This window comes from Xenopus tropicalis, chromosome 1 (genome assembly GCF_000004195.4).
Source record: "Xenopus tropicalis strain Nigerian chromosome 1, UCB_Xtro_10.0, whole genome shotgun sequence".
NCBI classification, from domain to species: domain Eukaryota; kingdom Metazoa; phylum Chordata; class Amphibia; order Anura; family Pipidae; genus Xenopus; species Xenopus tropicalis.
This window is the reverse complement of record NC_030677.2, coordinates 97,817,860-97,962,038: the sequence shown is the minus strand read 5'-3', so window position 1 is coordinate 97,962,038 and position 144,179 is coordinate 97,817,860. Positions and strand designations below refer to the sequence as shown.

Here is a 144,179-nt window from a genome sequence, read left to right as displayed (position 1 = left end):
GACTGCTAACAGCTTTCCCCCCTTATAATGTAATAAATGGCACTTATTTTGCCAGGAGCAGTAATCCATAGCAACCAATAGGCTGATTGCTTTTAAACAGGTGACCAGTAAATTCTACATGCTGATTGGTTGTTATAGATTACTGCTCCTGGGCAAACTATTATTACATAATCCCCTTAGAGAGCTGTAAAGGAGGAAGTAGTGTTATGGCCATTATGTTAGACATTTGCTCACTCCAGCCTTTATAAATTAAATGTTTGCCTAACTTACATTGAAAACATTTTTTATTTTGTGCAGTCTATCTATTTTGCCCATTTTCATTTTTACACTGAACTGCTGCTTTAAGGCCCCTGCGGCTGTGGATATATGCAGGACGAGAATCCGCCCCTACAAGTTTATTTGCAGGCTGAATTCTGCTTGATGAAATGGCTCCGGGTGTAGCACAACAATAAGATTTTTGAAATGTAGGGGTAGATTCTCTGCATGTATTTATCCACCCCTTGTGTCATCAGCCTAAGAAGATCAGTAACCAAACTCTACCAAATGTAGGGTTATCACCTGGCTGTTGTTGTACAGGCCTAATTAAAGGATATTTGATGATCTGGAAACCATGCTCTTATACCATTCCAGCTTTAGATGCTATAACCACTGAATGCCAGACTCACTGTCACACCCTTCTCTACTTCAGGCAAGTTTTGTTGTTTCTTTTCCAAGGTTGTCAGGGATATAGTGAGCTTGGGAGTATCCTGCTAACCTGCCTGCAGAGAAAGGTTGTCCAGGCAACCCTGGGATTTTGCCAGACTGGTGTGGCAAGCAGTACAATAATGCTGCATATTGGAACTGAAACAATTGTAGGTTAATGCTTAACTCTTTTATAGTTTATAAGTAATGAATGACCTACTTTCAGGCCATGTTATTAGTTTAAAGGCACCATATATAAGTTTAGGCATTTCAAATATGAAAAAATACACAGGTTTTCTGGAAAAATAAAACCAATTGATTGCAGAAAAACGAGTGTGTTCAGGAACTCAAATGCATTTTCTACTCTCAATTTGTTTGAGCAACAATCTTACTGGCTGCACATGGGCAAATTTGGTGCCTTTTATTATATATGGGGGAAACAGGTTTTTTTTTCAGGAAATAGCTACTAGTCTCTGTGATGGGCTTATGCAGCCACCAGTAAACCTATCAGGTAGAACTATCAAAATTTACAAAACCTAATTTTTACTTGACCATGGAGGTAAAAAAAAAACTTTAGTACCAATATTATTTCTTGTATCAAAATTTCTTCTCAAATTGTGCACATTCCCAAATACATTCTTTTGAATGTATTTACTAATGTAGGACTCTATAATATAAATATCTGCATAAAACAAATGTTATTGTGCCAATAGTTTGAATGAGAAAATGCTTTTTTTAGTCAAGACCAAGCTAAAAAATGTTTTCGTCCCTAACTGTAATTTTGACGTGAGGTTTGATTCTTGACTGTTATAAGCAAGTCAGGAAATGCTAGGCTTTGCTGACACAAATATACAAATGTTTCATTTGTGGGACAGTATGTAAGACAGGGATCCCCAACCTTTATTTTACCCGTGAGCCACATTCAAATGTAAAAAGACTTGGGGAGCAACACAAGCATAAAATATGTTCCTGGGGGTGCCAAATAAGGACTGTTATTGGCTATTTGATAGCCTCTATGTGGACCGGCAGCATACAGGAGACTCTGTTTGGCAGTACATCTGGTTGTATGCAACCAAAATAAGCTCCTGCTTTAAAGGACATGTAAACCCCACACACAAAAATTTAATCAGTGAACAGCCTCTTTGAAATCTTTCAATACCTGCCACTCTGGTTGTCCAGAGGTTAATAGTAAGGCTGCAACATCTCCTTAATCACTTAGATTTCCTTCTCCTCCTGTAACACACTCAGCCCCCTCCCTCAGGAATTTGCTTTGGCTGTTGACTTGTGGGCATGCTCAGTTGTTCTAAGCTCAGATTACTTAACACGCCCTCCAGTCTAGCAGCCAGTAAAGAGACGGCATTGCTGGTTCCCATAGAAACTCAGCTCTAGCTGTCTGCTTCAGTTTTTTTCTCCTGAGCTCAGCTTTACCATTATAGAGCTCAAACAAAGCAGAACTTTTATCAGAGACTGTTGTGCCTGTGTGAGCCTGTATTCTTGATGAAATGTATGTCTGTGTGTGTGTATGCTTTTTGCAGATTTAAATGTATCCAATAATGTATCAGAGGAAAAATGGCCACCGGGTGAAAGCTGCTATTTGCTTTAGGAAAATGTGATGGTGCTGGCAAGCAGAGGGGGTATATGCGTTACAAATGATGCCATTTGGGTGGGGGAGGCATGATCAACTGATATACATTGTAGGCAAATGTAGGCTTTACATGTCCTTTAAGGCCACTTGGAACAACATTAAAGGAGTTGGAGAGCAACATGTTGCTCACAAGCCACTGGTTGGGGATCACTGATGTAAGAGAAGAAGTCTGAACTTCATTGTATCTTCTTAGAGACCCTATGAGGAACATTGTGGTGCTGTACAACCTAATTTGCACTGCATATTCATTTAGGTACATTAGGGGACTCCAATATGTTTGGCCAAAGGTATCCAGCCTGCCACCATGTGATGGTAATTCTATCCATCTTATGATATAATGTTTTAACATTGTATATTCTACATTAATGTCCATTAATAAATTAACATACCAACTCACAGTATTATACTTTGCTTAATTCCAGTTTTGGTGGCTCACATCAACATATCACATTTTCCTTCTGGGAATAGTAACAAAAGAAAATGTGTGTGAAATTAAAACACTTTTTATTTCATACTTTTTTTTTAGTGACTGGCCAGTCTACTTACAATTAAATAGTTAGATCTGTATATAAATATATAAAACACGCACAATAGCATTCATCATTAATAAGATAAAATTACCACAGTTTTGACCACCTAATTCTTGCAATAACCTCTTTTACACATTGCATAAAAGTCTCTTCTGACTTTGGCTCCTAAGGCATTCTCCAGTCTTTACTATCAGGATAAAGATATTAGAAAGGTCTCTCCAAGTCAGTATCTGCAGATTGTTTCACCCCCGCTTGCCACCTTCCGAGTCCACACTCCTCTAGTCTGCCTTTTTGTGCTGCTACAATCAAACTTTTACATCTTAGGCACTTTCCAAAATGTTTCTGGAACACAGCAGCATCAAGAGGTCTCTTATATCACTCATCAATATCCCCCTGCATAATCCATTTATGCATAGTAGATATATCCGTTGTATATGTCCAATCCAGCTGTTACACAATAAGAGAGTGTTGCAGAACTACAACTTAGTAGGGTTGTAAGTTACTGAATTGTGCCACACTGACCTTACATACTGCACTTTGACGTACAGCACTTTGCCACACTGCACTTTAGTTTTATGAATTCCAGCAATCACTTTTTATTGATGAAATATATGATAATGAACTATTGAAGGAATTAGGTGGTCAAAACAGTGGTAATTTTATCTTTTTAATGATGAATGCTATTTACAAGCTTTATATATTTATATACAGATTTAACTATTTAATTGTGAGTAGACAGACCAGTCACTAATGAATAGTGTATGTTTTTAAACTCTATAGATAAAAAGGTTTTAGTACCCCATAAAATAATTTTTTATGTCCACTAACATGCAGTATTGTATCTCTTAATTGGAAACCTGATATCCAGAAAGCTCTAAATTACAGAAAGACCATCTCCCATAGGCTCCATTTTATGCAAGAATTTCTCAGTTTTAAAAATTTGCTTCTTCTATTTAGGGATATTCCTTAAATCAGGGCTGTCTAACTGGCAGCCCGCAACCCCCCTCTCTTTGGCCCCCCTACCTGTCTGGCTGCTGTGACTGCTTACCTTTGTGTACGATTTAAATGGTATCAGTACTTAGATTAACTGGCCCCCTGCATTGCTCACACCTCAGATTTAGGCTGTAATCCCCCTGTATTGTTTAAACATGTAATCCTCTGTACCGTTTACACCTCTTAATCCCTGCATTGTTCACACCTTAGACTCAGACTGTAAACTCCACCTGTTCACACTGCAGACAGGCTGCAGGAGCAGTTCCAGCATTGTGTCACTGTATGCTGGCTGTGCGTGCCACGCATAATATGGCACACACAGGCAGGGTAGGGCAGGGAGAGTATGGCACACACAGGGTGGGGCAGGCAGAGTATGGCACACACAGTCAGGGTGGGGCAGGCAGAGTATGGCACACAGGCAGCATAGGGCAGGCAGAGTATGGCACACAGCATAGGGCAGGCAGAGTATGGCACACAGGTAGCATAGGGCAGGCAGAGTATGGCACACAGGTAGCATAGGGCAGGCAGAGTAAGGCACACAGGTAGCATAGGGCAGGCAGAGTATGGCACACAGGTAGCATAAGGCAGGCAGAGTATGGCACACAAGTAGCATAGGGCAGGCATAGTATGGCACACACAGGCAGGGTAGGGCAGGCAGAGTACTGCGTGTGTGTGCCATACTCGGCCTGCCCTACCCTGCCTGTGTGTGCCATACCCTCCCTGCCCTACCCTGCCTATGTGTGCCATAATATGCTGTAATAATATTTCTGCTGTCCCAGCTAACTTGAATGCTTTAAAAGCACGTTTTTTCTTACCAACCTCAACACTAACACTTTTATTCAGCCATAAAGGTTTTGCTTTGCGATGCCTCTCCTTGCTTACAAGGGTAATATACTGTTGTGAATACCTGCAAAGCAATGTTATAAAGATGTTCCATTTTCCTTCTGTGTCTACCCTATGAAAAGCCTTTCCCAGTTGACACATTGCAGAGATGCCCTTATACTGACAAAGTCTGCACGTCTAAAATCAAGAGTTTTAGTTACTCCCTTTTAGAGCTGTCTCTGCAGCATTATCTCAAAGGAGACCATGTTGTGATCACTGTTCCCCAAATGCTCACCCACACAAATGTTAGAGATGAGTTCAGTATTATTAGATATTACCAGGTCCAAAATAGTCAGAGAGTCATTCCTAGTAGGTTCTTGAACCGCCTGAAATAAAAAGTTGTCATTTAGCATATTTACAAACCTGCTAGCTTTTTCTGACTAAGCCGCCCCATTACTCCAGTCAATGTCCGGATAATTAAAGTCCCCAGAGTGAAGCCCCGCACCCACTTCCTGTTCAGGTCTCTCACTCTGCACAAGGAAGCAAAGGAAAGGATTAGCTTATAACTGAGGAAGCAGGTCAGACAGAATGCTGGAACAAAGGTAGGTAATTCTGGAGGCTGTTTAGAGTAATTTTACTGATAGCAAAAAAAAAGGTTTACTTATTCTTTAACTTGTTTATTAATGACCTGGAGGTGGGCATAGAAAATACTGTTTCTATTTTTGCTGACAATACTAAATTGTGCAAACCTATGCAGGATGCTGCCACTTTGCAGAGCGATTTGATAAAATTGGAAAACTAGAACTGAAGCCCAAAACTGCACCACATACTCAAGGTGAAGCCTTTACCAGGGACCTATAAAGATGCAAAATTATGTTTTAATCCCTTGAGTCAATATGCCCTTTTTTATACAAGTGGGTTTGCATACATCAGAGTGTTTAGCTGAAGGACCAAAAATAGTGAAATTGGCAATAAAAATGTTTAAATATATCAGGGCGCATAGCTGGAGGAACCCACATAGCAAAATTGCCAATTGTACAGTTTTGCATATATCAGGGTGTGTAGCTGGAGGACCCCAAATGGTAAAATTGTCCAAAAAGAATGTTTACATACATCAGGGTGCGTAGCTGCATTTGCCCAAATGGTAAAATTGGCCATAAAGAATCTTTATTATACAGTGGCTTGCAAAAGTATTCGGCCCCCTTGAACTTTTCCACATTTTGTCACATTACAGCCACAAACATGAATCAATTTTATTGGAATTCCACGTGACAGACCAATACAAAGTGGTGTACACGTGAGAAGTGGAACGAAAATCATACATGATTCCAAACATTTTTTACAAATAAATAACTGCAAAGTGGGGTGTGCGTAATTATTCAGCCCCCTGAGTCAATACTTTGTAGAACCACCTTTTGCTGCAATTACAGCTGCCAGTCTTTTAGGGTATGTCTCTACCAGCTTTGCACATCTAGAGACTGAAATCCTTGCCCATTCTTCTTTGCAAAACAGTTCCAGCTCAGTCAGATTAGATGGACAGCGTTTGTGAACAGCAGTTTTCAGATCTTGCCACAGATTCTCGATTGGATTTAGATCTGGACTTTGACTGGGCCATTCTAACACATGGATATGTTTTGTTTTAAACCATTCCATTGTTGCCCTGGCTTTATGTTTAGGGTCATTGTCCTGCTGGAAGGTGAACCTCCGCCCCAGTCTCAAGTCTTTTGCAGACTCCAAGAGGTTTTCTTCCAAGATTGCCCTGTATTTGGCTCCATCCATCTTCCCATCATCTCTGACCAGCTTCCCTGTCCCTGCTGAAGAGAAGCTCCCCCACAGCATGATGCTGCCACCACCATATTTGACAGTGGGGATGGTGTGTTCAGAGTGATGTGCAGTGTTAGTTTTCCGCCACACATAGCGTTTTGCATTTTGGCCAAAAAGTTCCATTTTGGTCTCATCTGACCAGAGCACCTTCTTCCACATGTTTGCTGTGTCCCCCACATGGCTTGTGGCAAACTGCAAACGGGACTTCTTATGGTTTTCTGTTAACAATGGCTTTCTTCTTGCCACTCTTCCATAAAGGCCAACTTTGTGCAGTGCACGACTAATAGTTGTCCTATGGACAGATTCCCCCACCTGAGCTGTAGATCTCTGCAGCTCGTCCAGATTTACCATGGGCCTCTTGGCTGCATTTCTGATCAGCGCTCTCCTTGTTCGGCCTGTGAGTTTAGGTGGACGGCCTTTTCTTGGTAGGTTTACAGTTGTGCCATACTCCTTCCATTTTTAAATGATCGCTTGAACAGTGCTCCGTGGGATGTTCAAGGCTTTGGAAATCTTTTTGTAGCCTAAGCCTGCTTTAAATTTCTCAATAACTTTATCCCTGACCTGTCTGGTGTGTTCTTTGGACTTCATGGTGTTGTTGCTCCCAATATTCTCTTAGACAACCTCTGAGGCCGTCACAGAGCAGCTGTATTTGTACTGACATTAGATTACACACAGGGGCACTCTATTTAGTCATTAGCACTCATCAGGCAATGTCTATGGGCAACTGACTGCACTCAGACCAAAGGGGGCTGAATAATTAAGCACACCCCACTTTGCAGTTATTTATTTGTAAAAAATGTTTGGAATCATGTATGATTTTCGTTCCACTTCTCGTGTTTACACCACTTTGTATTGGTCTTTCACGTGGAATTCCAATAAAATTGATTCATGTTTGTGGCTGTAATGTGACAAAATGTGAAAAAGTTCAAGGGGGCCGAATACTTTTGCAAGCCACTGTATATCAGGGTGCAAAGCTGGAGTGCCAATAAAGCAGTTTTGCATACATTAGGGTGTCTGTACATTATATGTGTTTGTTTTCCCTATAGGACATTTCATAGCCAGTTTCTCTTTTGTCCTAATAAAAAAAATTATTTTACGTGTCCTGTCACCGGCCCTAAATGTGACTGTTGTTTAAAAATACATTGAGGAAAGTTTGATTATCCTTATGAAAATGTACTACCCCCTGCTGTGTAGATATGATGGCACTTTCTAAATAATTTTTAAATTATATTGCTGCTATACTGAAAACTAGTTTTTTACCAGATATGGATTTATGAAACTATGGCAAAGATTCGGAGGAACAAACAATTTGCAGAGAAAAAACACCCATTGACTTGAGTGAGAAAATAGCTATGTACGTAAAAATGGTCTCTTGCAAAAAAAAAAAGTTGCTTGGTAGCTGCAACAAATGCGTTTCGCAAATTTTTCAGCAAAGAAAAATGGTACATATTTGCTCATCACTACTGACAATCTTTTTAAAGTATTTTTATGTGTAGCACACTCCAAAATGCAAACGTCTCAAAATTATCCCAGCAGAGGGAGCAACCTGCTTACTAATATGGCATATTGCGGTCTAAAGGAATAACCATTTTTGGCAGTAATGGTTTTTCCCTCTTGTCTCATAATATTCCTAATCAAATTAGCATAAATTCTAATGGCATACCTAGAAGGCAGTTTACCTGCTCTAGTCATGTTACAAAGCAGGGTGTGAGGTTGTAAATGCAGATTTGGTTAGATTGAGGGCATATTTCTGATTTATGTAGTTTGGCCAAATGAACATATTGGGGCCCAATGATTTCTGAAAGCAGCCCTGTTTTTAGTGTATAAATAAATGATCGATTGAAATTTGATTAGCATAGAAAGAATATATATTTGTTTAGCTTTTCTTATAGAAATAAAAAAATCACTTTAAAAACTCCTGTATTAGCAAATGGTGATTTGCATACTGTATACATTCCTGCTTAGGAGAGCTCTGCTTTCACCTAACTGTAAGCCACAGATGCAGCAAAGGCTTGGAGTAGGGGTTGCAGGACTCTGCTCAGTCCAAGAAAGTGCCCATGGTAAGAGTAGTGTGGAGGGTACGGCACACAAAAGGGGAAGAGTGGAATCCATTTAGAGCTCGGTGAGGAGGAGCAAGCCACATTTTACGTTGAAATGCCACACAGCCGACAATGTCCACAGACCTAAAGTCTCTGGTGGCCCAGCCAATGCAGAACAGTGTGGAGGAGACTGGCTGCAAATTGCATTGGCAGCGTATGGAACTTTTCATGATTATCTGTACTTTAGTTAAACTTATTTTTGTGAGGATTTTCTCACAAGAAGATTTTAGCTAGCAGATGGATGCACCATGCACCAACAGTGTATCACCATATGAAATTTTCACACTTGCCAGATCACCAAACTGAGGCCACCGTACATGTGCCAATAATCATTATTGGTACATACAGTATACAGACAGCTTTAATACTAAAACTACCTCTAAATTTCTGCCTGGTAAATTTGCTCTTGCATGTTCCTTAAAGGGGTTGTTTGCCTTCAAATCAGCTTTTAGTTTTTAGTTTACAGAATTCTAATTTATTCTGCAAACTCCCCATCTTAAAATGAAAAGTGTTCTCTGGTTTCTAGAGATTCATTACCCTATCAAATGGGGAGCAGTTATGTAATAAATGTAAAAAGAAAGATAACCAATACAAATTACACACAGAATTTTGTTTTGAATTTTGTCACCACTTACTTAAATGATAAGATTTGTTTCAGAAACAGAAAAACTTAAGGCATGTGGCAGATGAAGCATTTTGAATGATGTTGTGCTTATGTGGATAATTTTTCTTTAGATTATTTTCAGGCACAAACACTTTGTATTCACCTCCTCTAATTTGTAGCCAATGGTGGGTTCGTTAGAATGGTTGTATAGCCTGAGATTCATTCAGGAGGATTTCTGGGGCTGCTGCCTGAGACACACACCAAATCTTTGGCGTTGGAGAGGGTCAAGAGGGTCTGTTAGTGCACAGAGCACTGTTTCTGTCTCTGCACTAAAAGAGATACATGTCAATTTTAAAAAAATGGAAATTAGGTTTTTAAAGTTACCATAGGTGGGTTTTTGCCGCCCTGGTAACTGGCCATTCAGTGCCGGCCGAGGCAAGGTTCTCACCTTGCCTTATAGCAGTAGCAGCCCTGCATTTATTTTTAAAAATCTGCCTGACTCCAATGGTAAAAAGAGACTCCTGGCCAAACACACACTTGTGCATTTTCTGAATTCCACCTACAGTTAATGTTTGCATTGGTAACTCATACAACTTGCACCACACACCAGTGTGGGGACAGCCAAAATTTTGCTAAAACTCTTGCACTTTGCACTTGCTTTGCAGATGACACCCTATTGTCTTTACACATACACTGCATATATTACTGCATGAAGTATATATAAAGCTTTTATACATACAGCTGCGAGTCATGCATTGCTCCCTCTAAAAAAACCCCAAAACAATCACTTTGATTTGTAATTATATAATGCTAGTTTTGTTAACCTTGATGCTAATGGTACCTTGTCATGATGCAAGAACTGCAAAACTGTTCCTGATAAAATGTATAGAAAATGCAATAATGAAACACAGCACAGGAATAATAAAAGTAATAGCCCATATAGTGTTTTTGATTTTAGCTAGTAAGCGTTTGCAGTGAATCGGTAATGATATCTGCTAAAGTAATTTACTGTAATTCAAAATAACAGCCTCTTCATAGTTGATGACAGTTTATGACATACATAACTAGCTGTCCTGGAGTCTGTAAATCTTCACAGAATTTCACTACACTAAATTCAATCATTTTATGTTATTCTCTCATAATGATTTGCTTCTGAGCATGCACTTTTACTGACTGGATGCACAAGCAGTTACAGTTTTTTAGGATATTGATTTGGGGGGGGGGGGCAGGGTTCAGATAAAGCTCACAATAACCACACAATAACAATATATCATGCAGAATACAACTGATAGTAATCAGTAAAATATAAAATTCACAAGATAAAAAGACCTCCCACAATACTATAAAAAAAATCCTTGCTTAGCATTCTATTAAATACAGCCGGAATTCAGATCTGCAGATACTGAAAATCATTATAAATACCCACTCTAAATGTCCCCATACACTGGCAGATCCGCTCGCTTGGTGATGTCACCAAGTGAGCGGATCTTCTCCCGATATCCCCCACCTACAGGTGGGCGATATCGGGAGAATCCAGGGTAATTCGATCATTTGGCCCTGGGGCCAACCTGGGGTAACCTGTGAATTGAGTCACTTGCTCATAATGCACAGAGTAGGCTCTTGTTCTTCCTGACATGTTTTAACTCATAATGTCTAGGATAACTAACCAGCCCACAGTGACATTACTTGAGGAACTGTAACTGGCCATAAATTTTATTCAAGCCAGTAGAGGGCCTGTGTATATATATTTGTAATGAAGCTTGGCATTCTGCTTGAAGCACGTTTATGTATATAAACATATAAATGAGTTTGAGAGGCAGCGCACTCGCCCAAAAAAAGGCAAGAAAGGCCCAGGTGCTGCCGCAAAAAATAATATCAGCATGTAGCCCACAGGGTGCTCATGGAACTTAAATTATATGCAGAAATGTAATGGTGTAAGTCATCGGTCCTTTGATGTCTTCAGAAAGGTCCTCTGTGTAGGATTGAAATGTCGACTTACACCATTAAATTTTTGCACATAATTTAGGTCCTTATTAGGACCTTTCTCAAGGATGAGAAAAGGTCCTAATAAGGACCGAAACGTTGGTTTTAACAATATATCTACAATAAAAAAATTTTTGATGAAACATTGAAGGGTGTGCTGGCCACAGATGATTATTTTCTATACAAGACATAATTTTGGCTAGCACCCCGCAGAATATTGAGCCTTGGAGTGCGGACACCATTTGGATTGAAATATATGTATGTATATATATATATATATATATATATATATATATAATGTATTTTATTTTTTAGAATGTTATATATTAATATATAACAGGATCTACTTTTTGGTTTATACATATCTAAAGTATGTGTTATATGTATTATGATTTTGCATTCAACATTTCAGGGGTAATTTATGGCCAAAGTGCAATTTCAGACAAAAGTCATTGTTTTTACCTACAATGCAGTGTTTCCCAAAATTCCAGTGTAATTTTGGCCGTGAAGGAGATTTCCACTTGGCACAATTGTAACTAAGACATTAAAATATGCGCTTGTATTTGTAGTTCAACATGAATTATACGCAATTGCACTTGAAACCTCTGGAGTCAGTCAACATCAAAATGATTCTTTAGGCCCATTAGGGATACTTTTCTTTAGGGATACTTTTCACAGGAGGCTGCTTAACCTGCACCCAAAATTGAACAAAACTTGTATGTGATTAACACTGATGGCACTGTATTAATGAAAGTTTTGATTACTCTGAATAAGTGCATCCAATGCTACGCCCTACTCTCTAATTAGATCATGTCTAAGGAAAAGCTTTTGAAATTGTTTAAAAACCTTTTGGGACATGTTAAATGTTTAATAACTTTTCAAGTTTTCCCATCAGTGTTTGCTCTCATTTTCTAATTTCTAATTGTCTCTCTAGAGCATGATATCTTCAAATCAAAATCTTTCAGAACAATATCCTACCGGTATCCACTAAAAAAAACATACAATGCCACATATACTGTTAAATTCTTTTTCATTTTAAGTAAAATGTTAACAGTTATGAGGGAAATTTTCCTAATGCTATAGATAAGTGAGGCTCCCAGAGAAGCACAGTATTAGAATTACAGTGATTCCTTTTTAAAGGGGTAATAAACATTTCAATTATCCTGTAGAATTATGTAGACAGTTATATTGTAAGACTTTTTGCAATTGGTCTTCTTTGTTTTTAGTTTTTGAATGATTTAGAATTCTTGCAACAGCTCTCTAGTTTGGATGTTATCAGCTACCTGGTTGCCATTGCCCAATTTACCCTAGCACCCATGCTGTGGTTTGAATGAGATGCTGAAAGATGAAAAGGAGAAAGCCTGAATGAGAACATAAGTTATAAATTAACAATAACAATAAGGTTGTAGCTTCACAAAGCAATGTTTTTTTGGCTGCCACGGTTAGTGACTACATTTGATAACTCAAGAGTGACAGAAAAAGAATGCAAATAAATAAACTATAAAAAAAAAAAGTAACACCAACTGTATGGGTACTAAGAATAGGACATTCTGTACCAGTTAAAACTGAACTAACTAACCATTTAAGGGGTATTTATGATTATTTAAAAATCACAATTACATATATTTGAGAGACAAAAGAGCCTCATAGCAATCATAATTTATATATAAATTGAAGAGGACATAAATCCCAGGATTGCAGCCCATATAATCTACCAGTCAGTATACATAAAGTAATATGGGATTGCCATCAATAGTTGCCGGGTTAAGAAACTAGTATCCAGTATATTGCCTTGATTGCTATTCCAGGGCAGGGCTTTCAATATCAACTTTTAATGCATTTTATATTTAATAATAACAAAGTGCTGCCTTTCATCAAAAAACATTGTAAATCACCTTTTCCTGCCACATGGACACTGGAATTGTTTGACCAACAAATGCCCAAAAATGCAGTTCCAACGATGAAATTAGCCAGGAAGTGTGTATTATTAACTGTAAGAATAGTCTTTGCGTTGTTTCCCAATCAGAAATGTTGCGAAAGTATATTTGCATACTTACTCTAATGTTTAATTACACTCTATTGATTATTCCTAACAGAACAGCCAGTAGACAATTTCATTTTCAAACATCAGCAAAATTCAGTGTCCTTGTATATTTAAGCTAACTGAAAAATAATTGCTTTGAATAAAAGCAGCTGAACTAATCATGCTTTTAAATCCAAGCAGCTAATGCTCAAGTAATGTAATCTCTTTTGTTATAAAAATGCAATGTTCTATTTCAATGGAATTAAAGCTATAAAGTGAAATAGTTATGGAACCCATCTCTGACATGGGAATCTGACAACAGAATATTGTTTTATTATATTTGATATTTTACCCAACTGTAAATCTTTGTTAGTTAGGGATTAATAAAAAAGGCTATTTTTAAATAACAAAGCTTTGAAATACTCTGTACTTTATCAGGCTTACACATGTAAAGGCCTGTAGGACTCTTTTATAAAGCCCAGTCACAGATGTGGTCCCACAAAGATGACCATGGTTGCTTGTTGCCATTCATTAAAGATACTTGTGTATAAAGCCACTACTCGTATTTAGTCATTTTAGCACCAATGTACCCTACCAATCTGTTTCGATGAATCAAGCACAGTGCACCTGTTAATACTGGGGTACCCTGGAACTACTGCCACAACATCCCAACACCAAAGATTTTTAACTGCATCTGACCTGTATCTAAGAGCAAGTGCAACTGTGTGTGCTTTAACCCATCAAATACAATTAAAGAATCTTGTCAAAATTGAATATATATATATATATCAGTAAATATTGTCCTTATACATTTTTCCCCTTGAATCACCATTTTGTGATGGGCTGTGTGCTCTCTCAGAGATCACATGACCAGAAATAATTCAGCTCTAACTGTAACAGGAAGACAAAAGACAGAACTCTGTCCATTAATTGGCTGATGGTGTATGTGCTCATTGTTTTTGGGTACAGGTATGGGACCTGTTATCCAGAATGCTCAGGACCTGGGGGTTTCTGGATAAGGGATCTTTCTGTAATTTGGATCTCCACAATTTGTCTGCTAAAAATCATTTAAATACTGAATAAACCCAACAGGCTTGTTTTGCCTCCAATAAAGAATAATTATAACTTAGTTGGGATCAAGTACAAGGTACTGTTTTATAATTACAGAGAAAAAGGAAATTATTTTTAAAAATTAGAATTTGCTTATAGTGGAGTCTATGGGAGATGGCCTTTCTGTAATTCGGAACTTTCTAGATAATAGGTTTCCGGATAAGGGATCCCCTACTTGTATAGAATACATCTCATTTGTCTCGTTGGTTCATTGCGTATAGCTAAATGGTTTTGTTTTTGGAGTTTATCTGAATGGTTTGATGTATGGAGTGCAGCTCCAGGTCTAGTTCATTAAGGACAGTTTGATGATTTGTTTTCGTGAGTGTAGCTCAATGGTCTGGGTCATTGAGTGTAGCTGAATTGTCTGGTGTATAGTGTGCACTTCAATGGTCTGGGGCATGGAGTGCAGCTCTGTAGTATGGTTCAGTGAGTTTAACTAAATGGCCTGGTTCAGTGACTGCATCTCAAGAGTTTGGTTCAGTGAGTGTGGTTCAGTGGTCTGGGTCAGTGAGTTTAGCTTACTTTCAGTAAGTGAAGCTACTTGGTCTGGTTTCTGAAGTGCAGCTCAATAGTCTGGGTGAGCTAGTGTTGCTCAATGGTCTGGGTAAGCAAATTTAGCTCAGTGGTCTGGTTAAGTGATGTAGCTCAATGGTCTGGGTCAGCAAGTTTAGCTCAATGGTCTGGTTAAGCGATGTAGCTCAATTGTCTGGGTCAGAACAGTTAAGCTCAATGGTCTAGGTCATAGAGTATATCTCAATAGTTTGGGTACCAAGTCTATTTCTATAGTCTGGTTCAGCGACTTTAGCTCATTCTTCTGGGGTAGCGGGTGTAGCTCAATGGTCTGGCTAATGAAGTGGATCTCACTGCTCTGTATCATAGAGTATAGCTCAGTGGTTTTGTGTATGGAGTGCTCATTGTTTTGGGGTACAGGTATGCGACCTGTTATCCAGAATGCTCAGGACCTGGGGGTTCCGGATAATGGATCTTTCCGTAATTTGGATCTCCAAATTTGTCTGCTAAAAATAATTTAAATACTGAATAAAACCAACAGGCTTGTTTTGCCTCCAGTAAGGAATAATTATAACTTAGTTGGGATCAAGTACAAGGTACTGTTTTATTATTACAGAGAAAAAGGGAATCATTTTTAAAAATTAGAATTATCTGCTTATAATGGAGTCTATGTGAGATGGCCTTTCCGTAATTCGGAACTTTCTGGATAATGGGTTTCCGGATAAGGGATCCCCTACCTGTACTACATCATGCACACTGATTCCTTTCATTACTGTTTAACATCCCATTTACCAGTTGTCTCCCTCATTTCTAATTTAGTACATCTTCTTTTCCCCACTCTGTAATTCTGTGCCTCTTCTTCTCTTCTCTAAGGTGCAATACATTAGTTCATACACACCATTTACAGAAATGGGACCTGTTATCCAGAATTCTCGGGGCCTGGGGTTTTCGGGATAAGGGATCTTTCCGTAATTTAAGTCGGCTAAAAATCATAATGAAATAAACCCAATAGGACTGTTCTGCCTCCAATATAGATTATATCTTAGTTGGGATCAAGTACAAGGTACTGTTTTATTATTAGAGAGAAAAAGGGAATCATTTTTAAAAATTAGAATTATTTGCTTATAATGGAGTCTATGTGAGATGGCCTTTCTGTAATTCGGAACTTTCTGGATAAGGGATCTCCTACCTGTACTACATCATACACACTGATTCTTTTCATTACTGTTAAACACCCATAAGCCAGAAGCTATGCTCTTCGCTACTTGTCCCGTCTGCTAGCCCAGCTCGACTGTAATGTGGGGAAGAAGGCATAGCCCTTTACGGAGGACAGACAGTAGTGCCAGATCACTCAGAGCATGAGGGTTGAGGAGTATGACTGCTCTATTGAGGGGTAAAGTCAGGCTTGCTGCAATGATGAGGGGTAAAGTTGGCCTTGCCACACAGAGTACTTCTTCCACCATGGGTTCTCAGGAGAAGCTTTGGCTGAACCAGGGCTGCACAGGATTCCGCAAAAAAACCCATGGATGGGAGTGGATATCCCTGTCTCTCCAGAGTGGTAAAGTTAGGCTTTACAATACAGGGTGCTCCTACCAACATGCAAAGGGTGTTAACAGCTTAGCATTCTGTGCTCATTCCCATTTACTAGTTGTTTCCCTCATTTCTAATTCAGTACATCTTCTCTTCCCCAGTCTGTAATTCTGTGCCTCTTCTTCTCTTCTCTAAGGTGCAATACATTAGTTCATACACAGCATTTACAGATATGTCACCTGTTATCCAGAATTCTCGGGACCTGGGATTTTCGGGATAAAGGATTTTTCCATAATTTGCATCTCCCTAACTTTAGTCTGCTAAAAATCATTTAAACTTGCTGGGTCAGTAAGTGATGCTGAATAGTGTGTTGTATGGAGTGCATCTCAATGGTCTACTTTATGACGTATAACTCAATGGTCTTTTTCACCGAGTATATCTCAATGGTCTGGGTCAGTGAGTGCAGCACAATGGTCTGTGTCAGCGAGTGCAGCTCAATGGTCTTTTCCAGTGAGTGCAGCACAGTGGTCTGTGTCAGCGAGTGCAGCTCATTGTTCTTGGTCAGCGAGTGTAGCTCATTATTCTGGTTCATGGAGTGCAACTTATTGTTTTGGTTTATGGAGTGCAGCTCAGTATTGTGGTATATGAAGTGCAGCTCAGTGGTTTGGCTCTGCGAGTGCAGCTCAGTGGTTTGAGTCAGCAAATGCAGCTTAATGGTCTGGGTCAAAGAGTGCAGCTCAGTGGTCTGGTCAATTCAGCATAGATTCCTGTTCTGGTTTAGTACATGTAGCTCAATGGTCTGGGATAAAAGAATTTAGCTCAGTATCTGGGTTAGTGAGTTTAGCTCAATGGTCTTGAGCAACGAGTGTGATTAATGGTCTGGGTCAGGGAGTGTAGCTCAGTGGTCTGGTATATAGAGTTGCAGCTCAGTGGTCTGGTCTAGTGAGTGTAGCTCAATTGTCTGGGACAGCGAGTGTTGTTCAGTCATCTTGGTCAGGAAATGATGCTGAATATTCTGGTGTATTGAGTTCAACTCAATGGTCTACTGTAGGCATATACTGTAGCTCAATAGTTTGTGTATAACTCAATGGTCCGGGTTCAGTCAGTATAGCTCAATGGTCTGGTTTGGTGAGTGTAGCTCAATAGTCTGGTTTGGTGAGAGTAGCTGAATGGTCTGATTTAGCAAGTGTAGCTCAGTGGTCTGGGTCAGGGAGTGTAGCTCAATTGTCTGGTAAATGGGGTGCTGCTCAGTGATTTTGGTCTGGGTCAGTGGTATAGTGTATGGAGAGCAACTCAATGGCCTGGGGAGTTGAGTGCAGCTCAATGTTTTGGTTCAGTAAGTATAGCTATGTTGTCTTGTTCAGAAAGAAGAATTTGACTCAATGGTCTGGTTCAGATGAATTTCGTTTAGGCCAGTTAGTTTAGCTCAATGATCTTGGTGAACGAATGTAACATAATGGACTTGGTCAACGAGTGTAAATTAATGGACTTGGTCAACAAGTTTAACATAATGGACTCGGTTAACGAGTGTAGCTTAATGGTCTGGATCAGGGAGTGTAGCACAATGGTCTGGTATATGGAGTGCAGCTCACTGATTTGGTTCAGTGAATGTACTGTATGTATGACTTGGTTTGTGCATCGTATTATCTCAGGTGACCCTTAATCCTTAAAATGGTTATTTTCTATTTAGGATTACCCAATGGCACGTAGTACTAAAAAATATATATTTTTATGAATATGATTTATTTAGATGAAGCAGGGTTTTACATATGATCTTGTTTATGCAATATATTTTTATAGACTCCTTACATTGTTCAGGAATATACTGTACTTTTACTTTAATGAGCACTTAAGGCACATTTTATGTTTTAGGCCAATCTCTCCTTGAGTTGCCATGAGATGTCTGGTTCAAAAATTACAGGAATTTATAGAAGGTATTAATAAAAATTATTTTAATTTGGCATTCACTCAAGAGTCAAGGGGGAGTGATGTAAATTTCTTAGATTTGAACATTTATGTAGATGGGGGAAGACTGAAGACCAGACTATATAGGAAGGAAACAGACTGTAACAGTTACCTACCGTATAATAGTGGCCACCATAAATGGTGGCTGGATAACATTTAAGAATAAGCATTATGACCTGAATTATGACTGGCTTGAAAAATATTTTTATGAAAAATATTATTGTGGTATGATGATAAAATAGTTGCAAAAGCAAGAAAGAAAGTGGATGAGATAGCAAGGGAAGACCTATTAAGGAAGAGGGACAAAGGAAAGGGAAGTAGGGAAGTTGTACTATAAAGTATCTAATATTTTTAAAAAAACATTGGCATACAGAAGTACAGAATATAATTGGTAAAAGACCATCTGTTATATATACTCGTCCAAGTACTTTGAGACAAAAATTGGCTCCTAGTTACTTGGAAAAACAAAGGGGGGAGGGACTAAGATGGATGATGAAACAAAAAGGCTTTGTGAGGTGTAATAATTGTATAGCCTGTGAAGTCACAAAAGAAGTGTGGTGAATTTAAATCTAACCAGATGGGGAAAAAATATGGGATAAATCACCTTATTGCTTGTGATAATCAGAATGCAGTTTACCTATTAGAGTGCTCCTGTGGACTGCAATATGTGGGAAGAACAGTTAGGAAAATAAAAGTGTGGTTAGGGGAAATCATGAATGTGTAAACTCAGCCAAGCAATGCAACTGCATGGGCACTATAATTTGGCGGAATGATCTTAGATAAACACTTTGTACTTCCTGATTCAGTTTAGATCTGATCCAATGAAGTTAGAGGCCCACCGCAGTGGGCTGTACTAGAACTTTCAGGAGAAATTACAAAATACAAAATGGCTGGAAGCCTGTACCCTTAGAGGGTTTATGTTTCTTTTCAAGGGCCTTAGTTTTTCTGTTATTTCATGATAAAATCTCTTCTCCCTAAGTTTTCTACATTTTTTTTTTTGCAGAAGTTCTAAATTCCAACCAAGTTTGATTTGCCAATAGGTACATGGTGCCTGGCTGAACTCCTTCTGGCAGAAACCCCCTTTCATTAGTCCTGCAGAGTCATAGTTGAAAGCTGTGCACTTTTATTTTCTCACTTATATTAATTTTTTACTTTTGCAAAAGAAAAATATAGCTTCAGTTTTGTGACTCCTGCTACCTATAAAGTCTAATATCCATGATTAAAAGACGAGTAAGTACTTCTGTGTGTGAATAAAAATAATTGGTACAACCAAGTATAAAAACAGGGTTACGGGTAGTAACAAGGAGGCAGATAAAAAGATACTTCACTCTACAAAGTAGTTTAAAAAAGGTAGGAAATAATAAGGATATACAGTATTAGGCTCTGGCAAGGTTAGCAGAGAAGACAAATAGTGCACAATGAAATAATCAATATAAAAGAAAAGACAACTATTAAGGGCTGACAACAGGGGTACATAGAAGCAGGCCCATGTGCATATGTATTGTTGCCTTCCAGGGGTTCTGCTGCCTCCTTGCACCAGAACATATAATTTCTGGGATCATTTATGTTCCGCAACCACATTTGCACATAAATGGAAAATTTTATTGCACAAATATCCACCATTCATTAAAGGTAACTGTCTCCAAAACTGCTGTTTGCATTTCCACATTGTGCATCACCGCTGCATCTGTCCCACCTCCTAATTCACCTACTGACGCTGGGAAACCCTGGATCTATAGCCACCTTGAAGAGTACTTGCACCTAAAGAATCACGCACAGATGTAATTGTGACGCTAAGCACCCTAATGCAGCGTTTTTCAACCACTGGTGTGCCGTAGGCAGGGCACCAATGTACTAGGGGGGCACTGCTCTTGGCACCAATGTACTAGGGGGGCACTGCTGCTGGGCACCAATGTACTAGGGGGGCACTGCTGCTGGGCACCAGTGTACTAGGGGGGCACTGCTGCTGGGCACCAGTGTACTAGGGGGGCACTGCTCTTGGCACCAATGTACTAGGGGGGCACTGCTGCTGGGCACCAATGTACTAGGGGGGCACTGCTGCTGGGCACCAATGTACTAGGGGGGCACTGCTCTTGGCACCAATGTACTAGGGGGGCACTGCTGCTGGGCACCAATGTACTAGGGGGGCACTGCTGCTGGGCACAGAGTTAAATTTTTTAACATTTTCTAATGGTGGTGTGCCTCGTGATTTTTTTCATGAAACAAGTGTGCCTTTGCCCAAAAAAGGTTGAAAAACACTGCCCTAATGCAATCCCAACTATGAGAATTTTCAGTACCAGGCCCAGACTATTTATATAGTGAATTCTGGCAAATGCCAGAGGGGCTGCTGTAAGATGCCATAGATAGTCACTATTTAGTGGGCTGGTGGGAGGCTGCTTAAGCCTCTGTGTACTTAAAATGCCAGGGCCTGGTACCAGTTACTTTCTCTCACTGTAGCAATCACCCACCAAATCCTCCTTCTCCTTGCACAGAATAGAATGTGTAACTTGAGGTACTGAATGGGTCAGGCCTTGAAGACTGAGATGGTGGTCTCTTTGTATCAGCTTCTTCTAGTGGGGAAAAGAGCTTTTATTTATAGTTCATGCGATAATAATAGGTAATATAGCACTAATATAATTCTTTAAACACAGTTTGTTGCATTATACATTATATGTATATGCTTCTATCACTTAAAACGCCTTAAACAAATGTTTCTCTTCTTTTCCCTAATTAAATAGGTGAAGGTATTATGGAAGGCATTTCCATAGCCGTACAGAACTATTTGTATGATTCATCAAATCTGCCCTCTGAGGCCCAGCTGATTTCCAGGGGGCCAAGTCACTAGTGCAGAGAGTGCTCTTGCGTTGGGCATTCTGTGAGGAGGACCCAACTTACTGCAAAAATTGTGAGAAAATCCTTAAAATATATATTTGGCGCCAATGAAGGCCAAGCGAGTGGCATGCGGGGGATTGGGGGGATGGTGACTGGGGGTGGAGAATTGGGTCAAATTGATTATTTAATTGTGATTTAATTCTCACATTATGGATGCAAACTAAACTCTGCTGTTCTCAGCATTCCCCTGGCCCATTTCACTGCCCCCATCGTCTCCTAAACTAACTCCTTCCCACTTCCCACTCTTAACTCACCCACTGCTGAAGCAGAACCAGGAAAAGGTAGAAAAGAGTTTATGCATTGTGTTCCAGAAAGGTTAAAGGGCCCTCTCAGGTCAGGGCCCACCCCAGTACCCTGGAAGGCCAATCCAGCATTGTAATCAAAAACAGTGTCACTGGCTACCTTCCTCTTGATGATCTAGCAGTTAGGCAGGTTTCACTTAGACAAAAAGGATGAACTTGATGGCCTTTTTTCAACCTTACTCACTATGTTACTATTTTTACAGGAAATAAATATTTGATAATGTCAACTGAAATGATTAATATTCCTTTTCTCTTGTGTTACCTCTTAGTCTGTTCAACCACTGTCTCTTGCCTTGGTTCAGTTGTCTCCATATCTAATTTCTAGTCTCTAGGTAAACTGAGTATATGTTGTACCTAGTGGGACATTCAATTGAATCATTTGTAGGGATGGCCTGCCATTGCTGAGGATACATCTGGTGTTCAGTGTAAGTGACTGAGAATAATTGGGGGTGACAAACTGACAATAAGACATCAGGGCTAACTTGTTCAAACCATATACAGGGGTACAGAATTACATTTTTGGGGGTGGCTAAAAACAGAAGGTTTCTAACTGTAAAAAAAATGAATATTGATTTCTATCTATCTATCTTAGTATAAAAAATAAAAATCAATATCTACATTTACTTTTAAACATTAGAGGCTCATTTATGACTGACAGGGTAGAGTGCAATATAAAAAAACAAGTGTGAGCTGCCATATTTTTTCACTAGGTGCACTGCCTCACCATGAACAGAATGGCATACAAGGACCTGCACGTTTTCAATAAATAAATTCAACAGTGATGCAATCATGAGGGGTGGGCTGGGTGAGGCATGTTGGTATCATGCCACCCAGTAAGCATCCCCTTACCATACACTCAATGTAGGGAATGCTGGTGGCTGCATGTGCAAAGAACCCTCTCCTTACCACCTGGTCATGGCAGATCTTTACCTGTAAATGCACCATTAGCATTTCTGAATAAATTCACTATTAGTTTCACATGCATTTTTGCTTAGCATTCTCTGGCAATCCAATACCTTATGATCAACTAAAGGCATTTATACCTTCAAATAAATCAGTAAGGCTTTTAATAGAGAACATTAAGGTGGAATTCAGTGAATGATACTTATGCTTATGTGGCACTTAGAAGATTTTTCCTCTAAAGTTATTGCTCATAAAAAGAACATTGAGAATGATACGAAGTGTTTCTGAAAGCAAATGGTTTTAATTAAATTCCACATTGACTTATAAACTGCTCTCCTTGGTGGCTAGACCAATAAAATTCTGCAACAAGTTAACACTCTGGGATTACACTGCAAACTAAAAAAAGAAACTACAAAATTCCAATTTATTAAATGCCATTGATTTTTAAGAATACCAGTTCAATAAAGCTAGTTTTTTAGGGCAAAAATCACAAAAAAATGATTGTGTAGTAACAAGCTTTTTGCCTTTATCATTGTATCCAAACAAAAAATGTAAATTTTATATTTTTAACAAAATGTAACAAAATTCTTCACATATAAAGGTATAGGGGCAAAATATACTATATAACAAATAAGAATAATTTCTCTAGGTATCTTCAAAGTGGTATAGCTATATGAGAATGTCCCATAAATAATGTAAACAAACAAACCTGAACACTAAAATAACCTCAAAAGCATAATATGCAGATAAGAGTCATGTAACAATAAAAAGCATTAATCTTTATTAGCCATATTTTCCAGCCCAGATAAAAACCCTAATTCATAAAACCACAAATCAACTACTATTCAGCAAAGGGGCCCCCTCATTCACACATAAATTGAATTATAGTTACACAAGATTATCACAAACCCATAAATAAATTTATTAAGGTCATACAACCATAATTAGGTACAGTATATTGGGATATTAATCTATATATATGTTTAAGAATATAAGACTTTGGCAAAATTCTACACGTAAATCACAGCATATCATATTGTTTTTATAACTCCAGGTTATGGTATGATGAACACAGTTCTTAGACGTATCCGATAGAATTAAAAGTTAAATGTTGTGTGGATATCAAATTCCAATATAAAGTTATAAATGCATGTATGGGTGCTTAATACTTATCTCACACTGCCAGTACAACTGCCAGTCCAGGCTTTCTTACGCATGACCTGGTCCTGATTGAATGACCGCCTTGTCACGCTTCCAAATGTCCGCACCTGTACCTGCATGCAAGCGACAACTATAAAGTTCGAAACCATCAGAATTTGCCAAAGCGACGAATGGAGGAGGTCCTTATGGTGTCAATCAGAACCTCTATGATTGTTTCGCCATCAACATGGCTTTCTCAAGAGGCCATATTCTAGGACAGGTGCATATTTAAGAGTAACATGAAGTCATCAACGAGATCCGTGGTAGTAAAACCCGTGCCTCTTTTAAATGGGGTATAATCCTAAGTTTTGAGATGCAAACTAAGCAAAATTTGAGAATATCCGTATTAAGTCGTAAGAAAATCATCATTCCAGCCTACTTTAGATAATATAATATTCACAATGGGTGTGTCTTTCCCTTTCAATTTGTCAAGTGCATAATGAATCACACCCACTCTACAACAATTTGCAATATCAGGAGGCAAACTTAATGGACATTGGAACCAATCCTCAAACGAGGACAAGTCCCTAAAGGCATTCCCAGCCTGTACTTAATATCCCAATATACACATAAACATTAGGATTATATATATCAAACATTACAACTACAGTATAATACAATGAAAATGTCAGTACCCTATATGCATCCTGTCCATATACTAAAATATAACCAGAGGATCACTAAAGAAAAGTGCTTAACAAATTGACACATTTATCAAAGCAAGCGACTGTGTCCATTTGTAAGAATGTATTTGCCTGCTCTAAGCTGTTGAACACCATCAGTGGAAAGTTAAAGTGCAGTGCTGAGATGTACTATCCTTCTGAATTGTTAATGATAACGAAATTAATATGGAGATTATTGAATAAATATACATACATTTAGGAGGCATATCATAATCTTCAATTTTTTTTATCACAGTTCATATTTTTGGCGCAAAAGATTTTGTTGTGGAAAAAGAACAGCATTTTTTCCCATCATATATTTGCTTTATCAATCAGGATCTTTTTCTGACTGTGTGTTCGACCCGGCTTCTGATTTTCGACTGAGCTCCACCAGCACCTGACCTCTTGCCTGAATCCGTTTATGAACCTTTGCTGCCTGTCCTTGACCTGGATCTGTCTGACCACAGATTTCCTGTTCAAATCCTCAGGTTTCCTCCCTGCTTGTGATAGTTACTTGTGAGCCCTCATACTACACTTGATCCAAGAAAAGCCTTATACACTGGTTGCTGCTGCCTTTTCCTTTGAAAAAGGTATTACCATTTCTGCCATTTGAGTGAATTCATATAACATATACATGTAAGAAGCAACTATAAAGGTATTGCATATCCCAAATTCTTGGGGTCAGTTTTTTCAGTTAGGGTTTTTTCCAGTTTTGATCACCATACCTTAAATCTATTAAAAACATATAATTAATGTAAAATTGTGATTGTTTTGCTGCTGATTTGGGTTCATGCAGTTTAATTACCTACTGTTTTATTATTACAGAGGAAAATGAAATAAAAAATATATTAACTTAAAATTGAAGCCGTAGGAGATTGCCTTTCTGTAATTCAGAGTTTTTTTCCAGTGGCAGAATAGCTCAGTGGGTAGCACTTCTGAAGCACCGGTGTCCTGGGTGGAATTATAGACTGGGCACTCCAAAAACAGGCAGGTTTATTGGCTCCTGATGCAACTAACCCTAGTGTTTAAATGTGATAGGGACCTTAGACTGTTAACTCCACTGGGGTAGTAACTGATGTATAATCTCTGAAAATGTGTCAGGCCTTCTAGTGATTCCAAGTTGGGGATCAGGGACCCCGTAAGTGAGGTGAAGTCATCTGCAAATTAGACGTTTTGTCATAGCACGCTTTAAGAGTGTGACTTAGCTCAGGGTTATTTAGTAAGAGCAGCTGTGTGCTCCAACAAAGGAGAATTTAGTGGGTTTAGTACACCAAAGGCTCTGCTGCCTTATTGTAGGGACCATAGTTCAGACATAGGATTCAGGCTATTTCTAAACCCTGAACCACCGTTGGCTGTAAGGATCCGGTCCAGTAAAGGTAGACAACCTGGGACTCATGTCTATTATCCCACATCTCTCTCCACTATGTTGCCACACTGTTCTGCTACCTTGTAACTGCATTTGACATTTGTGCTATTCTACCTCAGGGCTGTGAGTATTAACCCTGCATATGCTGTGTTCCATCAATAAACCAAGTTCTAGTTCAATGCAAAAGAACCTCTGGCATCGATAATTCCATTATATACACCTCTGGCAGTGGAGAGTTGCAGTTCAGCAACATCTCATAAGTGCATTTCTTCTATTTTGTGAAGGCCCAGCCTGCGTGTTTGAGTCACATGTGCCTGTGGTCATACCCACTAGCCAGATTTGGCAAATACTAGCCAAAATAGGGTTACACCCATATGACTGTCTGTGACATCTTACAGCAGCTTCTCTGGCATTTGCCTGAATTCAAAGATTGCCAGTCTTGGCATTTGGTATATAGTTTAATATACATTTTACTGCTAGGCGTTCCCTACAGGCAATTGAGTTTTGATTTATAAGCAATGATTAGTAGAAAGTATAAGTAACAGTTTAAGGTTAGTTGTTATGAAGACTGTTGATGAAAATACAGACAGAAAAACAGTTCAAAGTATTGGATCCGTAATCAAGAAAACACATACTGAAGTGTGCAAACACAGAAATACATACACTTAAACTTATCACTAATATCAGATGCTGCAGGTCCAGCTTTGTGCACAGCTGCTCTATGCAGGTATTAATTTACTGGCTGGCACCTCTATAAGTCTTTATAGAACAAGGCGCAATTCACTAGCACTGATACCTGGACGAGAATTGGATATTGATTATGTATGCAGTCTTTACATCTAGTTTATTTGAAAGCTGCCATTTAGGGCGTTGTAATAAAAGCTATATTGTTTAAGATTAGTATTGCCACAAAGCCAGCAAGTTCCTGATTCTTTCCTTTTCAACCCCTCCATTCCCCGCTGCCCGACTCTGCTTTATAAGCCTACTATTGCCCTTGTCACCACGTAAAGCCTCCAACCCACACCCATCCTGCCAGTAATATAATTAACACATAGTACAATTACATTTGTCTGGTTGCACAAAGTAATCAGCTCATTAGAAAAATGTAGGTCACTCTTTTGTGTAATGCACTTTACAAACGCAAACATTTTCCTGAACCCCACTGTATATTGTCAATAAAGTAAAAGAAAAAAAAAACGCTGAACCCGTGCGACTAAATATAGCGCAGCTATATCCAATTGGTAGCTCTTCTACCAATCACTAAATGCAGAGTTCTGTGCGTCATGACGTCGCCAAGCGCAGGATCCTGCCAATCACAGTACCCTCCCAGTGTGTTTGCTCCTTGTTTCACATTATCTGGGACTTTGTTTACGTTGCGTTTTGGAACGCCTCTTCCGCCTGACGTCATCTACCGCTTCTGGTGCCCTAGTTTGTTGGCCCTGTGTGCCAGGCTTTACCGTAGAGTGGGTAGTGGGCTACATTAGTTATCCTGTCGCTCGGTATTGCTGGGGTGAGGGGGGCTCCGCTCCCCGCCGTCAGACTCACGGGAGAGAGCAAGCATCCTCCTTGAATATTAAGAACGACATGGCGGCGCCTTCGAGACGCTCCCAGCAGCAACAAGTTCCAACAGCAGCAGCAGCGGGACAATCTAACCAGCCACCCTCCGCTTTCCCACCCGCTCCAGCTTCCCCGCCGCTGTCACCTTCTTGTAGAAGAGCGGCCTCTTGTTTGTCGCCTCCTCGCAGCCCAGAGACTAATCCAGCGAGCTTATCTCGTCAGGGCCCGGACTCTCAACCCGAGGGGGAAGCAGCTTCTCAGCCTGGAATCACTCCGAGGCCCCTCTCCCCGCCGCCGGGGGAGGCTGCAAATATATTGTCTCCCATTTCCTCCTCGCTGCCCCCGGCTCCTGCCCCTAGTTCTGGCAGTAGCAGTTCCAGTTCTTCTTCTAGTAATAGCTTGTCCTCCGGGGGCAGCCCCGCTGAGAGTCCGGAGAGTGGGGTGATAGGCGGAGTGGGCAGCGGGGGGATAGGTCCCGGGGGGCCTTTAAGCGCAGTGAGCGGTGCCTTTCGGGAGTTGTTTGAAGCTTGCAGGAACGGAGACGTTTCGCGGGTGCGGAGGCTTCTTGAACCTGGGAATGTCAATGCTAAGGATATGGCTGGGAGGAAATCTACTCCGCTACACTTTGCAGCAGGTCAGACAGCAGCTCTAATATACCTTCTAGAATTCTTTCCAATGATATAGGACGTTAGTGTTGCGTCTCTCTGCAGTAGATGTTCTAGGCTAAACAAGGCAACCCTTAGTGATACAATGTTAATGGGTCTTATTTATCATATCTCCAATTCAATAGCAACCATTATTTGCTGCTGTGTTTCTGTCTCTGGTGTTATTGTTGCATTGAAACGCTGTCAGTCTTGTGTAACTTGTAAAGGTATTGTAGCATGAAATATAGTAATAAGTTTGTATTTGTTTCTGAGAACAAAGTGTGCAAAGCAGGTTTTTTTGAGAGAACTGTTTGATGTAACATTTTTGAAAAATAGTTTTTTTTTTTTTTTTGCTCACCAGTTAGTGATCTTTCATCACTCCATTGTGCTTTATGCCTGACATGCTAACATCTTTATACCAGAGTATGAAGTCCCCAGTACTTCAGTATCCTAGCTGTAATTCAGGGATCCCCAACCTTTTTTTACCTGTGAGCCACACTCAAATGTAACAAGAGTTGGGGAGCAACACAAGCCTATAAAATGTACCTGGGTTGCCAAATAAGGTCTGTGATTGGGTATTTAATGGCCCCTATATGGACTGGCCGCCTATAGGAGGCTCTGTTTGGCAGTACAACTGGTTTTTATGGAACCAAAACTTGCCCCAATCCAGGAATTCAAAAACAAGCACCTGCTTTGAAGCCACCGGGAGCAACATCCAAGGGATTGGAGAGCAACATGTTGCTCACGAGCCACTGGTTGGGGATCACTGCTGTAATTCATTGTTTACATCACACCAATATTCAGAGTTTATGGATTGGGTCTGGGCAAGCTTCAATCTCTACTATGAATAAGTAGCTAAAAATACAGTGCAAGGGCTCATGACAGTAAATGTCACTGCATCTAACTACATTAGGTAGGGCCACACTGTGCACCTTAGTGGTCAGTATTGCCCTGGAATTGGGTTAATTAGCAGAGTGACAGAGGCAAGAAATCTTAGCAAAGTGAACAAAACTTCCTCAATGCTGTTGTAAAATCTATTTCAGATGGGCATTTTTATATCCTTTCATAAATAAAACCAGCACTGATGAAGTACATATTTATAAACAAAAAAAAAAAGTTTATCAACTAAAAATGTTTGGATCTTTTTATTGATGGTCTTCTACCTGTTTTTGCTTTTTCCATCCTTTTCCTACTTTGTTTTCTATTATTCCTGTTCTTTGCACTATTTTGACTACATTGGCTGGTTGGTTTTATAGCTATGGTATAATCATAGATTGCTGACGACAGTTTTTGGGAACTGGAACAATAAAAAAAAAATTAGAGGTCTACCTACATCCAAGATGGTGTCATTGTAGTCAAGATACATACTGATAATAATAAAAAAAATGGCAAAACTCAGATATTAAAGACTGGTTTAATTAAGCAGAGTTACATCCTAGATGGTACATTTTTAAATTGTAAAAGCGCCCCAGCCTTTTTCTTTATCTGAATCCTGAACCTATTTAAAGCTGGAAAGTACTTTGACCTTAGATTTATTGTTGTATCTGCCTGTAGCCATAGGGATGAAAAATGTTATATTAGTTTAAAAAAAATTGAAAAAATAAATATTGGTCTTTTGTGGAAACTCATTCTTTATGATTGCACCAATTCACAATATTAGATGTAGTAAGTAAGCGTGCAGAAGAATTAATTTATATGCAAATGTAATGCTGAAACCTTTGTTTATGTATAATTATCAGCTGTCATTTAATTGTATGTATTAAAACAGATGTCAAATTCAGTAAAAAAAAAAAAAAAAAAGGCAGTAAACTATTAGGTGAATACATTTAGGGGGAGATTTATTAAGACATGAACGCTCGAATCGTTCATTCGAACCCTCCGTTCGTATTTTTTTTTTGCGCTTGCGCAGCTTTTTCGTACGCTTGTGCGAAAAATTCGGAAATGTTCTGCCGCTGTTTACAATCGTTCGTTACGAAAGTTTTGTGACGTTCGGATCGCCAAAACGATATTATCGTGACATACGATTTTTTCGTAAGCATTTTCGTGATATTTGCGATATTCAGAAATGATCATATCCAATCTGAATTTTACCCATTCAGGATTCGAATCCGTGTTTTAATGAATGTGCCCCTAAGATTTAGTTTACTATTGCTATAGCATAAGAAACACTTGGTGGCTATATTATTTAGTTCAAAATTGCTGTCATCCAGGTTCCTGTTCCATTAACTGCTATCTTAGATCAGGGGCAATTCTGTAAATCTGTATAACTAATCAAGCTCTACTTTTCCCCCCTTTTTTCTTGCTCTACTTCTGTTTAAATTGGAGCAATCACAAGCAAACATTGTATTCAATGTGTATCAGAGTTTTGCTAGTTGTTAAGGTATTGTTACTTTCTCTGTGCCCTCTTGCCACTCTTTTGTTATGCATGCATCACCTTTTCTTTCTAGTGGCTGCTTTCTATAAAACTAATGAACAAAGAGCTTTGTCATTTGCTATTTCATGTCTGTCAAGCTGCCTGTTGTTGCGACGCACGATGCAGGAGCAATTGTGCAGTTATTCTATATATAGGTATGGGACCTGTTATCCAGAATGCTCGGGACCTAGGTTTTTCTGGATAAGAGATCTTTCCGTAATTTGGATCTCCATAACTTAAGTCTGCTAAAAATCATATAAATATTGAATAAACCCAATAGGATTATTTTGTCTACAATAAGGATTATTTATATATTATTTAGATCAAGTACAATGTTCTGTATTATAATTACAGAGAAAAAGGAAATCATTTTTAAAAATGTGAATTATTTGCTTATAATGGAGTCTATGGGAGGTGGCTTATCCATAATTTGGAGCTTTCTGGATAACGGGTTTCCTGATAATGCATCCCATACCTGTATGTATATCTGATAACCCCTCTGCTTATGTTGAGTGTTCCTCCTACTGTGGATTTTTTAAGATGCACAAAACATAGCTTCTGATTTACCATTTTAAGCTAGTGTGCTAGACCAAAATGATATTTTCTATTTGCTAAATGTTTGAATGGGCTTGTTCAGTTCTTACTTTTGACAGGAATGGGATGTTTTGAGCAGAAGACTACTTTATTTGTATTTGAGTCATAACTCTAGAATAGTAGGGGTCATTAACAACCTGCAAGTTCAGGTGATGCACAAAAAAATGTCTTTCATTAAATCCACTCCTTGCACTTTCACATAGTTGATCTTGTTGCCATTTGGGCTGTCTTTTCTCCTCTTGTTAATTGCCTATAATGGACCTGATGATTAAGGGGGTCACTGGAGCTACTGTTCCACTCAACTCTGAAAGTAGCTCCATTTTTCCCATAGAGGCCTGCGCCAGTTGATGCAGTGAATATGCACCTCCAGGGTTGAGCGCAGGCATCATTTTGATGCACAGAACTGGAAATGACAACATCCAAATACCAAAGATTTTCAGCATGGAATTATTTGCGCTCATTTTTGGGATATCAGCCTCAATTGTATAGGGGGAATCGCCTCTTCATGGCTGTAGTTACACTTGAATTGTTTAACACTGCTTTGTGCATAAAATAACATGGCAGCTTGCACCCATGGTTATAAATGACCCCTCAATGAGAGTGATAAATGCTTGGATCAGCCAGACTTGGTCCACGCAAGTAGCCAAAATGGCCAGAGATCTGTCTTTTAATTGTTCATCACAGATGAACAATTAAAACACATATTTCTTTTTTTAGTGGTTTGGAGTGTACATGGTGGCCAAAGAGCTTACAGTGACACACAATGGTTAAGATTTGCACATCCTCCAGTAATGCCTTATTGACATAGATAAAAAATAAAAAGTTTCTCTACAAAACTAAAATCTTTCCTTCCACATATACAGTCTTTAATCAGTAGTGCCGAAAAGTAGATCATGATGTATCCGTATATCTCAACAGCTGAGCATTCTTCACAGATTATTCTATTTTATGATCCTCCTTGTGATTTTCTTTTAAATATCTTTAAAGTAAACACATGAAAACAGGTGGTGTTCCCTGAAAGGCAACATATGTGTGTTATCTTACAGTGTAATGTGTCATGAGAAACAAATGGTGGTCTTTGAAGTACAGCAGTGTTTTTATACCGAAGTGTTATGTAATTGATTACCATTTTTATAGTGCGGTGGCAGCATCTTGAGGAAGCATTTAATGTTGTAGAGTGCACTGAAATTGTATTGCCAAAAGTAGATGTAACCCCAGGTTTAAAGCATGTTTTTAAGAGGTTAGATGATGCAAAGAGAAATTGAAATTTAAATAGTGTGATATTACCATTTAATAATTCACTGCATGCTTTCTTTAGAAGCTATACACAAATTTACAATTAGGGTTACATATATTTGGACATTGATAAAGTTGCTACTTTAGCTTTTTAACGATAAAATTATTAAAGCTGAAGTAATATAAATTGTGTTGGCTGAAAGTGTGGACTGCCCTCTGTAACATACATCCATTTTGGGTAAATGGTTTAGTAATTACTGTACCGATACTTCTTTATATGTTGTCCTGTTCTTTTTAAGGGACCAAAAGTAGCTGGACAATTGACAAGCTGTTATGTGGCCATTTCACTTATTATTTCATTAACTAATAATGAAAAAGAATACAAGGTCCAACAAGCTGATACATCCTTTAAAAAAAAAAAAAAAAAAAAAAAAAAAAAAGTACTGTGCTGGTTATTTCAGCATCACCTAAAGGCCTGGATAAAAGACATCCATACTGTTTGATCGCAGACTCCTTTCATGGTGAGAAAAAAGTCACAAGTTCAGATGGACAATGATAGACAACCCAAAACGTGCTGCAAAACTTAATCAAGTGGAATTTTTTTCAGTAGCCGATTCATTCACTGGACCTCAACTCAATTCTGCATGCATTGCTCTTACTGAAGACAAAAAGACTACAAGCAAGCACCATCTGAAGACATTTGCAGTGAAGCATTAATAGGTTGGAAATCCTACACTTGGTGATGTCCATGGGTTTCTTTGCAGTCACTGACAACAAAGAATTGAAAATGATAATTTATATTTATGACTGTCATTTCTTTTAAGCCACTGAAAATGAAGGGGGATCGGCTGTATATGAAAATAGCTGTCATTCATAAATGACACTGATCAAATGCAACAGACACTTTAATATCAAATTGAAAACAGATCTCTGCAAAGTAAATTAAATTGCAATAAAATTGTATAAAATAAAATAGTTGATTGTGTAATACATGGCTGTTTCTCGGCCTGCTTAGAAACCCAGGTCAAAAAAAACAGCTGATCTGCTCATCTGTGCTCTCCTCTCTGTCTGAACTGACAGGCGCTGCAATGGCTTGTGTGCAGACAGAGAGGCAGCGAATCTTGGAGAGAAATTGCATACCAAAATCTGCTTTGTAGGAATAAGGAATATAATACTTTTTTATAGGCGCTATATTGTATATACTAGAAAAAGAAAAAGAAGGTAGGGGAAGGCAGTGTGGTATAACGCTAACGGCTATCCAAAAACACTAGTATAACTCATGGGCATATGATGCATTGTTAATAACACAAACTACTGTGGGAATGGTAGACTGACTCAAGTAAAGCATCAGGCTGGGGTGTGCGAGGCCCATTGGGACTGCTACCCCATTGACCCCCAGCTTGTTCCTGCCTAGCCCCTCCCCACCTTATACTTTCTTTGCTGAGATTGGGGAGCAACAGTATTGCATGTGGGGATCGGTTGTGGGTCAGTGGTGCCCACTGGGATTTTTCCTTCTGTCTTGCTGGCACAGTCTGACCCTGCTTCAAGTAACTGAAGCAATGCATATAAAAGCATCACAAAAGTTTGTGAAACTTTTTAAATTAAAGAACATCAACCCCAAAAATATTTTTTTGGCTAATAAACCTAATTCCAAGCAACTTCCCAATGTGAATTTATTGAAATTTTTTTTTTTAGTACTTAGTACTGCGTTATCAGTAAATATAATTGCTATTGAAAGCAATTACTTTCAAAGTACATTTTAAACAATGTTGCAAAGGTCAGTCTCCACCAAGTCAGGTCTGAGAAATCTGCTGGCTTGTGTTACATTGTTTCAAATGCCAGAGCCACCAGGGCAGATAGTAGAAAAGGACAGAAACATTACTTCTAATAGCAATTATATATATACAAATAAGTTAAAAACCAAATTTGTAATGAATGTAAAAAATTATATTTTGGGCTGACTTGTACTTTAATATTGCTGCATAAATATAAAAAAATAAAATCTTTATTTCCTGTAATTTATATAAACTTAATCTGCTTTTTTTAATGCAGGTTATGAAACTAGATAATAAGAAATAAAATGTCTGTTTAAAATGATTCAAAGTTTTATACAGGTGTATGGTAAAAGTATGTTTAAAAAAACCTGACTAATTTCCCCTTCAATCAGATAATCAGGTGTGGGGTAGCTTAAACGGTTTCCTTTATTCCCATTTTCCCTATTTTAGGGAATTAAGCATTTTCTTTATATTAATTTTCAATGCTGGTTGCATTTTAGTGTAAATTCAATAGTTATGTTTGGGCCAAGTACATTGTTCCTTAAAACAATATACAGTGCTTATTCTAGCTTTTTTCAATAAAAGGAAGCAGAGGAAAGGAAATAGGGTGGGTCTCTATATTTGTAGGTCAAAGAATTTCTGAACTGTTTTCTATATCACAATCTGTTACAACCGTCATTAAATTACATATAGCCCCCAAATTCCTTAAAAAGCCCAGTCTCCAAATAATTTGTAGTTTTTTTTAGATTTGCCACTTTTGGTAGATATATTGTATTTAGGTTTTTGTGATCTTTAGATTGTTTTAATAGCCTTAAACCATGCTGCTCCATGTTACAGAAAGTATTTGAAAAACCCCAGGTCCCCAAGCATTCTAAATTATGGATTGCATATCTTATATCTTTTAGCTATTAGTGATAAGTGCATTTAAAAGTGTTGGTTTCTGGTAAATCTTAACCATTATATGGACCACCCTAGAAAAGTTGCTTGATTTTTAGATTCTAAAGGGACCTGTAAACACCTATATACATTTTTTTTAATACTTTTGGTAAAAATGAACGCAGTAAATATGAATTGTGTTAAAAATGTAAACCCAAGAGCATCACCAATAATTAATTTCCTAGTTTTTTCCAGCATTCACCTTTAACCAGTTTGATCTGTTGTTAGGGTGATATCATTTTAGTATTACATATGCTGCTGCTAATTTATTTCTATTTCTTTTATCCCTCTGGACACTTATGCTAAAGTATACTTTTATAATTAATGACTTTTAATATGTGCGAATATGATTAACTTATACCTGTACATGAATTAATTGACTGTTTTGTAACTTATCATTTTTATATGTATAGTTTTCAAGAAGGTGTTGAATTGATATCTGAGATTAAATAGAGGCTTTATTTTAGTCCCAGGTTTAGTTCAAATCTGCTATATTATCTGTTTTATCTGTTATGTTTCTAGTAATATAGACTATGAACTAACTTTTTAGGGTGTCCAAATCTGTCAGTCACAGAAACAGGTGCATTGGCCCAGGATATCAGATAACTTATTACAATCACTGGGGGGTGACTAACGTTTGGCAGCCCTCTGTGATTGTAACTTTCCTTCTCCTTTAAGATATATTGATCCAGATTATGGAAAATCTCCAGGTCTCAAGCATTACTAGATACCATACCTGCAATAGGTTTCCAGTGTGGTATCTAAATTATTTTATTGCTACAGGGTGAAATTCATAATGGATTTTTCTGGCACCGGGTTTAATGTCTGCATGGGGTTGCATTAAGAGTTGTGAGCCTAAACAGATACATTATTCATTTGTATATTTATTATGAATGTAAACCCACATTTACTCTCGCTCTATCTATATCTATTCCACCCTCCTATATAGGCTAGTATTAAGCTGTGCTTTTGATATGCTTCAACCATATCTAAAGTGAAGTTTGGTGGTGGTGAAATCATGGCCTTGGTTAAACAGAAGAATGAAAGGATGGTGCAAAATTAAGGGAAATACTGCAAGAGAACCTATTTTAATCTGTTCAGAGAACTATATAGTGAAAGTTCATCTTTAAGCAGGCCAGTCATCCCAAACACACGGCCAAAGTAACACTGGGGTGGCTCAAGAAAAGAAAAGTGAATGTTTTGAGATTTTGTGGCACTACATGAAAACAAAAGTGCATAAATGTTCTGTGACTAACGTGAAAAACCTCTAGCAAGGTTTTTTTTTTCTTCAAGATTGGGCAAACATTACTCCCAATTAGTGTTTAAAGCTGGATTATAATTGGCACAAAAGAGATATTTTTGGAAAAGTTGACAATATAATAGTTTGGATGTCCAAAAAATTTTGCAAAGCAGCATGTTAGTTTTATAATCTTCCAATGGAAACATTTCTAACGCAGAATTGGCATATGCATTGTTAACTTTAAAACCACTAAATGTTTTGTAAATGTAATGGTAATTTGCCCCTCTCTGAATTGCTAGTTCTGACTTGCTTGCTACAATGTAGCAAAATTCAGCTTTTGACTGCTTGATTTACCACATTGTTCTGGATTTTGTGTTCAAGAGTCATAAACAGTAATGCAGAGTGAGGGACAGGCAAATACTACTTTCAGTATCAATCACATTTCAAATTACATTGAACTGAAGTTATTTATGTATAATACAAAGTTGCTTAAAGTTATATATTTCTTTTCCTGTATAAAGAGTGTTGTCAGTGGGTAAAACTAATTAATTGGCCAGAAGGTGAAACATTAGATTTTACATCTCCATGCCAGCCCAAAACTAAAAATTGCTTGCTTAAATAGGGAATATGGCATTCTGGCATTTAAGGCTTTCTAAATAATCAGTTTCCCATACCTATTGTAGGTGTTGTGACATACTTAAGACTATTTTATTTACCAATGCATATGTTATCTGCAGGTTTTGGAAGAAAAGATGTTGTGGAGCACTTATTGCAGACTGGAGCAAATGTACATGCCAGAGATGATGGTGGTCTCATTCCACTACACAATGCTTGTTCATTTGGCCATGCAGAAGTTGTAACACTTCTTTTATGCCAAGGCGCAGATCCCAATGCAAGAGACAACTGGAACTATACTCCCCTTCATGAGGCATCTATTAAAGGCAAGATAGATGTTTGTATAGGTAAGTAAGCCTTTGTCATTACATTGTAATTTTTGATGATTTGTTTGTAGATCTTCCCCTAAATTCATGCTTTTAAAGGTGGTTTCATATGATAATATCGGTGCGTGCATGGCCAGCTTTTCTTTCTCAGATGCTGCTGAGTATACTTCATGTCTGGTGGTGGAATTGTCGTTTATACATTGTCTAGGTTAGTGATCTAAAACTAACACTCAGACTGAAATTGTAAGATAAAGCCCTAAAAATACAAATCGTATGAGTAAGTGGCTTCCATTGTAGGTCCTCCAAGGATATCATCCAATATACAATATATAGGGGCACCTGGTCTAGGTTATACAAAGTCACAAATTTTTTTAGCAGTGGTGTTTATTACCCCTTACATAAGACTCCTTGTACATCACTCATGCTTTTGGCCTGTGACCCGATTGGTACAAAGCCACAATTATTCCACCCTAATTCAAAATGAAGGAAAATCGCTGTGATTTAAACCCTGTCCTGCCAGGCACATATTGCACATGTCCTGTATTTTAAAGGGGGCATATACCATAAATTTTTACAGTGCTCTAAACCATGTAAAATAATGTAAAATAGAAGTAAGTGCTTTTATTTTAATACCTTTGGGTTCAAATATGTTCATAACTGCTTGAAAACTGTGCTCTACCCAGCTCTACCCCCCCCTACTGTTGAGTAAAGCCTGTCAGTCAGTGCTGTGACCACTTCCTGTGGGAGACTGAAGCGACACCCCCATCTTTCATTTCGCTCTGGCTTCTAACGTGAGAGGTTGTCTATGCAGCTCTCATATAATTACTGTTTTAGGAGGTAAAATGCTTTCAAAACATCTTTCTTTCTGCATCATTTCACATTTTGAACTATGAACTTTATATAAAATGTCTCCTTTAAGTGACACGCATTTTTGATGATTTGTTTGTAGATCTTCCCCTAAATTCATGCAGGACAAGGCATGATCTTGCTGTCATTCACTTTAAAGGGAAACTATAACTCTGAATACTGCAGGTCTCTGAAAATATATGCATTAACCAGCCTATATAAAACACTGCTTCCCCTAAATAAGCCATTTTCATAAAAACATACTTTTTTTTTATAGTAGTATGTGCCATAGAATAATCTCAAATAGAAAAAAGATGGGAAATATTTACTTCTCCCCCTTTCCATTAACCAGTTGCTATTTGGTTGTATTTTAAGCTGAATAATAACTAGGATGAGGCTTGCGCTGTATTAAATATAATCTTACTTAAAAATTAAGCCACACAAAATCGGCTTAAATCATTTAGATGTATCAGATATGCAACTGTTTTGTTTTTCTCTACATTGCTACCGATCTGTAAATGTATATTAGATCTTGAACAGCAAAGATGAAATTAATTTTGCTAAAGAAATATAACAAAGGAAGAGTTAATAACATTTTAATTGCTGGAAATAATGGCTTCTCAGGTAAGGTGCATTACTTAAATTGAGGGTGATTAAAATAGCAAAGCAATTACTGTGGTATTTGAGACTACATTTTACTTTTAGTGATGAACAGCGTTAGTAGATTCTATTTTGTTTAGTGTTGTCTATCTTGCCTTTTACTATTTTATTGTTTCTTGCTTTTCAACTTATGTATTCACTTTACTTAATAATTAATTGTAACCCCCCCCTTAAATATGTTTCAGTTGTTCAGCACCAATTTTGTATATTGTTATTGACTTCTGTTATGAGACACTTTTTTTGTTTCCTTTACTTAATGCATCATAAAACCTATGGAGTGTTGTATAAGAACAGTGCAGATCTAATCTGCATTTTGACGTGTGTTCTGTTGTTATTATTATTAGTAGTAGTATTGCAATTTTCTCTTTAAATGTTATTAATTGCCAGGCTTAAAATGCTGCAATATGTATTTTTCATAGAGGCAAATTTAGTTTGACCATGCTTAGACTTGTCGTTATTCTGTTCTATATAGCACATTTGTTATTTAAAAGAATATAGGGAGATCAAATGGAATTTTCTATCCAAACCTCTGTATTAGAAAATTATTTTATAGTTCAAGCTTAATTGTTAAAATGGTACAGGTATGGGATCACTTATCCATTATCCAGAAAGCTCTGAATTACAGAAATCCCATCTCCCATAGACTTCATTTTAATCAAGTAATACAGAATTTTAAAACTGATTCCCCTTTTCTCTGTAGTAATAAAACATAACCTTGTGTATCTTCAGCAATACCTACTGATTATTATACAATAAAGTTGCCAACATTTGAAAATAATTCCTGGAGAGCTTGGCTACTCTAATAATGTGTCAGATAAGGGTTTGTGGAGTATCCATGGCATATGTGTTTACTAATATTTTTTTTGTCATGTTCTCTTATTTTCTAAAAGATCAGTAACATTTCCTCAGAGTTAGTCTAACGATGGGGCTGCTAACACTGTTGCGCAGCTTTGCATTTTGGGATGTGCTAAGGGGCACCATTTATTTGATTTGGAGAAGGTGGCTGCGGGCTTTTCACTGACGTTTAAACCAAAAATATGTGAACAGCTGAGTTTAGTATTCTTTTAAATAACATGCTGTCAGTGCTGGATTTCCTAACCGGTCTTCCAGAGTCTGCCGCCCAATGGAGGAGGGGTCCGTATGGGAGCAAAATTTTGGTGCGGCATGCTGCCCCTAAATTTGTGCCACCCTAGGCCCGGGCCTTTCTGGCCTCGCCACAAATTCTGGCCTGCATGCTGTGGAAGCATTTTGGATTAGTGGTTTCCAAAAAAAGATATTTCTTTCTCTGGGAGAGCGAAAGTATGTAGAACCAGTGTGTACATGAAACAAAAGCACACAATTTGTAGCCATAATTATCTTATTGATAATCCCATTGTGTATTTTTATTTTCAGTATGTTTAGGTGACAACTAACAGACTGTTTTCCAAATGTGGCATTGCTTTTATTTGCTTTAATTTAACTTTTAGTATGTTATAGAATGGCCAATTCTAAGCAAGTTTTCTATTGGTCTACATCATTTATTTCTTATAGTTTTTTAATTATTTGCCTTCTTCTTAAAACTCTTTGCAGCTTTCAAATGGGGGTCACTGACCCCGGCAGCCAAAAAACGATTGCTCTGTGAGCCTACAGTTTTATTGTTATTGTTACTTTTTATGACTTCATATTCTATATTCAGTCCCTCTCCTATTCATATATCAGTCTTTCATTTAAACCACTCCCTGGTTGCTAAGGTCATTTGAATCCTAGCAACCTGATAGCTGTTATAACTTCAATCTGGAGAGCTGCTGAACAATTAGTAAATTGTAAAACTACAACTAATAAAAATAAAGACCAGTTGCAAATTCTCTGAATATTACTCATATTAAATGTTAACTCAAAGTTGAACAACCCCTTTAAAGGAGAAGGAAAGGCTAAGTCACTTGGGGGTGCCAAAATGTTAGGCTCCCCCAAGTGACTTAGATCGCTTACCTTTTACCCCGGGCTGGTGCCTCTGTACGGAGAGAACAGCACCAGCCCGGGGTAGCAGCGAGCGCTTCCTACTTCCTATTCGCTTGCCCGCGCATGCGCAGTAGAGTGAAAAGCCGAACTTAAAAAACAAAGTCGGCTTTTTACTCTACTGCGCATGCTCCGGCCGACGGATTTCGCCGGGCGAAGAAAGAGGAAGGAGGAAGCGCTTCCTACAGGTACCCCGGGCTGGTGCTGTTTTCTCTGTACAGGGGCACCAGCCCGGGGTACAAGGTAAGCGATTAAAGTCACTTGGGGTGCCTAACATTTTGGCACCCCCAAGTGACTTAGCCTTTCCTTCTCCTTTAAAGGGAAACTTCAACGAAACACAACTTTAGCTTTTTGAAAAGTACCGTCAAAAGTACCATCAAGCAGCTCTGCAATGCAGTTAAATATATACAGCCATTTCTTGATTTTAAATGTAATAATATGGTTTGGAAAAGTTACCTAAGCATAGCCCCTTGTTCTCCTGCTGATCTGGCTGACTACTTTGAGACTCAAAAAAGTCTGCATCCTCCGAATTCCACAATTCCCTGCACACATGTTATCAGAGAGGAACAACACAGTGCAATGCATTGTGGATTTGTGTAGTTCCTACATGCTGTCTGTAAGCTGTGGAGAAGTTGTTACAATTTGTAACATGAATGTTTTAGTCCTATTGTACCTGCCAGTCTTTCAACTGATACAGAAAGAGAACTGCTTTGCAGCTGGATTTCAACATATGCAGTGAGTATGCAGTGCAGTTTTGGGCTCCAGTACTTAGGATATTAATTAAAAGAATATTAATGAGCAGGAGAGAGTGCAGAGAAGTGCAACTTAACTGGTAAGGGGGATGGAAGATTGTCACTGTCAGGTTAGACTGTCAAGGTTGGGGTTGTTTTGTCTGGGGAAAAAAGGTGCTTGTGAGGGGACATGATTACTCTATACAAATACAGTGGTGTGAAAAACTATTTGCCCCCTTCCTGATTTCTTATTCTTTTGCATGTTTGTCACACAAAATGTTTCTGATCATCAAACACATTTAACTATTAGTCAAAGATAACACAAGTAAACACAAAATGCAGTTTTTAAATGAGGGTTTTTATTATTTAGGGAGAAAAAAAATCCAAACCTACATGGCCCTGTGTGAAAAAGTAATTGCCCCCTGAACCTAATAACTGGTTGGGCCACCCTTAGCAGCAATAACTGCAATCAAGCGTTTGCGATAACTTGCAACGAGTCTTTTACAGCGCTCTGGAAGAATTTTGGCCCACTCATCTTTGCAGAATTGTTGTAATTCAGCTTTATTTGAGGGTTTTCTAGCATGAACCGCCTTCTTAAGGTCATGCCACAACATCGCAATAGGATTCAGGTCAGGACTTTGACTAGGCCACTCCAAAGTTTTCATTTTGTTTTTCTTCAGCCATTCAGAGGTGGATTTGCTGGTGTGTTTTGGGTCATTGTCCTGCTGCAGTAGACAGTAGAATTCATGGTTCCATCTATCACAGCAAGCCTTCCAGATCTTGAAGCAGCAAAACAACCCCAGACCATCACACTACCAACACCATATTTTACTGTTGGTATGATGTTCTTTTTCTGAAATGCTGTGTTACTTTTACACCAGATGTAACGGGACACGCACCTTCCAAAAAGTTCAACTTTTGTCTCGTCGGTCCACAAGATATTTTCCCAAAAGTCTTGGCAATCATTGAGATGTTTTTTAGCAAAATTGAGACGAGCCGGCCGTTTTTGCCCAGTCTCTTTCTTATGGTGGAGTCGTGAACACTGACCTTAATTGAGGCAAGTGAGGCCTGCAGTTCTTTAGATGTTGTCCTGGGGTCTTTTGTGGCCTCTCGGATGAGTTGTCTCTGCGCTCTTGGGGTAATTTTGGTCGGCCGGCCACTCCTGGGAAGGTTCACCACTGTTCCATGTTTTTGCCATTTGTGGATAATGGCTCTCACTGTGGTTCGCTGGAGTCCCAAAGCTTTAGAAATGGCTTTATAACCTTTACCAGACTGATAGATCTCAATTACTTTTGTTCTCATTTGTTCCTGAATTTCTTTGGATCTTGGCATGATGTCTAGCTTTTGAGGTGCTTTTGGTCTACTTCTCTGTGTCAGGTAGCTCCTATTTAAGTGATTTCTTGATTGAAACAGGTGTGGCAGTAATCAGGCCTGGTGGTGACTACAGAAATTGAACTCAGGTGTGATAAACCACAGTTAAGTTATTTTTTAACAAGGGGGGCAATCACTTTTTCACACAGGGCCATGTAGATTTGGAGTTTTTTTTCTCCCTTAATAACGTAAACCTTCATTTAAAAACTGCATTTTGTGTTCAATTATGTTATCTTTGACTAATAGTTAACGGTTTTTGATGAGCAGAAACATTTAAGTGTGACAAACATGCAAAAGAATAAGAAATCAGGAAGGGGGCAAATAGTTTTTCACACCACTGTACATTAGAGTGGATTATAGGCAGATAGGGGGTGTTCTATTTTTTTCCATAAAAAGGACCAGCGCACCAGAGGCCACCCCTTTAGATTAGAGGAACGGAGCTTCCATTTGAAGCAGCATAAATGGTTTTTCATGGGGAGGGCAGTGAGGTTGTGGAATGCCCTTTCTAGTGATTTGGTAATGGCAGATTCTGTTAATGCCTTTAAGTGGGGCCTGGATGAGATCTTGAACAAACATAGTATCCAAGGCTATTGTGATACTAAAATCTACAGTTAGTATTGATGTTGGTATATAGGGTTTAAGTATGTGAGTATATAGATAGATCAGTATAGGTTTGTGGGTGCTGGGTTACTTGGAAGGGTTGAACTTGATGGACAAAAATGGTATTTGTTGTGAGGGAAGATATTACATTAATAGGTATATTAGGGGTTTCTGTGTTATGTGAAGGTTGTTAAGGACATGTCAACCCCCAACCAAAAATTTTAGCAGTGAAAAGCCTCACAGCATTCTTTAAATACCTGCCACTCCGGTCCCTTAAAAGCAAACAGTGAAGCTGCAGTGATCCCTTGATGTTTCTCCCTCTGCACAGCTCTGTAACTCCCTCTCACCCCTCCCTTCAGAATTCTGCTTGTCTGCCTGGCATGGTGCACATGCGCATTGTCAACCTGTTTTAATGAGCATGCGCATTTCAGATGATTGTTTTCTCTACACAGCATTTGAAAAAAAAAATCCTTCAACAGGTCAGGCAGGAGGACCTATACGCGCATGCACATTTGGAACATACACGCGTGCTCGATTACGTCACCCGGCAAAATGGCTGCCGGGTGACATGCCAAACGGAGAAGAAAAGAACGCGGCGGTGCAGGCTGTAGGAGGAGATTGAGGGAGCGGCACTTATGTGGTTGAGGTGGGGGGGTAAGGCCCCCTATCCATTAGAACGGAAATTAAAATTAGGGTTGACATCTCCTTTAAACAGTTTTTTGGTTTGGAAGCCGGAGTTCCCCTAAACAGCTGCTGTGTATTCTTTTTATCCCTGTAGTGGCTGGGAATTAGCAACATGAGCATGACAATGCAGATTCGATATCCCAAGGTATAGGGAAGGGCTTTCTGGATAGAAATTACTGTTACAGGGCTACTGTGCTGGAGAATCTGTTTAATACCTGTATGAAAGTAAATGACAAATGTGCATGATTTTCAGCAATACAAATTTAATTTTCATGTACTAGAGCTTCTTTTATTATATAGGGGATTCTTACTGCTTCCCCTCCCCCACAAATTCTTAACTCTACTCTTGGGAAAGGGGGGTGAAATTGCTGTGCTCCTTTAACGAGAATTTGGCTCTTGAAGTTACCTAATACCACCTATTACTGCATACTGCGACTATAAGTATGTGTACATATTGCTAATCGTGTAGCACTGCACAATATGTTGATTTCAATAATGCTTCCAAGCCTCCTCCAGCCTAGCAGCACTTACCCCATTCCAGTACTTCTCCAGCAGTGTGGAGATTGAGCAGCTTGTTTAGGTAATGCTGCACTAGGGCTGGATAACAGATAATATGTTTCAGTGGTGTTAATAGTCAGTAAAAGTAGTGGAGGCATTAGTAAGAGGGTAAATGTGAATTTCCTTTTAAACTTCTTTTCAAATCCTCTCATTTGGGCAGATTGACAAACTAGCAGACCTGTGCAATTTGGCAGACAGGTTTGTTGAAATATTATATAACACCACTCCTAAGACCCCAAAAATGTACCTTGTAAGACTACCTTAAAATTAAAGTATTTTTAATCCATACCTTTTTATTGACCTGAAAATATGAGCACCGGGAAGTAAATAGGCTTTGAGATAGGCTGTGGGCTTGATGCAACAGTTCATGGGCCAGACTGAATACTGGGTAAAGTATAATGTAATTTTGCACAGTAAAGCTGGCTTTTGCATGTGTTCTCTTAATATCCTATTTTCAATGAAGGAGCTCATAGCCAATATAATTAACTTAATTTCTTTTACAGAGTCCCAGTTAATTGTCACATCTTTCTATAATTTTCTTCATCAGCGTCCGCGGTATTGGTTCTGACAGTTGCCATTTATATTTTTGTTCTGTGCTGCCACTTATGATTCAGTTAATATGTCAGCAGCAACAGGAACACCATATGGAGGTGATTGTGTAATGTTTACCTTGTATAAAACAGACTTGAGAAAACACAAAAAATAGAGTACTTGTCTATTTGTAGTCGTCAGATAGCTCCAATATGCAGTAATACTTTGATCATATAGTTACATTTTTAACAGTCATTTACTGTGACATAATAATATTAGGTCTTTTTTCAAAAAGTAAATATTAGTTTTTATTTATGAGAGCAATTGTAAGTTTTAAAATAGTGGCAAAATTGGTAGTTACGTCCAAACGCAATTATTTGCAACTTCCATCAAGGCCCATTGTGCCAGCCCAACTTCCTCTGATGAACTTTGCAAATGTTTGCATGGAGGCAAGGGAACCCTGGACCTACCGGCAGCCTGGACCTGACAGTAATTTTAGGGATCTTTTACGGGGTTGTATTCATAACCACTGCTGAGACGTGCTAAACTCATAGGCGAAGGGTGACTTTTTTGTTTGGGGAGGCTTAAAGGAGAAGGAAAGGTAAAAACTAAGTAAGGTTTATGAGAAAGGTCTATGTTAATACAGCCATAAGCATCCACAGAAAAGTTGCACTGAGTCCTCTATCGAAAGAAACACAGGATTTCTTGTTTTCTTTTTAGGGAACATGTTCTTTGGTATCAGACTTCCTCTCTTTTAGGGCTCCTTCAGGTCTGGGACTTGAGTCTGCTCAGTTCTCTCCTCTCTCCCTCCCCCCCCCCCTTCTCCTGCTCCCCCCTCCCATAAGAATGCATACGAACTGGCTTCCCCCACCCTTAGGAATGTGGGATCTGATCTTCCAACTGCTATAACTGCAGCAGGAAGCTACTAAGACCAAGCTAAAATGGCAGCTGCTATCAGAGGGAGCTTCTAGGGCTCTTTACTCCGGTATAGTAAAGCTTTCTACTGAATCAATATAGTGTTCTAGGTGGCACTAATGTGGTGAATCTATTGGCTGTAAAATGCCAAAATGACTTTCCTTCTCCTTTAAGATGGCCCATACATGTAAGACTTGATGGTGTAAAAAGGAAACTTCCACCTACCTCTTGTGGTTCCCACTGATGGATACTGTGCAAAAGTGCGGGCGGGAGTACTTTTTTTTTTTTTCTTTTTCTAAAATTTTAGGATGTAGAATTATTCATACTTGCACTTCAGTGAGGGGTTCTCCATCCATTTATGTTTGGGATCCGCTTAAAAGGCAGTGGGTACGGACATCCCTGGCACATTATATACAGTGAGTTCCAGTTTGTATTTACAAAACCAGCACACTTTATGCAGTGAGATGCAGTGGGTTCTGACTGCAGATATTCAGGCCCTGGCACTATAACACTGGCACTAATACAATAACATTGCTTTGTTTCCTTGTCATGCACTGTAACTACTAGAAATAAACAAAACCAAGAAGTGATAAAAGTTTTAAAAAAAATAATAAAAAAAAATCTACAAATGCAAAAACAAAAAAGAAATATAAAAGAACAATTAGCTTTTTTTAGGGTCTAAGAGTTAATTTATAAATAGTATAGTACCTTTGAGAGTGGGATGCAATTAGCAGCAAATATACAGAGCTAGTGAGGTTGTTGAGTAAAGTTTACAGCCTGTAGAACCTTCATATCAGTCTTTATTTCTGCCGTTTCTTCCTCTGATGACTGGTGAAACGTCTTCTAGAAAAACACTGCAAGTCCAGTTCATTTGTCTTAATACTACAGATATTTCCTTTGCAAGGAGCTAGTTAGATATTTCTGAACTAGGTATAAATTAAACGTATGGTCTTTATTATTATTTTATGCAGAAGTTAAATTTGGAACTGCAAACCCCTCTTTTTAGACAAAATCCCATGTTTAATTGGCTTAATTTATTAACACAGAATGCAGAAAACTGTATTTAACTTGTTAGAAGTTTAAAACATAGTTTTGGGCTAATACCACACCCTAAAAGACTGGCAGCTGTAATTGCAGCAAAAGGTGGTTCTACAAAGTATTGACTCAGGGGGCTGAATAATTACGCACACCCCACTTTGCAGTTATTTATTTGTAAAAAATGTTTGGAATCATGTATGATTTTCGTTCCACTTCTCACATGTACACCACTTTGTATTGGTCTTTCACGTGGAATTCCAATAAAATTGATTCATGTTTGTGGCTGTAATGTGACAAAATGTGGAAAAGTTCAAGGGGGCCGAATACTTTTGCAAGCCACTGTGCATGTATGTATATATACAGGTCCTTTTCAAAAAATTAGCATATTGTGATAAAGTTCATTATTTTCTGTAATGTACTGATAAACATTAGACTTTCATATATTTTAGATTCATTACACACAACTGAAGTAGTTCAAGCCTTTTCTTGTTTTAATATTGATGATTGTGGCATACAGCTCATGAAAACCCAAAATTCCTATCTCAAAAAATTAGCATATTTCATCCGCCCAATAAAAAAAAAGTGTTTTTAATACAAAAAAAGTCAACCTTCAAATAATTATGTTCAGTTATGCACTCAATACTTGGTCGGGAATCCTTTTGCAGAAATGACTGCTTCAATGTGGCGTGGCATGGAGGCAATCAGCCTGTGGCACTGCTCAGGTGTTATGGAGGCCCAGGATGCTTCAATAGCGGCCTTAAGCTCATCCAGAGTGTTGGGTCTTGTGTCTCTCAACTTTCTCTTCACAATATCCCACAGATTCTCTATGGGGTTCAGGTCAGGAGAGTTGGCAGGCCAATTGAGCACAGTAATACCATGGTCAGTAAACCATTTACCAGTGGTTTTGGCACTGTGAGCAGGTGCCAGGTCATGCTGAAAAATGAAATCTTCATCTCCATAAAGCTTTTCAGCAGATGGAAGCATGAAGTGCTCCAAAATCTCCTGATAGCTAGCTGTATTGACCCTGCCCTTGATAAAACACAGTGGACCAACACCAGCAGCTGACATGGCACCCCAGACCATCACTGACTGTGGGTACTTGACACTGGACTTCAGGCATTTTGGCATTTCCCTCTCCCCAGTCTTCCTCCAGACTCTGGCACCTTGATTTCCGAATGACATACTTTGGACCACTGAGCAACAGTCCAGTGCTGCTTCTCTGTAGCCCAGGTCAGGCGCTTCTGCCGCTGTTTCTGGTTCAAAAGTGGCTTGACCTGGGGAATGCGGCACCTGTAGCCCATTTCCTGCACACGCCTGTACACGGTGGCTCTGGATGTTTCTACTCCAGACTCAGTCCACTGCTTCCGCAGGTCCCCCAAGGTCAGGAATCGGTCCTTCTCCACAATCTTCCTCAGGGCCCAGTCACCTCTTCTCGTTGTGCAGCATTTTCTGCCACACTTTTTCCTTCCCACAGACTTCCCACTGAGGTGCCTTGATACAGCACTCTGGGAACAGCCTATTCGTTCAGAAATTTCTTTCTGTGTCTTACCCTCTTGCTTGAGGGTGTCAATGATGGCCTTCTGGACAGCAGTCAGGTCGGCAGTCTTACCCATGATTGCGGTTTTGAGTAATGAACCAGGCTGGGAGTTTTTAAAAGCCTCAGGAATCTTTTGCAGGTTTTTAGAGTTAATTTGTTGATTCAGATGATTAGGTTAATAGCTCATTTAGAGAACCTTTTCATGATATGCTAATTTTTTGAGATAGGAATTTTGGGTTTTCATGAGCTGTATGCCACAATCATCAATATTAAAACAAGAAAAGGCTTGAACTACTTCAGTTGTGTGTAATGAATCTAAAATATATGAAAGTCTAATGTTTATCAGTACATTACAGAAAATAATGAACTTTATCACAATATGCTAATTTTTTGAAAAGGACCTGTATATATACAGTGTTGTGAAAAACTATTTGCCCCCTTCCTGATTTCTTATTCTTTTGCATGTTTGTCACACTTAAATGTTTCTGCTCATCAAAAACCGTTAACTATTAGTCAAAGATAACATAATTGAACACAAAATGCAGTTTTTAAATGAAGGTTTACGTTATTAAGGGAGAAAAAAAACTCCAAATCTACATGGCCCTGTGTGAAAAAGTGATTGCCCCCCTTGTTAAAAAATAACTTAACTGTGGTTTATCACACCTGAGTTCAATTTCTGTAGTCACCCCCAGGCCTGATTACTGCCACACCTGTTTCAATCAAGAAATCACTTAAATAGGAGCTACCTGACACAGAGAAGTAGACCAAAAGCACCTCAAAAGCTAGACATCATGCCAAGATCCAAAGAAATTCAGGAACAAATGAGAACAAAAGTAATTGAGATCTATCAGTCTGGTAAAGGTTATAAAGCCATTTCTAAAGCTTTGGGACTCCAGCGAACCACAGTGAGAGCCATTATCCACAAATGGCAAAAACATGGAACAGTGGTGAACCTTCCCAGGAGTGGCCGGCCGACCAAAATTACCCCAAGAGCGCAGAGACAACTCATCCGAGAGGCCACAAAAGACCCCAGGACAACATCTAAAGAACTGCAGGCCTCACTTGCCTCAATTAAGGTCAGTGTTCACGACTCCACCATAAGAAAGAGACTGGGCAAAAACGGCCTGCATGGCAGATTTCCAAGGCGCAAACCACTTTTAAGCAAAAAGAACATTATGGCTCGTCTCAATTTTGCTAAAAAACATCTCAATGATTGCCAAGACTTTTGGGAAAATATCTTGTGGACCGACGAGACAAAAGTTGAACTTTTTGGAAGGTGCGTGTCCCGTTACATCTGGCGTAAAAGTAACACAGCATTTCAGAAAAAGAACATCATACCAACAGTAAAATATGGTGGCGGTAGTGTGATGGTCTAGGGTTGTTTTGCTGCTTCAGGACCTGGAAGGCTTGCTGTGATAGATGGAACCATGAATTCTACTGTCTACCAAAAAATCCTGAAGGAGAATGTCCGGCCATCTGTTCGTCAACTCAAGCTGAAGCGATCTTGAGTGCTGCAGCAGGACAATGACCCAAAACACACCAGCAAATCCACCTCTGAATGGCTGAAGAAAAACAAAATGAAGACTTTGGAGTGGCCTAGTCAAAGTCCTGACCTGAATCCTATTGAGATGTTGTGGCATGACCTTAAAAAGGCGGTTCATGCTAGAAAACCCTCAAATAAAGCTGAATTACAACAATTCTGCAAAGAAGAGTGGGCCAAAATTCCTCCAGAGCGCTGTAAAAGACTCGTTGCAAGTTATCGCAAACGCTTGATTGCAGTTATTGCTGCTAAGGGTGGCCCAACCAGTTATTAGGTTCAGGGGGCAATTACTTTTTCACACAGGGCCATGTAGGTTTGGATTTTTTTTCTCCCTAAATAATAAAAATCCTCATTTAAAAACTGCATTTTGTGTTTACTTGTGTTATCTTTGACTAATAGTTAAATGTGTTTGATGATCAGAAACATTTTGTGTGACAAACATGCAAAAGAATAAGAAATCAGGAAGGGGGCAAATAGTTTTTCACACCACTGTATATACATACATATGTGTGCAGGAGTCCATTCTCCTCTAGGTCTTTTAATTAGCTGCCTTGCAACATTGTTTCAGAAGTTGGAGATTGAAGTGCCAAGAATATAAACAGATAAACACTGCTTTTAATAGCACCTACTTACATTTACAAATAATTTATCAAAAGATGTTAATTAATGCATGCTGGGCAGTTACTTAGTATTACATCTGGGTTCCTTAATGCATATTATATATAAGTGGAATTTAAGGAACATAATTTTTGCTGCTTATATGTACTGTAATGCATTAACCCTTTAAGTGCCAAGGGACGTAGATTCTACGTCCCAGGTACCAAGGGACCAAAGTGCCATGGGACGTAGAATCTACGTCCAATGGCACTGTCGGGTTTACAAGCGCTGCGCTCGCTTTTAAAGCAGCGCAGCGCTTGTAAAGCCTTCACAACCCCCTAGGCAACGAGCGAATAAGGACATACTTACAGATCCGGTCGCCCAGCCGCACCGATCCGGTCCCTCAGCCAATGACAGCAGTGGACACGCATTGAGGACGTGTCCACTGCTGTCCCTTTAAATATCGCCGCCCCCGCGTCGCCTCTTCACTCCTGCTGCGCACATGTGACTGCTGGAGCCCCCCTGCTGCCTTCCTGCTGCCTTCCTGCTGGATTGGTCGCCCTGATGCATTGTGTGAGCTGAACTACAACTCTCTAACCACTGTTTATTTTGCTTATTTCTATCTCAACTGTCTAAAAATTTTTTTTATTTTTTTTTTTCCATTTCTTCTTCTATCTTTGTCATTATTACACTTTTACACACATACACACTTATTTACAACTTTCCCAAGCACACACAGACACTTACACACACACTTACACTTAGAAAAAAAAAAAAAAAAATCTTTCTTTCTTTTCTTTTCTTTCTTTCTTTGCTTTCTTTGGCAGTCTTTTTTTTTACTAAAACTTTATTTCTGATCTTGCTCTATAATTATCTGATTTATTTGGTTGCATTTTAGTGTTTTTTTGGCATTTTCATAATTGATTTCTGTTTTTGAATTATTCTATTGCACTGTAACTTTTTTATTGCTATTGGGTGCTGAATTTGCAGTGACGTTGGTGGATCCAGGGCTCTGGCCACTGATTTCATTGCAATAATTGTTCTTCTGTTGGTTTGAGTGGTTTTATTTGAATTTACTGATTTTATGGTGTTTTATCTTTGCATTGTTCTTTATTGTGTATTTAGTGCCCCTAAAAGGTTGCTTTTGCAGTGACGTTGGTGGATCCAGGGCTCTGGCCACTGATTTCATTGCAATAATTGTTCTTCTGTTGGTTTGAGTGGTTTTATTTGAATTTACTGATATTTATGGTGTTTTATCTTTGCATTGTTCTTTATTGTGTATTTAGTGCCCCTAAAAGGTTGCTTTTGCAGTGACATTGGTGGATCCAGGGCTCTGACCACCGATTTCATTGCAATTATTGTTCTTTTGTAGGTTTGGGTGGTTTTATTTGAATTTACTGATTTTATGGTGTTTTATCTTTGCATTGTTCTTTATTGTGTATTTAGTGCCCCTAAAAGGTTGCTTTTGCAGTGACATTGGTGGATCCAGGGCTCTGACCACCGATTTCATTGCAATTATTGTTCTTTTGTAGGTTTGGGTGGTTTTATTTGAATTTACTGATTTTATGGTGTTTTATCTTTGCATTGTTCTTTATTGTGTATTTAGTGCCCCTAAAAGGTTGCTTTTGTAGTGACATTGGTGGATCCAGGGCTCTGACCACCGATTTCATTGCAATTATTGTTCTTTTGTAGGTTTGGGTGGTTTTATTTGAATTTACTGATTTTATGGTGTTTTATCTTTGCATTGTTCTTTATTGTGTATTTAGTGCCCCTAAAAGGTTGCTTTTGCAGTGACATTGGTGGATCCAGGGCTCTGACCACTGATTTCATTGCAATTATTGTTCTTTTGTAGGTTTGGGTGGTTTTATTTGAATTTACTGATTTTATGGTGTTTTATCTTTGCATTGTTCTTTATTGTGTATTTAGTGCCCCTAAAAGGTTGCTTTTGCAGTGACATTGGTGGATCCAGGGCTCTGACCACCGATTTCATTGCAATTATTGTTCTTTTGTTGGTTTGGGTGGTTTTATTTGAATTTACTGATTTTATGGTGTTTTATCTTTGCATTGTTCTTTATTGTGTATTTAGTGCCCCTAAAAGGTTGCTTTTGCAGTGACATTGGTGGATCCAGGGCTCTGACCACCGATTTCATTGTAATTATTGTTCTTTGATTGCTTTTAGTGGTTTTATTCCATTTGGTTTCAGTTGTTCTAGAAAGATCCAGAGGTGCTAAGTTCAGATTGTTCTAGTAGTTTCTATTGCCAAAGGTTAACTCCTGGTCATCCCTTGCTGGCTTGAGTTTATCAAAAGGTTACAGTGAGGTTTTTTTTTTCTAGCTTCTCCTATTACAAGTGCTGTCTTGCTTGCTGCTTTTTTTTTTTTTTTTTTTGCTTGCTTGTTTTCACTTTGCCTGCTGATTGCTAGATTTGCAGTTGTCGGTATATTTCTGGCACAATGGCCAAACGGTTTTACAGCACCGAGGAAGCTGCTAGGTATTGCATGGACTCCAGCTCAGAAGAATTTAGCGATTCTGGGTCTGAGTATGTGCCATCTGACCACTCTACTGAGGAATCAGAGATAGACGATAGTGACACGGTTAGCGCAGAGGTTAGTAGTGGTGGCACGCTTACTGCTGAAGAGGCAGAGGCTGGTGGTAGTGCCCAAGATGTACCCATGGAAGTAGAAGAGGGTGAGGGTAGCACTGATGCAGCAGTTGGAGAGCCTGCGTGGGGGCCTCCCTGTAATTATGTCCCTGAAATTCCCCCTTTCACTGCAGTCCCTGGCATCAGTGTGGACACCACTAATTTTGAAATTATAGATTTTTTTAATCTCTATATTACAGAGGCCATCCTACAGGACATGGTCCGTTACACAAATTTGTATGCTGAGCAGTATCTTGCCAGCAACCCTTTACCGGGTTTTTCAAGAGCCCAGGCATGGTATCCCACAAATATAAACGAAATAAAAAGATTCCTGGCTCTTACATTGGCAATGGGACTCGTAGAACGTAATTCTTTAGCTTCCTACTGGGATACCAATACAGTCCTTTCCATCCCTCTTTTTTCAGCCGTTATGCCAAGAAACCGTTATCAAATTTTATTGCGGTTTCTTCACTTTAACGACAACACAACGGCTGTTGCCCCTAATGAGCCCGGTTATGACAGGCTTTATAAATTGAGGCCCCTTATAGATAGCCTGTCTCAGCGCTTCGCAGAGGTTTACACCCCCTCCCAAAATGTCTGTGTTGATGAGTCCCTTTTGCTCTTCAAAGGGCGCCTAAAATTTCGCCAATATATCCCAAGTAAGCGTTCTCGCTATGGGATGAAATTTTACAAACTCTGTGAAAGCAGCACGGGCTACACTAGTTATTTCATGCTGTATGAGGGAAAGGACACTAATTTGGACCCCCCCGGTTGTCCCACTGACTTGACTACCAGTGGTAAAATTGTTTGGGAGCTCATAACTCCACTGCTGGGCCGAGGTTACCACTTATACGTGGATAACTTTTACACAAGCATCCCTTTATTTAGAGCCCTAAATTCTTTGGACACCCCAGCCTGCGGCACAGTCAACCGTAACCGCAAAGGACTGCCCAGGGAATTGCTGGATAAGAAACTGAAGCGTGGAGAAGTACATGCTCTAAGAAGCAATGAGCTCTTGGCCATAAAATATTCAGACACCAAAGTTGTTTTTATGCTTACTACTATCCACGATGAGACCATGATTGTCCAACACAGAAGTGGCGGTAGGCCCTCAAAAACAAAGCCACTGTGTAGTAAAGAATATAGTAAGCATATGGGTGGTGTTGATAAATCCGACCAAATACAACATTATTATAATGCCACCCGAAAAACCAGGGCCTGGTACAAAAAAGCAGCAATTTATATGATCCAAATGGCCCTTTATAATTCTTATGTCGTTTACAAGGCGGCAGTACCAGGCCCCAGATTGTCTTATTACAATTATTTGCTGCAGTTGCTCCCTTCCTTGTTGTTTGGTGATGTAGAGGAGGTTCCTGACGTGCCAGGTAATGACAATGTTGCCCGAATGGTGGGTAAGCATTTTATAGCACAAATTCCACCAACACCTAAAAAAAATATGCCCAGAGAAAATGTAAGGTTTGCCGTTCCAAGGGTGTTAGGCGAGATGTCCGGTATTATTGTCCCAAGTGTCCTAGCAAGCCTGCTTTGTGTTTCCACCCATGTTTTGAAGTGTACCATACTGTGGTACACTATGAGAGGACTTGAATTTTGTGTTTTTATAGGTAGGTTATGGTTCTCTGGGTTTGTTGGTGGAATAAGGATTTAGCATATCAGAATAGTGAACTTGGCATGTTCTAGGTTTTTATGCACAAGGTTTCAGGACTCCAAACTTAGCTGTGCTGGCAAAGTGACGCTGTTTTTTATTTATTGAGTTTATCTATTCTGGCAGGTCCGTACTTTACTTATAACTAGGTTATAGATATATGTGATGAAAAGTTTGGTAAGGTGTGTCATATTGGCAAAAGTGTTGTTTTTTTTTTAGTAAAGTAGGGATTTATGGTGTGTGATTTTGTTTTTTGCACAGGTTGTCAGAAAAACAAAGTGTGCTTGTAGCTTGTGGTTGTTTAGACTTGTTCTTGGGCATTCAGATTTTTGTGTTTGAGCTATGGTTATTCAGGCTAGTTGCAGTGTTTCTTTGGTTATGGGGTAGGACTTATATTGTGCTGTTGGTATAGCGAACTGAGGTGCTGGGTGACTGACCGGGCGCATGATAAAACTTGTGAAGTGTGATGAATCAATGAGATGTTTTTATCTCTAAAGCTGATGCCACAAGTCCTTTTACTGGCACCTCAAAAGCTTGCCTGTCAGCGCAGTTATCTGTGCATAGTTTTGTATATTACTTTGCATTTCTGGGCAGCATTTAACTACTGTAAGTGTAGGCCTTGAGTTTTTTGCAAAGGTTCTTGAGCACAGGATGACAGATACATTATGGTTTTTTGTGCTTGTAGTACAAATTGAATATCTACTGTATGTTCTGGTTAGGTTACACAAGTTGCAGTGGCTCTCTAAATATAAAAACTTTGCGTAATACTGGTGTGCCACTGGTGACTGCTGCACGGCACGTAATGGTGCACATAATTTTATCTCTGATGCTAATGCCCCAAGCTTTATTGTTGGCACCTAAATTCCTAACCTTTAGTGCAACTTCTAAGGACATTTGCATCATTTATGGGCCAAATTACTATGGATTTTTTGGCAAATATCCTTCTAAATGTGGTGCAGATTTTGTCATTTCTAAAGTAGTGTAGGAAGAAGCAAAAAACTGGTATCATAACACCACAGGAAAGATGGAACTCAAATCAAAGATGCTCCACAAAACAGAAATAGGTGAGTAAAGTACAATTTAGGGGTTTATTTGGGGGGGGGGGTAAAGTAAAAAACTGCAAGGGGTGCATAGAGTGCATTTTCAGGTTTGGCGGCCATGTACTTATGTGCAACCAGACATATGGGGTGTAATTTTATTCAGGGTAACTTGCTAATTGATACTGAGCAAGTTTTTTGATAGTTGCCGTTGAGATTTTGGGGAGAAATCTAACTTTATATTTTTTTTCAGACCAAGAATGGTGTCTCTAAATAGCTGAAGTTGTCTATTTTTAATCAATGTATAGTTTATATGGGTTTTTTTACAGTTAAGGGGCAATTTTGTCTGAAAAACTTTGAGATGTGCACATAAATTGCAGCCCCATTATTATGCATTGCCCCTGTTTTGGGGCATTTGGTGGCCACGTCTTTATGTGCACCCATACATATGGGGTATCGTTTTATTCAGGGGAACTTGCAGATTGATGTTTAGTAAGTTTTTGGTAGTTGCTATAGAGATTTTGGGGAGAAATCTAGGTTTGTATCTGTTTTTTCCTTGATTTCTGACCAAAGCACCGACTTCTGCAAGGGACTGCGGCCGCAATTTTCCATGTAGAAAGAGGAGAGTGGCGTCTCTGAATAGCTGATGGTGTGCACTTTTCAGAAATATATAGTTTGTGGGGGTTATTTTACAGGTATGGGGGGTTAACACTGAAAAACTGCAGGAAGTGCACATAGAGCTCAGTGAAATTGCCCTTTTGCATTGCCCCTGTTTTGGGGCATTTGGTGGCCACGTCTTTATGTGCACCCATACATAGGGGGTATCGTTTTATTCAGGGGAACTTGCAGATTGATGTTTAGTAAGTTTTTGGTAGTTGCTATAGAGATTTTGGGGAGAAATCTAGGTTTGTATCTGTTTTTTCCTTGATTTCTGACCAAAGCGCTGACTTCTGCAAGGGACTGCGGCCGCAATTTTCCATGTAGAAAGAGGAGAGTGGCGTCTCTGAATAGCTAATGGTGTGCACTTTTCAGAAATATATAGTTTGTGGGGGTTTTTTTACAGGTATGGGGGGTTAACACTGAAAAACTGCAGGAAGTGCACATAGAGCGCAGCCCCCAAAATTTCAACTGAAATTGCCCTTTTGCATTGCCCCTGTTTTGGGGCATTTGGTGGCCACGTCTTTATGTGCACCCATACATAGGGGGTATCGTTTTATTCAGGGGAACTTGCAGATTGATGTTTAGTAAGTTTTTGGTAGTTGCCATAGAGATTTTGGGGAGAAATCTAGGTTTGTATCTGGTTTTTCCTTGATTTCTGACCAAAGCGCTGACTTCTGCAAGGGACTGCGGCCGCAATTTTCCATGTAGAAAGAGGAGAGTGGCGTCTCTGAATAGCTAATGGTGTGCACTTTTCAGAAATATATAGTTTGTGGGGGTTTTTTTTACAGGTATGGGGGGTTAACACTGAAAAACTGCAGGAAGTGCACATAGAGCGCAGCCCCCAAAATTTCAACTGAAATTGCCCTTTTGCATTGCCCCTGTTTTGGGGCATTTGGTGGCCACGTCTTTATGTGCACCCATACATAGGGGGTATCGTTTTATTCAGGGGAACTTGCAGATTGATGTTTAGTAAGTTTTTGGTAGTTGCCATGGAGATTTTGGGGAGAAATCTAGGTTTGTATCTGTTTTTTCCTTGATTTCTGACCAAAGCGCTGACTCCTGCAAGGGACTGCGGCCGCAATTTTCCATGTAGAAAGAGGAGAGTGGCGTCTCTGAATAGCTAATGGTGTGCACTTTTCAGAAATATATAGTTTGTGGGGGTTTTTTTTACAGGTATGGGGGGTTAACACTGAAAAACTGCAGGAAGTGCACATAGAGCGCAGCCCCCAAAATTTCAACTGAAATTGCCCTTTTGCATTGCCCCTGTTTTGGGGCATTTGGTGGCCACGTCTTTATGTGCACCCATACATAGGGGGTATCGTTTTATTCAGGGGAACTTGCAGATTGATGTTTAGTAAGTTTTTGGTAGTTGCCATAGAGATTTTGGGGAGAAATCTAGGTTTGTATCTGTTTTTTTCCTTGATTTCTGACCAAAGCGCTGACTTCTGCAAGGGACTGCGGCCGCAATTTTCCATGTAGAAAGAGGAGAGTGGCGTCTCTGAATAGCTAATGGTGTGCACTTTTCAGAAATATATAGTTTGTGGGGGTTTTTTTACAGGTATGGGGGGTTAACACTGAAAAACTGCAGGAAGTGCACATAGAGCGCAGCCCCCAAAATTTCAACTGAAATTGCCCTTTTGCATTGCCCCTGTTTTGGGGCATTTGGTGGCCACGTCTTTATGTGCACCCATACATATGGGGTATCGTTTTATTCAAGGGAACTTGCAGATTGATGTTTAGTAAGTTTTTGGTAGTTGCCATGGAGATTTTGGGGAGAAATCTAGGTTTTTTATCTGGTTTTTCCTTGATTTCTGACCAAAGCGCTGACTTCTGCAAGGGACTGCGGCCACAATTTTCCATGTAGAAAGAGAAGAGTGGTGTCTCTGAATAGCTGAAGGTGTGCACTTTTCAGAAATATATAGTTTGTGAGGGTTATTTCACAATTAGGGGGGGTTAACACTGAAAAACTGCAGGTAGTGCACATAGAGCGCAGCCCCCAAAATTTCAACTGAAATTGCCCTTATGCATTGCCCCTGTTTTGGGGCATTTGGTGGCCACGTCTTTATGTGCACCCATACATATGGGGTATCGTTTTATTCAGGGGAACTTGCAGATTGATGTTTAGTAAGTTTTTGGTAGTTGCCATGGAGATTTTGGGGAGAAATCTAGGTTTTTTATCTGGTTTTTCCTTGATTTCTGACCAAAGCGCTGACTTCTGCAAGGGACTGCGGCCACAATTTTCCATGTAGAAAGAGAAGAGTGGTGTCTCTGAATAGCTGAAGGTGTGCACTTTTCAGAAATATATAGTTTGTGGGGGTTATTTCACAGGTAGGGGGGGTTAACACTGAAAAACTGCAGGAAGTGCACATAGAGCGCAGCCCCCACATTTTTAGCTGTAATTGCCCTTGTGCATTGCCCCTGCTTTGGAGTGTTTGGTGCCCATGTCTTTATGTGCACCCATACATATGGGGCATCATTTTATTCAGGAGAAGTTTGTCTTTCAAATATGCCTTTGTTAGAAAATTTTTATGAGATTTTTTTTTGTCAAATCCACATTTGATCATGCGTCCAAGTTTACGTTTTAGAAAAAAAAAAAAAATGTCATAAAAAGTTCCAAATTTCACAATGCACTGACAAAAGGTATTTGGCTTTTGAGTGAAAACTACATTGCACCTAGAAACCTGAAGGTCTGTAGTTTCTAAAGATACCAAACATGAGGGGATATTTTAGATTTACATATAAGTTATGCTGCATTAACTGTTACAAGCGCTTTTCTGCTTTGTTCTGGTGTGATATTGTACAAAGTATTGCTTTAGTTTGGGGGTTACTTCTGGACAGGAACTGTGGGGTACCACCACATATTTGGTATCGTTGGACTTGGGAGTATCAGGGCTTTTACAAACAACAAAAAAAAGTGTGTAAAATTAACTTTTCTATGGAAAAAAAACTCAAAATATACAGAAATTTTTCATAATTTTATTTTTTTTTTACATATTTCACCCAAAATACACATCATATCTCCAGAAAAGTTATAAAATTTGGTATGTATGTCGAAGCCCAATTAGTGACGAAAAAAACGATATATAATTTCCCTAGTTTCATGGAGGTTTTTCTACCAAAAAACATTGTTAAAGTGAATGAGTACAAAATGCTTAAAAAACGTCTGGCACTGGGGGGAACCGAAATGACGAATTCGGCTGGCACTTAAAGGGTTAATACATGTATGATGTATCAGGAAAATATAAAAAATGGTTTATTTGTATAAATTATTTTTTTAAAGCAAATAAATAATAGGAAAACATGCAGGGCTCATACACTTCTCACTACATTTATTTGTTACATTTATTTATATAGCTTAGAAAATATAAATAATCATATAATATCCATCATATATTGAATTAAAGAGCATTTTATACTTATTATTGAGACATACTTGAACTCTTCAGTGCATCTTTTATCAGTCATGCTTAAAAGAACAAGGTGGTAGGTTTTCTCAAATTTTTAGTTTATTATAAAGAATTTGTTTAATAAAAATTGTGTTTAAGATGTGGGGTGAGGCATTTTTCTTTGACTGAAGTTGCAAGAACCTAAATTTCTTTCTTACTATCCAAAGTAAAGGCAGTGGGACTCCTAGACTGTGGCTCTTGGTGAGGGATGGCTTCATGTCAGTTAGGGTGAGGTTTGAAGAGAACAACTATTTGTTCTTTAAGATATACTTTGACAACTAACCTAAATGCTGAACAACTATTTATTCTTTAAAGGAGAAGGAAAGGCAAAGTCACTTGGGGGTGCCAAAATGTTAGGCATCCCCAAGTGACTTTAATCGCTTACCTTGTACCCCTTTGTGCCCCTGTTAGGAGAAAACAGCACCCGCCCAGGGTACCTGTAGCAAGCGCTTCCTCCTTTCTGCTTCGTTTTCCGTCAAATGCCAGTGGTCGGCGCATGCACAGTAGAGTGAAAAGCCGACTTTTCTGTTAAAGTTTGGCTTTTCACTCTACTGCGCATGAGCGAAGCAGGAAGAGCTGCAGCTACCCCGGGTTGGTGCTGTTCTCTCCGAACAGGGGCACCAGCCCGGGGTACAAGGTAGGCAATTTAAGTCACTCGGGGCACCCCAAAGTGATTTAGCCTTTCCTTGTCCTTTAAGATATACTTGGACAACTCACCTATATGCTGTCAAATATTTGAGACTATGGCAGAAATTCTAAACCAGGTATTTTTTTTAATGCGTCTGTATGCTAAACCTCAAAGAGGGGTTTGAATTAAAAACATCCAAAACCCTTCGTAAAAATTTCATGTATTCCTCATATGGGTTATAGAGGGCTGTTAGTTTCTTTGTTAACTTTCTTTGTTGAATAATAATTCATCACTACCTGCTGCAGTGGAGTTTACAATCTAAGGACCCTATCACACTCATGCACGCTATGGGCTTTATGTTATCAGGATCTATTTAATCTTCTTGTATCTGGGTGGAAGCATTGGGATAAAGTTTAAACTCTTCGCAGGCAATTTATGATCTGACTTGTGTTTGGTACATTTATTGATAGAGCAGCCATGCTTACGTGCCCCTCGTAGACAAATACTAAGGTACGTTTTGCACCTATTTGGTGGGGATGTGGCTAAAAAAAAAGTGTGTACATCGCCAAAACAAATGCAAGGGAATAAGTGTATGTTTGATTAAAGGAGAACCAGCACTACTATAAAAATCCACTTTACTGTAGTGGGCTTTAATAAACTTCCAACAAATTGTTTTTATTCTTATTGTTACAGTTTTCATATATTTATTGAATTTCTCAACCAACATTCTCATGCTGTGAGCCACAGATAGATTTCACCAGTGCTATTTGGCCTTTTTATAGCAAAGTTTTTCCTTTAAGAAAAGAGGATAGTGTTCTAAGGAAGAGTTTTTCCTACAGAGAAGTTTGCTGAAAAAAGGTAAAGAATAAGTAAACCATTTTTACCCCCTATCTCTAAAACAACTTTAAATAGTGCCCAGAATAACATAGCTTTCTCCCTCCATTGTCTCTCATGTAAATTCTGTATCACCAGCTACTCATCATCAGCTCTCTCCTAGCTATTTCCTAGTCTAGTGTGAAGCTCCGCCCCCTTTTCTTTGCTGAGCTCTCAATCTCTCTCTCTGATTTCCATTGGAGCAGAGGCAGCAAGCATGCGCAGTAGGCACCTCTTCGACCATCTGCAGTCAATCAGCATGCACAGTAGACACCTCTTTGACCATTTTCACAGTCAAAGAGCAAAGGAGAGCTCGGCAAAGCAGGCGGAGCTTCATGCTAGACTATGTAGTAGCTGAAGTTAAACTGCTTGTGATACTGAATCTACATAAAATGGAGTGCTGGGAGAAAGGTATGTTATTTTGGGGGTTCAATCCAAATAACCTGGAGAGTACACATGTTCTTCAGTGCAACAGTGTAATTTATTGAGATATCATCGCACTACATGTTTCAGCTAACAGCCTTCCTCAGGTGCATATAAGAGTGACATTAGCAAACAGAATAAATACCTAACACCCCACCAACAAGTTCCACCAGCTCCATAGTGTGGCCAGGTGTATAGATTATCATGAAAAGAAAGTGTACTGCCATCTAGTGGCCTACCTTTAAATGGCACCTTAGTAGCAATATACAGATACATTGTATACAGATTAGTTACAAATGTAGAAAAGGCAGTTTCCTACCAGACAGTAAATTGAGAGAACATTTGCTCTTTTCACATGAATAGGAGTCCATCAAAATAGAAGTTCTTAGCTTTATAACCTGTAAGAAAGAAGTATAGCATTATAAAAAGCATTTGAGGCTCAAGGCTTCATTCATACCCAGTGGTTCAAGGGTTCCCATTATATGTATCCATTTTGCAATAGTAGACGTGTTCTGTCTCCCCCCCTCTTTGGGACGGCCACGTCTTCTAAGACTAACCAACGTAATGAGGCCGGGCTGTGTTTATGCAAATAAAAATGTTTTCCCACGGGTGTCTGTGTTTTCTTTTTCTCAGGATCATATGCCGTTAAAGAGTATTTGTGTTCCCGTATTCGTGTTTTGACTGGTCTAGCAGTTTGACCTATATATATTTTCCCACATGGGCATTTTAAACCATATATCACAGACTCAGAGTTGCAAGTATTTTGGGGGTTGTATAAAGTATTTTTAGGGGCTCTTTTAATAAAAGGCTTACTTATACTTTAAAAAAAAAAAAAAAAAAAAAAACATGGAAAGTGTGAAGAGAAGGAATTAGATGCATGGGATGAAAGCAAGCATGTTCTTATCACCACACATTTCTGTATACTAATAAGCAACAGGTGGGTACAGTGGTTCTTTAGGACAGAACTCAATAGTTTGCCCATTCCCTGTAAAGAAATGTTGCTATAAAGTCTGGCACGATGGCAGTAATTAGCTGTTGCTGTTGAAAAGATATTTTATTCGTGAGAGACTATTGAAGCATTTGTTTGCTGGGGCAGAGCCTGCAGACATGACTGCCAGCAATATGCGTCTTGTCTGATTGAGTAGCTTCAGATGCAGTTTCATGCCAGCATTAGCCCGTGTTCTTACTCCTGCTTCTCGTTTACAGTTGCTTAAAGGAAACAGGGAGGAGGGACGAGAGAAACTGTATCGCAGCCTACCAGGATTCTGTATGATGCAGGGTCACATGGCACTCTTATAGCCCGAGTAGTCAACTTGTTGTATTTTTACGCTCTTATTTGTGGATCCATTTGCAGCTGTGGTTTCTATTTATTAGAAGAATTTAAGGTGGAAATGAATATTCATTGTAACACTATGCCAAGGAAAGTCACTGCTGCAAATAACCTGTGTTTTCCTGAGATCAGACGATGTTTCTGTTTTCCTTGCACAGTACTGCTGCAGCATGGTGCAGATCCCAGCATCCGAAACACAGATGGGAAATCTGCTCTGGACTTGGCTGACCCTTCAGCTAAAGCTGTCCTTACTGGTGAGTACCACTCTTTCTGACCTAATTTAATCTTTGTTTTCATTGCTTTAACAAAGTAAATCTCATAGCTTATTAGCTGTCATATAAATACATCTTATGGGTATTAACTCAGCATGCATCAGGTACTGTGTTGGAAATCTGACACTGTATCTGTAAAACACTTGTGACTTAAGCTACCTTGCTGCCGGGCAGCTCTGCATCATAGCAATCCTGCTCCATTGTGAAAAAGGCGTATGCAGAATTTATTACCAATACTGTTTTATTTCCCCAAGAAGACATGTTGCAGTGGAAGGAAATATTTTAGCATTCTCTCACAGGTTTGGAAAATGCAGTAACCACTGATTCTTCAGTGTAAATAATGTTTGCATGATGGCAAACCACAGAATAACATTTTACAGAAATATATTGTATTTCATTTGTTTTCATTGAACTGATTTGTACTTATCTTTACTTTAGTGTATGCCTTTCGGCTGTGGCTGCAACCACCTTTAAACCACCCCTACAGGACCCTAAGTTTGCCCCTTCCTTAAATATGTTTTGTTACAGTATGCATGGCAAAACATTTCTGGCAGAACTCAGTGGCTACATATTTGCTCTGAGACACGGGGCTTTTCCCAAAATCCAGAAAACTGCTTAAGCTGTTAAAGAGACAAAACCAAGTCACCTAAGTTATGGAAATCTTGGTACATTCACATTCTTGTCTTTAATTTATTATATATGCAACTATTTCAGGTGTTAAAAGAGAAGCTAATAAGTTGTTCTTATCTCTTAATATATACTAATTTTATAGGAGTGCCATAAAGAGAAATTACTTCATCTATCAGTTTGAGAGTTTTGTATGTATACATGTATGACTTATATTATGCAGTTTGTTATTAATGCGGAAATCCTTTTTATCTCCTTAAATAGACTGTGAAATGCCTGTGGTTAGGGAACACAGAAAATGCCTTGTATATATGTGTATTTGTATGAGTGCATGTGCACATTTTATTTATTTATTTTTATTTAAATATATGTAGAGTGTCAACAGTGGTCGTCAAACTGTTAGTAGTACACTGAATTGAGAATTGTTGGGAATAGGCAAAAAAAAAATCTTACTGTGGTGTAACAGATATTTAGAAAAAAGTATATGTAATGGATATGCAAATCTTTCAATAAAAGTGAGACATTATCTGCTGCTTGCCTGAAAATTATGTTTTTTTTTCCTCTTCTATAACCATAGACAGATTAACAATGCCATGAATGTTGCACTATTTCCCATTCTAGTTTACCATACCTTCTTTCTACATGTACAAATAGGCAAATAAAAAAGGATTGTAGAGCACCCAACACTTACTCTTTCATATTTACTATCTAATTTCAAAATAAATGTTTTGACTGAACTTTAGAGGTAGATTCAACTAACCAAATAAAACACCCTTGTTAAATCTTTAATTTTTACTCTTGCTTATTCTTGTTTCAAGACTGCAGCTATATCAATTCATCACTAAGGATATCAAAAACATATTAGGAAGTAAGCAAAGTGCATCACTCTTTTAATGCAGCATAGTCATATGGGAAATGTGATATCTTTGCACTGTCTAGTAACACTGCACTTGTTTCTGTAGGTTATTACAATCTTGTGCTTATCGCTAGAGAGGGCATTGATCTATAGCAGCTATTCACCAGGTTAATAAGGCAGATGAGGGGGAAATATTTCTCTTTGGCACAGCAAAACTTGTCTCTGGAAGCACAAATGAAAGGGGTCTATTTAGTTGTTTATAGTTGCGATCAGCCTTTTAATTTGACAATCTTCATTTATTTGGAAAGATGCTTAAGCTTTCCATTCTTAATAATAATTTTATTGGTTTGGAGTGTTATGTATTTGCTTATTTCCAGAGACTGTTCCTGTGGAGCAGAGGTGTATTATAATCCTCAAAAGACTCAATTGGCATCAATTTAGCAATTGTATATGACAGTGCTGTCCAACTGGCGACCCGCGGGCCGCATGCCCCCCTCTGTGTGGCCCCCCACCTGTCTGGCTGCTTTGATGGCTTACCTTTGTGTAAACTTTAAATGGTATCAGTACTGAGATTACCTGGCCCCCTGCATGGTTCTCACCTCAGATTCAGGCTGTAATCACCCTGTATTGTTTAAAAATGTAATTCCCTGTGTTGTTCACACCTTTTAATCCCTACATTGTTCAACCCCTGCAATGTTCACACCTCTGGCTCAGGCTGTAATCACCCACATTGTTCACCTGTTCACACCTCAGATGTTGTATGTACTGCCTGGCCTAGCCTGGCCTATGCTGCCTGTGTGTATGGCACACACAGACAGCATAGGGTAGGCAGAGTATGGCACACATGCAGAGTATGGCACACACAGACAGCATAGTGTAGGCAGAGTACGGCACATAGGCAGCATAGGGCAGGGAGGGTATGGCACACACAGGTAGGGCAGGCAGAGTATGGCACACACAGACAGCATAGGGTAGGCAGAGTATGGCACATAGGCAGCATAGGGCAGGGAGAGTATGGCACATACAGGTAGGGCAGGCAGAGTATGGCACATAAGCAGGGTAGTGCAGGCAGAGTATGGCACACACAGGCAGAATAGGTTAGGCAGAGTATGGCACATAGGGGAGCATAGGGCAGAAATGGTATGGCGCACACAGACAGGGTAGGGCGGCAGAGTATGGCACACACAGGCAGCATAGGGCAGGTAGAGTATGGCACACACAAGCAGGGTAGGGCAGGAAGAGTATGGCACACAGGGAGGGTAGGGCAGGAAGAGTATGGCACACAAGGGCAGCATAGGACAGGCAGAGTGCTGCCTGTGTGTGCTATACTCTGCCTGTGGGAGGTAAACCTGACAGGGGTTTGTTCTGGGAGTTTGTTAGTAGTTGAAAATAGCCATTAAATGGTTCCTAAGGTGTGTAGTTATGTGCTGGGGGTTGCTGCGCTATCCACAGGTGAGGAGGAGGCATTTGGATTTAAGGGATCATATTCCCGCAGTGAGGACCAAGCATTTGGGTTTTTGCTGCACTACCACCATTGTGATAAAATGGGTGTGGTTTAAAAAGGGGAGTGGTCAAAAGTGCCTTCCTTTAGTGGCCCTCCATCATGTATTCTAGAGAAATTCCGACCCTCGGCACCGTAGAAGTTGGACAGCACTGGTATATGATAAGGTTTGATTAGAAATATGTTAAAAGTGATTTACTTGTAGGGCTGCTCTGCCTTTTCTGCCATGTTTAGCTTTTGAGTTCAGCTAATCTGCTGCCCCTATATGTGATATCTTTGCTGAGTTGAAATAGCTTTTGGTAGGCTGCCAGTGGCTATATTAATCTTAAAGTGGTAGCATGATTCATTATTTTTGAATTCATTTTAATTATGTTTTAATTCATTCATTTTTTTAATTATTATTTACATTTTCCATACATATTTATCACCTAAAATTTTATCAGACAAAGACATTTATCTCACAGACCAATAGTTCTGAAGGTGTAAGTAGTTAGGACCTTTGGTAAAGCCTCTTGCTACTAGTCCTTAAAGAGAAGTCCACCTTTCTTTTTTTTTTTTTTTTTTTAAATAATTATTGTAACAGTGATACATTTATGGTGGCTCCATAGAATCTATATTTGTCTTAATGTAAAGAGTTAAAATGCTATTTTGTTCCTGGGAATAACTGAATCTAATTCCCTATAAGGCTATATTTTTATTGTTACTTTTTATTGTATATATTTTTATAGAAGCCCTCTCCTATTCATCTTCTATTCTGACTTCTGAACTGCTGCCTACTGGCTATGGTTGATGGGATTTTAGAAGATGGAAGCCTTAAAATGGTGACCCGCAGAACAAAATGTTGATTAATTAAAAGAAAAACAATGCTTACACAAAATAGACAGAAGGTTCTTGGAGGTCCTTTGTTGGAATGTCTTTGTAGCACCACAAAACTAAAAATTTATTAGTATATAGTATTGTATATGAATGCCATTCATTGCTGCCTGAAAGACAGGTGTTACTGTGCAAAATCCAAAATCGTTTGGGCATCCCTTAGTACTTAAAGTTGAAATTTTCTATTTAGGATTACCCAATGGTGCATACTACTAGAAAAGTATATTTTTTTTATGAAAATGGTTTAGAAAAAGCAGTAAACAAGTGATCTGGGATCTGTTATCCAGAAATCCATTATCCAGAAATCCATTATCCAGAAATTTCAGAATTGCAGGAAGATAATCTCCCGTAGACTCCATTTCAAGTAAATAATTCTAATTTTTAATAATTTTTATTCTGTAATAATAAACCCATACATTGTACCCGTTCCCAACTAAGATATAATTATTTCTTATTGGAGGCCGAACAATCCTATTGGTTTTAATTCATGTTTTAATGATTTCTTAGTAGACTTAAGTTATAGAAATACATATTACAGAAAGACCCATTATCCAGAAAAGGGCCTGAGAATTCTGAATAATGGGTCTCATACCTGTATTACAAATGGATTTTTTAATGCAATGTTCTGGGGTATAGTTTCTCTGTAACAGTCATAGTTAAAAGCATTCACCCTTTTTATCTATCTTTGTCCAAGTAAATGGGTGTGCTTTTCCCATATTGCATATGCTGTCTTACAGTGTGTACATACTTTTATTTATAAAGGGTTACATGCATAAGCAGCACTGTAACAGTATGCACATGCCTGGATGCACTTTTCCTTTTAATGATATGGAATATTTATACATTTTTTTTTTCTTTCTTTTTAAAACCCACATCACTGTTCACATGGCAACATCTATAGTGGGTAAATTATTGTTCCTTTTCTTTTTTTTTTTACACTTTTGCAAGCTTTATTCTGGTATCTGTGAAGGATATTATTCATTGTTGGGGAAAATAAAAAGCGTGGCATGAGACTTTAATTTGCTGTGTAATGCGCCTGTTACATTATCCTTTACATACACCCAGTGAATCATTTAAGTATGCAAGAAGCTAGTTTTGTGAAGTGGTCAGTTGGTACCAGAATGGAGGGTTGTAACTTAGGGGCAGATCCATGAAACCTCTTGTGATTGTGGAAAAAAATTGGTATTCTAGAAATGAAAATGTATTATTTTGTGATTGTGCTTGTATTTATGTAAACTGCAACTGCAAATCACAATTGCAGGTCAAGCATAAAATGTGATTGCAGTTTGCAATGTCCAGTCATTTTCTAGATGAAAATTGAAATATTAACTTTGATATCAAGTTATGTAAATAGGTTTTATTAAAGAAGTTATGCATCTTCACCTTGCTGGGAGTTACAGTTAAAAAACAGGTGAAGATGCACAGGTTGCAGATCCGTTGTGGAATGCTTCCAGGCACAGCATTTTGACCAAAGACTCTGTAGTGATACATGTGTGTGGTCCTGAAAATCATTGATTTGACTGATCTAGTTTAATCAAAAAAGAAAATATATTTTAGTCATGCCCATGATACGCAAGGACATGCTTCATATTCTGCTAGAGTAGACCATAACCCTTTACACAAAGCCACACCACTTCTTCCATGTAAAAAAAAAAAAATGGACAACTGGAAGGTAAGAATGTTTGTTTATTAAATTGCCACTCATATAGTATTCAGGGTTATGGGGAGTTAGAAGTTTTTTTTTTTTTTATTCAGGTAAATTGTATATCTCCTGCTGAAATGTTACTGTGTGTTTTTTCCTGCCTTCACTGCTCACTTATAGGATACAGGTGCTATTTTTTTTCTCTTTGTTTTAATTCATGAAATTGCCTGCCTCCTTGTGATCAACCTAACTCGATTTTAAGTAGCTTGCTTTCAATTACTGCCAAGAGTACAATTGATTTCAGCTCCCATGCGCCCATACGATTGATGGGGTAGGTTTGAAAAGCTGCATTGTTGACATCTAAGCAATTAACTGTGCATAGTCTGTTAGAGCGCCACAAAAAGATTGGCGTTTACCTCCACTGTATAAAATGATTATCTGCTTTAGATAATAGGTAACTGGCATCCATGTTTGATAAGCCCAATTTCTTATGGATTTTAGAAGAAAAAAAAAAGTTTTTCTTTTTTTTTTTTTTTAAACAAGTTCTGTTTTGTAGGCGTAGGGCATAAAGAATCATAATTTTTTACACATGAAATATAGCTTTGCTTGTTATTTTCTTGTAGATCAGTGTGCTGAGACCTGTTACTCTGTTCCTGTTGCTTAATTGCCAGCATCTCTAATATCTGAAAATGCTAGGGATTGTAGAATATCAGTTGAAAATCTGCTGGGTAAAGGATATTTTATCAAGAGAATTCTGGATCCAACGTTCTTATTAAGATCCTGCAGACATGGGTTTGTTCAGGTGTACTGGGATAGTTAATGTCAGTAACAAGGCATTTGTCTTAATACAAAAGAGCAGTGAATCATGAAAAATGAATACTTATTTTGGTAAAAATATGCCCTATGGGGTTGGGCAGTCCTGTTTTCATAGCATACATGATAACTGTTTTTCAGATTCCCTTTTTGCCCTTTCATATCTGCATTGTCACTTTTTGTATGCCACTTTATGGCCATCTTACCTTTTGCAATCTCACTGAAATCATAATACAGGTATGGGATCCCTTATCCGGAAACCAGTTATCCAAAAAACTCCAAATTACGGATAGTCCGTCTCCCATAGACTCCATTTTAATGAAATTATTCAGAATTTTAAAACTGATTTCCTTTTTCTCTGTAGTAATAAAGCAGTACCTTTCCCAACTAAGATATACATAATCTTTATTGGTTGCAAAACAATCCAATTGGGTTTAATTAATGTTTTATTGATTTTTTAGTAGACTTAAGGTAATAAGGTTACATAAAGACCCCTTATCCGGAATACCCTTGGTCCCGAGCATTCTGGATAATGGGTCCTATACATGTATTTGAATTCAGAATAGAAAGTATACAAATGTGCTAAATACTAAAAATGTAAGTGTTCATGAGAGAATTGTGCCATCTTATGGTAAAAGCAACATGGCATGAGAGAGACTGGTGTAAGCATACATAAATATTGACTTAGTATCAACTGTTTTATTAACACAAACCTGTTCAACCTGTTCAGCTGGTATGGACACTTTATACTGCTGGTCCATGCTCTGCACCCCCTCCCCCTGAGAAAAAGGATATGACTAGATGTTTGTAGAGAAATAAAAGGTACTGAAATTCATCTCAATCCTAACGTTGCAGTTTTTAAAGGAAAAAATAAGATTTTCTGGATAATCAAGCCTTTAGTACTAATACATTTGAGTCTTCATGGCAGGCACTGCTCATATTATTTCTGTATTTCATTTTGAACTGTCTTGGTCATGTCTGCTGCCCTTCTCTTTGCCCATAGCCAATTTCTTCACTTCTGCCATATTATATAAGGCAGTGTTTTTCAACCTTTTTTGGGCAAAGGCACACTCACGAGGCACACCACCATTAGAAAATGTTAAAAAATTTAACTCTGTGCCCAGCAGCAGTGCCCCCCTAGTACACTGGTGCCCAGCAGCAGTGCCCCCCTAGTACATTGGTGCCAAGAGCAGTGCCCCCCTAGTACACTGGTGCCCAGCAGCAGTGCCCCCCTAGTACATTGGTGCCAAGAGCAGTGCCCCCCTAGTACATTGGTGCCCAGCAGCAGTGCCCCCCTAGTACATTGGTGCCAAGAGCAGTGCCCCCCTAGTACATTGGTGCCCAGCAGCAGTGCCCCCCTAGTACATTGGTGCCAAGAGCAGTGCCCCCTAGTACATTGGTGCCCAGCAGCAGTGCCCCCCTAGTACATTGGTGCCAAGAGCAGTGCCCCCCTAGTACATTGGTGCCCAGCAGCAGTGCCCCCCTAGTACATTGGTGCCCAGCAGCAGTGCCCCCCAGTACATTGGTGCCAAGAGCCAGCCCCCCTAGTACATTGGTTCCCAGCAGCAGTGCCCCCATAAGTCAGTGTGCCCCGTGTCCCCTAATACATTGGTGCCCAGCAGCATTTTACTCTTCGGCGGCTTCAGCAGCATCTTCCCCTCACGCGCGCCGCCTCTGCACTTCTGCCTACACGCGACCGCACACAGGCCCTTTTATAACGTTGCGCCCCGTGCGTACTGACGTCACCCGTACACACGGGGCGCAACCAATGACAGGGCCCGGATTTTTTTTTGAAAGTAAAAATTGCGGCCCTGCCTACGGCACACCAGGCAACATCTCGCGGCACACTAAACAGTGGTTGAAAAACGCTGATATAAGGAATATTTTAAATAAATAAATGTATTTCCAATTTTATGAGCACGGTAACCACAGCACTTAAAATATCTTTCCAACCTCAGATATTAGTAAAAACTTTTTATATAGGTTTCTAAACAAGGTTTTCCCCAATTTCTTATTTAAAAAAAACAGTAAAATTGCCTGTATCAACATTTTAGAACATCATTCTCACCAACACATAATAATATACGTAATAAAGGTAGTTTTTTCGTAATAAAAGTAGTTTTTCGGTTCGGGATTCGCAAGTTTCTCTTTGGCCCTGCCTTGGCCTAATTTGCATAAAAAATAGAATTCGGTTTGGTATTTCACAAAGGATTTGGGGTTTGACTTAATTCTAAAATAGTGGATTCAGTGGATCTCTAAATATAAGTAAGTCTGACTCTTGAAACAGTGTATTGGAAGTCAGTTCCCTTCCAGGGCTGTTTATCAGCTGACTTCTGCTACATTGTTTCAGGAGCCAGAACCAAAAGTGACATAATATAAACAGATCCTGTTTTTAAATAGTGATTACAATTACAGATAACTAGACAGATCCATCAGAACGCAGAAAGACCCTGAGCCTAAAGGTGGCCATACACGTTAAGATCTGCTTGCTTGAAGAGGTCGCCAAGCGAGCGGATCTTCTCTTGATATCCCCACCTACGGGTGGACGAATTCAGGCTAATTCGGTTTTTGGCCCGTGTATGGCCACCTTTAGAGTGTATGTTTTAATAATAAAACAAATTTAGTTTTGTATGATATTATTGGTACATGTATGGCCAACTTAGGGTAATGTCACACTACATTTTCTCTGCTCACAGAAAAAACAAGACTTTTAAATGACTGTGCACAAATTAGTCTATTTTTCAGCTGGTGTTTTTCTGCTGGCAGAGAATATGCCATGTGTATCATGTGCCTAATTGGTACACTATTTATGCCTCTTTTTAGCTGTGTGAACTTGTCTTTTATGCAAATGTATATGAACATTAGCCAGAATTGTATGATTATATACCATCAATTCATTCACAATGAACTTACTTTGTATAACACTAGGGGTATGTTAGGACAACTAACGGGTAAGGGGTAACTTAGTTGTAAATCAAATCTCTAATGAGTGTACCGAAATCACTAGCCTCCAGAAGTGGGTAGGATTTTATGTGACGAGTAATTCAAGAGTTACTAGACTGCAGAATGACAAGTCAGTGGATAAATGAAGAAACTTTGTTTCTCTCATGCTATAGGACAGCGCTCGTAAATCATCCACAAAGTGCTAAATTGCTGGAAATAGACAACAAGAAAGAAAAATGAACTGTGGTTTAAAGGAAAACTTTAAGAAGCTTTCATTCAATGTCTGTTAATGAAATGTAAAGAACTGACTTTTATAGCTCTTGCAAATTGCATATTGATACTGTCATGGGTTTGAGGAATATACTTTTTTTTTCCTTTGAACTGAAATTTAAGTATCAATTAAAACATTGTTTTACAGATGGATACTCTTGGCAACAAGCTCTGCACAACTGACCAGTTCTGCAGATTTTTATTTTTTTTTCTGCTGGGTTATACAGCTTTTATTTATAGCTTGGATGTACTGCTAGCAGCAGGGACATTCTGTATTCCTTGTTACTTTTAGGGATGCGTAAAATGTTTACTGGTTTATTTATAAATCTTCATGCTTTGTTATCACAGAAATTACTTATTTCACGGAATTAGTTTATTGTACCTTGAACCTGCTTACACTTTTAAAGGGAAAGATTAAGGTGGCAAGAAACTATGGTGTTAAAAATGGTGAAGAATGCAATGGTGCGCAACTACATTGTTTACACAACTTTTTTCTTTTTTTAAGCAAACACGTAGGAGCAAAATTATCGAAGTCTAAAAAAACTCACCCACTTTCTATTCATTCCTCTGAGATTTTTAGAAGCATATTTTTGGGATGCACTGAATTCATGCTCCTGGCCGAGCCAAATCTGAATCCTTAAAATTGAAAAATTTGAAATGTTGCCCTGTTGAGAACAATATATAACAAAAGGGAGTGTACTGCCCCTTTAAGGTAGCTGTAAAAGACTAAACCCTGTTAACCTATTTGCATTAGTGCATAGGTTTTCTGGACTGCGTCTTTGATATTTATATAGTAATTTTTATTACATTGGCCACAAATAAGATCAAGTAAAAATTCTATCTGCATTTATCATCCCTAGGGATTGATTTTCTGGTATGAGAAGTTGTACAAAAAGTCTAAACAATAAATTGGGCTACAGATGAGTTACATTATGCATAGGGATTTCTCTCAGTAGAGCAATTACCTGTGTTTGTGTCTAAATTAAAAAAACAAAAAAAAAACTAAATTTTAAGCTTTGTTAAATGGGGAGCAGTCCAAAATGCCTTGCATCAATACTTCCCAAATTAAGACTTCCCTGACCATAGATACATTTAAAAATTCATGCAATTATTTAATGATTTTTGTTATCACAACATACAAGTTAAGTGTAGTTTTTTTTCTTATGTGTATTCTAAATGTTTTAACTAAAAACCTATAGGGAATTTAAGTGCATTTACACTAAATAAAGATCACTAGTGAGTTCCGATTATAACAGGAACTTGACACTTTTCCTCTATAAACCAAGGTAACCTTCCTAGTGCAGGTTCCCTCTTTCCTCCACCAAACTACCCTGCTTACTAGTTGTGTCGATCTTCTACAACAGTGTTGCCCAACCAGTGGCCCGTGAGCAACATGTTGCTCACCAACCCCTTGGGTGTTGCTCTCAGTGCCCCCAAAGCAGGTAGTTATTTTTGAATTCCTGACTTGGTGGAAATTTTTGGTTGGAAAAAAAAAACCAAAAAAACAGCCCTTATTTGGCACCTCCATGAACTTTAATGATGCTAATTTTGCTCTCCAAGTCTTTTTACATTTGACTGTGGTTCATGAGTTTAGGGACCCCCAAAATGTTAGGCACCCCCAAGTGACTTTAATCGCTTACCTTGTACCCCGGGCTGGTGTCCCTGTTAGGAGAAAACTGCACCAGCCCAGGGTACCTGTAACGAGCGCTTTTCTTCTGCCGGCAAAATCCTTGGGCCGACGCATGCACGTTAGAGTGAAAAGCCGACTTTGTTGTTAAAGTTCGGCTTTTCACTCTAATGCGCATGCACAAGCGCCCCAACAAGGAAGGAGGAAACGCTCGCAGCTGGTACTGTTCTCTCTTAACAGGAGCACCAGCAAGGTAAGCGATTAAAGTCACTTGGGGGTGCCTAACATTTTGGCACCCCCAAGTGACTTCGGCTTTTGTTCTCCTTTAAAATCGTCTTCATTTTTTAGTTACATAGTTAGTTAGTTACATAGTTACATAGGGTTGAAAAGAGACCAAAAAGAACATTATTTATGTTTATAATGTATATTGCTTTATAAAACTTCCTGTTTAAAGGAGAAGGAAAGTTACAATCCTCGAGGGATGCCAAAATGTTAGGCACCCCCCACTTACCTGATACCCTGGGCTGGTGCTCCTGTTTGCAGAAAACTGCAATGTCCCAGGGAATCTGTGACCGAGTGTTCCTCTTCTGTCTTCGCACATATTGCACATGCACAGGAGAATGAAAAGCTGAACTTTAACAAGAAAGCCAGCATTTTCACCCTACTGCGTATGCGCTGGCCCTGGGATTTAGTAGAACAAAGACAGACTGAAGAGGATTGCTCGGTCACAGGTACCCCAGGCTGATGCAGTTTTCCGCTAACAGGAGCACCAGCCCAGGGTATCAGATAAGTGATTACAATCACTGTAACTTTCCTACTCCTTTATTTATACCAGAGAAAAATGCCAAAGCACTCATTACTATTCTGTAGGAATACAGCCTACAAATTCACCAAACCATGAAATTATCTTTCCTTCGGGCAAGGTAACATAACCTTGCTGCAGGCAGCACTGTGGTGACAAATCTTTATTTAATGCTTGCCGCTGGCATGCAAAATTTGGCATTTTTTCTGTGATACTTTCCAGATATGTTTAAAGTGATATTCTCAAAAGATTGATTTATTTGTGTATGTAATTAATGTTGCATATATTTTGTTGCAGTCTCTCTCAGAAAAGTCTGACCAATAAAGGGAAATTTCAATCATAATTTATCCTCAAATAGGTATTATTTAATAATTAGTTTTTGATATAAATGGTTTATTGGTGTGCTTCCTCAACCTAACTTCAAAGAACTAACCATGCTGTTTGTCAGTACAGATATGGGATCCATTATCCGGGAACACATTATACAGAAAGCTCCAAATTACAGGAAGAACTTCTCCCATAAACTCCATTTTAATCAAATAATTCAGATGTTTAAAAATGATTTCCTTTTTATCTGTAATAATAAAACAGTACCTTTTACTTAATCCCAAATCAGATATGCTGAATCTTTATTGGAGGCAAAACAATCCTGTTGTGTTTAATTAATGTTTAAATGATTTTTTTTTTTTTTTTTTTTTTAGTAAACTTAAGCTATGAAGATCCAAAATACTGAAAGATTCCTTATCTGGAAAGCCACACCTCCCATAACTGTAGAATATTGCTAATTGCTGGCTCAAGCAGGAAGCAGCCAGTCCAACCAGCTAAAAAGTTTCCATTTATATGAATTTTTAGTATTATAAAATGTTTTGATTGGTGTTTAATGTTTAGTTTGTTTTATTGATTTATTAGCAATTCTTATTTTTTTGTTCTTTTAGCCTGCAATTGAAAATGCCCTCTCTTTTTTGGTATCACTGACCCTATAATCAAAAAATTGTTAAAAGGGGAAACCCAGCTTCTGAACCTAAAGAGCCCTACACAACACAAACACTCCTAATATACCTATCACTGTAATCTCTTCCTTCAAAAAGTATGCATAAAAACCCATTTCTATATGCTGAAATCCAGCTGCAAAGCAGCTTTTCTCTTTCTGCATCATTTGAAATCCTGGCAGAGGAGGAGGGACTAAAACACGGATTACAAATGGTATCAACTTCTTATAGGCACCATGCAGGAACTACATAACCCACAATGCATTGCACTGCAATGTTACTTTCCTAATTGACATTACCTTGTGGGATTTAGAGAATGCAGCATGTAGACAGGCTGAGGACAGACAACTACGGTTACATTTTATTTGAGTCTCAAAGTAGTCAGCCAAATCAGCAGGAGAACAGGGAGCAAGGCTTAGGTAACTTTCCAAAACCATATTATTGCATTAAAAATCGTGAGAAGCCTGCATATATTTAAATTGATGTATTTTGCAAAATTACTTGAAATTATGTTTACTTTGCAAGAACCTTAAGTTGTGTTTGGATAGTGTTCCCCTTATCATTAGACTTTTTAGTTGCCTATTCAGGCCCTGTATTTATTTTCTTTTCATTCTGATTCAAATATACTGATTACATACAAATACTGATCAATAGAGAAGAAAAAAAAGGACCCTTCTTGTTGGCACCATTTTGATTGCTACTTCATATACCACATTTGAAAAACTGCTACTCCCACCCATTTATGTTGCAAGTGAAATAAATGATAGTCTAATTACATATAATGCCTTACATTTCATTCGTTTTGAATAATTAATGCGTTTGTAGATAGGTTGGTTTTGAATATGACACTTCATATGACCTTCATAGTTAAGTTTGTTTCTCATTTAATGCATCTCTTTGGCCACCAACAAGTTATGATTTCATTTTATAGTTTTCTTATTGTAGATTTTAATATTCTAGAAAGATGTTGTTTTTTAGCCTTGAAATGTGCCAGCATTTCTCGTTTATGGCCAGGCAGCAATGGATGTTATGCCAGTTATACATAATGATCTTATTTATAGTCGTATGCATGAAATGCAAGTAGCTCTTCTGCTAATTGAGCTCACTTGAACTCAGAAACCAATTAACCTGCCGCTATATTTTACACCTTTAAAGAACAGCCATTTCCATTTGGCTGCTATAAATCTTACACTTAGCTTTGCATCACATTAGAATATCATTTAAAGGGACAGTTACATGCCTGTTAAGAGCAAGTTCAGTGAATTGGGCTTGTGCTACACATAATTTTCGTCCATTGTTTAGATCAGTGCTGTCCAACTGGCGGCCCGCGGGCCGCATCCCCTCTGTGTGGCCCCCCACCTGTCTGGCTGCTTTGATGGCTTAACTTTGTGTAAGCTTTAAATGGTATCAGTACTGGCCCCCTGCATGGTTAACACCTCAGATTCAGGCTGTAATCAGGCTGTATTGTTTAAAAATGTAATCCCCTGTGTTATTCACACCTTTTAATCCCTGCATTGTTCTACCCCTACAGTGTTCACACCTCAGGTTGTAATCACCCCCCATTGTTCACCTGTTCACACCTCAGGAGCAGTAGAAACCCACAAATAAACCCTGCACACTATAAAAAACATATACTGAGGTGGTACTGCAATTAAAATGTTTTTAATATATAGTTATTGTGCAGACTGTAGGAGCAGTGCCAACATTGCATCACTGTAGGCTGCCTGTGTGTGCCATACTCTGCTTGCCCTATGCTGCCTGTATGTGCCATACACACAGGCAGCATAGGACAAGCAGAGTATGGCACACACAGGCAGGGTAGGGAAGGCAGAGTATGGCACACACAGGCAGCATAGGGCAGGCAGAGTATGGCACACACAGGCAGGGTAGGGCAGGCAGAGTATGGCACACACAGGCAGGGTAGGGAAGGCAGAGTATGGCAGGTTTTTGCTGTACTACCACCATTAATATGGCTATGGTCATGCGAAAACATGGGTGTGGTTTCAAGTGGGTGTGGTTTTTAAAAGGGGAGTGGTCAAAACTAGCTTCCATTATCGACCCTCCACCACGGAGGCCGGTAAAATTCCGGCCCTCGGTACCACAGAAGTTGGACAGCACTGGTTTAGATCATGAAAAATCTATGGTTTTTGTTATTTTGTGAGCTTTATTATTATGCAACCTTTTTCCTAAACCCTTTGGTGTGACTATTTTTTTAGCAGGAGTAGTGCCTTATTTAGGTCCGGTGCCACCCTAGGCACCAGACCTAAGCGTAAATTTACTTCCACCACAACGTGCCTGATAGCCTTTCACCTCAAATCCACAAATCCGCTGCATTTACACTGGTAGTCTCTGGCGATGGCTGGGGAGATTTTTTATTTTAGTAAAGCATGTAATGGTCATACTTAAATTCTGTAAGGAACAGAACAGTACACATTCTTTACGTAGTACAGTTAGCTTTCAATAGTGTGCTATGCAACTCTGGGTATGGTTGCTCCCATCCATGATTGTTAAATAACCATTTTTTTTAAATTATGATTTAACTGCAGCTAATGTAATTTGTCTTTGATCTGGTCTCGTGTACTTGCTTATCTTCTCTTGAAAAGTATAGTAATCAATAGAAACACTTTTGTTCCCATCTTATGAGCATTCATTTATATACACCAGGTGCAATGAACAAGCCCTTAAAATGAATATTAATTTCCATATTAATTGCAGATTAAAGGCATCTGCAGATTTTAAAGCCAAGAGTTTTCATTTTGGACTCTAGAGATAAATGGACTCTAGAGATAAATTAGGGCCTGGAGAACTATTTCACATTGTACTTATTAAACTGAACTTGCTTGCGTTATGATCAGTTTTTTGGAACATTTATTTCTCTTTACTGAAATAGGTCTGCACTTTTAAATGAGCAAGTAGTGTTCTTGAAGGGAAAGGAAACAAAGGCTGATTGACTTAAAACTGTGAAAGTTGCAGTTGCATATCAGTTAATCAAATAAGGCCTTTCAGGTATACCTGGGGTTTTGGTGTAACTTTAGGGCTCTGGCACACGGGGAGATTAGTCGCCCGAAACAATGGAGATTTGCGGGCGACTAATCTCCCCGAAATGCCATCCCACCGGCAAAAATGTAAATCCCCGGTGGGATGGCATACACGGCGCCGCGTTTTTCCCGAAATTGTGGAAGTTTCCTCCCAAGGCAACTTCCACGATTTCGGGGATGGCAATTCGAGGAGATTAGTCGCCCGCGACAAGGGAGATTTGTTGCGGGCGACTAGTCTCCCCGTGTGCCAGAGCCCTTAATGTGACCTGCTGAAATTAGATCAGATCAGGACTCTCTCTCTCTCGGAGCAAAGCTGTGGAGAGAACTCTCATAATATGAATATTTGTACTATTGACACCACCAGATGATCATTTTGCGGCTGAAATCGCAGTCCACAGTGAAATCACTGACCATAAACAAATATGTCCGTGAAGCCTAAAGGCTAATTTTCATCCATTTGATTGTACAGCAAGCTGATAATGAGGATTTTGTCCTGCTTGGTTGTACGGGCAAACGGGTAAATTAGAGCGATTTGATTAATTTATTGAGCATTCACTCGGACCTGTGCAATAGTGTATATCCAATTTAGTGCATCTGATTTAAGTGCCACCAGATACTTCTTTTTTTAGGGTAGCTCTGCTCCTCTTGTAAGTATTTGAATTCTATGTTTGAGACCGTTTTGTCAAAATTAGCAAATAATCAAAATTGGCAGTTCATTATGTGTAAAAATAATGTAAGGCATTGCATGGTCTGACTAGCCAAGGGTTTGGGGAGATTCTATTGTTAGTCTTTAGCCATTTTAAGCTAAATTACTGGGCTTGTTCATTATTTTATATGTTTTATATCTATTGGCTATTTACAGAATTATTATATATACAAAGCCCTTTCTTCCAATGTGAATCGCGTTTCTTATTGTTAGCTGATTAAAAGCTGCATAAACTTCCTAGTGAGCACAGATCAGGCCAGCATCTCTTTCTTTTATAAGGTGATCTTGGGTCAGCATGCCAGTTTAGCTGTATTATATGATAAATAACAGTACAGTTTGGTTACTGAACTTAGAATACTTTGTGTTTTTATTTTCAATTGTTTAACAGCTTGAATCTAGTTTAAAGTTCTAATAACAGCTTTTCTTTGAATTTTTCTGTGGGCGGAAACACTATACTTGACTTGTATTTAGTGTCAGGAATTTACAATTTGATTCCTTAGAACAAAACTTGTTCTCTTTTCTTCTTCCTCTCAGTGTTATTACATGTTTTGCTTGATTTGCAGCTCTAAAGGCATACAGAGCAGAATATGTATTTTGGCGAGTGGTTGTATGTATGTATGTATGTATGTATGTATATGTATATGTGTGTGCGCTTGTGCGTGCATGCATGCATACCATGCCACATTTAGGATTTTTTCTACACCCAACTCTCAACTTTCCAGTATCATCATAATTCTCTCTGCCGCATCTGATATTCTCCAGGGTTGGTCAACCTGTCTGTACCATCCACCTGAACATTTAACCTGACACTAACCCTAAAGTTACACTTTAGGGAGAGTGTTAAGATGAGGAGGGCTAAAGACTGAAAGACTGTGTATGGAGGAGGGCTGTGAACCTGAATCCTGACAACTGAGGCTGATTTACTATGAGGGAACTGGACAGATCAGAATATGGGCATATGGTTTAGATACACGTGTTCTCATAAGTGAGACCTAAAAAATACCATAATTATCAAAAGATGTCCTAGTATGTGCACTGTAAGTACAGGCTCCCTAATCTTTCAAATTTATTTTTGTTATAACATAAAATACCACCTTAAATCTAGCTGGATACTAACAACCATGAGTAATAATTATATCTGTGTCTGTTGGTAATAAGGCAAATCAATTTAACAGAAGATGGTTGAACGTGATGGACGTACGGTATGTCTTTTTTCAACCCAACTTACTATGTTACTAAGAGCCATCCCTACATCAAAAGGAAAAAGTAAACATGTTTTAAGTTCTGGACAGGGAGGAGGACTGGTTCAAAAGAGGTGTTAAGGAAGCCATATATGTGAAAATAAAAAACCCAAGTTTGAATAGAGGTGGGGGTGCAACATCTATTATCTGCCACATACAATAATGTTTTGACACCTCTCCCTGGAAGGTTTAATAAACCCTCATAACTCCAATCATGCTAAAACAATCAACACCTTACCTTCATGAGATCCCTGACCCCATGCTGGTTATGATAATGCCGATAATGTTGATTTGGAGCAACATTCCAGGGTATTTATTCCATAAAAATCCTTGTACAAGTCACTTTGAATTGAGGAAAGCCGGTTGGATGAATCGTCAAACATCTTCAAGAAAAAACGCAGCAAGCCAGTTGATTTGACTTATTACTTCAGATATACCATGACCTAGATCAGGGGTCTCAAACTCGCGGCCCGCGGGCCATTTGCGGCCCTCGGTACAATATTTTGTGGCCCCCACCAACGCCTTCTTAAAAGCAATGAATGGATCGCGATTTTTTTTGCGATTCAAGGGATAATGCAAGGCACGGCGGGCGGGAGCTGCTGATTGCGGAAATGACGTTATGCCATCATAACAGTTATTATGGGAAGACGTTCTGTGTGCACAATTAGCTCCTTAGCAGCTAATTGTGCACACAGAACGTCTTCCCATAATAACTGTTATGATGGCATAACGTCATTTCCGCAATCAGCAGCTCCCGCCCGCCGTGCCTTGCATTATCCCTTGAAAGCCAATTTTTTGTGAAATCCCTTATGCGGCCCAGCCTCATCCTGACTTTGCCTCCTGCGGCCCCCAGGTAAATTGAGTTTGAGCCCCCTGACCTAGATGAATAAGCAACTATCCAATATTCAGTAATCAAATATATTTGTGATTTGGAATTTATTTCATGTTACTGTTAACATTCAGTTTCTGACTGTCCATCCTCTGCTTTCATATCATACTCCATATTATATATGAAACATTACATTGGCAGTCTGCTCTCCTGTAGCCAAGCCTATGGTTCCCATAATGCTCAGCATGTTTTGTGATCTAAGAAGGAGATGAATAGAAAATTGTAGGGGTATGATCATGTTATGAGCTTTTTTCACAGGCATGGTAGTACTATAAATATTTACTTTTTACTGGCAGCCCAACATATGATGTGAGAAAAGTTGCCAGTGGCAACCCCTGTACATTACTTAAACTGGGTTAGAAGCAGGTCAGAATATTATATGGTTTCAGCAGTGCAACTCCAGCACATTAAAAACAGGTTTTGTATAAATGCAATGTTTTCTAAGCACCAATCCAATATTTAGTTTATTTAAATATTTATTGTTGCATTTTCCAGTTCCTGGTGTGCTTTACTAGGTCTGTGATTAAAGGGGCAGTTTACCTTCACAAAACTTGTTTTCAAATAATTTCCCCTTTTCATGTTTCCCAGTAAGGGGGCTGAAATAGCCCCCGTTTTATAAAGATGATCTGTCTTTTTAACATATATGAGAAGCAGTAGTTTGCATATTCTTACCATATTTGTGTGAGTTAATGTTCAATAATTTTACATAAATGACAAACCATGAGCTGTTTTCTCTCACAAGGCTTAAAACTAGAAAATAAGGAGCAAAATAAACAAATTTACAAAAGCAAAATTCTTATTAGTTATTGAAAAAAATTATCCAATGTTACATATTTGGAACTTAGTGCAAAGTGATGTAATCAGTAGGAAAATAATTAGGTTTACATCAGGGAGGTTCTGCTTTATTTAACAAAAATCTGGGTCTTCACTTAGCAACAAACATTTGTATTCTAAAGACCCCTGAAAAACTGTTATTGATGCTCACCACACTGGAAAGGTTATAAACTATTTTAAAAGAGTTTGGACTCCACCGCCAATCCACTGTTAAGCAGATCATGTACAAATGGAGGCAACTGGACACAACTGTTACCTAACCAGTAGTGGTTGACCAACAGAGGTTTTGCAGTGAGCAAGGTGTGTAATACTCTGGGACATGGACAATTGTCTGCATAGCAGTGTTGCAAGGAGAAAGCCATTACCATCTAAAAATAAGTCTCCACAATTAAATACCAAGATATTTTTATAAATATTACTTGTTGAAAGGCAAACACTTCATTCCAGCACAAGAATCTTATCATATCTGTGAAATCATTTTGGAAGTATTACAATATGGGCCTGCTTTAAGGTGGCCATACACAGGCAGATTAAAGCTGCCAATTCTGCAACTCATATTCTGCGGTGCTGTGCAATAGGTGGGTGAGAACATCCACTCATTTGGCAGCCATCTTTACTACCTCTGGAAAAAATGATGGCTTGCCATCACTGATGGAATTATAAATCCTGAATTGTACCAACAATTTCTGTAGGAAAACTGGTACCCAAATCTCAAGAGTAAAGATACGATCTGTGATTCTCTCTGAATAATGTTTGTTTTTTGTTTTTTACACCAAAGCATTGAAAGGACTAAATAAAGTAGACATACTGCAGTAATATATGCAAAAGATACACTAGCCTATTTAAGTACTTGTATCTGATCAGTTATACAGAAGCCTGTAATCCAGAAATCTCTGAAACACAGAAATGCCATCCCATAGAGCCCATTTTAAGTAATTTTTTTTATTTTCTAATTTCCTCTTTCATTAGATTAATAATGGTAACTTAATGGTAACAAACCTGCATAAATCCATATTGCTAGCAAGACAATCATATTTTATGTTTCTTCAATGTTTAAATGTCAGGTATTGTGATTAATATGATGGAAATAATTTTATCTGCAAAACCCCAGATCAACCAACCATTTAAATGTTTGCTTTCAAGCAAGTGACTACAAATGTTAAATTGTTATTAACACATGTTTATGAAATGCCAACATATTCTACAGTGATGTTCAGTAGGTAGGTATATAAATAGAACATACTGACTATACCTTGGGTCCTTTACTATGAAATAATAAAGGATTGTTTTGCTATAATTAATCAATTATTACATATTTGTAAATATCTCTTATTTGTAAAGAGACAAAAAAAAAAAAAAATATTTTCTTAAAATGGGCTGTATGGGAGATGGTCTTCCCATAATTCTAAACTTTCTGAACAATAGGTTTCTGGATCAGGGATCCCATACCTAAATAGACCTATATAGGAGGTACAAAGGCCCCTGCTAAATTGAGCTTACTTACTAAAAAGAGAAAAGGGACCGATATCCAAGGTGTGGGTATATGCTGTTAGGTCAGGGGCAAACTTAATTACATTATTCCTTTGGACTTGGCCAATGTGCCATCATTTTGTTTGAGTTATGTTCCACTCTATTGAGCTGGCCCTCTTAACATTTTATATTAGTTATCCATTGTGGTTTTTTTATTTAGTGTATGTTCAGTGTATACACCCTTTAGGGCAATGACGTGGAGATTTGTTGCCTGTGTTAAAAATTTGCTACCACAAACAACAAATCTTCCAAAAAATGCCTTGCCCTTCTCTAACATTGAAATCATTGCAAGTAAATTACATTACTTGCAGCTATCTGGCTTAATTGCAGGAAAATTCAGAAGCAGGCATTTCCCTTTGATTAAGCCAAATCGCCATGAGTAATGTAATTTACTTGAGATTATTACAGTGTCAGAGAAGGGCAGGGCATTTTTGGGTGAGATTTGTCATCTGCAGTTGCAAATTTTTAACGCAGGTGACATCTCATTCTGTCATTTGCCCTTTTACTATGTGTTATTAAAAATAATTCTACTTTACCTCAATTGTGTGCTGTCCTGATCAATAACACAAAGATGCATGGGCTAGTGATTACAAGCATTCTGTGCACCATGTGCCCCTTCACAATCCCTGAAAGCAGTAAAAAAACAAACCTTAATACAGTGAAACCTCAATTTTACATACCCTCATTTTAAGTTTTCCCGAATTTTGCGCTGTTTTTCTGTGGTCTGACTGATATATAATGCATTTCCCTGTTTTACATTTTCCTGGATTTTATACCTGTTTTGTCTGCTTGTATCTGTGCCATTTTCATATGTATGTATCTAAATATGGTTTGAAATCCACTCTGACTCTTCAAGGAGGTTATTTCTGAGAATCCGTGACCTTTCTCTTGAGGTTTTTCATTTCTCCCCATCCCCCAACTTTATATTCACACACAAATCTATATGCTCTCATCTTACTGTTTAGCTTTGGAATAAATACTGATGTATAGCTGGTATTTCTTGGTATTGTAGAGTTTTAGTAATCTTATTATTTTTATTATCAGGCTATAGTAGAGAGTTCACAGTATGCACTAATTCCATCTCTGTGTTTGTGGTATTTTCACCCAGGCATTTACTGTAATTCAATTTTTTCCCTACAGAGAACACCTGTCATGCGTAAGGACTTGGCATTTTCAGTATAAAAGCTTATAAAATCTGCAAGAAAAACTAGCTTTTTGTTTCCATTATAGAAGGGGAGGTGCAAAACAAAAGGGGGGGTGTTAACTTGTAGGATTTAAAGAGGTGTATTCCTTTTGTCTGTGAATGTATGCTCCTGTGCTAACATAATGTGATTGCCTATAGCAGTAGGAGAAGGGAGGGGGGCTGGGGGTGATGAAGGAAGCAAAGGGACATTGTCTATTGCTGGCATGCAGTTATCAGAGGAGAATTTGTATCTGGACACACGATTTAGCATTCATTGGCTGTCTAAAGAAAGCCATTTCATGGGAGGATTGGACAAGGAGCTGCGTCAATTTGCTGCCCGTCTCCAAGGCACTGATGATGCTGCCTTCACAATCTGGCTAACGTCACTGCTCCATCACCCAGCCTGGGTGTGGGCTTTTTTTTCCTCTCTCCCCCTTTTTTTTCTCCTCCTCTTTTTCTCTCCTTCGTTCTCTGATTCATTTTATTCATTGCTTCCTTGTATGTTTCTCACTCTGCATTCTGTTCAATGCTAACAGCATGATATTTTGCAATCATTTAGGTGAATACAAGAAGGACGAACTCCTGGAAGCTGCCAGGTAAGTGCTGTTTAAATATCCAGATCCTTCTTTTGGGGTTGAATAGAAAGGTAGCTGATACGTTAGCAAGTAGCTGTTTTGCATAGTATTATTGTTTTGTTGGTGTTCTCTGTCGGCACCTGACCAAGTTCATTAGTATGGAGCTTTGCAGACTTGCTGACTACTAGAGTAAGACAGAATTTTACCAAAATGCCACTTTGAAAACCAGTAGGTCTAAGGGCAATTTTACCTGATTTTCGTTTTTTTTTTTTTTCAAAGTGCTATGTAAAATAATATTCACATGCACACTGCCAGTCCTCCTCTCAAGTGACAAAATCTATTCATGTCACGTCTGTTTTGTTCTCTCATGCACTAAGGTATTTACAAAAACGCTTCCTTCACAAATCTTTAATCCAATAATTAAGGTGCAAATTTCATAAAGAATAGGCACCTTATTTATTTCTTTGAAGCTGGTCACAGACCTTTGCCAAGGAGACCGAAAACATTGGAATAATAAATAAACTTTATTTCTTTTCACCATACTTTTAAGCCCTGTGAGTTCCTTGTTTTACATGATATTTTATATAAAATTTTTGCCACGTGCACCCAAGCATTTTATCCAATAAGTACAGCCATATTTTCAATATCTTGCATATATCTATCATATATATATCTATATATCTATATATCTATATATATATATATATATATATATATATATATATATATATATAATATATACACACACACATACATACACACACTTTTTTTTTTTTTTATTAAGTATTATGTCTTTGCAAATCAAAGGTGTCATGGCACTGTGTTTCTTAGGCTAAATCATCTCAAGATATTTATTTGTTAGCTATCTTAGTATGGTAAAGTTTTATCAAAGGTTCCCTTTGGACTTTTTGATTGTGACATTACTGGATGTTTGTTTACACTGTATATTTGAAATGGCTGTCTAGAAAGAAGACTGCTTTCAGCAGGTAACCAGGCAAATCTGATTTGAACAATAAAATACACAATTAAAGCATTTAGGAGGTAAAAAATTGCCATGACTAATTGCTTAGATAGGGCATAACATTCGCCCCACTGTATGGAGTAATTTCCAATGCGTTTGCATTTTCGTGTTCAAATTGACTGCAGTGCATTTTGGAGCGTCTTTGTAAAATGAACTGATGTATAAAAAACACAAACAAAGCAATGTCCAATATGTGTACTTATTCTAATCACCAAACTAATGTGATTAAAGTGATACTGACACGAAAAAACTACTTTTCAAAATATGAATATACATAAAAAGCTACCTATAGGTTGTGTTGACGGTTTTTCGCTGACAGGTTTGGTTTTGTAAGTAATTGTAACTTGAAGTCCCTGAACCTGACTGTTTTTCCAACCTGACTGTCCCTTCCCAACCTGTCAGTTATAGCTTCTAATGCTAACAGACAAATATGGCTGCCCCCTCATAGAGGAACACAGGGGGTCAGACAGGTAATGTAAACGCATCAGGCAAATTTTTATGGCAAAATTATAAAGTTCTTGCAAAGACAATGTTATGATAGATGTAAAAAAAAAAAGATTTACTTTCTGGTGTCAGTATCACTTTAAGTAGAGTTTACAGATATTTTATAGCAAGTCTAGTACTAAAAGCTTCTGCAGTGCTAAACCTGTGTCGTTCTGTCCAGGAGTTCAGTGTAGACAAGGTCACCCAGTTTCTTTAAGTTTAACGCTCATTCATTCACAGTAGAGCATCTTCATTTTTAAATTTAAGCAAAGCACCTAGTGAGTGTCTCAGTATAATGACAGAAGGAAGCCACCTTAAACTGTGGTAAAGAGGTTAATTAATACGGTTTTAAGCAGAATACCAACATTTTCATTTTTGCAGCATTGTGCTGCCTGTTGTTGGTGTTCTGCCAAAATATTTCTGTAAATACTTTATATTTCTTTATAGTTCTTAGATTCAGGATCCCTGTGTATGCCATTGTTGTGACCTTCGGCACCCCCGAGAACAGTATTTTAATTAGTCAAGTGGCTAAAGACTGTGCAGATCAATACAAAGTTATAATCGGGGCTATTTCCAGGGCCAGTGTTGTCAAAATGATATACAGGCAATCTTGAGAAAAAGTAGGAACATTTTTTTCCAAATGATTTAAAAGTCATATTTGTTTCTGTACTGAGAAAATTAACATCCTAAATAGAGATGTTTTAATATTTTTTCCTCTTTTTGTGTTGTAGGAGTGGAAATGAAGAAAAACTCATGGCTCTATTAACACCTTTAAATGTTAACTGCCACGCTAGTGATGGTCGCAAGGTAGGTTTGAGTTATGCTCCATTGTTGTTTAACAAGTTGCTTATTTTGGAGAACAAAAAAAAAAAACACAGACTTGAACCCCCCTCAAAACGTTTAGCTTGCTTTTAGTTGGGTTATGGATGTAAAATGTCTTTGTAGAATAGTAGTGTAGTATGTATGCAAGCAACATTACTTTTTGTTGCTTGTTAGCCTATCCTCTTTGTTGTGTCCAGTGCAAGTTGGCACTATGCTGATATATTTGTATTCACGTGTTTAAGGGGCCATGTTTAACAGATTTGCAATTGTAGATTAACATTGGTGTTCTATTTTAAAGGTAAATTAAATCCTAAAAATAAATATGCTACAGATGTTCTATTTTATATACTGAACTTCATGCACTAGCCTACAGATTTAGCATTTCTGTAACAGCAATGATCCAGGCCTTCAAAGTTGTACGTAGGAGCTGACCATCTTGGATTTTGTTAGGGGTTTCAGTGACCTCAGTGTATTAGCTGGTAAGAAGCTAAGTTTGAGGGTCATAGCAGATCATCATAGAAGCTGATGCTACAGGGTTGACTATAAAGTTCTGATGCTAATTGCACTGGTTTCTGAGCCTGCCATATAATGTAAATTTGAATAAATTACTAATTAACCTTGTATTGTGATGGTTATATTCTATAAACAGTATATTGTGAGTCATTACCTAAGCTCAGGTAACTGACAGTGGCACAGAACATGTGCAGTGAATCAGCAGAAAAAATGAGGAGCTACTGGGGTCATATTAGGAAGCACAGATCTTCACTGCTAAAGTGCTGGGATTAGCTCTAGTTCTCCTTTAAGCTGTCATTTAAATATATCTTTTACTTAAGACCTGCAAGTACAACACATTATATTAGACAGCAGAATTATGACTATCTTTTAGTATTCTCCCATAATAATATGAATATTGTGAAATTGAATTATTTCCATTTTGCAACTTCCTTGGTGCTATTGATGAAGGGGGAGAATTGGATTTTGTTAGCTGCTCTTCCAATACCACTGACGTTCTGCATTTCAACCAGTTGTTATTATTATTAACTTGTATTTAAATGTAATTGGGTACCTGTATAAGATTACTGTGAGTTTGCCCTCTCTTTCCTGATTTACCTTTTTTGGTTTCAGCTAAACAACAGCAAGCAAAGAATTATGGCCCAGAATACTAAATAAAACTTTGGCCTGAAATTTAGTCTGGGAGTACCTGTTGCAGTTGTATTTTTTGAATTTGACCTGAACCTGTGCTTTTGCCACAGGCAATACAGTTAAAGAAAAAATCCACCAAAATTATTAAAAAATGTAATTCCATCTCTACAATAAAAATTAAAATAATAGATTATTTCAAAGTTATGTTATTAAAATCAGTTTCATTCTGCTATTCCATTCTCATTTTGCCTATAAATAAAGTAAAATAAATTTAGCTGTCCTCCAGCCATAATGCCAATTTCATCAATGCCTTTTTTGTTAGTCACAACATATGCAAAGCATTTTGGGAACTGGAGTTTTGGCTGGTGGTGAGTTGACTACTGCTACAATATTGCACTGGCATGAGTCATTTGACTACTGCTACAATATTGCATTGTTATGAGTCAGGTAAAGCAGAGGAGAGAAATTTGCTTTCAATGGTATGTACATTTACAAATAGCATAAGGTTTTTTAAATTTTAATGTATATTACAGAGTTGCTTAGAATTACTTTTATTTCTTTTAGTACGGGTACAAAATATTTGATTGTTTTGGTGGACTATAGGATACAGGTATAGGATCTGTTAACTGAAAGCTGCAAAGGCCAGAGTCCATTTAAAGCAAATAATTCTTATTTATAAAAATGATTTGCTTTTCTCTGTAATAATAAAACAATACCTTGTACTTGATGATAACTAAGGTGTGTGAATCCATATTGATGGCAAGAATTCTGGATAATATATACCATGCCTGCAATTGGATGTTAATTTTCTTTTTTACTTAATTGTAAATTAGCTTAAAGGAACATTAACACCTAGAAATAATAGAGCTTTAAAGTAATTAAAATGTAATGTACTGTTGCCCTGCACTGGTAAAGGTTGTGTTTGCTACAGAAAGCCTGCTATAGTTTACATAAATAAGCTGTTGTGTAACCATGGGGGCAGCCATTCAAACTGGAAGAAAGGAGAAAGGGTACAGGTTACATAGCAGATAATAGATAAGCTCTGTAGAATATAATGGTGCTTTATCTGTTATCTGCTATGTAACCTGTGCCTTTTATTCTTCCAGTTTGAATGGCTATGCAACAGCTTATTTATATAAACTATAGTAGTCTTCCTGAGGCGAACACACCATTTTTACCAGTGTAGGGCAACAGTTCATAATATTGTAATTCATTTTATATACTCTTTTTGTGTTATTACTGTTCGCTTAAGAATTCATTACTTTTGCAGTCCTTACATAACCTAGCAGGCTTTTTATTTTTTATTTTTTTTTTTTTTACTAAAGATCTACCTATTCTAGACCTCAGTAAACAGGCCAGTAAGTTAATTCTGGAGGTTCTGAGTTGGCCATTTGCCCATGTATGGCTACTGTTAAGGTCCCCATACATGGGCCGATTGTAGCTGCCGATATGGGTCTCTTGGACCGATTCGGCAGCTTATCGGCCTGTGTAGGGGCAGAAACGAGGGGCCTGCCCGACCGATATCTGGCCTGAAATGGGCCAGATATCAATCGGCCAGGTTAAAAGATTCAGCCGGATCAAGGGCCGCATCAGCTCATTGATGCTGTCCCTGAACCGACTGCCCCATTGCCACCAATATAATTCGATCGTTTGGCCCCAGGGCCAAACGATCGAATTAGCCTACACACTCCCTGATATCACCCACCCGTAGGTGGGGATATCGGGTGAAGATCCACTCGCTTGGCGATCTCGCCAAGCGAGTGAATCTTAACATGTATGGGGACCTTTACTCTTCATTTGACCCCTCTCAGCACTCTGCCTTCATGAGATTAAGCTTATATAAATTTTTCCTTTTTACTATAGTTCCCCTTATTCGGTGTATGTATGATTAGATTCCTTTTGCCTTCTAATGTTACTGTTCCTTTAAGCCATAAAAGTTCATGGAGGTGCCAAATAAGGGCTAAGATTGGCTATTAAATAGCCTCTATGCACACTATCAGCTTACATGAGGCTTTATTTGGTAGTAAATCTTGTTTTTATTCAACCAAAACTTGCCACCAAGTCAGTAATTCAAAAATAACTACCTGGTTTGTGGGCACTGAGAGCAACATCCAAGGGGTTGGTGAGCAACATGTTGCTCACGAGCCCCTGGTTGGGGATCACTGCTTTTAAGCTGTTGATTCGGCCCCTTCAGTCCAATGTGGACCGAATCGTAATGTTGGCTGTCCATGCTGTTTTAAATACATGATTTGTTTTTTCACAAGAAGTCTTGGTGATGCTGGCTTTTTTTTTTTTTTTTTTTTTTTTACAGTATCTATTTATGTGTGTGTTATCAAAGAGTCAGCAGCAGCTAAAATGATCAAAAACATTTTTTTCAAGGTTTTTATTGATCCAAAGTTTCAGTTCCTTACTGGGCATATATATGTCTTGTTTTTGTTTAATATATATGTTTTGAAGTTTAACTTCTGAGGGGTTTTTTTTTTTTTTTTGGAAAAACAACAGACTTGTTTGGTAGTTTGGGGTAGAAACCTCATTGCCCCATGTTAAATTCTTCAGGGTCTGTACTTTCTTTTTTTGAATAAGATTTCAAGGTCCAAAGAAGCCCATATTTTTGTATTAAATAAATGTGGCATGAATTTATTTGTTTTTTGGCTTTTATATTACAGAATTTTGTACCCGAAAACCTTTGGGGAGATAACTGCTGTATATTTTCATTTTATGTGTAGTTTTGGAAAGAAAAATCATTGTTGGGTTAGAGTTGGGACTTTACTACATGTTTTGGCTTTGGGCATTTTAGAAATCTTTTGGTAACTCCAAACCTATACATATTTGATGCTGTCAAGCCAGTGGGAACAGATCTTTCAAAATCTGTTTTCATACATATAAGAATAGTCTTCACAATATTGAGAATTATAATATTTTTATATGTATTTACAACCATATACCTTTGCAAATGTATAATTAGAAACTTATTCATTCAGTCATTATTAAAGATTATACATGCTTTTCCTAGGTAAACAGAAAATGCACCTAAAATAAACACATTCAAATAAACATATGCTTGGCAACCAGTGTGCACGTACAAAGACGTCTGGAGCTGAAAGTCTCCCTGGAAACATCAGGAATCCCAAGCCACCTGTAGTGTGGGTTTAATGCATTTACCATATATACAGAGTGGCAGAACAAGCCCATACATCTTGGGAGAAAGTGTTTGCTGTGACTGTTATAGAATTTTTACTGAAATACTTAGTTATCAAAAATTACTTACAGTTGCATGTCTTGGTCTCAACAATTTGGAGATGATCGTTTGGAAATCCTCTATATGGGGTCATTTTGTCCCAAGATGAATCCTAATTTTATAAGCCTCATGAGATCAAAAGGGCTGTAAGCCCTTTCAGGAGGTACAGCAGATGGTGACAGTATGGTTCTGTTCACAGCAGCAAAAAAAAAAAAAAAAAAAAAAAAATGTAATATGTTGTAGTCAGTTCACTGCATATACGCCTCCAGCCATAAGCAGGCTCTTATGCAAGATAAAGTCTCCTCATTTGTAAATATGTTTTACTCAATACAAGACAAATGGTCACATTTTAAATATGGGTGCAAATGCAAAAGATGCTAAACCCATTTTTATGCTATTGTGAATTTATTGTCCAGTTATTTAGTTATCTCACCTATTCCCTCTATATCCTATTTGCTTGTGCAAAACAGGATATTGTCATGACATTACATCGTCAACATCTTCAGAGGCTTAAGGTGGCCATACATGGGTAGATTTAAGCTGCTGATTCAGGTCCTTTAGACCGATTCGCCAGCTTATCTGCCCATGTATGGGGCCCTCATATCAACCAGATGTTGATTGGGCGGACTTGATTTTCCCATCAGTACCACTTCAACTCATTGATGTGTTCCTCACTCTGACCGCTCCTATTGCTATTACTTTAATTCACTAGGTTAGCCAGGATTCGCCCACCTTTAGAATTAATATATTTATGTAGTTTCATAATGTAATTCTTTTGCTAACTTTATCCTTCACTTGATAAATTAGTCAAAATTGTCTCCAAGTATCAGTGTAGTAATTTCTAATAAGCCTTTTTATATAAAGGGGAAGTGATTGTCTTTTGTTAGTAGGACACTAGTTGTGTTCCTGCATATATATCTAAAACCCCCATAAACATGGCTTCTTTTGTTTGCCATGAGTAGAAATGTTCACATGAGCTCCAGGAATTGGATACCTCCATGCAAGCAAAAAAATTATGTACAAGTAAGTCAGTCCTATCTGGAACAGAACTGATTACTAATAACATATTTCAGTTGCAAGAGCCTCTCATTAAAGGGCCAGTATACCCCTTAGCAAGTGTGCATTAAACATACATTTTGTTTTAATCATGAAAAATTGAGGTTTTTGTTATTTCTTGAACTAAACAGGGAAACTGAAGTTACTTAATATTTTGGTACTTGCAGAGATTACTAGTATACGCATTATTACACTACATAATGGACTCCTGCTAATGATATAGTTACAACAAAGGGTAATCTCATTATCTACTGTACCTAACAAGGAGCAAACAAAGTGGCCCTAACTTACTGTTTAGCTCAAGAAATAACCTAGATTTTTAAGGGCCATGGCAGACAGGGGGATAAGTTGCCCACGACAAATCTCCCTTGTCGCGGGCGACTAATCTCCCCAATATGCCATCCCACCGGCTTGAACGTAAATCGCCGGTGGGATGGCATATGCGGCACCGCGATTTCCCTTAATTGCGGATCCCTTTCCTCTCAAGGGATCTCCCCGTCTGCCACGGCCCTAATTCTAAAAAAAAACATAGCCATAAAGTATGCTCAGTGCAAGCTCTGTTTTTTAACTTGGGTTAAACATGGTGGGGGTGTTAGTATACGGCCTCTTTATAGCAGTATAATAACACCAAAAAATGTGAAAGTGTTTCAAAGTATTTTTCATTGTTAATGTACTGAGGCCCTGCACTGGTAAAACTGGTGTATTTGCTTCAGAAAGACAACTACAGATTTTATATACAAGCTGCTGTGTTGCCATGGAGGCAGCCATTCAGTCTGGGGGGGAAAAATCAAGATATATAGCAGATAAGGTCTGTAGAATATAATAGTGTTCTACAGAACTTATCCGTTACCTGCAATTTAACCTGTACTATGTAGACCTGTTTCATCTGCCCTCTATGGCTACAAAGCATCTTGTTTATGTACACTAAAATAGTGTTGCTGAAGCAAACAAATCAGGTTTACCAGTGCAGGGCAACAGTACACTATATTTTAATTACTTTAAAATGCTTTCACTTTTTTGTTGTTACTGTTCCTTTAATGTTTATTGGACAGTTGCTTAGAATTCATAATGTTATTAGGGTTTTGAAAATAAGTGCTAAAATTAGAAGGGGGCACAAAAAACCATGGGAATTCTTCCTTGTTCGATGTTTTATAAATAAGCGCCATAACGTTAAGATTGTATAAATTATAAAAGAAAAAAATAATCACAGCAAAATTAGCTTTTTAGTGCTTAACTAAACCATTCCGTTACTGTACAGAGTAGAAAATGCAATCTTTTTCTTACATTAGTTTTAGTTACTGTCATTACATAAGTATAATAAGTTCACTTTCTATTGCGCTAACATCATTAATTAAAAGCACATTTTCTTCTTAAACCAGTATTTAAACCAGTATATATTTAAGAAGACTTTTGTTTTGCAATTCATTTAAGGCTAAGGATTTTACATATAGTTTTATGGTGTTTTAAAGAACACATTATTGATTTTAGTAGACTGTCTGTTAATTTAACACATTGTCAGGGCTGATTGAGTGTGCCACTGACACAGACCAAAAAGCAACCTTAGTTATATACAGCTATCTATATAGCGGCTATAGTGTAGGTTAAGCTATACAGGTTTTACTAAAATATCTCACTGGAAAGTATCTCCAATTATTTAAATATAAATTATTACAGATTTAGAATCTGCTTTCTAAAACTTTGGAATGCTCTGTGGACTTTAAAATAGCTCTTTGCACTACAGTTTTTTTATTCTGGTTTGCTTTAGCTATTGAGAATCTTTTTATAGCACACTTTAAGCAAAAGTTAGTTTTAGAACATTTTGGGGAACCAGGTTTAAGAGTTTGGCTTTAAAAAAAAAAAAAAACTAAACATTTTATACATTTATTGGTATGCTTTGGCATCTCAAATAATTTAGCCCCTATCATTTGCCAACTTTGTAGTATTCTTTTGTTTAATACATAGACAGATTTAATTGTAGTGACATTTACTTTGGAAACCATTCAGCAACTGTTAGTAAAATGTGGGTATATAGGGGTGACAATGTTTGCACCATTCCTGGGAGATGTAAATGTGGGAACCTCAGCAACCCTAAACATAATTTTGATTTTGTATTGCAAATGCTATAGCCTTGTGGTACACTAAAATATTTCATTTTAACTGTATTTTGCAGAACCAGGCTGGATGGTAATATGTCTTTCTGTGCAGCTGTCTGTTTTTTTAAACCGAAGCCATTCCATAAACTGAATTTTCAAACTGTAATCTTATTAGTTGTTTATTATGCAGTAAATCAATTTTAAAAAAAATTCCTTTTACCCATTTCATTATCTGAAGAACATTTATAAGTATCCTTGAAATATGTTATCTCTGTTCGGCAACAAGCTGCTTTTTCTGCGACCATTTTAAATCTGGGTTTTAGCTTCCAGAAATGAAATATAATTTGAATTTTAACCTGTCAGGGAAGTGAACATCCTTGCATTTCCTTGTACTTTATGTTTTGCAAACTTTGGACAAACTGAAGTACCATTTACATAAGAGAAAGATACTTGCACCTTTTATGTGTTTTTCAGATTTAAAGCAGTCGACCCCACTAAAAAAATCTCCTTCAGAGACACACAAACTATGACTGTGTACAGTGGCCTATGATGGCCATTTTAATTAATATATGTGTACTTTTTAAATATACTTTTTAACTCATTTTGTTGTAACTACATCTAAAATTTCTCAAATAGTGAGTAAATGAAAATAGAAAGCGTGGGAACGCACAATATGCAGTATCTTATGGTAGCATCTCCTGATTTCTTTACCATCTTCATGTGCTAATGCACCCACGTATCGTGAAATTGTAGTCTGTAGTCTGTCAGCCTTTAGAAGGTGGGATAGCATGTGAATCAGAAATGAAATGAAGAAATAACAACTGTCATCTTTTAAATGGGACGCTAAACTTGTCTTTGGTTATGCAAATAGTTTTAAAGGAACACTGACACTTCTAATTAATTGTTCTTTTGTTAAGGATTTGACTTGAATGAGTACTGTCATGGTAAAACATGCTTTTTCAAAATACCTCAACAACAATAGTTTACATTTAATTCTGAAATTTCACATGGGGCTAGCCATATTCTTCATTCCCCATGGTGCACAGCCATGTTATTTGTGCACGCCGATCAGCAGAACAATGGAAAGGTAGCAAAATAGTAGCTCCCGGTAGATATCAGAATTGCACTCAATAGTAAGGAAGTCAAATCTGGCTTCGGACTCCATATTTTGAAACATAAAACCAAAAATTAGAAATGAATTGAACAAATGATTAATCCAAAGCAGACTGATTTATTATTAGTATGCTATAACTATAGTACAGCCATAGCCTCACTGCATTGGTTAGATTATATATTACATTAGTCCCTTTCCCAGTGAAGTTGACAGTCCAAAGTTAAAGGAGAACTAAACTTTAACTAAAGAAGTAGGTTGGAAATGTTGTGCATTATGTTTTGGGCTTCTGTACCAGATTAAATCAACCAAAGTCCTTTAGGAGGGAAGATCTGTACTTTTGAAGATGCCACCAGTAACTTCCCATCATCTTTTCTGCTAGAATATAAATGTCACAATATATGGGTGATTGCTAATTAATACAGATAATTACTACATGGAAGCATCAGAATTTATTAATCAGCCCTCTGTAGCATCAGCTTATATGACAGACAAACCTAATTTTCTGCTTTATGATTTGCGACCACCCCTAAGCTTAGCTCCCCAACAGCTGCTCAGACCACACTGAGCATTTGAGTGTCACAGACCCTTTTCAAAATGGGGAGCTACTGTGACAAGTTTGGAGTCTGGAATCATTGCTGAAACTTTATGCTGATGCAGTAAGGTACAGTATATAATATAAGTAATTTTATGCCATATTCATTTTTAGGGTATAGTTCTCCTTTAAAGGAGAAGCTAGTCACTTACCTGCTACTCTGGGCTGGTGCTCCTCCTTTTCAGAAAACACACCAGCACTAGGTATTATTTGAGGAGTGCGGTACATCCATCTTGTTCTGCAAGCATTCCAGCGGCATCCTTGGCGAGTGCATGCACAGTATAAAATTTTGCTGATTTCTATCCTGGACATATGCCCAACTTTAATAGGAACAAGATGGTGGCACTGCTCAGTACCCTTGGCTGGTGCATTTTTTGAAGAAGAGGATTGCCAGTCTGGGGTAGCAGGTAAGCAGCTAGAATCACTGGGGATCGCCTTAGCTTTGCTAGCTTTGACTTTCTGAAGTTGAAGTGTTTCTTCCTGTAAGCAACTATACGTGTCTTAAGAAAGCCAAAGCAATGCGTAGGCCTTTACATCAGCGACTCCTATTGTTGCCGGTGGAAAGTCATTTCAGAGAGGTTAGTCATCCGTTGTAGCAGAGATCTATCTCAGGCGACTAACTGGCTCCGTCGGGCATTAGCCTTAGAGTGAAGACACACAGAATTACTAGTAGCAGCTGCTTGTCACAGCTACAAAAATAGACAATGCTTATAATTTGCTGATAATTGTTTCTACGTGTTTTATCAGAGGCAATTCTTAGAATTGTCTATGACATGGTATGATACTTGTCAGCTGAGTACCTCATTTTAGTTAATCCTGAGGACTTTTGTCTTTTCTTGATTTTAGTCTACACCTCTACACCTAGCAGCCGGTTACAACCGGGTACGGATTGTCCAGCTTCTGCTCCAGCATGGTGCCGATGTTCATGCAAAGGATAAAGGGTAATTAGAAAATAAAAGCTACTGTAATGTTCTTAACGTGTGTGTGTGTGTGTGTGTGTATGTATGTATGTATGTATGTATGTATATATCGGCCACTTAGGGGACAATGCAATGAGACATATTGACATTTAGAAATCTCTCTATTTTCTTGTATAGGACTATTTGTTTTGATAAATACCCCTTTTAAAAAAACTATAAATATGAATAGAGTTCTATAATATTTCAACTTCAGAATAGAACTCTATAGGTTCTTTGCTTGATTTGTGGTTTGTTGTTTTTGTCTAATTGTAGCATTTAAAGTAACATTTTATATTTTATTTTAAATTCATTAAAAAATCAGTGCTCCACCATTATGGGTGGACTTAGAAAATTATTTAGCACATCTGTATTTGGCAGAAGCCCTTATATGGTCCCCCCCTATATCACGACCGACAGCACTTAGTCAGTGCCTGAGACACACACTATCCCTTTGGGATCGCAATGCTACAATGTATAAATTAATCTCCCCCCACACACCGACAGCCCCTATTACTGGTAACCCCTCATTCCTACCAGGGCTACAAACTAAGGTGTTTAAATGGTGCACCGACAACAAATTAACCAGGGTTTCTAACTTACTGTCTTTAAGAGGCCCCTATCCATTGACCTATCTCATTGAAAACTACAACATTCCAAAGATGGAACACTACAGGGCACTTCAAATACTCCATTGGGTTAAATATAATATCTCCCAAAAATCTCAGAGATTTCATATATCAAACAGTTGAATAAAGACCTAGGTACTGCGCTAACCGAAGATCAATGGTCCCAGGTGTGGGACAACCTGAAACATAGCTCGACCAATACAATTTTATCAGTAAAAGGTTGGTATTTAACACCAATTAGACTAGCAAAAATGTTTCAAGGCACAAATGACTTTTGTTTTAGTTCCCCTGGAACTATGGGCAATATCTGGTGGTTTTGCCCTAAAGCAATTAGATTTTGGGTGAGAGTATATAATTTGATCTTTTCTGTATTGCATGTAAACTTACGTAAGAACCTGTATGAAGCTCTTATGGGACTTCCCTCTGCCAACATCCCAAAGAACAAACAAAAACTTCTGAACCACATATGACTGGCAGCCAGACAAACGATAGCCAAATCCTGGAAATCCCCTACAATAAATTATATAATGCTCAAAAACAAGATTGATTGGATTTTCAGAAATGAAAAACTAACAAATATTGCTACAGATGGACTTAAAATGTTTCAAAAAACTTAGGAACCCTGGATAAAGTATACAGTCATGGCCAAAATTGTTGGCACCCCAGAAATTAGAGTTTTGTGTGACATTATGTCCAATTTGCTTTTTTTCCTCCCTTTTTTGTTCTGTTCCAATACACACAAAGGGAATAAACATGTGTATAGCAAAACATGTGTTACTGCAATACTTTTCTGCGAGAAATACTTGATTTTCTGGAAAAATTTCTAGGGGGCCAACAATTTTGGCCATGACTGTAGGTATGGAAATACGCTACCCACACATCTCCTTACAATATAAAAAGAAAAATCTGGTATAAGAATCCATACAGATAACTAAGGATTCACAAGAAGATACGTAATTTTAGTTAATTTAGTTACAAGTTATTTAATATAGAAAGTCAAGTCTTACTGAGGCTCCAAGCGTACTCTTTCTAAAGCATCCTATGGGTTGCCTTATAAGAGAATTAAAAAAGAGAAAAAAAAATCAGTGCTTTTAATTATAGAGCAAACCAGATTTTAAAGTGTGTACTGCTCTAAGTATCCCTAGCAAGAGAAAAAAAATTATATTTTTGTTGGTATTTAATTTATATGTTTTTCTATGCTTAGTGGACTGGTGCCTCTGCACAATGCATGTTCTTATGGACACTTCGAAGTCACAGAATTGCTGCTAAAGGTGAGTACATATGTTCAGGTAATCTTTGTTCACACCAAGTGCTCACACCTGCAAGTAGTTGCCACAAAGTACCTTAGTTTTTATTTGCAAAATATTGATTTATTTTATAATAAGGTGGTTGAGGGTTGGTTTTGCCAGCAGTGGCACGTTGAGGTTTTACATTAGCCTTTGGGCTAAGCAGACTCACAGCTGTAGTCAGATAATTTTTGACTGAAAACAAAAATTTCAAAAAAAGGAAAAAAAATAATTGCTGGTTTTCCCTGGATAGCAGCAGCATTGAAAACTCCTCATGGGGAGTGGATATTTCTCCACTGTCATGTGCTAAAGTCTATAGCAGAGCAGTAGTATGGCATACAAACATGGAGCTCCTATTATTTATAATTATTTATAAGGCAACAACACATGGGACATTGTCACATGCAGAATTGCGAGCAGGGCCATCTGATCCTATTGTTACTCTGTATACCTTTTGTCTGTTGAACTTTTTAAGATCCCTATTTGTTTAAATTTATTGTGAAGTGCTGCGTAATTTGCTAGTGCTATATAAATAAATGATGATGATCTTACAGTAGCCCAAATTTCCCTCACCCAAAAAGCATGCTTTTCCAAAACAGTATCCTTCTACTGTACTATTTGTGTTTGTGGAAATAGCATATACAGTTTTTAAAAATGTTTTTGAAATATGCTTCATCTAGTATTTAAAATTGGCAGCATGTGTTATAAAGTTGTCATTTTAAGTGCTTTCATATTCCCCAGTAAACACTTTTGATTATTTTTCAGCACGGGGCTTGTGTTAATGCCATGGATCTTTGGCAGTTCACGCCATTACATGAAGCTGCATCTAAGAATCGAGTGGAAGTGTGCTCCCTGTTGCTGAGCCATGGTGCCGATCCAACATTAGTCAACTGCCATGGAAAAAGTGCTGTTGATATGGCCCCTACACCAGAGCTCAAAGAAAGGCTGTCTTGTAAGTTTTGGTTTGTGTATTTCAATTTAGTGTTGTCTTTGCTGGAAACAGCATTACAGTTCAGACTTGTTAGGTGAAAGAGGCAATTTCACTTGTTGATATTTTACATAAGCAATGTTGCTATAATTGTTTTGGAACCATTGACCATATGTCATATGAAACCGCATTTGTGTATGTTTATAAATAATGCATTCATACTTACCTTTAGGGATGAAGTTTTTTTATTCTTCTTCCTGTCAGGGTGTCAGAAGATAGAGAAACAGATTGGCTTGCATTCTAGCAAATACCCATTAATGCTTGATCTTCCTGTTACCTTGAATGCCGAAAGTGTTTTCAGGAACGTTATCTGAAATGGGGTTGGCTGCAGGTTTTTGTTGAAAACAGTTGGAATTTTCATCATTATATTAAGAACCATTAATATCCTTTCATATATTTAGTTGATGATTTGGATCTAGTATATTAAGTGTACAGATATGGGTTTGTTATCTGATAATATGGGACCTGGGGTTTGCAGGATAAGGAAACTTTAATTAATACATGGAGCTGCCACATTTCTGTTGGCCAGTTAGCATTGTTGGGACAGTATGTGTGATACACTGATATCTGCACCTGTTTAATAATCCGTAGGCTCTAAATGTAAGAGGTAAAATACTGGTTTAATATATTAGTGATTTTATATGGAAAATTACTCAAACTACTTAATGTTCAAATCCAAATGCATTAATGTTTGTTTCCCTGAATTGGTACTATTTAACTACAACTGCATAATGCTAATGTGCGCAATATCAGAACTTCCAAGCTCTATATGTATCAATTAATTATAAGATATGGTTTTTTTCACCTCTTTTTTTATTTTAACAAGAATACAACCTTTTACAAATAATGCAATCTTGTAAATTTTATTGCAGATGAATTCAAAGGACATTCATTGCTACAGGCTGCCAGAGAGGCAGACATGGCGAAGGTGAAAAAGACACTTGCTTTGGAGATCATTAATTTTAAGCAGCCACAGTCACACGAGACGGCACTGGTGAGTGCAGATGTCAAGGTTCTTCTTACTAGCTAGCACGAACGATTTGAGTTTTGCTTTGGTTGTAACCAGTGGGTACCATTATTACCTTTGCCTTAACCAGTAAGATTTGGGGTATAATAGCTATTTATTGCAAAGCTTAAATTCTATGTAACCTGTGTCCATGATCCTGCTTCAAGCTGGGGCCACGTTAAATAGATGAAACAAATCTTAATGAAGCATCTGTCTCTCATGTGAGAAATGGTCTGGCTACATATTAGAGATGCTTCAGTAAAACTTTCAGCATTTTTTTGTTCTTTTTGGAAAGAAAATTATTTATTTTGGTAAATTAATACAAGTATGGGATATATTATCCAGAAACCCATTAGTCAGAATGTTCTGAATAAGGGGAAGGCCATCTTTTAAGCAAATCTAATTGAGTTCCTTTTTCTCTGTAATAATAAAACTCAATAAAATTAATCCTAACAAAGATATAATTAATCCTTATTGGAGCCCAGACTATCCTATTGGGTTTATTTATAATGTATAAATGATTTTTAGTAGACTTAAAGTATGGCTATTCAAATTAGGGAAAGATCCATTATACAGAAAACCCCAGGTCCAGAGCATTCTGGATAACAGGTCCCATACCTGTACATTGATTTCATTTAATGAGCTGCTGTGGTTTCTATAAAATGTTGTTAAGTAATAAAGAGCCAAAGGTTATTTGTTTTATATCATTGAAGCAATTCTGCCATATTAAGAGCTATTGAAAATAAAATATACCTGCACTACTAACATTATGCGGTATGCAGCCTCCGTATCATTGCTTATAAAAAGAAGAACATTCAGTAACCAAGCTTGCTCATAGAAAGGCAGACAAAAGCTTGGCTTCAGATGTCCTGTGAGTGTTGAATTTTAAGAGGCAATATAAATCATCTTTGTTCTTTGCACTCTGTGGAATGTGAGCTTAAAGAAATTAATTAGAATTCTGCATTCGTTTTTCCCTTTGTTTTAAGTCGACATTTTATGAAATCTTCAGTTTCCAGTGATGAGTAAATTACACGATTGTGTAATTATTCTCTTTGTACGTGACATGCTATGAAAAGTTAATTTTTAGGTTTTTTTGTGTGCTTGTATGATTCACATTTAGATGTTGACTATAGTTATTTTTGGTTTACATTGTATAAGTTATGAAATGTATTGAGAATAATTCTTATTTTAGTGTTTTTGTGTGCCTATACGATGTATGGGTGCCTTTATTACAGGTATTTTACTGGGCTAAACTCCTGCGGTATCATGTAAAATACCAGAGGAGACAGTTAAGCAATTCTAACAGCAGTCACATTGTGGGGTCACTTCACTGATAGCTTCCCTCCCTACAAATTAGTGTTTGATTTTGGTTTTTCCTTATGTGATTTCAGCACATGTTTGAATGCTTCTAAAGTGCATGAAAAAATGAGATCTCATCAATGCAGTTTATTTAGTGTATATACTTATTTGCAAGCCCCTATTCTCTGCATTTTCAACATTTCCATTCTTTTTTTTCTTCCTCTTTTTATTACAGTTAATTTTTTAAAAGAAAGCTAGAGATAATAAAATTGGGATATGAGGCAAAACCTAATACATTTTCAAAATTTTGTGTGGCTATTATAATAGTATAACAGATTTTATTTTAAAGTGCAGTGAGTATTTTATTGGTTTCTAACAAAAGAATATTCCTGGCTGCTGAGCAGAGTGGCAGCCGATCAAAATCGAGCTGGGTTTTTTGTTAGACAAGCCTGCTTGTTTAGAATTAATTTCTGTGCTGTTCCTTTGAAAGAATAGCAGGTAACATTTATTAGTCAGCTGTTTAAAAGCAAACATCTTATTGGTTTGTTTAATGCACCAGGGCAGAATTAGTGCATTTTATTACATATGGTGGTCATTTCAAATTAAAAGCAACTTATTTTCTTTTTTTTTTAAAGGGTTTTTTACCAGGAGGGAAAACATCTCAAGGCAGCAGATTCTTAAATTCTTGTCTCTGTTTTTTTATCATCTGACAAAGTTTGCAAATTTTGGAAGCTGTTTTTGGTTTTCAGCCTGGTGTACAAAGCAGACAATATATTCTCTAGCTTCTTACTCATATGATGACATGGGCATTGCTCATCCTTGGCACTGCAGTTATAAAATCGAAATTGTTTTCAGTAGAGCATAATTTACCATTGATCACCCTCTCGCCTTTTCCTCAGCATTGCTGGTATCTCAGCCAGTCTTTTGATAAATAACGGAAGGATTTGAGCTGTTTACTTTGCAAGCAGGCATTCTACAATATTTAACAGATATAGATGGTATCATTAAATGCTACAGAACAGAAGGGTATCATAGATAGATAAATTATGTACACATGTAATTATTTTCATCTACCCTTTTATACATTTAATTTCATGTTTTGCAGCACTGTGCAGTGGCCTCCTTGCATCCCAAGCGAAAGCAGATAACAGAATTGCTGCTTAGAAAAGGAGCCAGCGTCAATGAAAAAAACAAGGAGTACGTAATCTTCTATAGTTTGTTTTAGAAATGGAATTCTTGGCTAAGACAGTATCTTCTGTGTAAATGGGAAAAAAGCTTATCTGACTGTTTATGGGGCCTACCTGACTGATATCTGGCCGGAAATTCATGCGGTCTTCTTCTCATGAGCCTGTATGCCCATTGTTGTGATATGAACATTTGGCCCTAGGAAAAACAATTTGATCAGTCCAATATAAGGAAAGATTTGCTTGTCTGGTGGTTTTCCTGGTATTGCCAGCAGCCCATATAATTGGTAGATTTGTATATTCAGACAAATTTAGTAAATTGTTTTTACTACTGCCATAAAAGAAATAAAAGATGTGAAGATAGCCAAAGTGGCTAGGCTTCCCTAGAGTAGTTTGCTTTTAGAGATCCTTTTCAGTATATGGTGGGGAAAGCCTAAGACTTAAGGTGGCCATACGATTATAGGCAGCACTCCGTCAATTTCATTAAAATGCCTTTATTGTCACAATATGGACAGCAGCAATGTTTTGAGCCAATTAGGCTTTGTTTGAATCTACATGTACAGGACCCTGTTGGATTGTGCACTCGTCGGCTAATTCGATAGTTAAGTGAGTGCTGCCTATTTTGTTGTGACTTAAGGTGGCCATACACAAGCAGATTTGAGCTGCCGATTTGGTCCTTGAGACCGATTTGGCAGCTTATCAGACCAAGTAAGGGGATCCCCGACAGGACTACTTGACCAATATCCTGTGGGTTCATTTATGGGATATGATATATGATATGATATTATAACATAAAATTACAACTTTTTGTGGGGAAATTTGTTTCAGAAAATTTTAGAGGTTCCTTTTTTTTTTAAATATAATTTCTGTTAAAAGGAAACATTTATTTCAGGTTTGTTATAAACATTTTTTTCTTTTAGCTTTATGACTCCGTTGCATGTTGCTGCTGAAAGAGCACATAATGATGTAGTGGAAGTTCTCCATAAGCATGGTGCAAAGGTAAGCATATATAAATTGCATCTGAAGCATAGTGATCTAGACTGCTTATAAATTGTACTTTTTAAGTTAACACTTTATGCTTTTTAAATAGTAATGATTTAACCATGGATTCCATGAATGGGGCTTATGATGAACACTGTTGTTTTAATTAAAAGTTATCAATATTTTTGGTTGTTTCTTGCACTAAACTAGCAATTGAAACCATTTTACTTTTTTAGTTATCTCAAATTTTAACAAAGGTTGCATTTCTCTTCCTGAATGCAGGTCAAAATTAGCACAGAAAATGTATGCAGTGCAGAAAATGTGTCCATTTGCCACCTAGTGATAGATGTGAGAATAGAACTTAGCAGGAGTAATAACAGCAAAATCAAGTTGTATAGGTCAGGATGATAAAAAAAAAAAAAAAAAAAAAAAATCTGTTTGAAAATAGCTGATTTATTGATAGAGTATTTTTATGTATATGAGCCCTAAAGTATTGGCTAACTGGGCAAGTGCATAGTTTACATGGACTTTGTTTTCTCTTGTAATAAGGCCTACTTTTTTTTTTTTTCCCTTTTTTTTTGTCCTTTTTCTTTATAGATGAATGCATTGGATACACTTGGGCAAACAGCTTTGCACAGAGCCGCTTTAGGAGGTCACTTGCAGACTTGTCGGCTTCTTTTAAGCTTTGGGTCAGATGCTTCTATAGTCTCTTTGCAAGGTTTCACAGCTGCACAAATGGGCAATGAAGCTGTGCAACAAATCTTAAACGGTAAGTGTGATTATATTTTTTCATTTATAGAAATAGTCAACGCACTACTGTGTAATGTATATGTACACACCTTTAGCTATCTATACTCCCAGTTGCTAGTGTATTAAAATTGTGGATGGTGTGCATTGGTGAATTTGTATATGTATGTATGTATATCTTTATTTATAAAGCGCTACTTATGTACGCAGCGCTGTACAGTAGAATTCATTAATACTGACAGGGGGTTAAAGATAATGGATAAATACAACAACAATAAATACAAATAAATACAAGGTGCAGTTGCAATAAGAGTCAGAAACACAAGATGAAGGAGGTCCCTGCCCCGTAGAGCTTACAATCTATATGGGAGGGGTAACTAACAGACACAAATGGGCAAATGTAGGTGCTGTAGGTCACAGTGGGTGACCTTACAGTATAAGTGCCAGTTCCTAGATCAGGTGCTGGGCGAGTGCTCCAAAAGGTAGTCTTTAAGTTTAGTTTTAAAAAGACTGAGGGAGGATTCTCTCCGGAGGACATCAGGGAGGGAATTCCAAATGCAAGGGGCAGCCAGGCAGAAGGATTTAAGGCGGGAAACAGCAGTAGTAGTGGGGGGCGCAACCAAACGGTTGCTCTGCGAGGAACGAAGGAGACACCAGGGAAAGAGATGTAGTGAGGAGCAGAGGAATGGAGGGCTTTGAAGGTTAAGAGAAGGAGTTTGTAAACTATTCTTTGTTTAACAGGAAGCCATGATAAGGCCTTTAGCAGGGGAAGGGCCTGAACTCTCCTGGATGAGAGGAGGAGAATTCTGGCAGCGGTGTTTAATATAGACTGTAAGGGGGAAAGATGGGAGTTAGGGAGGCCGGTTAGCAGCAGGTTACAGTAGTCAAGTCGGGATAGGATGAGCGCGTGCATGAGCAGCCTAGCTGTTACAGTAGAAAGAAAGGGACGGATTTTGGCAATATTGCATAAGAAAAAGTGACAGGTTTTGACAGTGGTGTTAGTATGGTCAGAGAAGGAGAGACTGGAGTCAAAGATCACCCCCAAACAATGCATGGAATTGACAGGGTTGATGAGGGTGCCTTCAATAGAGATAGAAAAGGGGGGAGTAGGACCAGGCTTAGGCGGAAACATCATTAGTTCAGTTTTTGTTAGGTTCAGTTTGAGGTGGCATTGGTTCATCCAATTGGAGATAGCCAGGAGGCAGTTAGAGATTTAAGTCTCAGTTTCAACTGTTAATGAAGGGGTCGAAAAGTAAATTTGGGTATCATCAGCATACAGGTGATATTTAAAACCAAATGAACGGATAAGATCTCCCAAAGACAGCGTGTAAAGGGAGAACAACAATGGCCCTAAGTACAGAGCCTTGGGGTACCCCCACATTAAGAGGAACTGGAGATGAGATTTTGTTAGCATAGGAGACAGTGAATGAACGGTTAGAGAGGTAGGAAGAGATCCAGGATGCAGCCTGACTACGGAGACCAATCGAATGCAGAATTTGCATTAGGAGGGAGTGGTCAACCGTATCAAATGCAGCCGATAGATCTAGGAGGATTAGTACAGAAAAGTGACCACTGGCTTTGGCAACCTAAAGATCATTCGTAACTCTGCACAACGCTGTCTCAGTAGAGTGCGCAGGCCGAAAGCCAGATTGCAGCGGGTCCAGTAAATTATGTGCATTAAGGAAGTTAGTTATACGGGAGAAGACAATGCGCTCTAAGATTTTGGAGGCAAGCGGTAAAAGCGAGACAGGACGGTAGTTAGAGAGACAGGACGGGTCCAGCGTGGCCTTTTTAAGGATGGGCTTGACACAGGCCTGTTTGAAAGAAGAGGGGAAACTGGGGGGATTTGTGGTAACAAAGTATACATTATGTATTCATAGTTACATAGTTAAGTTGGGTTGAAAAAGACCAAAGTCTTTCAAGTTCAGTGTCGTACTGGCCCACCAGGATACCAGGAAAACTCCCGGTGGACCCAGGTGTCATTGGGTCCTCCTGTTCACCTAAGCATATGCCTTGTATGCTTCCACCATGGCCATTACTCAATTATATATGAGAAGAAACAGAAAAAATAGAGGAAATTATAGATAATAGTATGTAAAAATATCATTAAGAAATTAAAGAAAGAGATTGAACAGGGAAAGTTGGTCTGGAGAGTGGACCTAAGGTCTTAAGTTTTCTGGTGGGCCCTTGGCACCCCAGTTGAACACTGGTCAAGCTCAACCCCTCAAAGCTATCCCCAGTGCACATATATACACACTTATACTGATCTGTCTGTACATTTGCATTAACTAATCGTAGATTTTGGAACCACAGTAGCCTTTGATATTATGCTTGTTAAAGAAATCATCTGCCATAGAATCTGCCATCTGCCTCTAATGTACTTGTAAAGAGTAATCATCCCTCTTCATATGTGGCTTTTCTTCAGAGAAAACAACCCCAACCTTGACAGTCTACCCTCATAGTTTAAATCCTCAATCCCTTTTACCAGTCTAGTTGCACATCTCTGCACTTTCTCCAGCCTATTAATATCTTTCTTAAGGACTGGAGCCCAAAACTGCTGCACTGCATGCTCGAGATGAGGCCATACCAGAGACCTATAAAAAGGCAAATTTATGTTTTTATCCCTTGAGTCAATGCCCTTTTATGCAAGACACTACTTTTATTTACTGTAGTATCCACAGAATGACACTGACTAGAGTTACACAGCTTGTTATCCACAAAAATCCCCCGATACTTGTCAATTAAGAATGCTCCCAACACACTACCATTTAGTGTACAACTCCCTTTTATTATTTCTACCAAAGTTCCTAATCTTAAAACATTGAACCTCTTTTGCCAGTTTGCTGCCCTATTTTCCTATTCAGTCATATAGCTTTGCGAAATGGCAGCATTTACAAATTACTATCATCAGCAAAAATAGAGGCAAAGTAAAGTTAATTATGTGCACATTGTGATTATGATCACTGTTAATTTGGCCAATCAGATGACGTTTTAGTATATTGTTTTAATTGTTCTTAAAACTATAAATTGCCTTGAGGAAATTTTACACAAGCTAAATCTCAAATATAATTATATTTTCACTTGTTTTTAAAGTAGAAAGTACTCCTGTTCGCACTTCTGATGTAGATTATCGGCTGCTAGAAGCATCGAAAGCAGGCGACTTGGACACTGTGAAGGTATGATGTAAATTTAGTTATTCTGCTTAGTTGTGTCTAAAGTGTGGAGTTCACCGTTTTATTTGGAATATATTTAAACTGCATTGGTCCCCTAAAGCCTTTTTAGTAGGGGGCCTACTTGTAGCCTTCTCTATGTGTTTTGAGTAGGTGCTGCACTGTTGAGTGTATTTTAAACACTGCCTCTCTTTTTTATTTTTGCCTCAATTGAATACATATTTGGTTAGAGCAGTGGCCGGAAAACACACTGTAGGGCCTCAATACAAAAATATTTTTGGCTCTCAGTAAATTTATTGGGCTCCTGATTGCCTTTTACACCTTCAGTTATTTTACCTTTTTGTTTAGTCCAATGTGTATAATGCAAGTTAACCATAAATGTAGGAATGTATAAAGGTGTCTTGTTAGGGAATTCAGTGATTGTCTAATATATTTACAGTGCTCAGTAATTGGAAATGGCTCTGAACAGGACATCTGAAAGCGTAAAGAAGAAGGAAAGGCATTTTGACATTTTACTGTCAATAGATTAGCCATAATAGTGCTAAAATGCTATAGTTATTCTTCAGAAAGCTTTACCATACCTGAGTAAACAGCCCTAGTAGCTTTCTCTGGTCGTTTGAGATAGCAGCTGTTATTTTAGCTTGGTCTTAGGGCTGTGACACATGGGGAGTTTTGTCGCCGCGCGACAAATCTTTTTTTGTTGCGGGCGACTAATTTCCCCGAAATGCCATCCCACCGGCTAGAATCTAAATCGCCGGTGATTTACATTCTAGCCGACGATTTACATTCTAGCCGGTAGGATGGCATTTTGGGGAGATTAGTCGCTTGCGACAAGGAAGATTTGTCGTGCAGCGACTAATCTCCCCGTGTGTCACAGCCCTTAGGGTAAAGACACACAGCTACTAGTAGCAACTACTTGTCACAGCTGCTGAAATAGACAAGGCTGATCATTTACTGATAACTGTCTCTACATGTGTTTTAGCAAAGGCAATTCTCAGTATTGTCTATGGCAGAGTATTTTATAGCGTTTAATACCTTTGACAAATAGCTTCTACTTAGTAGCTCCGTGTGTCTTCACCCTTAGTAGCTTCCATGCTGCAGCTCTTGCTGCTGGTAGCTCAGATTACACAGCACGGTTGGGAGAGGGGAAGTAGAGAGGAGCAAACTGCAAAGACTCAAACATTTCTGTGAGTGCTTATGGCTGTATTTACATAGACCTTTCTGATAAAGCTTACTTAGTTTTTACCTTTCCTTCTCCTTTAAGCCAGTGCCACACATTAATGATCCACTTGCATTCACTCACTTGTCCATTTGCACCCAGAGACGCTTTTTCTCGACCTGTGGTTATATGCAGACAGAGGCACAGCCTAGTTTGGCAGTACCCTTAATGTATTTAGTGTAAATGAAACAAGTACTGCATAGCTATAAATATAAAGTAAACAGTGGGTACAAGGTTAGAAAAAAGCATTCATTTTTTGATACTGTGCCAGCTGTGGCATATTGTGTGTATAATTGCTAAAAGGCTTGATGTCAGTTTGTACTATAATCTAGTCAATCGAAGTGGCCAGTCTTTAAACACAGGAGGAAACACAAATTGCCTGCACAGCAAAGGACAAATATATTGGTTTTATGAAATATCTACAGGCCTTAAAAGCTTGGGAGAAAGCTTTGAAAAAATAACAGCACTGTTTTTGAATACTTTAATTAAAAAGCATTTGAAATACAGCTTTCATCATGCATGTGATTTTTTTTTTTCCTAATGTTTTTATTTTCTTCTGCCCTTGTTTTTTTTATAACAGCAGCTATGCAGCTCTCAGAATGTGAATTGCAGGGATCTTGAGGGACGTCATTCCACTCCATTACACTTTGCAGCTGGCTATAATCGTGTATCTGTTGTCGAATATTTACTTCATCATGGTGCTGATGTGCATGCCAAAGATAAAGGGTATTTATAGCCTTACATTGATTTATTTTAAGGTTTTCTTGTAGGGTGCTGTTAAACATCTGGAATACAGGATGATACAGTAGATGGTGCTAAGGAAGCACACGAGCTTGACATTAAACATGTTTAATGGAATACTGTCATGGGAAAACATGTTTTTTTTTCAAAACGCATCAGTTAATAGAGCTTCTCCAGCAGAATCCTGCTTTTATTTCACAAACAGATTTTTTTGTTTAATTTTGAAATTTCACATGGGGCTAGCCATATTCTTTATTTCCCCCAGGGTGCCACAGCCATGTGACCTGTTCTCTGGTAAACTTCAGTCACACTTTACTGCTGAGTTGCAAGTTGGGGTGATATCACCCCCTCCCAGCAGCCGATCAGCAGAACAAAGGGGAGGTAGCAAGATAGCAGCTCCCAGTAGATATCAGAATAGCATTCACTAGTAAGAAATCTAAGTTTGGCTTGGGACTTCTCCAGCTACATTGGAGAAGGAGAAACAATAGATTATCTGAAAGCAGTTCTAATGTGTAGCACTGTATCCTTCTGAAAGCTCAGGCACAATGTACTGAGATGGCACCTACACACCAATATTGCAACTAAGGAAAAAAATGATAGAGTGAATTATTTTCTATGTTAGCAGTGTAATTTAGAAATAAAAAGCATACCATAAAAATCATGACAGTATCCCTCTGGGTTAAAATGAAAAGACTTAGGGCACATTTAATATGGGCTTTGTGAATGCGGGAACTGTTTAGCGACCACTTCTGTCAGTGGAAGAAAGTTTACGAATGTTATTGTTTGCAACAGTGCGCAGTTTATGTAATAAAACTTCTTAATTAAAAAGTTACGTTTGCTATAAGCATTGGCACATGCAAATTTTTATTCTTATTTGTGCAAACTGTTTATATTACCTCATTAGCCTGTAAATTCTCAAGCATAGGAAAACTAAAATGTTCTAATGTTTGCATTCCTTGTCCTTCTTCCACACCTTCACTCTTTCTGTTAGCATCTCTACAAAATCAGCTTAGAAATACAAATAATAATGTCATTACTTGGAAGTATTCCCTAGCCAGTGCATTCCCTGCTGCTAGTACAGCCTTTCGCTGCTCGGTCTGCACTGTACCATGTAAAAGGACAACAAGGGTAAACCATGACATATTATTATCATTATTAAACATTCAGAAAACGCAAATGTATTTCTCAACACTATACTGTACAGGACTAGGATGTATACATATAACATGCACATTACATTGAAATACAAAGAAAAAAAAATTTTTTTTTTTTTTTTTTTTTTTCATCCATTGTACCAAACATAGTAAATTCTAGGTTCACGTTCTGGATCACAATTAGGGAAAAATTTTGGATGAGTAAACACCATTCTACCAATAGCATAGCTGCTTGTATCTGTAACATAATTTAAAGGAGAAGGAAAGTCATTTTGTCATTTTGTCATTTTACTGCCAATAGATTTGCCACATTGGAACCACCTAGAACGCTATATTTATTCAGCCGAAAGCTTTACTATACCTGAGTAAAGAGCCCTAGAAGCTATCTCTGACAGCTTGGTCTTGGTAGCTTCCTGCTGCAGATATAACTGTTGGAAGCTCAGATCACACATTTCTATGGAAGGGGGGAGTGAGTTTTTATGCATTCTTATAGGAGGGGGAGAGAGGAGAGAACTGAGCATACTCTTGCACAAACCTGAAGGAGCTCTAAAAGAAAGTCTGATACTGAAGAACATGTTCACAAAAAAGGAGACAAGAAATCCTGTGTGTGTTTTGATAGAGGACTTTTTTTTTTTTTTTAACATAGACCTTTCTGATAAAGCTTACTTAGTTTTTACCTTTCCTTCTCCTTTAAAATGCAAATTAAATGAGCATGTAGAGCTTCTTTTTTTATTCCTTATGATCTCCACATTCTAAATTTATTCATTCATGTAGTAATTTTTATATGTGCTTTCTTTTTTAATAGCGGGTTAGTTCCACTACATAATGCCTGCTCATATGGACACTACGAAGTAGCAGAGTTGCTTGTGAGACATGGGGCATCAGTCAATGTTGCAGATCTATGGAAATTTACCCCACTACATGAAGCAGCCGCTAAAGGAAAATATGAAATTTGCAAACTACTTTTAAAGGTAGCTTATTTACTTTATTTCAGAGACTAGATCAGGAATATTATTACTTTTTTCTATAATCTATTAAAGTGACCTTTAGGGCTCTGGCACACGAGGAGATTAGTTGCCCACAACATATCTCCCTTGTCACGGGCAACTAATCTCCCCGAAATGCCATCCCACCGGCAAAAATATAAATCGCCGGTGGGATGGCATACGCGGCGCCGTGATTTCCCCGAAATCGCGGAAGTTTCCTCTCAAGGACTGATTTCCCCGTGTACCAGAGCCCTTATGTTCATTATGCTGTGAAATCAGATTACAGGTGATTTGCCAAAAGTACATTAACCTGTGTTTATGGAAATTACATTTGCTTTTATTTTCATGCAACTGAATGTAAATTGAAAAGCTGTAGAACCTATTCATTATATAGCTGCCGAAGAAGGCAACTTGGAGCAACTATATAATGCATATGTTCTACCACTTACGATTTACATTAATTCCAATAGGACATGTTGTTCTTAATCTCCTCGAGCGCAGGCCACAAACCGTTTTTCCACTTCATTTTGACTTTTTTAATACAGTTTTGTTTACCAGTATTTCACCAGTATTATGGAATGAAAAAATATTAAAACATTTATTTCAAAATAAAATAATGCAGTATCCGGACAGGATTTTTAGGGGTTATTTACAATGACACAAGTGCACTTGCAGCTGCGCAAAATTTTCGCAGTCTTGTGGAAAATGCTGTAACTTAAAGGTGCTTGTGTCTAAATCTTCTCCTTACTCATAGTTGTGCTGAGCACCTTTTGTTTAGAAATTGTGGTAAGTGTGTCTATTCAGGCTAGGAACTCTTTGAGGGTGGTGGTACCTCTTGGCTTTCTACAGTGTCCTGTGTCAACTTTTATAGAAAACTTTTACCTAAAGAATTGGTCACAGATGTTTAGAATGCTAAAAATTACAGCAACTGAACCTTTAGCTTAGTTTTCAGTGCAGTTGTGTCCAATTCGCATGAAATAACCATTTTGATGCACTTGCAGCCACCTTTTGCATTCACCTTTGAGGCTATAGTTATGCTGAAATTATGGTGAAAATGTTGCACGGTGGGTAAAAACTTGACTGTGTCTGAAATTGCACTTTTACTAATTGCATGTGCAATTACTAAATGGCCCCTTTTTTGTTTTTATTCCTGTCCTGATATAACTTTTTTTTTTTTTTAAGGTTTTTATTTTCATTTTCTTTACAAACATAACATAAAAGCACATTCACATATACAGTGTATATTGCCATGACCATAAACGAGTATGCGATAGCAAGGACAATTGGGTACAGTCGACATTGCCTGATCTAGTTACAGAAAGTCAACATTAGGGAGGAACGTTATTTCCAGACACCATGGTGTTATACCCTGAGATTCTCGCCAGAGTGTGCGTCTAACCAGGGTGACCATACATTCTTGAACTTATTTGGGCAGCCCCTAGCCAGGTATGTCAGCTTAATAAGTGGGAGTCTAGAGTGGACCAGTTGTACCCACTGGTGGAGGTCGGGGGGGTGAGGGCTCATCCACTTCATTGCAATCACCTTTTTTGCATAGAAGTATAGTGATCTGAGTAGAATTCTAGTTTTATTCAGGGGGACTAAGTCTTCTATGAGTCCCAGGAGACATACTTCTGGGGACAAAATACCTGGCAAGGGGATTTGTTCATTTAAGTAGTTAGTTACCTCTGTCCAATATTTAAATATTGTAGGGCAGGACCAAATTAAGTGGAAGAACCCAGCCTCTGTCATTTGGCATTTTGGGCAGGAGGCGTGTTGGTTTTTCCCCATGACCTTTAGGCGCATTGGAGTAATATATGTTCTGTGTATTATTTTAAATTGGACCATCTTGTCCTTAGTGGATATCAGGAAGCTGTATAGGTCATCTGTTACTTCTGCCCATTTGTCGTCATCGAGTTGGGGGATATCACCATCCCATTTACGCTTAGCTTTGTCAAATGGGATCCCAAGACTTGGTAGGAACATTTTGTATATTTCAGACACCAACTTTTTGGGGTTTGGGTCCCAAAGTCTTGTCTCAAAGGGGAGTTCTGCAACGTTAATAACTTGGGAGCCAAATTGCGATATCATTGCATGGCGTAGCTGGAGGTACCTATATATTTCTAAGTTTACCTGGCCTAGTTTCCCTTTCAGTTGGTCAAAGGATGGGAATGTACCTTCTATTAGGAGGTCTTGCAGGTGACGGACTCCCAGTTTAGGCCAGTATTGAAAATCGGGGAGAAGTAGTAGGTGTTTGAAGTTGGAGTTCCTCCACAGTGGGGAACGGGGTGATGGCAAATGCATAAGTTTGGGGAATAGAGTCTTAGTGATTGTCCAAATTTTTTGTGGGACTTTAATAACTGGGGGAAGTCCTTGGGTATCTCTAGCCTTAATAGGGGGCGTTTCTCAGGGCTTCCATAGACTCCGTGCATGAAGCCAGTAGTACTGTAAGGGGATTGTCCATCTCTTGGCTAAACCAACTGTGCAAGAACCATAGTTGTGAGGCGTAATAGTAATACTGTAGGTGAGGGAGGGCCAAACCCCCAATGTCTTGCGGGGCCATTAATGTACGTCTATTGATCCTGGGAGCTTTATGCGCCCAGATAAAAGGGCCTGATATAACTTTTTACTACATAAAATAAAAATGTTGTGTTCATTCATCAGTGCTGTTGTCATAGTGCTCAGGGAGGAAGGTGCAGTTTCCATTTACTTTAGTTTTTGTACCTTTTTGTTTCCTTTTATTTAGTCAAGGTATTTTAGTAGCAGTATAGTAAATGTTAATGAACTTTTAACTATGGGGGAACTGATTTTGCTCTCTCTTTTGGAATACTGGCTCTAATCCTGAGATTATAACCAAAATCCTTGACTCAAAACAAGATGAGGCTTCTTGTGTTTTCCAAAAAGGAAACAGAAATTTGCATGGAGATTTTCTTGCCCAATTCCAGCATAAAAAGTGTTTTTATTGTTAAGCAGTGAAATAAACCTTTTTCCCCCTAAACTATAGTACTTTTTGCAATATTACATATTGGTTTGAGACAAAAGCAAAAATATTTTTTAGTGGACCTGAACCTTTTGAAGAATAAAAGCTATAATCCATCCAGAAGTGTTTTGTCCCGAGTTTGTATTGGGTTCAGTTAGTAGCAATACCTTATTATAGAAATATTTAAATGCTTCATGGGGGGAGCATGAATAAATTGACCAACCCATTCTGAACAAAAAGCTAGTGCTCCATTTAGGTACAAATAGGGTTTGTTTTCCCATAAAATGCAACATTTGTAAGCTGTCATATTTCTACAAATTTACATAGGGATGAAGTTTCACATGCAGCCTGCCTCACCAATTTTAAAACTCCCAAGTAGGTTCTTTTGGACACTGTAAGGATCAGTCTTTAGAAGCCAGGAATAATGAGGGGAGGGGAAAGGGCCTGGCCACTGCTCCTGCAAAAAGTAACAGCAAAAATTCTCACACAAAACATTCTATATTATAAAGTGGGAATTCAGTGAGAGTAAATTTGAAATGTGTGACATGCTCACTGTATGCTTCTTTCTATAAGTTAATTTAAAAACAAAAAGTAGGAATAAAATAAAAATAATTCATATAAATTCTGTAAACAATTAGATGTACTTTGTCCATTATGCACAAAACCTAGACTGGATGAAGTTGTATTGTTTAAAGGACCTTGTATTTCCTTGTGTGTCTTCAGTGAATAATGCCTGGACACCGTGAATCGTAGCACAGGAGCTTAAAATATCTAGCTCTAGGCCCTTCCATCTTATTACAAAAAAATCAAGGTTAGCCTTTTATTTATCCCAAAGCCTAATGCTGACCATTCCAGTGTACCAAGTTATAGACAGATTTTAGTTTTTAATGTGGATATAAAGATCCTCACTAAAATTGTGGCCACCAACTTGAATTCTTTAATTCCTTGGTTGATAATTATAGATAGAACAGGCTTTATCTAGGTATGACAGCTGCAATTTGCATGCTAACAAATATATATAACATACAAATATTTAATAAAGATAATTGCAGATTCCACTGTTGGTTCTCATAATACAGGTCCTGAGGGCATTCTTTATTTTGCCCACATCATTTCTATAGTTTGACTCTAACATATAAGAGGGTTTCCAAATTTTAAGTACAGTTCTTAAAGTGGACCTGTCACCCAGACATAAAAAGCTGTATAATAAAAGCCCTTTTCAAATTAAACAAGAAACCCAAAATCATTTTTTTATTACCACATCCATACCTATTATAAAAGCATTTAAAAATCCCAGCTGTCAGTCATATATTGCCTGCCCCGCCTCTATGCCTTAGGCATAGAGGTGTGGCAGACAGTTACTTTCACTTTCAATTCAGAATTTCTTAGATGTTGCTGCCCTCCTCACATTCCCCCTCCCTCCTCACCATGTAATTTTGTAACCAGTGCATGGACATGGGCATTAGGTACCCCCATACTGGCACAGAAACAAGATATTGGCAGAATGCAATGCCTGCTTTGATAACAGTGTCCACAAAATGGCCCCTGCCTGCTTGCTGCAATTGTGAATTCCAAGGCTGAAGAAACTAAGATTAAAATAATTTATATAGTGTAAGTAAAGTTTATTTTGCTTGAAAACCACAATAGAAAACATTTTGGAATTATTTCTTAAGGTGACAGGTCCGCTTTAATAGCACACCAATGCTATATTAAATTAGCAGGGAGATGTTCCCATCCTATACATGTTAGGAGAAGTACAAGACAAGGTTGCTGGCTCTCCCCACTAAGTTCTGAAACTACTTTTAAACTTCAGTTTAGATCATTTCTACCATATTTTTGATCTCAAAAACATTTCTAAAACTGAAGCTTTTCACATTACATCTAAACTTATTTTCCTGTTTTAGGTAAATCTAAATATGATGCTAACTTCCCTCACTTAAAAAAAAAAAAAAAAAAAGACTTTGACAAATGGACCCCTATGCAATATCATGGCTGGGTTGTATTACACTTTTAAAGGAGCAGTAACACCAAAAAATAAAGTGTTTTAAAGTAATTTAAATATGTGGTGTTGCCCTGCACTGATAAAACTGATGTGTTTACTTCAGAAACTACGATTTATGTAAATAAGCTGCTGTGTAGCCACAGGGACAGCCATTCAAAGGAGAAAAGGCTCAGGCTACATAGCAGAATGCAGATATACTGTGTAGAATCCTTAGAGATATCACCTTCACACATTTTACGTCGGATGTAAAATTTAAAAGGATTATGCGTGCTTTTTTTCAACAGCATGGAGCAGACCCAACGAAAAAAAACAGGGATGGAAATACGCCTTTAGATCTGGTAAAAGATGGTGACACAGACATTCAGGACTTGTTGAGAGGAGATGCTGCCTTGCTGGATGCAGCTAAGAAAGGTTGTTTGGCAAGAGTACAAAAACTTTGCACACAGGAAAACATTAATTGCAGGGATACCCAGGGTCGAAACTCAACACCACTTCATTTAGCAGGTAAGCTAAATAAAATCTGTTTGCTGCATTTAGGGTGAGGACACCCATAGAGACAATTATCAGAAAATTATCAGCATTGTTTTTGTAGCCATGACAAGTAGCTGCTGCTAGTAGCTCCGTGTGTCTTCACCCTAAATGTGTAGGGTGTTAATACAGGTAGCCATTTATTTAGAGGATATCCAGAAACTGTCTAATGTCCCTCCACTTTTCACAGACAGCAAAGCCTTCCCCTCTAATATGGTTGATAAATACCTGCTACATGTGCTATTTGTTTGCATTCTCTTGAAGGTACTGATGCCCTGTTGATAACTGTTTAAAAGAGGTTTACAGGTAATGTTAAAGGAAGAGTAACACCAAAAAATGAAAGTGTATAAAAGTAACTAAAATGTAATGTGCTGCTGCCCTGCACTGGTAAAAGTTGTGTGTTTACTTCAGAAAGTCTACTATAGTTTATATAAATAAGCTGCTATGTAGCCATGGAGGCAGCCATTCAAAGGAGAAAAGGCACAGGCACATAGCAGATAACAGATAAAACACTATTGTACTCTACAGAACTTATCTGTTATCTGCAATGTAACCTGTGCCTTTTCTCCTTTTTTCCAGCTTGAATGGCTGCCCCCGTGGCTACACAGCAGCTTATTATATAAATTATAGTAGTGTTACTGTAGCAAACACACCAGTTTTACCAGTGCAGGGCAACAGTGCATTATATTTTTATTACTTTAAAGCTATTTCATTTTTTGGAGTTACTGTTCCTTTAAGTTAAGACTAATGACTGTAAGAGCAGGATTTTGTTCTAATTTAGTTTTAGATTGGGTCAAATGCTATCTTTAATATTGCACATTCACTACTTTTTATATTGGTAAAATGTTTGTATTTTCTGCACAGCTGGCTACAACAACTTGGAAGTTGCAGAATATCTCCTAGAACACGGAGCAGATGTAAATGCTCAAGATAAAGGAGGTCTCATTCCCTTACACAACGCAGCCTCATATGGGGTAAGAATCACACAACAGAGTTTAACAAAACAGTCTAGAGCTAACATACTGTACATTGATATAGCCCCCTTTTTTAAAGCTGTGAATTACAATTTTTGTAATGCTCAGCTAAACTCATTACTCTCAATACCAGTTCTGATTTAAAAGTTTCTTACAATCACTTTTTCTTTCATTGCTTGTAGGATCACTTAATTCATTCTCACTCATTGCATGTCTTTTGTGAGTGCAATGTAAAAATATATATAACAGATAAGCAGGGATGTTCGGTGATAGTATTTCAATATTTCAATATTATTGTATTTCTGTTTCCAGTAAGGCACTTTACTTTCTTAGGTATTGTTATGAGACAGAAGTACCCTCTCTTCTTGCACCTATTTGAGGTAGTTGTTAAAGGAGAACTATACCCTGAATATCAATATGGCTAGAAATGCCATATTTTATATAATGAACTCGTTGCAACAGCCTAAAGGTTCAATATCTCTCTAGCAGTAATGATCCACATGCTCACAAGCTCATTGTGTTCGGAGCAGCTGTCGAGAAGCTAAGCTTAGGGGGTCTTTGTAAATTATGAGGCAGATGTGTCTGGCCTCTCATACAAGCTGATGCTACAGAGCTGATGATACATTTTGATGCTAAATGTGCTGATTTCAGCGTTGCCATGTTACTATTATTTACAAAATCGCTTATATTGTCACAGATATTCATTTCATACAGTATATTGTGCACCAGTTCTAAGCTCAGTAACTAAAAGCACATAATAAGATTTACTCTGGCCCCGTGACACTGTCCCAGGGTAACAGAGCAGTGACTTTCGTCATTGCGTGGTTTCTTAAAAAATTGCCAGCCTAAACCATTTTTTACCTCTTCTTTATTGGTTATTTAAGGTAAAATAAAAAGAGAAACAATAAGGGGTCATTTAAATGGGTTTCAAATATTACTATTCTGTCAGAGAGAAGTTAATTTGATATTTTGTGTTGAAACCAGGATTCCACAGGATTAAATTCATTTTTTGTCTTTTATTGATTGTGTAGAGCAACTTATTTATGAGCTAATCTTTTTCAGCATGTAGATATTGCTGCCCTGTTGATCAAGTACAATACTTGTGTAAATGCCACGGATAAATGGGCGTTCACTCCTTTGCATGAAGCTGCACAGAAAGGAAGGACACAGCTGTGTGCTCTGCTTTTAGCCCATGGTGCAGACCCTACCATGAAGAACCAGGAAAGCCAAACACCACTGGATCTTGCTACGGTCAGTTGCCTGTATCAATAATGAATTATCTGAACATACTTTTTCCTAATGTTTTATTTAAGAAATATCTATGTTTTTTGTTATTTTTGGTTTAAACAGTGCAAAGGTTGACAGTGAAAACAAGTATGTACAAACCCACATTTTGACTATACTGCAGTAACTATTTGAAGTAGATCACTACATTTTTTAAGTTAATCAAATAATAATAAGTTTTTGTTTTTCCTTTCTTTGTAGGCGGATGATATCCGAGCATTGCTTATAGATGCAATGCCCCCAGAAGCTTTACCTACTTGCTTCAAACCACAAGCAACAGTGGTCAGTGCCTCTATCATCTCACCAGCATCTACTCCCTCTTGTCTTTCTGCTGCCAGTAGTATTGATAATCTCACAGGACCTCTTGCAGAACTTGCTGTTGGTGGAGTATCAAATGCTGGTGATGGAGCTGCAGGAACTGAAAGAAAAGAAGGAGAAGGTAAATCTTAAAGGGATTCTGTCTTAATTTTTACGGTGTACTTTTTATTTTTTAAATTACACTGTTTACATTGAAAATAATTTACCATTTAAAATTTTATTCTTAAATGTATTTTTCAAGTTGTAATATTGGTGTGTAGGCAGCCATCTTAGTGCAATATGAAATGAAGCACATGGCTAGCCCCAGTTGAAATTTCAAACATACCATAACATTGTTGAAATGACCACAACAAACTACAATGATAAGTTATGTTTATTCCTGTATTTTCCCTTTCTCAGTCACAGGTCTTGACATGAACATTAATCAGTTTTTGAAAAGCCTTGGTCTAGAGCACCTACGTGACATCTTTGAAACAGAGCAGGTAGGTAGAAACCAAGTCTGTCTTAAAACAGACTGTCGCCATAAAAATGAAATGGTGTCTGTGCTCTGGTAAAGGCTTCCAGGCTGTTGTGCTTTTGAAAAAAGAATAGGTTTTCTGATCACCAAGTCAGTTATTTATTTCTGCATGTAATGACAGCCTGGAAGTGTCTACAATCACATAGATCAGTGCTGTCCAACTGGCGGCCCGCGGGCCGCATGCGGCCCGCGACCCCCCTCTGTGTGGCCCCCCACCTGTCTGGCTGATTTGATGGCTTACCTTTGTGTAAGCTTTAAATGGTATCAGTACTGAGATTAACTGCCCCCCCTGCATGGTTCTCACCTCAGATTCAGGCTGTAATCAGGCTGTATTGTTTAAATATGTAATCCCCTGTGTTGTTCACACCTTTTAATCTCTGCATTGTTCACCTCCTGCAGTGTTCACACCTCAGGCTCAGGCTGTAATCGCCCACATTGTTCCCCTGTTCACACCTCAGGAGCAGTAGAAACCCACAAATAATCCCTGCACACTACGAAAAGAACATATACTGAGGTGGTACTTCAATTAAAAAGTTTTTTAATATATAGTTATTGTGCAGACTGTAGGAGCAGTGCCAGCATTGTGTCACTGTAGGCTGCATGTGTGTGCCGTACAGAGTATGGCACACACAGGCAGGGTAGGGAAGGCAGAGTATGGCACACACAGGCAGAGTATGGCACACACAGGCAGAGTATGGCACACACAGGCAGAGTATGGCACACACAGGCAGAGTATGGCACACACAGGCAGAGTATGGCACACACAGGCAGAGTATGGCACACACAGGCCGAGTATGGCACACACAGGCCGAGTATGGCACACACAGGCCGAGTATGGCACACACAGGCCGAGTATGGCACACACAGGCCGAGTATGGCACACACAGGCCGAGTATGGCACACACAGGCCGAGTATGGCACACACAGGCCGAGTATGGCACACACAGGCCGAGTATGGCACACACAGGCCGAGTATGGCACACACAGGCCGAGTATGGCACACACAGGCCGAGTATGGCACACACAGGCCGAGTATGGCACACACAGGCCGAGTATGGCACACACAGGCCGAGTATGGCACACACAGGCCGAGTATGGCACACACAGGCCGAGTATGGCACACACAGGCCGAGTATGGCACACACAGGCCGAGTATGGCACACACAGGCCGAGTATGGCACACACAGGCCGAGTATGGCACACACAGGCCGAGTATGGCACGGCACACACAGGCCGAGTATGGCACACACAGGCCGAGTATGGCACACACAGGCCGAGTATGGCACACACAGGCCGAGTATGGCACACACAGGCCGAGTATGGCACACACAGGCCGAGTATGGCACACACAGGCCGAGTATGGCACACACAGGCCGAGTATGGCACACACAGGCCGAGTATGGCACACACAGGCCGAGTATGGCACACACAGGCCGAGTATGGCACACACAGTGAAAGTATGGCACACACAGTGAAAGTATGGCACACACAGTGAAAGTATGGCACACACAGTGAAAGTATGGCACACGCAGGTAGGGTAGGGCAGGCAGAGTGTGGCACAAATCAGCCAAGAATGGCACACACAGTGAAAGTATGGCACGCAGGGTAGGGAAGGCAGAGTATGGCACACGCAGGCAGGGTAGGGCAGGCAGAGTATGGCACACAGGCAGGGTAGGGCAGGCAGAGTATGGCAGGTTTTTGCTGTACTATAACCATTAATATGGGTATGGTCATGTGATAACATGGGTGTGGTTTCAAGTGGGTGCGGTTTCAAAAAGGGGAGTGGCCAAAACTGGCTTCCATTATCGGCCCTCCACCACGTAGGTCGGAAAAATTCCGGCCCTCGGTACAACAGAAGTTGGACAGCACTGACATAGATTATATTTTATGACGCTTGCATTTTATTTTACATGGTCTGAAACCTACATCTCACAGAAGGCAGGAACATAGTTGAGATGATTGACATGCTTCTAGATGCTTCTAAACCCACATTTTTATTGCAGAGAAGCTCTTTGGAATACAATAGTTTTAGTTTTATATAGGTCAGATGGAATTTATGACTCTGTCACTTTATGGTCTTACTGGCCCTTTAAGCTTTGCTAAATATAGTGTTTTTTCTTTTCTCACGTGGCGGGCAGCTATCCTTGTTGATCATTTTCAGTTCTGTAGAGATTTGGTATGTCATTGTCACTGTGAAATTGTGAGGTCACTTAATGACTGTGCAGCCCTAGGCTATATGTTTTCTGTTTTTATTCTATGTCTGTGTCCATAAAATGCTGAAAGACAGAATTTGTTGGCTCCTGGTGCTTCTGAGCCTTAGTCTCTTTATGGTAGTGAATAATAATGAGGGTTTGATGCTCCCAACAGGCATTAATGAAATGTCGCCATGAATATGATTTTGCTCCAAAAATATAGAGCAGAAAAAAAGAAATACATATGTACATGCCAGTAAAACAGCAGCAAACCTATAAGCCGTTTTTGAGAATTTGTGATGTTGCCTACCATCCAGATTAAAGAAAGCTGCTCTATTGCTCAGAAACAGCAGCTTTTATAAGCTCTTCTTTGTTCCTCTCTGGTTCCATTTGCTGTTTTCAATCAAATATTTATGGAACTGTTTTTGTGAAGTGCCTGTTCAAGTCTAGCCTACCTGTGTTCTTCTAGTTGTTGTAGAACTACAGATTCCAGAAACCCACCTAGTATGTTTCACAGCTGCTAAATTAACAACAATTTTTTTCATTTCAAAATAAAGCAACATTGTTAAAATATAGTGCAGAGAAAACAACTATGGGTAGAATACAAAACATATCCACAAACTTAGATCTGTCCATGCACATGCAGTCACACGAAAAAGTAAGTATATTCCATAGCAATCTTTTACTTTATGCAAAAGTACAGTATAGCAAATATCATACACAATTTGCATTTTGTAGTCGATTGTGTTATTTAAATAAGCATAAATGCAAGTTTCGCATTTGGAAAAAATAAGCAAACCCCTGCATTTATCAGTAGCTTCATTACCTAAAATTAGTATTAGGCGCAAATGATAAGGGCATTGATATAGAGGTTCTTGAAGCAACCTAATTATTTAAACCTCAGGCATTTAGTTTGGTCAGCTCCTTGTTGTTGGTGTGTGGAATCATGCCTAGTTTGAAAGAGCTATTTGAGGCATTTAGAAAGCTTGTAGATGCCTATAAATTATTTGGCATCAATCAATCTACGTTTCAAAAGATAATCTACAAGTGAAATACTTCAGTGGTCTTGTGCAAAAATGCACTGGTTAGCTTAGTAAATTCATTTAATAGAAGCTTGTGGGAAACATCTTGAGAAGGATTTTCTCAGGCCTCTTCTCTCCAGAAAAATATGGGCCAGGTCAACTGAGAAAATGCTTCATAGTGACATTCTGTGTTGCCCTGTTTTTTTTTAGACTTTCTGTTCTCAGAGAAACATGAATGGACCATGTGTTTAAATGGCAAAACCAGTTTTTTGGCTTAAGAAATCTGACTGTAAATCAGCTGGACAGCATTGCTCTAGGAAACATCCTCTTTTTTCATAATCTACTGTAGTAGTCTTTGACCTGAAATACAAATGTCAGTATCAGTATTTTGTGTATTTTTTCAAGCTGCTCGTGTTGATTTGAACTGTCAGTACTTATTTTGTGATAAGCTCTGGTTTGATTGAACTTTCTTACTGAATTAGCAAGATTAAGGGGAAGTCTATCAAATGCATTATTGTTATTAATACAGGTCAAATGTAGGGCAGCAGCAGATAATCACCAAATGATCTCCTTACTAAACATGAGCTAAATATTTTTTTTTTTTTTTTTAAAAAGGCTCTCAAATTTTTTGGAAGAATTGTGTTTACCACAGGGAGTACTATTCCTAGAATATGTGTCTGTGAAGATTTTCATTCATCCAGGTCATGGTATATCTAGTATAAATAAATTTAAAGCAACTGGACTTGTTTGGTAATCACTGAAGACGTTTCACTACTCATCCGAGCAGAACTGAAGAAGCTGCTCGGATGAGTAGTGAAACGTCTTCAATGTTTACCAAACAAGTCCAGTTGCTTTAAATTTATTTATACTAAATATCCTAGAATATGTCTTTCTACACACTGAGTAATCCTAGTAAACCCATTGAACAATTATTGATATTACTCCAACTGTTCTATATGTACAGGTAATTGCATGCCAGATATACATATTCATATATTCGCATCTCTACACAATGAAGCCATTCACACAAACAGTGGCAGTGAATGTACACATATATACACGTATAGACCTAAGCTGGGGGAACATTACTGACCTTTGCTGCTGCCTCCGTTTAAATATGTGTTTTTTCCACCTGTTCCATCCCCATCCTCTCTCCATAACTGACACTTCTTTATAATCCATGCCCATTTTGCCCCCCACCCTCTTGCCATCAATCCAGTTCCAGTGCAATTTCCATGCGGTGGGGGGGTGGGGATGGAATGGTCAAAATGACCACCATTATTAGCCCTCCACCACGTAGGCCAGAAAAATTCCAGCCCTCAGTACCACAAAGTTGGACAGCACTGCTTTAAAAGAAGTATATACTTAAAGGAATATACATTGATTTGTTGGTGTTTTCATGAAATCTGTTGCCAACTGTAATTTGTTATTGCCTTATTTTTTAGATCACTTTAGACGTGTTGGCTGACATGGGTCATGAAGAGTTGAAGGAGATTGGGATTAACGCTTATGGCCATCGTCACAAACTAATCAAAGGAGTTGAAAGACTCTTAGGAGGGCAACAAGGTAATTTAAAGAGTGTTCACAAATTTATTCTCAAGGCAGGTGGTTTATTGGATGAGTGCATTTAATGGGAACATTTCATCCGTGCAGGCATAAAGCCAGTTTATAGCATTAGGAAAAATTTCTTATACTCAAAGCATCAACGCTGTGGGGTATCAGAAAAAATGTTGCCAATCGCTTCCACTAATTCTTGGTGTTGTCATTATAGGGTAAAGTTGGCAATTTTTGGTTGTAATCAATTGAATTGCCATACTTTTGAACCGTGGCTGGACATGTTTGCTGACTGGTACAACCTTCCATTTTTGCGTAGTGAAAGAACACATGATACTTAGCAACATTAATGATACATTTCTTTAAAATGTTCCGTTTCACGTTTTTTTTTATAAATGTAACCGAGATTGCATTTTTCTGTCCCTTTTCTGCACTGCAATTTCTGACTTTTTAAACAATGTAGCAGAAGTCAGCTCTTTTCCAGTCAGGACCGGGTATGTTAATCATCTGGCTTCAGTTACATAATTTTAAGTTAGAACTACCAGTGCAGATAATCGCAAGAGAAATACAATCACTGCTTTTACTAGCTATTGCAGTACAAATAATGTTAAAGCCACTGAAAAAAGTAAATAAATATAAGCTGCTATAGATACTGCTCAAATGATCACACAGGCTATAACGTTTCATCTCTGGTTTTGTTAACCTGACCCTTTATGTGTTTCAGGGACTAACCCTTATTTGACATTTCACTGTGTAAGCCAAGGAACTGTTCTCTTGGATCTTGCATCAGATGATAAAGAATACCAGTCAGTGGAGGAAGAGGTAAAAGATAACCTTCTATTATCAGTAAAAATAAACCTCTGTGTTTTATTTGTTGCCAGTTGTAGGCTTGGGTACTATACTTCTTAGGAAAGAATCTTACTGGTTACTTTTAATGAGTTTGCATTAAGTTGTATATCCTAATGTGTACAGGACACTACCAGTCTTTGTGAAAACATTAATGTAATTTTGGCTTAAATAGTCCTTAATAAATAAATGGAATAATAATGGGTTCATCTGTAACATACTAAATTTATGTTTAAAGGGGAACATCTCCTTTTAAGTGTGTTTTTACATTCCAAAAAGAAACACACTAATCAACAGGTGAAATCTGTGTACACCCATTTAATAGATACAATTGCAAAACACCATTTTTCTTGTCTTTAGCACAAAAAGGATTTGTTTGGTCTCTGACTTTCAAACATTGTTAATGTATTAAAACTGGACCATGTACAACTACTACTACTATGCCATTTAACAAAAGGGTTAATTCCCAAAACACATTCTATAGTTTTTGTATACATTAAAGAGCAAAGACAGGTTGAACCCCATTTAGATCATAACCATAGGAAGTGCCATGTTCACCCTTGAGATGGTTTTTAAGGTATGCATACTTTTAATCATTTAATCTTTATTTGTTGAAAAGAATTGGTAAAGTTTAGGTATCAATAATCTTAAGTGAATGATTGTTCTCTCTAGAAAATAACATTTACTTGACTTTTGTTTTGTTCTGTTCCTATTAATTTAAAGATGCAAAACTCTATTCGGGAACACAGGGATGGTGGCAATGCTGGAGGAGTTTTCAATCGATATAATGTCATTAGGGTAAGGCTAAATTATGTCTTTGTACACTGTTATCTTAATATATTACTCTCCATGCTTTTTTATTGATTTCCTTAAGGAGCATATTCTCTGCACACCTTCTGTTGTATTTTACCTGAAGCTTATAAGATTATTATTTATTAGTACCTTTATACAGCGCTGACAGATTAATAAGATCTTTAGAGATTGGTCATCATTCACATCACTCCTTACCGCAGGGCAGGTTACAATTATTTGGATTGTGTGGGATGGAACCTCAGTACCTTAGGGAAAACCCATGGCGAAACCCTAGTGAGACATTATTATTTTTTTTTTTTTTATTTTAAACCCAGAAGCCCCCAATTTTGCAAGGCAACTAACTTTATTAAGTCTGTTTATATATTTGATAGATATGTGCTTGAAATATTAAATGTTTTAAATAGTGGAATATTAATGCTACAAAATAAATTTGGTTTAATGCATCAGTTTAAATGGTCCTGTTTTTTATTTTATACTTTTTAATCCTCCCCCCCCCCCCTACAACAGATTCAGAAGGTGGTGAATAAGAAACTCAGGGAGAGGTTCTGCCACAGGCAAAAAGAGGTCTCGGAGGAAAACCACAACCATCACAACGAGCGGATGCTGTTTCATGGTATGTTGCTTTGTCTTACAGAAATTCCTATAGAGAAAAAAAATGTGGAGAGGAGTATAATGCATCACCATCTGAATTGTGGAATCATTAATTAACACCCAGCATTTTGATTTTAAATGTGAAACAGTCCAGTGCAAAAAATCGAAGCCATTTGAAAAATGTTGCATAAATAAAAAAAAAACACTTTCATTTTCAAAGTCATTTTCCGAATACGTTCCATCTGAACTTTTCCTTGACTTGGAAGTCTATGGAAGTCTGAACTGATGACAAATACGTCGTTGAGGACACGTAAAATAAAATAAATGATTTCTTTGATTGCGATTGCTTTTGTTAAATGACTTGTATTGGAAATACAGCCCTTTTTGTGATGGCACAAATCATTTAACACAGCTTGACAAGTAGGCACTGAAGTTGCAAAAATTGCAGTTTTTTTTTTCTTGCTCAAAAAAAAAAGACCCTGTGCAGGATGTATTTCTGATCAGAAGATATTGGAGATATTGTGTCTAATTTGCATTTTCAAGTCATTCCTCTTTTTAAATCCCTTTTTTAGGCTCGCCCTTTATTAATGCAATTATTCACAAAGGCTTTGATGAGCGGCATGCGTACATTGGGGGTATGTTTGGAGCTGGCATATACTTTGCAGAAAACTCTTCTAAAAGCAACCAGTATGTCTATGGCATAGGTGGAGGTACCGGGTGCCCAACTCACAAAGACAGGTCATGTTACATTTGCCACAGGTATTTACTTTCTTCTAATATCAAATTGACTGTAATGGTATCTTTACCAAGTGCTATACTAGAAATAAAACAATATTTAGGTTTTACTGAACAATCCTCATTATTATTATTTTTTTTTAATGAGCAGTAACATTACTTAGTGCTATTATTATTTTCCTTCTTAATACCAATTTGTAGCACTGTGGAAAAGACTGAAATAGATGATGTACCCATATTTAGTGCCCATAGTAGTTAGTTTGGAACTCTGAGGGCTACGCAATATGGGACACTTTGTTTCTTGTGGTAAATCTGCACTATTGTGGGTGACAAAAACTCCCTAGTTTCCTTACTACTGGCAGTGATGTAAATCGCTGGTGGGAAAACATATGAATTGCGAAGTAGCTCGACATATCTGTGCATGGTAACTGCCAGCTGGAAAGCAGAAGTGACACATGTTTTCCCTCTGGTGATCCATATTGTTGGTGGGAAGGAAACTAGGGATTTTTGTAGTCCGTGGCACTGAAATTTACAGAGAGATGAAATGTGCCTTGTGCAATTGCCCTACTACCCATGGGAAAAAATTGAATTTAACTGCTCAGTGCACAATGACACATTAATCTGTTTTGATAACAAATTATATGATTTTTGCAGAATTCAACTAAAATAAATAAATAAACTATAGAGTTTTCATGTGGAGAAAAAAATACCCCTTAGAATACAAGTAGGTGGAATAATGCTTTCTAATATTGTAAAATAGGAAATGTGCATCTGGTACAAGCTGTCCCTTTGCTGAGCAAGCAAACCCTTAATGTCAGGAGCTGAATTTATTAGTACTTTATTTCAGTGTCATGACATGCACTACTTCATACAACGTCAAAAATGCTGGAACATTGTGCTCATGATTTATTGGTGGCCTTTCAAGTATTGGTTCTTAACAATGAAAATAATTTCCTCTCAGTCTGTGGGAAATAAACCATTTTCTGTGCTCTATTCTTGGCTTTTATATTAGTCAGAAAATAATAGTTAGCAGGGAAGTGCTTCTATTAAAAATGCTGTAGTGTTGTTTAGTAAATGTGTTTTACAGATCTATTATTTTTTCTTAATGTTGTTTATTGGTGAGTCACTGAAACCTTAGTTTGTTTGCTTGGTTTTTGTTTTTGTTTTGTTTTTGTTTTTTTATGAAAATGATCCTGAGCCAAAGTACTTTTCAACTTTACAGTGCAAAGACACACACTGTCATTTAAATCACAAAACAAAAACTGTAGTACCGTGTTAGCCAGTGTCAAAAATAATATAAAACACAAATACAAGAGTAGTGTAGAAATGATACCTATATGGGCTAACAATAAAAATACATTGCAAGCTTTCAGAGCTCTAAGGCCCCTTCATTAGTGCCCTTTATCTACACTGCATTTGTATTTTGCTTGACGAAGAGGCCTTAGAGCTCTGAAAGCTTGCAATGTATTTTTACTGTTAGCCAATATAGGTAACATTTCTACAATACTCTTGTATTTGTTTTTTTTTACTGTCATTTAAAAAATGAGATAGGCAGTAAAATGATGCATACTGTTATTTTATTGTCTGTCTCAACATAAAGTAATGTATTGGTAATCAGCGCACAGCCTTTCCAGGCTCAGTGCATCAAGCCCTGTGAAATGGATCCGCATTCCACATATAGAAACTTCTAATTGCAAACTGGGGGCACACTGACACAGCGAGTAACTCACAACACAGCTTTATTAAAGTGCTTTACACAACATGTTTTGGGCCTCTCTAGTGCCCTTTATCTACACTACCTTATCAACACTAGAGGGGCCTGTGCTGTGTGCAGCACTTTAATAAAGCTGTGTTGCGAGTTACTTGCTGTCAGTGCTCCCACTGATTGCATGTAGACATTTTAACAATAAGGTAAAAAATAAAACCGCAAAATACTATTAAGCAAGTAAGGATATTTGCTGACATGGTAAATACTATATAATTGCCTTCTGTATGTGCAGATCAAGGGATGTTTTGCCATGAGGCACAGAGAAAGCTTTGCCTTAGGCCGCATATATAGCTGCCCATACGGTACAAGATCTACTTTTTTCCCAACCTCACCAAGCAAGCAGATATCTTTCCCTAGATACGCCCACCTAAGGTGCACAATAATAGGCTAATCTGATCGTTGGGCCATAATTTAAACGTTGCCCTGTGTTCAATAGAAGGACCTACTGGTGACTAAAGATCAGAGAGTGTATTATGTAGTCCCCTTAAATATTTATACATCATTATTATATCCGCCTTAAGCTCCTCTTGTCCTGTGTAAACTGCAAGGATGCCACATCCTGCATGGAATTAATTGTACTGCATTGTTTTGTGTTCAGACTGCTGATAAGTATCATTTTTTTACCCCAAATCAGACAAATGCTGTTCTGCAGAGTGACTCTTGGGAAATCCTTCTTGCAGTTTAGCACAATGAAGATGGCGCATGCTCCCCCAGGACATCACTCAGTGATTGGCCGTCCAAGTGTAAATGGGTTAGCTTACGCAGAGTATGTAATCTATAGAGGAGAACAGGTAAGTGTAATTTATTGTACAGTGAGTCACTCTTTTGGCAGTGGATGGGTGCTCTAATAAAATGAAAACAGTCATCAAATAAATATATAGTGTTTTAGTAAAGTAACATTCTTTAATCGCCCCATAATTTTACTAGTGTTATCTGCCACATTAGAGCTTTACATTTCTATGCTATAGGGAATGATGTCTCTCCTAATAGAAAATATATTTGCATATTAAGTTCTGTGATCATGTAAAGGCATGTGGCTGCTCCAACAGTGGAGAGAAAGCCAATGCAATCTGTAAGCAAGCAAACACTGGCAGCAACTGTACCTGCCTGTCAGTGCACACAGGAATATTTTAGCTTGGAAATACCTACGTCCACTTACTCCCACTGTCCTATTTGCAGCACATTGGTGTTTTCTTTGACAGTGGCTAAAAAGCAATGGGTGCCATTATACTTAGTTTACCTTTTACCAAAGGTAATTTCTTCAAAACATGGTAAGAGGGTATCCGTTCACGGAAAGATACAGACATTGTGGAACAATAAGTTATCTAGTATCTAGTGCCCATTTCAATTAATCCTTTTTATTAAAGAGATTTCCCACACTCATTGTTAAATCTGCTACTTGGATCCTGAGCACAGGAAATTGTTAATGAGACATTCAGATAAAGGGTAATTGATCCTGCATTACCCTTCAGTACAATGTCTCTGTTGTATTCATAGTAATTAAGGTTAAAAAAGACACGTCCATCAAGTTCATCCTGCTTAATTGCTTGTAGATCCAGAGAAAGGCAAAATACCCCATCAGACACCTCTCCAATTTGCCTTAGGGCTCTGGTACACGGGGAGATTAGTCGCCCGCGGCAAAACTCCCTGCTCGCGGGCGACTAATCTCCCCGAGTTGCCTGTTGCCTGTTCGCCGGTGGGATGGCAGAGGGAAGGCAACTCCCTGCTCGCGGGCGACTAATCTCCCCGAGTTGCCTGTTGCCTGTTCGCCGGTGGGATGGCAGAGGGAAGGCAACTCGGGGAGATTAGTCACCCGCGAGCAGGGAGTTTTGCCGCGGGCGACTAATCTCCCCGTGTACCAGAGCCCTTAGAGGGGGAAAAAGTTCCAGCCAGTCACTGGACCAACTATGTATTAAGCTTGAGCAACTTTGTATTTTCATCTTTGCTAAATAGACTTCCAACCTTTCTTGAAGCTAATATACCTGATCTGCCAGCACAGAGAGATAATTATACACCTTTAAAATAAAGCTTTTCGCACTTTCTTCTAGTCCTGTATGAGTGCCCTGCGTTCACTAGAAAGACCTACTAGTGAATAAAGATCAGGGATTGTACTGTATGGAGCCCTTATATATTTATACATCATTATTATATCCTCCCTCTTGTTCTGTGTAAACTGCAAGGATGCCACATCCTGGAGGGAATTAATTGTGCTGCATAGTTGTGTCATTTGCAAACACTGAAACATTACACTCCCTATCAATGAACAAGTTAAATAAAAGTGCACCTAATGTACCATTGACAACTACCCTCTGTACACAGTCAATTGGCCAGTTTCCTGTCTATGTACAAACAACAGGATGGGTTTAAAGGCTTTTGTTACAGTGATAGTTTGATATCATTTTAATTACAACCATTTCTGATCTGTTTTTTTAGCTGAAAATCTCATGTCCCAATCTATATTAGTAATAAGTTTGAGGTGCTGAATTCCTAAAATGGTCTGTCGACCCATGTTTAAGTCTGTTATACAACAAACATTAAATCATGTAATATGCCCACTTTTACCTAGGTGTTCAATACTTGCATATATAAAGGAAAATAAGGGAGGGGGCAGTATCAATAACCTTTCCAGCGCTAAACTAAAACATTTTTGCCAAAACAGCATAATTATACCCAATACTGCACATTGTTTTCAGGTAAAACTTTATACTTTTATTCTGATGACAGAATCCCTTTAAATGTGCCTTTCTTATCCTATTTTTATACAAATGCATTTAAACTATACAGATGCATTTTAAACTGAAATGAATGGACTCCCTGATATACCAATACTATTTTAAGAGACACAGCTTAAGGGCTGTGATGGACTTTGGTTGGAAGGAAAGCTTAAGCTAGACATGAGGAACAGTAGGGGAAGCAAATGTATCTGTATGTTACATGTTAAATAACTTATGCCAGGTAAGTATAGAAGTGTCACAGAATGGACAGTGTAAGGCAACAAGCAGAAGAATTGCAGAGACTAAATGCTGTACATAATATCATGGTGATATGAAAAAGGAATGGAAAGATGGAACGTAAGTAATAATGTATTTTGTCATTGTGCAGGCATACCCAGAGTATCTCATCACATACCAGATTATGAAGCCAGAAACCCCTTTACAGGCTGCCACAACAGCTGAACAAAAGACCTAGTTAGAAACCAAACCCAGGGGATGTGGATTTTCAAGCAAGAAGTGAGCAGTAAGCGACTGACTCTGGGAAGTGATTCCATGAAAGGAAAGCCCTGAAAGCCTGGAAATAAGCTGTACCTTATTAAGTGTTACATTGATGGTTCTATTCGGAGTAGAAGCGTTCTTCTGTGCTACTCTTCCTGTTGAAGAAATGTTTACATGGTGCTGCCTTTTAACAAACTTTTTTCTGAGGCTCATTTCCAATAAGTTGTCCAAGAGAAAGCCTAAATCTTGTTTTCGAGTTCAGCATCGCTGCCAGTGATGTGCCACAATGGTATTTCCCGAGTTCTTAAACTGGATGTTTTATGCACGTGTAACATTAATGTTTATCCGCTTTCAGCTTAAGTACCCTGAGTACTGAGGAGCCTATTTATTTGTTTTTATATTTGTGTATACATGAGCCAGGACCCTGCAATGTTCCTTTCCTTTGCACAAACATTCGTTCCTTAACAATGCAATATTTACTGTTCCCAACCTGAAAAAAAACTCAAGGAGCCTTGGATCATTTTCTTTTTCCCCTCTTTGCACTTTTTTGAATAACCATACTATTTGGAAATGAAGGAGAAACAAAGACTGACCAAGAAACTTTCCATGCAGTAACACCATAACACTAAAAGCCCAGCTCAAGAGATGCTTTGAGGAAGGTTGACTGCACATTAGTGCAGTATGGGATCTTTAATAGACTTGATTGGAAAGCATTTGAGAGTTATTCCTCAGTGGAGACTCCCTTTATTGCTTAGCAAAGGTGTGTAGGTAGGTGCTGATCTTCTGCTGTGCTCATACTCCCAGCAACCTTTGCCGGACTATAGAACTGTATAACAGCAAGGTGGGTAGGTCAGAGCTGAAGATATCATTAGATCTTGTAACGGAAACCTCTGCCCTCAATTTGCCACAGTTTACATCTCTGTAAGTGCAAAAACAAATCTATATTGACAGGCTGAGGAAACAGACTTCTTCAATGGGGTCTGAGAAATAAAGAACATTATGCTGAACTGCATGTTGTGTGTCTCATTGTCACAATGCTTGGCAATACTAGAATGATTCTGTGTCATGGTGTCAATTGTCTGCTGCTCAGTGTCTCATTACCATGCTTATTTAATACGCTTTGGATAAAAGGAAGCCTAAATAACCTTAAAGGAATTCTATACCCCCAGAGTGAATACTTAACCAACAGATAGTTGGCCTATTAATGAATAAGTGGCCTATTATAGAATCTCGCCAAACTGGAATACATATATCCGTAAATATTGCCCTTTTAGGCTAATGCCAGACGTGGCGTTTTTACGCTGCGTATTTTCTAATTCTCTCGGGGGCTGAGAAACACACAATATCATCATCCATAGAAATAACTTACAGTCTTGATGGAGAACACACTATGCGTAAATACGCTATAAAACGCGTTACCACGGACTTTTCATGCGTTTGCCGAAATACGCCGTTATTTGCACAGCAACCTATTCCTATGTGTACACAAAGGCAGCTGCCAGACCTAGCGGAAATACGCACGTTTTTACTATGGGAAATGGGATTTGCTACGTCACCAGTACTAGGCTGTGTGGGTTGTGCAGCGTTTTTAAGCGGAGAAAATATGCACCGTAAAAACGCCACGTCTGGCATCAGCCTTACATCCTTTCCCTTGATCCACAATTTAGTGATGGGCTGGGTGCTGCCTCAGAAATTGTGGCCTAGCATGTATGCGTGCCTTGGCTTGTTTGTGTGCACTGTGAATCCTATGATCCCAGGAGGCGGCCCTTAATTCTTCAAATAGCAATTTTGTATTTAGGATTAGCCAATAGCACTAAAAATGGTTTATTTAGATGAAGCAGGGCTTTACATATAAGTTTGTTTATGCAATATATTTTTATAGAGACCTACATTGTTTGGGGGGGGGGGGGTTGTCAGTTAAGTAGGGATGCACCAGATTCATAATTTTAGAATTCATCAAAATTCCTAAAACCTTAATTTGTATTTACAAATTAACAAAATTACAAAAAAGTAGCAAAAAAAAAAACTGCATTACCATATGGCCATGATAATTAGGGTGGAATCATTTAAGCCTGGCAACTTGGATTGGACCAAAGTCAAATCCAGAATTCGGCGCATACAATTGACTGTGAAAAAGGGAGAGTCAGTTTATATAGATGGACACAAAAATAATAATTACATTTAAATTGATGAGCAGTATACATTAATTTTGGAGACATGGAAACAACTGAGCTGCCTTCTATTAGAGTGTTTCAAGAGTTAGCAACAGTCATGCCGAAAATATAAAGGGCCAAGCACAAAATGTTTATTGAAACGTTGCTTAGAATGATATTTTCTTCCCCACAATGCCTTGCATGTTCTAGATATTTTAATAAAAGGTATACAAAAGCTTACTATATACAGGCCTCTTTAGCTGCAGCCTGAGTCTCTGGTTTACAGGTAAGGAAGAGTGCATTATATGGGCATTTATCTGTGGATTGCTAACTGCTTTCTTTTACAGCTGCTCTAAAAAATCAGGTGGAAACTTAAAAGTACACTCTGTTTTACAGTTTGCTGTGTTAAGTGCACAAACTAACAAAAACATAGTTCCTAAAGGAGTAGTTAGTAGCTAACTTTTCCTATGTTATATAATGGCCAGTTCCTGTTGTTTTTTTTTTTTTTTTGAAATGGGGGTCACTGATTCCAGCAGCCAAAGAACTTTTACTATTACTTATCTTCCTATTCAGGCCCTTTCCTATTCATATTCCAGTCTCTCATTCAAACCACTGCCTTCATTGCTAGGGTAATTTAGATCCTAGCAACCAAATACTTGCTGAAATTCCTAACTGGAGAGTTGAAGAAGTAGTTAAATAATTCAAAAAACACAAGTAATAAAAAAATTAAGACCAATTGAAAATTGTCTCAGAATATCACTAACTACATCTTACTAAAAGTTAATTTTAAGTTGAACAACCCATTTAATTAAAGCAAGGATTCTACAATCCGTATGTATGGTTTAAACCATTATTTCGGTCCACTCTGAGACCCTTATTAATAACCCTACATATGTATAATGTAAATTAACTTGATAAAATATTGGACCACTGCACCAAGGCACTGGATTTAAGTTGAATTCACTATTTGGTTGTTCTTGTTTATACTGTGTATTCTATTTAGTGGGGCCACCATTAGGAACTTTTTTTTCTAGGCTTGGCACAGGAGAATCATTGGAGCCACGTGCAAACAACAAACTGTTTATAGGACCCAGTAGGGCCCTCTGCAGTTGGACCCATAATCTTTCCCCCTATAGGCTAACCTGAGTTTAACACTCATGTACACAATGATACTTGTAGGTAAAACCATATATGAGCTCTGGGTTTGTACTGTTCTTTATTCTTTAGAAAAGCCATGTTTGCATGTGATATTGTATGACCAAAGTTACTGGGTGGTGGGTTTGCTCTTTGTTTATGGAAATGCTTCACGCTGCAAATTCCTTCATCGTGAACTAAATCCTCATTGGCCAGTGTATGCATGCCTATGACTGTTGTGCGCTAGCCAGCAAGCCATGTGGAAGCAGCCAGGAGATAACCAATGATGATGATGGTGCAAGAACACTTTGCTGCAAAAAAAAAAAAAAAATAGAAAATGAGCTTTTTAAACATTTTTATTTTGGCTGATTTTTTTCTCAATTCATCAAATGTTACTGTTTTATTACATTTTAATTGTTTTAGGCAGTAAAAGTGGAATTCAGTGTTTAGTTATATATATTCGAAATTCATCCATCTGGCCTGTTGAGAATAAGAAGATCCTGGTACCTTAAGGGTGAAGACACATTGGGCTACTAGTAGCAGCAGCTACTTGTCATGGCTACTAAATGCCAGAAAATACCCTGCCATAGACAATACGGAGAATTGCCAAAACACACATAGAGACAATTATCAGTAAATGATCAGTAAATCATCAGCATTGTCTATTTTTGTAGCCATGACAAGTAGCTGCTACTAGTAGCTCTGTGTGTCTTCACCCTAAAGAAGAACTAACAGCAGCCACTGGAATGTAGATGGAGTGAGTAGTAGTGTTTAGGCTTCACCAGATTTCCAAGTGAAATAGAGAAACCATTGAGGGACAATAGACCAAATAAACTTTGGAAAGCCACAGTAAAGGTGCCCATACACTATAAGATCCGCTCGCTTGGCGATGTTGCCAAGCGAGCGGATCTTCACCCGATATCCCCACCTACGGGTGGGCAATATCGGGTAGCAAGTAGCTTAAAAAAAAAATAAAAAATCCGCGGCCATGGGGGCAGTCGGTTCGGGGACCGCATCAACGAGCCGATGTGGTCCCCGATCCGACTGGATTTTCTAACCTGGCCGATCGAGATCTTGCCAATTTCAGGCCAGATATCGGTCAGCCAGGCCACTCTGTTCTGCCCATACACGGGCCGATTAGCTGCCGAATCGGTCCAAGGGACCAATATCGGCAGCTATAATCGGCCCGTGTATGGGGACCTTTACAGGATAACCCATATAATAAGGTTTGGAAAAAAAAATGAGCCCTTCCCCGCTGTACCTAAAATGACATTGAGAAGAATGTGGGCATGAGGAAAAAGGGGAAGAAGCACTCCAGTGTGTCGGCAATGCCTTTAAATCATTTATTTGCAGAAATGAACAAACAGCACAAGCTTTCGGGGGTGACCCCTTCTTCAGGTGCAATGAGGTGCAGAAGGGGTCACCCCCGAAAGTTGTGCTGTTTGTACATTTCTGCAAATAAATGATTTAAAGGCATTGCCGACACACTGGAGTGCTTCTTCCCCTTTGCAAAGATACATGGAAAAAAGGCTTGGGAGCGGCTGTGGAAGTTAAGCACCCTTTGAGAACATGTATGTAAGTGGTGTGCTGAAGATTTTTGTTTAGGCATGAGGAAAAAGCCAAGCTGTATAGAAAATACACAGGTAGGGTAGTTTTATTTCCATTACTTATCTCTGTATATAAATATCCACAACAAATTACTTCTTTGTGAAAGTACCTTTAAATATCCTCTTGAGGTCACTGTTACTCAACAGAAACGAGAGAAGTTCTTAGACCAGGGGTCGGGAACCTTTTTGGCTGAGAGAGCCATAAACACCACATATTTTTAAATGTAATTCCGTGAGAGCCATACAATATGTTTGACCGCGGATGCTGCGGGGCAAGGTAGGGTGGGTCCCAAGGATGCCGGATGTGATGAAGATGAGGGCATGGCCTGCGCTCAGCGGATAGAAGACGTGTTCTAAGGCTTAGAACACGTCTTCTCTCCGCCGAGCGCAGGGGCAAGGTAGTGTGGGGTCCCAAGGATGCCGGATGCGATGCAGAGGAAGGTGTGGCCTGTGCTCGGCAGATAGAAGACGTGTTTTAAGGCTTAGAATACGTCTTCTAACCACCGAGCGCAGGCCACGCACCCGTTATTTTTTTTATTAACGATTTGGCAGGGAGCCATCAAAAGAGCCACATCTGGCTCCCGAGCCATAAGTTCCCTACCCCTGTCTTAGACGATAAGATTCTCTGCCAACAAAGTAGTCCGATTAGATATAGAATCCCTTATAAAGGGGAACTCGCCAAAAGACATGTATTTGGTGGTTCAAGAGCACAAGCCCCATAACTTACAGCTGAGGGGGTGCAGATCCAACAAAAGTTAAAAAAAAAAAAAAAACAGGTGTTTGCACATTAACAAAAAAAATTATGAAAAGAATATCTATGATATAATATGTTTAATGCCTGAATGTGAACACTTAACTATAGGCTTTTTTTGTGGTGGATATCTGTACAAACAAAAACAAAGTTGTATTCTGTAACTGATTTTTATCCCTGACTGAAGTGGCTAAAATATTAGTGTGCGGTTAATAGGGGTAAATGCCCATACAGTTCAATAGGATGGCACTGTGGCTTTATAAGTTGTTTTTCCTACCCCCAAATTCCTCTGCCTAGCCTTAAAGAAACAGTAACACCAAAAAATGTATTTATTTATATATTATGTTTAAATTAAACTATAACGTACTGCTGCCCTGCACTGGTAAAAGTTGTGTGTTTGCTTTAGAAACATTACTAGAGTTTATATAAACCCTGGTGTGTAGCCATGGGGGCAGCCATTCAAAAGAAGAAAAGGCACAGGTTATACAGCAGCTAACGGATAAGACACCCTTGTATTCTACAGGGTTTATCTGTTATCTGCTATGTAACCTGTGCCTTTTCTCTTTTTTTTCCAGCTTGAATGGCTGCCCCCGTGGCTACACAGCAGCTTATTTTATAAACTATAGTAGTGTTCCTGAAGCTAACACACCAGTTTTACCAGTGCAGGGCAACAGTATGTTATATTTACATTACTTTAAAACTTTCATTTTTTGGTGTTACTTTTCCTTTAACTACAGCATACAGTTTCTAGGGGATATTAAAAAAAACAAAAAAAAAACAAAACACTTAACATGGTGCTGCTGCCATTGCCTTTTTTTTTTTTAGCCAGATGACACCAAGAAAATACAGCTAGAAAGGCTGCACTCTAGGTCGTATTTAAATCTAGAGGCAATAAGGGCAGCCCAGCAACATGCATTTATAATTCCCCCTTTACATTTGCTAAATACAGTGGCCTGTACCAGCAGGCCAGTTAACTATCTTGTAGTTCATGGGGCACCCAGTCATTTCAGCTCCTGCAGATCTGTAAATGTGCTTCCTATTCTACACATTCATATTCCCACCTGGGCTAGTACCAACAGCACCTATAATCTGCCCTTTCTCATGCCTGCTATGGGGGCTCAGATGGAAAAGGACAAGTATCAGAAGTAATTCTATTTTTACCATACTACCCTCTAGCTCATGTTTGTGTCTTCTAATGCTTATATTTTCCTGATTTCTTTGCCTGATGGGCAATACGAGCTCAGTCAATAAGTCATCTGTGTTCTAAAAAAGGCATTATGTGGGTGAGAGTGGGATTAGAGTGGGAGTCAGACTAAAGGATATCAATAACTGGGCTGGCTTCAAGTTTTTTTTAATGATTTTGTAGGGTTAAAATAAACAAGTTATTTCAATGAAATGGAGAGAGGTTTTTCAAATTCATATATATTTTAACACTAAATCGGCCAGATTCCTGTTCATGATGCTTAGAGAATAGAAATGATGTGTCGAGTTTTGAAATAGCTCTCTCTTCTTCTAGTTACATAAGTGTACATCTGCCTGGCCATGCACGAATACCAGTGGGTGGAGGGGCTGCAAGCACCAGATCATCCTGGCTTACAGTAAAACAAATAAACCTGCTGCTGGGATTTCTATTTAACCCTTTTGGGGAGCCTCAGCTACTGTTATCACGGAGCTGAAATTCATTAATGAGCAAGTTTTCCTTGTTATCATAAATTCCATTTCTTCGAGGCCTGACAAATCAGCACATGTGGACAGTATTGCCCTTCCCACACAAGGATGTAGGACCAGATAGCAGTGAGCCCCCCTTTAGCTGATAACAAAGCCATGGAGAAAGGAAGCAATGGCAAGACAGCAAATAAACCTCCAGTCCTCTTATTTCACTTTAACTGCACCTCTTTACACAGTATTGGGCTCTTATAAGGGGGCCAAGCCCCACTACATCTCCTCAAATGTTTTAAAGAAGAAGGAAAGGTAAAATCACTGGGGGGTACCATGTTAGGTAATCGTTCATGTTATGCCCCGGGTTGGTGCTCCTGTTAGGAGGAAACTGCACCAGCCCAGGGTAGCTGCAAGCCTGCGATCATCTTCTTCCTGTCTTTTTTTCTTCATGATCACAGGCCTGCAAATTAAAAGATAGAAAATAATGGGTGTAGACTACTTACTTTGTACACATAATGACACTGTGCATCACCTAGGACCCTCACCAGACCTTATTGGTTCCAGCCACTGCCTTATGTTGTTATGCCCCCGACGGCTAAGAAAAAGGAGGCACTGTTTTAAACAGTAGTGAATAAAAATGTATTTGACATATAAATGGTTTAGTAGTGTACTTCCACAACCTTATTTGTGCCTGTAAAATTTTCATAGCACAACAAAACTATTGAAACTGAGATTTTGACATCTAATTTTTTTTTTTTTTGCATTCTGCGTTGTTCCAGATTTGTTTTTCTAGCCATCTACCAGTCTCTGACATCACTGTGAGGAAAGTTTGCCCCCACTCCTCAATGCAAAACTCTTTCAGCTGTGAGATGTTTGATGGGTTTTTGCATGTACAGCCCATTTATAAGTCACCCCACAGCATGTCAATGGGATTAAGATCTGGCCTTTGACTAGGTCACTCCGGGACTCTCTATTTCTTAGTTTTCAGCCAGTCCTTGGTGGATTTACTGGTATGTTTTGGGTCATTGTCGTGTTGCAGGGTTCAGTTTAGCTTCATCTTTAATTTTCCTACAAATGGTTCCCATGTTCCTCAAGCACCCTCTGATACACAGTAGAATACACAGTAGAATTCATGCTGCA

General features: G+C 38.4%; 1 protein-coding gene across 4 annotated transcripts; it reads left to right on the top strand.

Annotated features, from left to right (window-relative positions):
- The first annotated feature begins 26,956 nt into the window (after positions 1 to 26,956).
- tnks (tankyrase, TRF1-interacting ankyrin-related ADP-ribose polymerase) lies at positions 26,957 to 136,745 on the top strand. Of its 4 annotated transcripts, none has more exons than XM_004911034.4 (27): positions 26,957 to 27,835; positions 36,777 to 37,001; positions 63,442 to 63,537; positions 86,479 to 86,515; positions 88,730 to 88,805; positions 98,903 to 98,997; positions 100,846 to 100,912; positions 101,693 to 101,879; positions 102,788 to 102,909; positions 105,326 to 105,417; positions 106,325 to 106,403; positions 106,983 to 107,154; positions 110,226 to 110,308; positions 112,105 to 112,247; positions 114,222 to 114,387; positions 119,666 to 119,885; positions 120,774 to 120,883; positions 121,946 to 122,134; positions 122,369 to 122,606; positions 122,885 to 122,967; positions 127,662 to 127,782; positions 128,495 to 128,592; positions 129,340 to 129,414; positions 129,937 to 130,042; positions 130,593 to 130,779; positions 133,158 to 133,314; positions 135,626 to 136,745. In XM_004911034.4, exons 1-27 carry the CDS (start codon positions 27,229 to 27,231, stop codon positions 135,710 to 135,712), a joined length of 3,918 nt encoding a protein of 1,305 aa, XP_004911091.1. In that variant the 5' UTR covers positions 26,957 to 27,228; the 3' UTR covers positions 135,713 to 136,745. The 4 variants fall into 4 exon arrangements, with proteins under 4 accessions (XP_004911091.1, XP_004911090.1, XP_004911093.1 ...); XM_004911033.4 differs by having other exon boundaries at positions 112,102 to 112,247; XM_002939256.4 differs by having other exon boundaries at positions 26,958 to 27,835; positions 110,229 to 110,308; positions 112,102 to 112,247.
- The last annotated feature ends 7,434 nt before the right edge of the window (positions 136,746 to 144,179 follow it).

Bases quoted from the DNA above. Each gene is read 5' to 3' on its own strand.
- tnks (XM_004911033.4), top strand. From the start codon at position 27,229: ATGGCGGCGCCTTCGAGACGCTCCCAGCAGCAACAAGTTCCAACAGCA. The intron at 122,135-122,368 runs GTCAGTTGCCTG...CTTTCTTTGTAG, and splicing joins CACCACTGGATCTTGCTACG to GCGGATGATATCCGAGCATT. The intron at 122,968-127,661 runs GTAGGTAGAAAC...CTTATTTTTTAG, and splicing joins ACATCTTTGAAACAGAGCAG to ATCACTTTAGACGTGTTGGC.